This window comes from Hyla sarda, chromosome 2 (genome assembly GCF_029499605.1).
Source record: "Hyla sarda isolate aHylSar1 chromosome 2, aHylSar1.hap1, whole genome shotgun sequence".
NCBI classification, from domain to species: Eukaryota; Metazoa; Chordata; class Amphibia; order Anura; family Hylidae; genus Hyla; species Hyla sarda.
In genome coordinates, this window is record NC_079190.1 from 138,563,555 (window position 1) to 138,707,733 (window position 144,179).

A 144,179-nucleotide genomic window follows, 5' to 3' on the forward strand; every position below is an offset into this window, starting at 1 on the left:
TTTTTTTTTTTTTTTATACATTAAAAAGTGTTCTTTTCACTGGTCATTCTATAGATAGGGGGTGGCTGATGTGTCAGCAACAGCTATTGTGTACCCCTGTTATTTGTATACAGGTGTCACCTTTTACAGTAAGGCTATGTTTACACTGCATACAAAATGCAGGCTTATTCCCTTTAAGACTACATAAACAGAAAGTCTAAAAAGTCAAGAATATTTAGCCAATAACCTCAGAAATTAGAGGTACATGCATTACAAATTGTTTCCTGTGGCGCTACAATTTCTCTGTAACATTTTATTGATTTAGCATTTTACAATTTTTCAATTACACCTTAGTAGTTACCTAGGTCAATATTGTATTTTTTATGAATAGATTGGAAAGCGAGTAAATACGTGGTGTTATGTTGTTATGTTGAGCATGTAAAAGCTATGGGGGAGATTCACCAAAACCTGTTGAGAGAAAAGGTGGATCACATATCCATGGCAACCAATCAGATTGCATCTTCAATTTTTTAAAAAGGCCTTTGAAAAATAAAAGAGGCAATCTGATTGGTTGCTATGGGCAACGGCTTCACTTTTCCTCTGCCCAGGATTTCATAAATCTCCCCCATTGTTTCCATTTTAGTCACGTATACTATGGCGGTAGGTATGCAGGGGACAGATCACATCATTTGGATAGGGAATAAGATGTCTAGGGGTGGAGTACCCACCCCTTTAAGAGTCTAACTTGCCAATTACAGGACTTCTATTGCTTTTAATCCATATATATATATATATATATATATATATATATATATAAAAATATATATATTTATATATATATATATATACATATATATATATATATATATATATATATATATATTATTTGTAGGTGTATCAGTCATGCATGAGTTACTATAAAATCCCATGACTTCTGTCACCACAATGGTTTTTTGTGATTAAAGAATTGCATGTGACATTGCGACGGTCAAAAGATCAGAGCTGGACTTAAGGCTATTTGCTAATGTAAAATGTTCTTTTTAATTATCTATTAGGTGGAGATACTAATCACTGTAAGGGAACACAAGAGCCTTCTTAAGGTTCCCACACCCCGTGTCTTTCTTCTCCCAATATACTTGAATTAATTAAACTTGCTACCTTGGCGAGCTGAAGGTTGTTGGTGTCGTGTTTGACTGTGATTTCCTATTGACGTTTACATGGCTGAATAGCTATCTGTTCGGCCTTATCTTCAGCTATCTTAATCTAATTAGCACTTCACAATACAGTTTAGCGAAAAAGATCCGGCCATACTTATCTAGAAATGCTTTAGGAATCAAACCAGGATAATGGTTGGCCCTCTGCAATTTATCACTTGGCATCATAGTTTAATAAACACCCCCTGACGTATAGTATTACCTCTGCTGAACAGTATTGTATAGAAAGGTCACTGCTGTATCCACTTCTATTGCTGTATTCACTTTCCTTCTAACCTTAATTCCACTGACCTCAATGCCTTCTGATTTTCCCGCTGATTTACAATTGCAGTAATTTGGGCTGAGTTTGTTAACAGATGATAAAGTACTGTACGCCTTCATCTCCAGGAAATTAATTCAGTCCCGGCAAATACAATTCCAAGGCAAAAATGAAAAATAGATTTTGAACATTACATAATTGTGGAAATGTGCATTACCAGGTAACATTAAAGGGAACCTGTCCCCTTTCATGACCTGTCTGTTTTAGTAAATACTTGTAGTCCCTATAAAATAACAATTCTCAAGGTTGTTTTGTTATAAATCGGTTTCTCTGTTATTCCACTATGTCTGAACTGCAGTAGGTATGGGAGGTATGGGCACTGGACCAATCAGCTCGATGCTGTTGCTCACACCTCCCAGGGGCAGGATATTTAAACCTTCTATATTTGAACACCTGCACCCGTGATGGGGGTTCTTCTCATTACTTGCGTTTCTTATTCCCTGTGCCTGTCCCATCACTTGCATTCCTTGTTCCTGGTGCTTGACCATCTGTAACCTGACCTTTGCCTGTTTCATCAAATTGCCTTTGTCTGCTGATTTTGTACCATGCCACTCTCTAGGTTTGTCCCATTGGCTGTCCGGACTCTGCTTTTGATTTTGTATCTATCTGCCCATATGTTGCTGCCCTGGTTTGCCTGACTATTTTGACACCCCTGCACATAGCCCAGTTCGGGGCCGCCATTTAGAACAGATTGTCCATATATGTAGTGTCAGAGTTTTGCCACATTCCCCCTGGGCAAGGTAAATAGAAAAACCCAGTTTTTAATTTATTCATACATTTTCAGGAGGTGTAGCAGAGGACCAGTGCAACAAACAGTTGTAGGAAAATATATTCCCGAATTCTTGCTTTACTCTGTTTTCACAGTTGCCCATGGATAATGTGGGTAGTATTCAGCTGTATTTACTTCGGAGTATTATGTACACATTTTTATATCTGTATTATGGTCACAAGCCCTAGACCGACTGCAAGTTTGATTACTGAAACTGACACCTTTGATCAGTGATCAGACCTGTGGTCAGGTTGGAACTTGCAGCATAATATGGTTGCAAAAATATGTGCAGAATACCCTTATGTGAAACTAGGCTTATGTTGTATGAAATGTTTCCTTTGAGCAAATCTAGTAATAATATCTTCCACTTATTGTGTAGATTTCATGTCACAGCACCGGGACAATAAAGTGATTTCACAGCAGAGTAAGAATAATCACAAAGGGGGAGATTTATCAAAACCAGTGCAGAGAAAAAGCTGACCAGTTGCCCATAGCAACCAATCACATTTCTTCTTTCATTTTTGAAAAGGCCTCTGCAAAATGAAAGACGTGATCTGATTGGTTGCTATGGGAAACTCAGCTCCCCCATAGTGATATGATAGCCTAGGCATAAAAGAGGGATTTCACAGTACAGAGATACTAAAGTGATGTCATAGCACAGGGATACTAAAGTGATGTCATAGCACAGGGATACTAAAGTGATGTCATAGCACAGGGATACTAAAGTGATGTCATAGCACAGGGATACTAAAGTGATGTCATAGCACAGGGATACTAAAGTGATGTCATAGCACAGGGAAAATAAACACATATGGGGAGATTTATCAAAACCTGTGTAGAGGAAGAGTGGTGTAGTTGTCCATAGCAACCAATCAGATTGCTTCTTTCATTTTTCAGAGGCCTTTTCAAAAATGAAGGAGATAAAAAAGGTAAAAAAAGAAGTTGAACGATATTATCAGAAAGAAGATTGAATCTCACTCACCAAACAGTGTTGTGCTAAGAGCAAAACACATCAAATCGCTTGTAGAGTGAGTCTTTGTGGGTTCTGCAGCTCGCAATCCTTCCGAACACTCCCTGGAGTCATCCGTGGTAACAGATTCAAGTAGATAAAAGTAGATCCATTTTTTTTATCTACTTGCATCTTTTCAAAAATGAAAGAAGCGATCTGATTGGTAGCTATGGCTAACTCAGCAACTTTCCCTCTGGACAGGTTTTGATAAATCTCCCTCAAAGGGATTTCCCACCATAGGGATAGATAAGTGATGTCACATCAAAGGGATAATAAACACACAGTGATGTCACAGCATAGGAATAATTTAGTGATGTCACAACATAGGAATAATTGAGTGTTGTCACAGCATAGGGATAATTGAGTGATGTCACAACATAGGGATAATTGAGTGAAGTCACAGCACAGGGAAAATTGAGTCATGTCCCAACATAGGGTAATTGAGTGATGTCACAACTTAGGGATAATTGAGTGATGTCACAGCATAGAGATAATTGAGTGATGTCACAGCATAGGGATAATTGAGTGATGTCACAACTTAGGGATAATTGAGTGATGTCACAACATAGGGATAATTGAGTGATGTCACAGCATAGAGATAATTGAGTGATGTCACAACATAGGGGTAATTGAGTGATGTCACAACTTAGGGATAATTGAGTGATGTCACAGCATAGAGATAATTGAGTGATGTCACAGCATAGGGATAATTGAGTGATGTCACAACTTAGGGATAATTGAGTGATGTCACAACATAGGGGTAATTGAGTGATGTCACAGCATAGAGATAATTGAGTGATGTCACAACATAGGGGTAATTGAGTGATCTCACAACTTAGGGATAATTGAGTGATGTCACAGCATAGAGATAATTGAGTGATGTCACAGCATAGGGATAATTGAGTGATGTCACAACATAGGGGTAATTGAGTGATGTCACAACATAGGGGTAATTGAGTGATCTCACAACTTAGGGATAATTGAGTGATGTCACAGCATAAAGATAATTTAGTAATGTCAAAGCATAGGGATAATTGAGTGATGTCACAACTTAGGGATAATTGAGTGATGTCACAGCATAGGGATAATTGAGTGATGTCACAGTATGGGCAGAAAAAAAAACAAGAACGGGTGATGTCCAAAGTTTAGTCACAACTCTGTTCACTGTGATGTCTACATAGAGAAAAAATGTTCATGATACCACAGAACAGGGATAGTGTCACAAAATAGGAGTAATAACAGTTCTGTCACAACTAAAGCCTAAACACCACAGAAATATCATAGCACAGGGAAAAGAAACAGTATAGTTTATCCTTTCCTGGTACTTAACTGGGGAGCAAGAAAAATGAGAGAGGATACATACGCTGTACAGCACTACAGAATATGTCAGCACTATATTAACAAAATAAATAACATTGTTATATAGTTTTATAGTACAGTATTTTGGACCTGTTTAGAATACTTCCACTGGCACTATTTCAACATCTACACCACTGAAATTTTCATTAGTGAGCTCCTCGTCATTCTCCCTCTCTACTTGGACTTTAATAACTTGACCCCATGACCATGACATGAAACATGCCAAAATACTTGTAGATAATAATGGCAGCTGGCAAACTCACACGCTAATTGTAACCTTCTTCACAGGCTGTGAATATCAGCTGATTTAATATAATGAAAAGGAACTCCTGTGATACTTACAATGTTCCTCAGCCTATTATCTGTGGGGTTTTGTTCTTAAGAACATCATTATATAAGTTATATGTTTAATAATGTAACTTGTCCTAAAGTACCATTCATTAGTTAATAGCAAGAAGCTAAGAAAGTTTAGGGAAGAATAAGAATTTGTCTGGTTCTGTGTGTATGAAGGAGCATATATCGTATGTCAGGGAGACATATCTGTGCATTTATTTATCCAGCGCTGCAGAGAGCTCGCAAAGGTGGGTGCTGAATCACAGATTGCAGGGTCCCCAGTGGCGGGACCCCCGCGATCAGACATCTTATCCCCTATCCTTTGGATAAGGGATAAGATGTATTAGGGCCGGAGTACCCCTTTAAAGGGGTCTCCAGCCCTAGACATCTTATCCCCTATTCAAAGGATCTCGACTCCGGCACAGCAGACATCCGGTGCACGGAGCGAACTTCGCTCCGTGCCGGATGACCGGTGATGTGGGGCGGAGGCTTGTGATGTCACGGGCATGCCCCACTTATGACATCACGGCCATGCCCCTTCATTGCCAGTCTATGGGAGGGGGCATGATGACTAGTCTATGGGAGGGGGCATGGCTGTGACATCACGAGTGGGGCGTGGCCGTGATGTTGTGGGCCTCCGGCACCGCACCCAACGCTCTAAATGCTCTAAACAAAAACTGGTGCAGAAGGGAGATATCAGGGGTCCCCAGTGGCAGGACCCCTGCGATTAGACATCTTATTTCCTATCCTTTGGATAGGGGATAAGATATCTAGGGGTGGAGTACCCCTTTAACTAAAGTATAGGAAAGGTAGGGTGGGCAGTCACATCCGTACATGTATACACATGTGTACAAATGAATATGTATGTATGTATATATTTACTGTGGTGAATGGAAGCATGTGTGTGAGTGTGTACATATACACAGTATATATGTGCACATATGTATGTACATGTATATGCATGTACTAGTAAATGGAACATGCACGTAGGTGTAGGATAGTGCATGTTTATGGGTGTTGACAAATGTATGTGTATATAAGCACATGCTTGTAAATATGTGTATAGCTGATGTAATTGTGTGTTTACATGTATCTGTGAGTTAGCTATATGTAGAATTCTTAACCTATTTATTTAGTCTCCAAAAAAACAGCTACTTGAATCCTGTAAACATGTATGAGCCAGGAAGACTAAATGGCATGCACAGTTAAGCTCCTCTACAGCCTGCTGCTCATATTCTTCTGCCATGACATCATCAATCACGCTGGCGCCCGGCACAGCTCCTTCATGTGATATTTTCTTACCAACATAAAGGTTATCATATGACTATTCTTTCACTATTGTCATTTCATTACAAGGCAAGATAACTGCCATAAAATGTATCCTATGTTGTGCAGCTCTGTCGTCCCCGATAGCAGAATGAGTTGTTTGGCAATTAACAGTGGTGAGAGCTGCCTGGGGTTGAGAGCATTTATTTAGAGAGGCTGGAGTCTAGTAAAGCCATCGCACATTGAAGGAGCATCACAACCTGATTATCTTTAGTTTCTCCGGCATATTAGGAATGAACGCTATAAAAAGAACTTGGCGCATTGAATATCTCGCAGCATTTAACAGTGAAGAGCACACTGATGTTTGGCCATGGAAATCTAATCCATATTTTTTAGATCCTTTCTTAGGATTTTTCTTGCTGACGTCTCAGTGTGTTTATTTATAATGGAGAGGAATGGCATCATAGCCAGCTGCATTTACAACTAATGTTATGCAGCATCTTGTGTTATAAAGGAGACCCTGCATGAAGAACAATGCAATGGGATATGCAGGTCTTCATTCACACATCCAATAGACACAGGCTATAGAGTGGATTAGGATTGGGAGAGCTAGGGACAGCTATTTCTCCCCATCCATTCATACACATGTACGACTGGCTCTGACAACCGTGCATGTGTTATAAATGGAGATAAGCCATTGCCAGACACCAGCAGTTGCCTATCTCTCAAGAACAAAAGGACAGGGCAGTTGAAATCACCTATCCCACCTTACCTACCTTGAAATCTACAGTCATGGGAGAGTTTGGTGGGAGGACACCATATCCAATAAATTATCAGCTGGTCCTGCTAAGATTGGCTACACTCATCTAATGCATATGGTTAACTTAACCCCTTAAAGGGGTACTCCACCCCGAGACATCTTATCTCCTATCCAAAGGATAGGGGATAAGATGTATGATCGCCACTGGGGACCCCCGCAATATAGCATGCAGCACCCATCCACAGCATTGAGGGGGTGGGGCATGATGTCACACGGGGACAGAGTCATTACATCACAATCTTTCATCCACATGGTCGGGAGCCAGACCCTCCAGCGCTTCCAGAGCAGTAACAGGTGGGTGCTGCGTGCTAAAATGCGGTGGTCCCCATTGCCAGGACCCCCGCGATTAGACATCTTATCCCCTATCCTTTGGATAGGGGATAAGATGTCTGGGGGGGAGTATCCCTTTAAGGACTCAGCATTTTTCCATTTTTGCACTTTAGTTTTTTCCTCGTTACTTTTAAAAATCATAACCCTTAAAATTTTTGCCCTACAGACCGATATGATGGCTTGTTTTTTGCACCACCAATTCTACGTAGTAATGACATCAGCATTTTGACCCAAAAATCTATGGTGAAACTGAAAAAAAATATATTTGTGGGACAAAATGTAAAAAAAAAAACCACACCATTTTGTAAATTTTGGGGGCTTCCGTTTTCACGCAGTACATTTTTCAGTGCAAATGATACCTTATCATTATTCTGTTGGTCCATATGATTAAAATGATACTCTACTTATATAGGTTTCATTTAGTTTTACTTCTGGAAAAAATCATAACTACATGCACAAAAATTAATACGTTTAAAAATGTCATCTTCCAACCCCTATAAATTTTTTCTTTTTCTGCATACAGGGATGTAAGAGGGCTAATTTTTTGAAGTTTTTATCGGCACCATGTTTGTTTTGATTGGACTTTTTGATCACTTTTTATTTGTTTTTTATGGTATAAAAAGTGACCATAAATATGCTATTTAGGGCTTTGGATTTTTTTTTTACTTATACGCTATTGACTGTGTGCTTTAATTAACTACATATTTTTATATCTTACAAGAAGAGATGTCCTGGCACCGTATTAATTTGCTGTCTCGCACAGTATGTCTCCTGCTGGTAGGCAGGTGATGCGCAGCCAATACTATGATCACTAGGTGTCTGTGGTGCTTCACAATGGCAAATAGAGCTCAATCATAGGGGGGCCTGATGAAGCGCTTAGGCGCGATAACGAACCGTCGCCCATCGGTTGTAGTCCACCCGCATGTTAACATCCTCCTCCCTGCTATTGTATCCAGCTTGGAATAATACAATAAAAAAAAAATTCTGCACGACGTACCTGGTGTCCGAGGTGAGTGCTCCGATGAATATCCTCTTCTACTTGTGCTATGAAAATATATTTTTTATAGTTCGGACATTTATACACATGGCGATACCACATATGTTTATATTTATTTTTATTTACATAACTTTTTTTAAATGGGAAAGGGGGAGTGATTCAAACTTTATTCACCGCGGTGGTCCCGATCAGCCTGATCGATGATGTTCAGTATTAGCCACAGGTCCCGGCTATCATTAGCCGCCAGGACCGACCTGATATGACCCCGCGTAATATTGCAGGAGCTGGCGCAGGACGTAAATATACGTCCTGCGTCATTAAGGGGTTAAAGGGGTACAGTGGAAAACTATTTTGTTAATCAGCTGGTTCCAGAAAGTTAAACAGAATTGTATATTACTTCTATTTAAAAATCATAACCCTTCCAGTACTTAGCTGCTATATACTAAAGAAGAAGCTCTTTTCTTTTAGAATTTCTTTTCTGTCTGACCACAGTTCTCTCTGCTGACACCTCTCTCCATGTCAGGAACTGTCCAGAGGTTTGCTATGGGGATTTGCTGCTGCTCTGGACAGTTCCTGACATGGACAGAGGTGTCAGCAGAGAGCACTGTGGTCAGACAGAAAAGAAATTTGAAAAGAACTTCCTGTGGAGCATACAGCAGCTGATAAGCACTGGAAGGATTAAGATTTTTAAATAGAAGCAATTTACAAATCTGTTTAACTTGCTGGCACCAATTGATTTAAAAAAAAAAAAAAAAATTCCACCGGAGCAACCCCTTTAAGATTCTGTTCATCTGGTAATGTTCATCTCATTATACAAAATAAAGCAGAACATGGTGGTCCACTTCACACAAGAACTAACACATCTACAGCCTCCCCTTTGTCCTCCTCTCAATACCACAACACCAGGCTTTAGGTTAAATATCACATTGCACATAAGCTCTAAGAGCATGGCGCAACATGTCCCTAATATGTTGCAAATAGTTACTCATCAGTATTTGCAATTATTAACAATAAGTCACCATACATAGAGAAAGCTGTGTTTTGACCATAACTGGGGCCCATATGCCTGTAAAGGGCTATATTTATCATTGAGAGTGGTCTATCACTTGGGACACCACTCCACTGTATATGCTAGAATTACAAGCATGTGTATGATAGTTTTTCTCTGATAGATACAAAGCAGCTTTTTTATTTTTCTAACAAAACGTAATACAAAGGGATTTTTTGGAAAAGTTACCACTGCTGCTGTAAGCAAAGAAAACAGCTTTCAGCCTTCCAACTATTGAAAATGAAAATCTTTGTTAGATGCATCATTACATTTTAATAGCAAAGTTTGAGAAAGCTAACTGGAAAATCAATGAAGAAATATTAATGTATAAAAATGTTCTTTTGCCCTTCTTCAGTGAATACATCCCTACCAGCTTCTCGATATATTTGGCTGCTCTTATCTGGCAGGCAGACCAGTGATTTTGCCAAGTGGACTATTAGTAATGAGATGCCCGGTACAATATGTAATTGTAGAAAAACGAGGTTTGGAAGATCAACACATAAACACAAATGTCTTCAGCAGAACGCTAAAACAACCAACTGTGAGATGCAATTTATTTGAGTGGTTTAGTAGCTAACATTTAAAGGGGTACTCCACTGGTGCCAGAAATGTAAACAGATTTGTTAGTTATTTCTATTAAAAAATCTTAATCCTTCCAGTACTTATCAGTTGCTGTATGATCTACAGGAAGTTCTTTTCTTTTTGTATTCCCTTTCTGTCTGACCATAGTGCTCTCTGCAGACACCTCTGTCCATGTTGGGAACTGTCCAGAGCAGGAGAGGTTTGCTATGTGGATTTCCTTCTACTCTGGACAGTTCCTAAAATGGACAGAGGTGTCAGCAGAGAGCACTGTGGTCAGACAGAAAGGAAATTCAAAAAGAAAATAACTTCCTGTAGAGCATATAAAAGCTGATAAGTACTGGAAGGATTACGGTTTTTAAATAGAGGTAATTTGCAAATTTCTCGCACCAGTTGATTTAGAAAAAAATGTTTACCAGTGGAGTACCCCTTTAACCCCTTAACGACGCAGGACGTATATTTACGTCCTGCGCCGACTCCCGCGATATGAAGCGTCGGTCCCGGCGCTCATCAACGGCCGGGACCCGCGGCTAATACCACACATCGCCGATCGCGGCGATGTGCGGTATTAACCCTTTAGAAGCGGCGGTCAAAGCTGACCGCCGCTTCTGAAGCGAAAGTGAAAGTGACCCGGCTGCTCAGTCTGCGGACAATGGGAGGGCCCTTACCTGCCTCCTCGGTGTCCAATCGACGAATGACTGCTCCGTGCCTGAGATCCAGGCAGGAGCAGTCAAGCGCCGATAACACTGATCACAGGCGTGTTAATACACGCCTGTGATCTGTGTAAAAGATCAGTGTGTGCGGTGTTATAGGTCCCTATGGGACCTATAACACTGCAAAAAAAAAGTAAAAAAAAGTGTTAATAAAGGTCATTTAACCCCTTCCCTAATGAAAGTTTGAATCACCCCCCTTTTCCCATAAAAAAAATAAAACAGGGTAAAAAATAAATAAATAAACATATGTGGTATCGCCGCGTGCGTAAATGTCCGAACTATAAAAATATATCATTAATTAAGCCGCACGATCAATGGCGTATGCGCAAAAAAATTCCAAAGTCCAAAAAAGCGTATTTTGGTCACTTTTTATACCATTAAAAAATGAATAAAAAGTGATCAAAAAGTCCGATCAAAACAAAAATCATACCGATAAAAACTTCAAATCACGGCGCAAAAAATGAGTCCTCATACCGCCCTGTACGTGGAAAAATAAAAAAGTTATAGGGGTCAGAAGATGACATTTTTAAACGTATAAATTTTCCTGCATGTAGTTATGATTTTTTCCAGAAGTGCGACAAAATCAAACCGATATAAGTAGAGTATCATTTTAATCGAATGGACCTACAGAATAATGATAAGGTGTCATTTTTACCGAAATATGCACTGCGTAGAAACAGGAGCCCCCAAAAGTTACAAAATGGCGTTTTTTCTTCGATTTTGTCGCACAATGATTTTCTTTTCCATTTCGCCATGCATTTTTGGGTAAAATGACTAATGTCACTGCAAAGTAGAATTGGCATCGCAAAAAATAAGCCATAATATGGATTTTTAGGTGGAAAATTGAAAGGGTTATGATTTTTAAAAGGTAAGGAGGAAAAAACGAAAGTGCAAAAACGGAAAAACCCTGAGTCCTTAAGGGGTTAATAGGAATATAACTAGCTTCTGAAGATTCCACATATTTTCAACATACAGTATGAGAGGCTAAAAGATAGTCAATCAGTCAGTTTGAATAAAATCAGTTTGTTAGTGACCATATACATAAGATAAAGGAGGAAGATGATTGAACCGTTGATCAAATGATCGCCTGAAGAACAATTGTTTTACAGATGCAGCAACATTTTAGTCCATACTGACTACTAGTTGTTTAAACTGGCCACACATAACCAATCACATATGGCAATCATTCTAAAATAACCTGAGAATATTCTGAGAATGCTTTTAGAATGTTTGCAGAATATTCTTTCACAAACAGACGTGATCATCAACAAACATTCCTTAGTCCTGCAATGGCACAAGAATTTTCCTCACGGCTGATATGATGGATGATAACACTGTTATTGGTCAACTAAAATGATCATTCATTGTTAAACTTCACTTGGCAAACAATCATTTTGGTTAAATTCTTCAACTTTATATCAAGTGTATTGTCAACTTGACAGATAGTTCGCCAGCATTAAACCCAGTATAGGGTTTAGTGCGGGTATTTGGGTTATAGAGTGGGTGAACCACTTTGAAATGATAAGTCATTCACTTAAATACCTCTATTACTAATGTGCTCCAGCACGCATTGGAGGCAGGTAGCCAGCTGGCTGGGCTCTCCTGCCTCATCTATATACTGCCCACGGCCCACCCGTGACTTCATTATTCAAATTGTACGTTTTCATGTCACTAGGACATGAGAGCCAGCAGGGGGAGGTACTGAAGCCTCACTACACTCGGAAGTTGGAAGTTGGGTGTAGCGAGACTTATGCATCTGCACATTGCTCAGAGAGCAGAGCTCTCATCTACCCAGTTGGCTCTCACATCCTAGTGACGTGAGAGTGAACAATTTAAATTATGAAGCCGGGGGCAGGTTGAGGGTTCAATATATATGAATCAGGGGAGCCCTGCCAGCCAGCTCCCCTTCTTAAATGTGTGCTGGAGCGCATTTGAAATAAAGGTATTACCAATATAACTCTGCAGTGTGTGACCCATCATTTTAAAGTGGATCACCTGCACTATAACCCAGTGTACTGGGCATGGTGCAGATGAACTATCTGTCAGTTTATTTTTTAGTCTACTAAATATTACTATTTTCAATGTAATATTGACATGTTTATAGCACTGTATTATGGTTGATTATGATGTATACATTATTAAAGGGGTTATCTCATCTTGGCAATTCAACTTTCTTGCCACCTCCTGCCTGCTTGTGGCCATCAGAGGTGGTCGGGTAAGCTGAAAGCAGCCACCAGGGTGGAAGTTAATGGGAGTTGTGCAAACAGAACAGCCCCACAATCTGTGCTGCAGCTTGTGTGGATACACCCTTTTTGCAAATCCTTTTGATGTTAATGTTTAAAATAGAAATGTTAATGTTTAAGAATAATGTGGGATTACATTGCACCAATTTAAACAAATTGGTTGACAATGTAATAAATAGAAACATTACGGGAGAGACTTATCAAAACCTGTGCAAAGGAAAAGTTGCCGAGTTTCCCATAGCACCCAATCAGATCGCTTCTTTCATTCTGCAGAGGCCTTGTTAAATATGATAGAAGCGATCTGATTGGTTGCTATGGGCAACTGGGCAACTCTTCCTCTGGACAGGTTTTGATAAATCTCCCCCTATGTTCTCCAGAAAAGAAGCTGCTGTTTGCAGACCACTATGGCTAATCGAGTGGTTGAGCAGAAAACCTTCTTTTCATAATGTTCAACTTATGATAGATTATTGTTCTGATGGGACAACCCCATTAACGTTACCACAATAGTTTCCAATGCACATTTTCTTTCTTATATAGGTATTCATTTATAAGAAATGATTATGCAATAAATCCATCCAATAGAGTTTAAGATACAATATATAACATTTGTGCGGACTTAGAAGCAGTAGTGAAAAACACTGTTCCATGCAGCCCAATGGAAAATCCTTCTCCTAGAGGCATGCCAGAACATGTTTGAGGAAAGAAATGATGAACTAATATGAAAGCTGCTGGCCCCTAGCCATGCCAGCTTCTTAGTATGGTATAAAAACAATCCTCAGCTTACAATATGTAAGGCAGTTAATGGCAATACTCATTGCTTTGCGTAATTGAACATATATTATTCTGCTCAGTGGATGAATACTAAATTCATACAAACCTTGATTTCCTGTGATAACAATAAAAATGACTGGCTACAATAAACAGTTTAATTATTTATAATAATATACAGCATGCCGTCAAGCATTTTTAGGACTATTTAATCTGCATACAGAATGAAGTTATGAATTTGAATGAATGTATGAGAGAATGAATGATTCATTAAGGAATATCTAGTTACAATAGCCTATAGATGTTTACAGCAGTGCATCAAAAATAACAAAAGTAACGCCATTCTCTAAACCTCAGTTATATATGAAATTTATCTTTCAATCTATCTAGGCAGGTAACATTCATTTATATAGCACCAATGTGTTTTGTTGTATTTAATAATAAGAGAATCATAGACATTCCATGTCCAACCACAGACATGTAGGAGTCAGCTGAATTCATAACATTACCCCAGGATAACTGTTTCTTAGTGCAGAAAGTTCACAGGTCGCATTCCACTTGAAATTGAATTTTCTAATACAGTTTGTCTTTATAACACATACAAAGCAAGTTAAGACCTTATTCAGACCATGTTATTGCATGTGTTTTCCTAAAAAGAATATCAGAGAGGAAGACAGTTTCAAACATGATGCACAGTATGCTATAATAGTGGATGCAATAATTTAATGTATAACTAGATCCTTTAGACACCTTTGACATATTTGCCATTGTTCCCAACAAAAGAGTACAAGAAAAGAACATGGCACTCACCACAATGTAGTCTTGCATTGGATTTTTATTGCGGCATACAAACAAACATCATACAGTGGAGCTAACATGCAGCGGGAGAAGGGAGCGAGTGTGGGGGCAAGGCAACGTCCATTTCGGGTCACGTGACACTTCTTCTGGCCCCCCTCTCCCGCTGCGTGTCAGCTCCACTGTATGATGTTTGTTTGTATGCCGCAATAAACATCCAAAATAAAATTACTTTGTGGTGAGTGCCATGTTCTTTTCCCGTACTCTTTTGTTGGGATTGATCTAAACTATATACTATATATACATTGAGCACCACTGCTTTTGAAGCTGACCGCATCTTGTCTATTAGTGGCAATATAGTGCACACCTGTACTTTGTGGTTTAGTGCAGTGCCTAGTTGCATTTCTCTCTTGGACTGTATATTTTCCATTATATAATGTAGTATCAAGGATGTAATTAGGTAATTTGCAGCCATCATAAGTTTGAAGTAGGCCTCTCATAAGTAGATATACTCCTACAAAGAACAATTCGCAAAATACGGTAAATGCTACCCAATTAAACATATATCCTACAAAAAATTGGTAGACTCAACAAACATGGTCATGATAATCCCATATTCTTTATTGTAACAACAGACACATTACATTTAAAAAACATATAAATACACAGAACAACAACAGGAATATAATGCCCACAGGTATTTGGTGGAATATACTGGCTGGAGAAAGAAAAATTGTATATTTTTCTCCCAGGACTACTAAAAGTGAAGGTACAGATGCTGAGTTTGGATAAAGTGTAGAAAGGTGTGGGGCAGGGGGAGAAAGTGCTATAATCAGTCCCAAAACTTAGTGTTCAATAATAAAGTGCATGAGTACAACAGTAGCAGCAAAAAAATGCATGCCACCTTGGCCACACAGTACAATATTGCAAATCCCACTTAAAGCCACCATTCACCCTTCAAAGCTTAACCAATTGGCAGCAAAGAAAACCCAAACCCACAGTAATGTGCATACAGTGCTAGTCCTACCAGTACCACCCTCTACCTGTGCACATGCAGAACGTTCCCCTAATGCGCGTTTCGCGTTACGCTTGATCACAACGTTTGGGCCTGATTATAGCACTTTCTCCCCCTGCCCCACCCCTTTCTACACTTTATCCAAACTCAGCATCTGTACCTTCACTTTTAGTAGTCCTGGGAGAAAAATATACAATTTTTCTTTCTCCAGCCAGTATATTCCACCAAATACCTGTGGGCATTATATTCTTGTTGTTGTTCTGTGTATTTATATGTTTTTTAAATGTAATGTGTCTATTGTTACAATAAAGAATATGGGATTATGATGACCATCTTTGTTGAGTCTACCAATTTTTTGTAGGATATATATATATATATATATATATATATATATATATATATATATATATATATATATCATAAGTAGAGCATATACTAACATATGCATGTAGGCTACATTCACATCTAAATCAGAGGCCCTATTTGGAGCCTTTTTGGCAGATTCCACCAAAGGTGACACACACAAAATAAGGTAGCTCAATGTGCTTTTTTGTTAGGTAAAATGTTTAGCACAATGATGAATCCCTAACAGACCCCCATTAGAACCAGTCTTTTGTGTTTTTATTTGTTGTTTTTTTTCTTAATTTCTCTGCCCCTATGTAGAAAAAAATGTACAGATGTCAGCCTGGCCATACCTATACACCAAACTAGACTAGACAAGAAGGTATCTGTTTCCAGAAATTATTATTCCCCTACCATTAAAATAATATTATCATAAAAAAAAAAAAACTGAGGTTAGATGTACTTAGATAAAACTTAACGTTTAATCTTTAATAGATGGGTAAAACATATACAAAAAATTCCCACAATGCCATGTACATTGCTGCCTTTGTGCATATGCCCCAGCAAGGTTACTATCATAATATATACAGATCACTAGAACGCACCTTCCGCCATACGATAGGGGTAGAGATACCACCCAATTATCATATTACAAATAATATGATAATTATTGCTTATTGCAAAAAATATTTAATTAGAAATATAATATACGTTCTATTCCAATGACTTACTGTGTACCTTTTTACTCTAGGGCTATAACTTACCATAGACCTACTTGATAGGGTGGCTGGTGGGTACACTTACTGATAGGGCCCAAAGCTGAGCCACTTTCTGATCCTACCATGAATTTACCATGAATTTTATTAATGGTGGACAGGAATGGATCCTGTGTGACTGCCTAGAAATGTGTGTCTCTCCACATTGCCAATTAAGATTGATCATTTATAGGAATAGTACCATCTATATATAATTAAAAAAAAAGACATCAGCTCAAGTCTATTTAATCAGGTCTGGCTAAGTGAAGGGTTCCTTTTATCATAACCCTCATAGACATTTATCATGCACTTACCTGCCACTAGTCCCCTTTTGGAGGCCTTAGGCATCAGGAAAACAGCATTAGTGGGGATTAGTGTCATATAAGTACATGCTTTTTTCTTCCACACTGAGCACCTTTAAGATTATGCTCCGGAATACCATTTCAATATAGGTTTCTGAGTGAGTGTAAAATCTTAGGATTGATCATGTGATGTTCAGCTGAGCACTTTTTCAATGAAGAAGCACTCATAAATTATTAATATTTTAAAGTAAATATAGTGTTCCATTAAAATAGTGTTCTCAAACATATGAACAGACATTTTACCAGATAGCTAAGGGCCATATTTCCATTTAAAGAACCAGACTGTCTGAAAATACATGGGATTCTGTAAACCTCAACACCTTTAATTAGTTTTACTACCTGGTAAACATTGTTTTGTAATACATTTTTACAATGGGTGTCACACGCATACCGTCCTTTTGACTAAACATTAGCTATTATCTCAATAAGAAATACATTGCGTCTGAAAAGTCTTCAAATCAGTTAACTTTTTTTTTACATTTTGGAATGTTGTGGCCTTGTGCCACTCCATCATTCTAAACCCAAAATCTCCATAATCCCAAAGTGAGAACAGAATTTTAGAAATCTAAAAATGTTTAAAAAAAGAAAAAACTAAAATTGTACATACTGTAAGTGTGATCATCTTTAAAACGTCTCTACACAGAGGCGTAACTTATAGTTTCTGGGCCCCGATGCAAAATCTGCAACAGGGCCCCATGTGTCAATTATAATACTGGTCTCTAATGGGGCAGATGTGCTTTGTACCCCCTTAGACACCAGGACCCCGGTGCGACTGCTACCTCTGCACCCCATATAGCTACGCGCCTGCCTCTACATCATAACTGGAGTCCACCATTACAAAAACACATGAAATGTAGGGTGTTTTCTACAAGCCAAAGAAAAAAGAACTCACCACTGCAGCCACTATTCGGGTGGGTTTATGTGTAGCAGTAGTGTCATATATATTTTACCACAAATTTCCATGGTTATAAGCAAGCCCTTTTTGGCAGGTCTAGGTTTAATCTAATATTAATTGGCTAAATTTAGGCCAATTCAGTGCTCCACAGTTTTGGACATAGCCATTACAACTTGGGCCATGCTCTTTTTACCCTTACCACGCCCCTTTTCTGATAAGCCCCACCCTTGTCAGTTGAGGAACAGTTTCTGTTATTTTTGGCGTTGTTTGCATAATAAATGTGTCTTCATTGCCCAGCTCAGAAATTCTAGTGCTGCAGCCTTAGTAAATCTACTACATTGATTTCTGTGAGAGAGCAATGTGGGCATGTTCTGTGATCATGCAGTAAGGGTGAGTAGGGGAGCTATGTCTATTACCTATTGTAAGCTGCTGATCCTGTGTTATCTGTACATAGCTGTTATCATTGTACTCCTGTCTGTGATGAAGACTGCTGAGCTCTACAGCAGAAAGTGCCAGCTTAATATCAGTCTGGGTTCTGCACATTTTATATAGATTGTGATATGGAAAAAAATAATAATAATAACATAAAATATTATTTATGAATTGATTCTTTTCAGATAATGCATTCCCTTTAAACATTTGGAATAAAGAAGACATCGGGTAGTAGTCGCATTTGAAGAAGAAAAACATGTCCCTGCCTTTATAGTGACCAATGTAAACCTTTCCACATTTCTAAGTATTTAAAAAAAAAAAATCAAACACAACAATAACAAAGACCATCTGTAATCCAATTAAATGCAGAGGCTTACAACATCATTGGAATATAAACAAAGAATCTCAAAAGACCAAATTAACAGCAATTTAACTCATTGTTATGCATTTGCAGAAATGCCTGTTTATTGCAGCTAAGTGGTTGGAAAGTATAGTAGGACTTGACATGTTTTTATAGCATGTACAAGGGTCACATTCAGTAATTTATCTTTTTCACGTCATCTAAAATAAAACGCCATTAGCCTTTCCACTTGATGACACTAGTACGTCTGATAATTGCTATTAATGGTCAATCTGTGCTACTACAACAGCTTTTTCTGCCCTAGCGCTACCCTATTTTTATTATTTTTATTTGTGTGGTTTGTATTAAATTCATTTCCTGCAATCACAGACAGTAAGTAGAATTGGACATTTGCGATAAATTGGTGAAATACACAGCCTAGCATGAACAGAGAAATCCTATCTTGAAAAAGGCTTGGAAAGCAGATGGCAAGCTCTCTTGATACATTAAGATCATTGCTTAAAATTATAGGTTGTGAAAGTGATACACATTGTGCAGGAATAAAAATTGGGAAAACCCTTTTTTTTACCAGCCAGAAAGGAACAAACCACAGACAGTGATATATTGTGTGTCCAAATTCCCATTCAGCATCATTAACTTACATTTAGGGCTCATTCACAACTGCATATAAACATGTGGAAAAGATTAGTATCACACTATATCTTTCCCTTGTCGCGTCACATTTGCTGCCTCTCTAAATAATACACATGACTTGCTTGCCAGTGGTGAAACATGTTGAAGTGGCCCGCATGCGCTGTGAATATGAATTGCGGCAAACACAGCGTTAGTAGGCATGAACATAATTTTGTGGCGTAATATAGTAAGGACAATATGAGGAGATTGTTTATTACTTTTTCTGCAACTTTTTTTTTAACTTAAATAGGGAATGTCGGATTTAAAAACTTTTTATATGTTGTACAACTTGGCAACATTAACCTTTTAAATGAACTTCATAAGAAAATGTTATTTCATTTTTATAGAAATTATGGCTTATAAAATCATGACTTTGTCCAAGCTGAAGCACAGGCCCATATGGACAAAGTCCAATAATTAAGGGTGGGCTAGCACTCCTGATAGGACAGGAGAGATCAGAGAGGAGTGCTATCAGACAGGGGAAAGCACAGTGGAGTACTATTAGACAGGAGGGAGAACAGAGGAGTACTATCAGAGAGGGGAAAGCACAGAGGAGTACTATTAGACAGGAGGGAGGACAGAGGAGTGCTATCAGACAGGGAAACCACAGAGGAGTACTATTAGACAGGGGAGAGCACAGAGGAGTCCTATCAGACAGGAGAGAGCCCAGAGGAGTGCTATCAGACAGGAGAGAGCACAGAGGAGTCCTATCAGACAGGAGAGAGCACAGAGGAGTACCATCAGACAGGAGAGCACAGAGGAGTGCTATAAGACAGGAAAGAGCACAGAGGAGTGCTATCAGACAGGAGAAAGCACATAGGAGTCCTATCAGACAGAAGAGAGCACAGAGGAGTCCTATCAGACAGGATAGAGCACAGATGAGTCCTATCAGACAGGAGAGAGCACAGAGGAGTCCTTTCAGACCAGAGAGAACACAGGGTAGTACTATCAGACAGGAGAGAGCACAGAGGAGTCCTTTCAGACAGGAGAGAGCACGGAGGAGTGCTATCAGACAGGACAGAGCACAGAGGAATACTATCAGACAGGAGAGACCACAGAGGAGTGCTATCAGACAGGGAAGAGCACAAAAGAGTACTATCAGACAGGAGAGAGCAGAAAGGAGTGCTATCCGACCAGAGAGAACACAGGGTAGTCCTATCAGACAGGATAGAGCACAGAGGAGTCCTATCAGACAGGAGAGAGCACAGAGGAGTGCTATCAGACCAGAGAGAACACAGGGTAGTACTATCAGACAGGAGAGAGCACAGAGGAGTCCTATCAGACAGGAGAGAGCACAGAGGAGTGCTATCAGACCAGAGAGAACACAGGGTAGTACTATCAGACAGGAGAGAGCACAGAGGAGTCCTTTCAGACAGGAGAGAGCACGGAGGATTGCTATCAGACAGGACAGAGCACAGAGGAGTACTATCAGACAGGAGAGACCACAGAGGAGTGCTATCAGACAGGGAAGAGCACAAAGGAGTACTATCAGACAGAAGAGAGCACAAAGGAGTACTATCAGACAGGAGAGAGCACAGAGTAGTGCTATCAGACAGGAGAGAGCACAGAGGAGTACTATCAGACATGAGAGAGCAGAAAGGAGTGCTATCAGACAGGAGAGAACACAGAGGAGTACTATCAGAGAGGAGAGAGTACAGAGGAGTACTATCAGAGAGGAGAGAACACAGAGGAGTACTATCAGACAGGACATAGCACAGAGGAGTACTATCAGACAGGAAAGAGCACAGAGGAGTACTATCTGACAGGAGAGAGCACAGAGGACTCCTATCAGACCGGAGAGGGCACAGAGGAGTGCTAACAGACAGAAGAGAGCACATAGGAGTACTTTCAGACAGGAGAGAGCACAGAGTAGTGCTATCAGACAGGAGAGAGCAGAAAGGAGTGCTATCAGACAGGAGAGAACACAGAGGAGTACTATCAGAGAGGAGAGAGTAAAGAGGAGTACTATCAGAGAGGAGAGAACACAGAGGAGTACTATCAGACAGGACATAGCACAGAGGAGTACTATCAGACAGGAAAGAGCACAGAGGAGTACTATCTGACAGGAGAGAGCACAGAGGACTCCTATCAGACCGGAGAGGGCACAGAGGAGTGCTAACAGACAGAAGAGAGCACATAGGAGTACTATCAGACAGGAGACAGCACAGAGGAGTCCCATCAGACCGGAGAGGGCACAGAGGAGTGCTAACAGACAGAAGAGAGCACAGAGGAGTACTATCAGACAGGGGAGAGCACAGAGGAGTACTATCAGACAGGAAAGAGCACAGAGGAGTCCTTTCAGACAGAAGAGAGCACAGATGAGTCCTATCAGACAGGAGAGAGCACAGAGTAGTGCTATCAGACAGGGCAGAGCACAGAGGAGTGCTATCAGACAGGAGAAAGCAGAGAGGAGTGCTATCAGACTGGAGAGAACACAGAGGGGTACTATCAGAGAGGAGAGAGCACAGAGGAGTACTATCAGACAGGACATAGCACAGAGGAGTATTATCAGACAGGAAAAAGCACAGAGGAGTACTATCTGACAGAAGAGAGCACAGAGTAGTACTTTTAGACAGGAGAGAGCATAGAGGAGTACTATCAGACTGGATGCAGCACAGAGGACTCCCATCAGACAGGAGAGAGCATAGAGGAGTGCTATCAGAAAGAAGAGAGCAAAGAGGAGTACTATCAGACAGGAGGGAGCACAGAGGAGTGCTATCAGACAGGAGAGAGCACAGAGGAGTGCTATCAGACTGGAGAGAACACAGAGGGGTACTATCAGAGAGGAGAGAGCACAGAGGAGTACTATCAGACAGGACATAGCACAGAGGAGTATTATCAGACAGGAAAAAGCACAGAGGAGTACTATCTGACAGGAGAGAGCACAGAGTAGTACTTTCAGACAGGAGAGAGCATAGAGGAGTACTATCAGACTGGATGCAGCACAGAGGACTCCCATCAGACAGGAGAGAGCATAGAGGAGTGCTATCAGACAGAAGAGAGCAAAGAGGAGTACTATCAGACAGGAGGGAGCACAGAGGAGTGCTATCTGACAGGAGAGAGCACAGAGGAGTGCTATCAGACAGGAGAGAGCAGAGAGGAGTACTATCAGACAGGAGAGAGCACAGAGGAGTACTATCATACAGGAGAGAGCACAGAGGAGTACTATCAGACAGGAGAGAGCACAGAGGAGTGCTATCAGACAGGAGAGAGCACAGAGGAGTGCTATCAGACAGGAGAGAGCATAAAGGAGTGCTATCAGACAGGAGAGAGCACAGAGGAGTGCTATCAGACAGGAGAGAGCACAGAGGAGTACTATCAGACAGGAAAGAACACAGAGGAGTCCTATCAGACAGGAGAGAGCACAGAGGAGTACTATCAGACAGGAGAGAGCACAGAGGAGTACTATCAGACAGGAGAGAGCACAGAGGAGTGCTATCAGACAGGACATAGCACAGAGGAGTACTATCAGACAGGAAAAAGCACAGAGGAGTACTATCTGACAGGAGAGAGCACAGAGTAGTACTTTCAGACAGGAGAGAGCATAGAGGAGTACTATCAGACTGGATGCAGCACAGAGGACTCCCATCAGACAGGAGAGAGCATAGAGGAGTGCTATCAGACAGAAGAGAGCAAAGAGGAGTACTATCAGACAGGAAGGAGCACAGAGGAGTGCTATCTGACAGGAGAGAGCACAGAGGAGTGCTATCAGACAGGAGAGAGCAGAGAGGAGTACTATCAGACAGGAGAGAGCACAGAGGAGTACTATCATACAGGAGAGAGCACAGAGGAGTACTATCAGACAGGAGAGAGCACAGAGGAGTGCTATCAGACAGGAGAGAGCACAGAGGAGTGCTATCAGACAGGAGAGAGCATAAAGGAGTGCTATCAGATAGGAGAGAGCACAGAGGAGTGCTATCAGACAGGAGAGAGCACAGAGGAGTACTATCAGACAGGAAAGAACACAGAGGAGTCCTATCAGACAGGAGAGAGCACAGAGGAGTACTATCAGACAGGAGAGAGCACAGAGGAGTACTATCACACACGAGAGTGCTAGCTCACCCTCACTTATTGGACTTGGTCTATGCCTGTGCTTTAGCTTGGACAAAGCAATCATTTTATAAGCCATGATTTCTATAAAAAGGAAATACAATTTCTTATGAAGTATATTAGAAAGATTAATGTTTTGCCAAGATGTACGACATAGAAAAAGTATTTTTATCTGACAGTGCCTATTTAAGGGACTCGCAATGCAGATATGGTGGGAGAGTGATTTAATTGCATTCAAATGTGTTGCATAATGCCAGTGAATTATATATATATAATAAATAGTATTGCAAATAAACCATCAAATAATGTATTTTATATTATCTATAGAAGTAATGGCTGTGTCATCTTGAGAATCAATGTGTCAGTGCCATGTCACTGCTGGATATACCTGAGAATGGCCCATTGTTTCAGTTTTTAATGTGTTTTTAACATTACACAGGCTGATCTGATCATGTGATGGGGAACACCATGTTTTAAGCTGTTTAGTTGGTGTATAGAAAGGTATTTGAGGGAGCGTATGTTCATACAGCAGAATTTCTGCAATTCTGCAGAAATTTCGTGTCTGCATTCATTTAGCAGGATTCTGCATTTTTTCTGCATTTGCAGAATCCATGCAGAATTTTTTATATTTCTCAGTGCACTATATAGGTACTAGCAGTAACATAAATAATGTCACTAACATGAAAATTCTGGGCCAATTCCGCACTACTTACACGCACATTCAGCACTTTTCGCAGAAATTCCAACCCCATTGACTTCAATAGGACTCCTCTGCGGAATTCTGCGCAATAACATATTTTTGCAGAATGCAGAATTACCACAGTGTAAATTATGTTGTGTGAATGGCACAAGTGAATCCTATTGAAGTGAATGGGCAATTCATTTCTGCAGAATTTTCAAGCGGAATTCTGCACGGAAATTCTGCCGTGTGAACATACCCAAAGAGGGAAAACCCTATTTCCACCCTCCCTGATGTACCTGCTGTTTTCTTTTTTCGCTTCCGTAAAGGACTTTTTATCGGAACCACAGCATTGGACCAGAACTTCTTTTTTAATCTGTATAGTAGTCGAATACAGGGATGATGAAGATGTATTATAAACATGTCTATTGGATATGTGTGTCTGTTTTAAGAGACTGAATAAATATAGGCTCTCTCTGTTTATAATGTGAATCTTAATCCCCACTGATTCCTCTTTCTCGGTTCCATTAGTCAGCGGCTCTGGGATCATTCATGGTGTCTGACTGTTTTATGGCCTAAGCATTTTTATGCTTAAAAGGATAATAAATTTTCCCTTTAAAACACTACGGAGTAATCATCTCTCAGAAATGGCTCCAATGGCTGGTTCACCTTCTAAGATTGGTGCTGGGGTGTAGAACTTGATGTATTTGTCAGAAAACACACTCCGCAGCAAGTTCTGAAGGGGAAAAAAATAGTTTTATGAAAAATCCTGTATGATCTCATCTGAGTTTTTATTTGAAGAGATTTCTTACTCTTTGGATTCAGGAGATGCCATACTGAACACCATTAATCTCCCGAAATCAACTGTCGCATTGAGTTAATTTAATCTTCGTGTATCCTTGGCTGACTTGATGGATTACCAAAAGTGTGAGCTCAACCTGGCAAAAGAAGCTTTAGTAAGAGCCCTAAGCTTTCGTTCACATCTCATTCTTAAAATTATTTTATACACATAAAGGCTGAGCTCACACATAGATGTAGTGGGTTACACGTTTCCTGTGGCATGGACCTACTACTCATTGCCACAAATTAAAAATTGTGTTTCCCCTATGAAAACCATGTGGCCTAAATCCACAACCTAAGATCATGGCAATTTGTGGTAAAAATTATATGACCTTACTATTACATTACCCACCCTAATAGTGGCTCCAATTGAAAACATTCTACAGAATTTGTTGGTATAAATATAAATATTAACCCCTTAAGGACCCGGGCTTTTTCCGTTTTTTCATTTTTAATTTTTCCTCCTTAACTTTAAAAAATCATAACTCTTTAAAATTGTCACCTAAAATTCTATATAATGGCTTATTTTTTGCGTCACTAATTCTACTTTGTAATGACATTAGTCATTTTACCCAAAAACAATGTGCGACAAAATTGATGAAAAAAACACTATTTGGTAAGTTTTGGGGCTTCCGTTTTTACGTAGTAAATTTTTTCGGCAAAAATGACACCTTATCTTTATTCTGTAGGTCCATACAGTTAAAATGATACCCTACTTGTATAGGTTTGATTTTGTATCCCGTCAAAAAAAAAATCATGAATACATGCAGGAAAATGTATACGTTTAAAATGGTCATCTTCTGATCCCTATAACTTTTTCTGTTTTCAGGGCGCTCTGATGGCTCATTTTTTGCGCCGTGATCCAAAGTTTTTAGCGGTCTTATTTTTTTTCTGATCAGACTTTTTGATCACTTTTTAATTAACTTTTTTGTGGTATAAAAAGTGATCAAAATGCTCTATTTTGGACTTTGGAATTTTTTTGCGCGTACGCCATTGAACGTGCGGTTTAAAAAGCAGTATATTTTAATAATTCGCACATTTCCGCACGCGGCGATACCACATATGTTTATTTCTATTTACACTATGTTTTTTTTATACTTGGAAATGCCGGGTGATTCAAACTTTTATTAGGGGAAGGGATAATTGAAAGGGTTAATGATTTTTTTACACTTTTCTTATGCATTATTATAGCTCCTATAGGGGGCTATAACATTGCATTAACTGATCTTTTACACTGATTGATGCATCTCCATAGGAATGGATCAATCAGTGTTTTCAGCGATTGATTGCTCAAGCCTGGATCTCAGGCTTGAAGCATTAATTCGGCGATCGGACAGCGCAGGAAGGAAGGTAGGAAGACCTCCTCCTGTGCTACAGCTGTTCAGGATTCCGCGATTATACCGCGGTGATCCCGAACAGCTCCCTGAGCTAGCCAGGCTTTTTTACTTTCGTTTTTAGCCGCGCGACTCAGCTTTGAGCGCGCGGCACCGTGATCAGTGCCACGCGCTATTAGAGGCAGGTCCTGGCTTCACTATGACGCTGGGCCCGCCGCAATATGATGCTGGGTCACCGTGTGACCCCGCGTTATATATCGCAGGACCGGGACCCAGGATGTACCCATATGTCCTGGGTCCTTAAGAGGTTAATATAAGTATTATTATAGATGTTCCCAAATAATTGGCAGAATAAAAGATTATTTAGTTTATAGTGTTTGAAGCATGAAATTCAACTAAAAAGAGATCTTAATGGACAGCATACAGTCTGAGCTGCAGTGGGAGTTGTTTTTTTTCTCCTTTAGCTTTTCGAAAACAACCTACATTTCATATATTTTTAACAGCCGTTTTTGGTTGACATTTTTATTTATTCAGACAACTTTAAACATGTTTTTTCTGTTTATTTTTTTTATTTTTATGTCATTTGTAGAAGCCTATGGAAAAACACCAGAAAAAATTACCAGACCTAGAGCATACTGCATGTATAAATTGGTGTTCCTTTTTGCTTTTTTTTTTTTTATTATTGAACTTTAAAGGGGTACTCCGGTGGAAAACTTTTTTTTTTTTTTTAAATCATCTGGTGCCAGAAAGTTAAACTAATTTGTAAACTACTTCAATTACAAAATCTTAATCCTTTCAGTATTTATTAGCTGCTGAATACTACAGAGGAAATGGTTTTCTTTTTGGAACACAGTGTTCTCTGCTGACATCATGACCACAGTGCTCTCTGCTGACATCATGACCACAGTGCTCTCTGCTGACATCTCTGTCCATTTTAGGAACTGTCCAGAGTAGGAGACAATCCCCATAGCAAACATATGCTGCTCTGGACATTTCCTAAAATGGACAGAGATGTCAGCAGAGAGCACTGTGCTCGTGATGTCAGCAGAGAGCACTGTGTTCCAAAAAGAAAATAATTGATAAATAAAAAAAATGTAAAAGTTTTTCACCGGAGTACCCCTTTAAATAGAAATCCTTACATGACATGATCAATAAATCACATGATTTGCAGGAAAAAAAAAAAAACATACTGAAAGACTGTTTTAGAAATACACAACAAAGACTATAGGAAAATGAATGAGGGATAAAGAAAAAAAGACTGATGTCTTTGAGTCTTGTCTCAACACAAAAAAAGTCATTAAAACATGTGCATAAGGAGGGGCCTTAAAGGGGTACTCCAGTGGAAAACTACTTTTTTTTTTATCAACTGGTGCCAGAAAGTTAAACAGATTTGTAAATTACAACTATTTAAAAATCTTAATCCTTCCATTACTTATCAGCTGCTGTATGCTCCACAGGAAGTTGTCTTTCTTTCTGGAGTTCTTTTCAGTCTGACCACAGTGCTCTCTGCTGACACCTCTGTCCAGGTCAGGAACTGTCCAGAGCAGGAGCAAATCCCTGCAAACCTGCCCTTCTCTGGACAGTTCCTAACACAGACAGAGTTGTCAGCAGAGAGCAATGTGGTCAGACTGAAAAGAACTCCAGAAAGAAAGACAACTTCCTATGGAGCATACAGCAGCTGATAAGTAATGGAAGGATTAAGCTTTTTAAATAGAAGTAATTTACAAATCTGTTTAACTTTCTTGCACCAGTTGATTTACATTTTTTTTTAACCGGAGTACCTCTTTAAACCAGTGTTTCTTAATGAGTGTTCCTCCAGCTATTGAAAAACTAAAACTCCTAGCATACACAGACAGCCAAAGGGACATGTAGCAGGACCAATATAAAAGTGCTAGAAATCTGTACCACATATTTCCTCTCAAGAGGCCCAACATTCCTGCCTTCATATGTGTCCCATCATTGTTTGTGATTCATAGAAGCTACATGGAGCTATAGGCTATTTTAACACGTTTTACAGAATGTCCAGCCAGAATATTTCCAGCTAGACATTCCATCCAGGGCAGGTGCCGGCTCATCAGTAGGTGCTAGGACCCCTCGGAAATCTCTATGGACATCAAGGCATTTCTGAGAGGATACCGCTAAAATAATTAACATGTCAGTTCTTTCTGCGGAGGATGGGATTTCAATTTATGCGCCAGAAACATGACATTCTGTGTGCACGGTGCAGAAGATTCCCATTGAAAACAATAGGAATCTGCTGCAACAGGATTTCCGAGCGGCAAATTCAGTCTTGTGAACAAGGCCATAGTAGTTCCATGTAGCTTCTGTCACCTCATGGTTCATAATAAAAGGAAGAAAGAAGAAAATGACTCTTGTGTTCCTGAAATCGAATGTGTTGTGATGAACGAAGTTATTGTACCCTGACATATTTACAATTATACCGGATTGTAATCATGTACAATTATCTATAATAGCAAATCACGCTATAGATAACAATACAGCAAAACAAATATTCCAAAAACTCCTTCACTAATGTATTGCTCTTGTGAAGGTACTGCTAATGCTCTTTTCCTTACAAACATGTCCTTGCAGATCTCTGAACCAATGCACCATTTCTTGGCACTTGATTACATGGCCGGAAAGCAGCTTCGGTTGCTACATGCATTTAAATGAGGTCTCAGATGCTCAAAATGCACAGGCATTATCACATAAGAAGCACAGCCGAAACCTACACGGGATGAAATCACTGCAATGTTAATGTTTCTTTACATGTGTTTCACTGAACATAATGCTTGTCACATGATAAACCTGGGATTCTGAATATTCATGATATGTTTTAGAATGTATGCCATCTTTGTGTTATGTTATTGTGCAGTTATACGGCTGATCTCTGTACTCCAGCCCTGAGACATCTTATCCCCTATCCAAAATATAAGGGATAAGATGTCTCACCACAGGGGTCCCGCCACTGGGAACCCCTGCAATCTTGTATTTGCCACCCACCTGTTTGAGATGCACGCCGCAATGCCAGCTCACAAACAGCCGGGTGGCAACCACGGGGCCGGAGTATCTTGATGTCACGACTCCGCCCAAGGGTGATGTCACCTCCCACCCCGCTATGCAAGTCTATTGGAGGGGGCGTGGTGGCTGTCACGCCCCCTCCCATAGACTTGCATAGCATCACGACTTCGCCCCCGTGTGACGTCACCCCCCGCTATGCAAGTCTATGGGAGGGGGCGTGATGGCCGTGACTCCCCCTCCCATAGACTTGCATAGCCTCATGACTTCGCCCCCGGGTGACGTCACCCCCCCGCCCCCATTATGCAAGTCTATAGGAGGGGGCGTGATGGCCGTCACTCCCCCTCCCATAGACTTGCATAGCATCACGACTTTGCCCCCGTGTGACGTCACTCCCCGCCCCCGCTATGCAAGTCTATGGGAGGGGGCGTGACGGCCAGCATGCCCCCTCCCATAGACTTGCATAGTGGGGGCGGGGGGTGATGTCACACGGGGCAGAGTGGTGACATCGCAATACTTTGGCCCCGTGGTTGCCACCCAGCTGTTTGTGAACTGGCACCGCGGTGTGCAGCTCAAACAGGTGGGTGGCAAATACAAGATTGCGGGGGTCCCCGGCGGCGGAGCCCCGCAGTGAGACATCTTGTCCCCTATCCTTTGGATAGGGGATAAGATGTCTCAGGGCCGGAGTACCCCTTTAACTTATCTCAACATTTCTTTGTAAATTATACCCCCTATTATATATTCTACAAAGCTGTATGTGTAGTTTCTGGTAATCTTTGGAGCCTACAATTATATTAACTGTACAATATTGTGACCAGAATACTGTGAGTATTTGTACAGTATAGTAAGGAAATATGTCGTAAGGTGTCATTGCTGAGTTATGTGTATACTGTATACCGAAGCAATATGGCCTCTATCAGGCTGGGTTCACATAAGATATTTGTAAAGTGTTTGTGTTGTATTCTATATTTCTTCTACCGCATGACCTCTGTTAGGTCAGGTTCACAAAGGGCTTTTATGTGATGTTTGTGTGGTGTGGTGTATTTGATCTGCAGCATGATGTTACTTGAAAAACAAGAAAGAATGATACATTTCTGTGGTCTGTGGCCCTGCTGTATTACATTTTCTACACCAAAATTTTCTCTGTATGTAGTATCATTGATAGCTCCAGAAACATTTTACCCACACCTATTACTTAATAAACAACCTGTATGTATGTTATAAACCTACAAGAACAAAAAGGGCACAAAGACCACTGAAAACAAAGATATATGAAATAGTTCATCTTAATTTGAAAAAATATTATTCCATTAAAATACAAGTAAAAAAAAACACACATAAGAATAAAAAAGGAGGGTACTAGAGTGAGATACCTGTTAATACACTGCTCAAAACAATAATGTAAACACTTAAACAACACTATGTAACTCCAAGTCAATCACACTTCTGTGAAATCACACTGTCCAGTCAGGATGCAACACTGATTGACAATCATTATTACATGCTGTTGTGCAAATGGAACAGACAACAGGTGGAAATTATAGGTAATTAGCAAGACACCCCCAATAAAGCAGTGGTTCTGCAGGTGGTGACCAAAGACCACTTCTCGGTTCCTAGGCTTCCTGGCTGATGTTTTGGTCACTTTTTAATGCTAGCGGTGCTTTCACTCCAGTGGTAGCATGAGACGAGTATACAACCTACACAAGTGGCTCAGGTAGTGCAGCTCATCCAGGATGGCACATCAATGCGAGATGTGGCAAGAAGGTTTGCTGTGTCTGTCAGTGTAGTGTCCAGAGCATGGAGGCGCTACCAGGAGACAGGCCAGTACATCAGGAGATATGGATGAGGCCGTAGTAGGGCAAAAACCCAGCAGCAGGACCACTACCTCCACCTTTGTGCAAGGAAGAGCAGGAGGAGCACTGCCAGAGCCCTGCAAAACAGCCTCCAGCAGGCCACAAATGTGCATGTGTCCACTCAAACGGTCAGAAACAGATTCCATGAGGGTGGTATGAGGGCCCGACATACACAGGTGGGGATTGTGCTTACAGCCCAACACCGTGCAGGATGTTTGGCATGTGGCAGAGAACACCAAGATTGGCAAATTCGCCACTGGCACCCTGTGCTCTTCACAGATTAAAGCAGGTTCACACTGAGCACATGTGACAGACGTGACAGAGTCTGAAGACACTGTGGAGAATGTTTTGCTGCATGCAACATCCTCCAGCATGACCGGTTTGGCGGTGGGTCAGTAATGGTGTGGGGTAGCATTTCTTAGGGGGACACACAGCCATCCAAGTGCTTGCCAGAGGTAGCCTGACTGCTATTAGGTACCGAGATGAGATCCTCAGACCCCTTGTGAGACCATATGCTGGTGCGGCTGGCCCTGGGTTCCTCCTAATACAAGACAATGCTAGACCTCATGTGGCTTGAGTGTGTCAGCAGTTCCTACAAGAGGAAGGCATTGGTGCTATGGACTGGCCCGTCCATTCCCCAGACCGGAATTTGATTGAGCACATCTGGGACATCATGTCTCGCTCCATCCACCAACGCCACTATGCCCACAGACTGTCCAGGAGTTGGAGTCCTCAGGAGCATGCCCAGGTGTTGTAGGGAGGTCATATGGGCACATGGAGGCCACACACACTACTGAGTCTCATTTTAACTTGTTTTAAGGACATTACATCAAAGTTGGATCAGCCTGTAGTGTGGTTTTCCTCTTTGATTTTGAGTGTGACTCCATATCCAGACCTCCATGGGTTGATACATTTGATTTCCATTGATAATTTTTGTGTGATTTTGTTGTCAGCACGTTCAACTAAGTAAAGATGAAAGTATTTCATACGATTAGTTCATTCATTCAGATCTAAGATGTGTTATCTTCGTGTTCCCTTTATTTTTTGAGCATTGTACATGTGCAACTCCTGGATAAAGCCTGACTGGCAAAACACGTTGGAGGACTGGTGGGGTACTGGGGTTAATCTTGATCTTTCTATGTACTTGTGATTACTTTTCAGTGTAAGCATTTGTTTATACTTCACCTGCAAGGCATGCATCTCACCTGCTGTAAATACAGCTTTTACAGTCACAAGTAAATGTGTTTTCTCAGGAATACAGAGCTGCATATGTTTCTCATTCCAGTATCATCATTTTATGTTATTTATGTGAATTTTTACTTGTGTTTTAAAGGAACCATAGTTGCTCAAGTAAAGAATAACAATTTTGTATAACTTTGTTTCCGGTGGTGTATTTGCACTTTTTTGCACTTGTAGGTTTATATATTTTGGTATTTGTTTCCACCAGAGCTACTACTATATGCTTTGAGCCTGTCGGTAATACATCTCTATGTATGTTGTCAGACACAGGAAAGAAGGCAATTCCTGTCAATGGTGTTAGCTCTCATGGAGCTAATATTCTTGGCACCCATTCACCATTGTATCTCTTTGCCAGTGCATAAGCTATAAAAGTGCACATGCAAGATGGGAATGCATACATTTCAAATATTTATACCTTGCTCTGTTACTTGTTGCTCTCAAAAGGAAGCAGACAGCAGCATCACCCGCACTAACCTGCTGATACTGTGTGTTAGTGTGGGTGACACTGATCAAACGGTGTTTACCTTATTTTTCTAGGCGCTGCCAATTCTGATATACGTAAAGGAGGCTTTTGGTGCACTTGGGGCATTTTCTAGCTCTGAGTTGCACTGGTTCGCTCCATTCACTTCAATGGAACAAAGCTACAATTCCACACACAATGCTAGGACAAGAGTGGCGTTACTTCTAAAAGAAAGCAATTTTTTTATATGCCCATGACATACTTTTGACATAAGCTTGAAAGTATGAAGTTCCCTCAGTGGAGATACCATGGCTCAGTGTTGGGGGGGTCCTGTGGCAGACTTGAGTATGGAGGTCATACACCTATGTGTGCTGCTGTGTTCCATTTTCATAGACATGAACCACACCTGGAAGTGTTATAGTGTTAGTTTGTTTAATTTACTGTTGTCTCTGACCTTTCCCATCATTCCATGACGCCAGAGACAATATGTCATAAGGCACATGGTCCCCCAGGGTAGTGTGACTATGCTGCAGAGGGCTGGTGGATAGCATTTTTTTCGTAAATCCCCTTTACCTACCCACTGCAGTATTGGCCCACTCCCTGCAAACCAACTTGACATATGACATACAGGGGGACATTTTTCAAGGCATTTACACAGGTTTTTTGTGTATATTTGACACTGAAATGTCGCAATTGCAACAAATCGTGCAATTTTGTTTATGTACACCGGCCTGCACAATTTCTTTCATAACAGATGTTTTACATAGGTTCTTCCTTTTACTTTGAAGTAGTCATTGATTTACGACATGCACCTTTTCTAAAATAAAAAGTTGCAAATTTGTCACACAGCCATCAATAACACAAAAAGCCTACACCAGCCCAGACCTAGTCGCACAAAAGCTGTGCCGGTGGAAAAAAGTCACACAAACGTTGCAGAGAAGAGGGTCATACAAAGTGGTGTTCTAAAGTGAAATTTCACAAAAATGTGTACTAGCGCCATAATGCCCTGCACCATAGAATTTGGTATATGTACTATACAACTACTTCATCAAAACCTGTGTATAAAATCAGTGCACCTACACTGACTCTGACTTTGACTCTAGGACTAAGCTTTTTGGTATGAAACGCGTCTGTTTTCTACTGCACTGTACCTGTTCCGATGGATATTCTTATGAATGCTTATGCAGAATTATAAAACTACATCCCTTCCCCTTATCCCCTTACACCCTTCCCTTCGATTCCCTGGTTGGACTTGATGGACGTATGTCTTTTTTCAACCATACTAACTATGTAACTATGTAACTATGTAATAAAGTAAGAAGCCTTCTAAAGCACTCTGGTTGCCGGACATTTCCTAGTTTTGCGGACACTAACTTTGAAAAATGTCCCCCATTTTCTCTGGCCATATAGAATGTTGGGAAAGCCCAGAGACAACAGTAAAACAAAGAGCTTGCACTACAGGTCTTCTGGGTATGGGTCCCATGCATGAAAATGGGACAAAGTGGTGCACAGAGCTAATAGAAGCAAAGACACTGTAATATATCTTGGCATCATGGGCTGAAAGGTTGAAGAAAAACAGATATAAAATACCTCTTTAAGAGAATTGTCCAGAAGGATGTTTGCCAATATGGGCATCCTCTGTCAAAAAGCTTTGCCACCCCTGCTGTAGAATTAGCACTGTAGAAATATTTTGAAAAAAAAAGTATCCAAGGAAAGCAATGATTACATGTTATTTCTAATTGTTTAGGCAACCAGGAAATTATATGCGTGCAGCTTTCTGTTGGAATACTAAATGGAAATATATAGAGGGAAAAAAAAATCCTGAAATGGTGCTTCGGTTTGGCTGAAGGTAGAGCTCGGGGGAATAATTGCTCAGTGCTCCTTTTCAAATCATAAGCACAGTACAAAGCTACAAGTAGTAGGTTTAATTTGCACAACAAAGCCCTTCTGTTTCTAAGTGAATGCAAGATATCAAGAGCGAACACTGACATATCATCTTACAGATTCATTAAATTAATGTAATTACTGCAACTTAGCAGACCACTTGATTTAATGATCCGATCTAAAAGAGGATGCCAGAGGATTGTGGAAAATATATACCACCAACATACACAAACTATAGCATGCATTAAAGGGGTTTTCCAGCATTGTACATCTTATCCCCTATCCAAAGGATAGGGGATAAAATGTATGATTGCAGGGGTCCCGCTGTTGGGAACCCCCACAATCTCACTGCAGCCCTCAACATTCTGTGCTGGGTGATGCCTCCGAGATGGGGACGTGATGTCATGGTCATGCCCCCTAGCGATGTCCCGCCACGCCACCTCTATTCATGTCTATGGGAGGGGGCGTGATGACCTCACACTCCCTCCCTTAGACATGAATGGAGGGGTGTGGTGGGACATCACTAGGGGGTGTGGCAGTGACATCACCTCCTCGTCACAGAGGCAGCACCCGACACAGAATGCGAGGGTCCCCAGCAGCGTGGTAATATGTAAAACCCGGAATACCCCTTTAATGGGCTACTCCAGTGGAAAACTTTTTTGTTTTTAAATGAACTGGTGCCAGAAAGTTAAACAGTTTGTAAATTACTTCTATTTAAAAGTCTCAATCCTTCCAGTACTTATTAGCAGCTGTATGCTACAGAGGAAATTCTTTTCTTTTTGAATTTCTTTTTTGTCTTGTCCACAGTGCTCTCTGCTGACATCTTTGTCTGTGTCAGGAACTGTCCAGAGCAGCATAGGTTTGCAATAGGGATTTTATCCTGCTCTGGACAGTTCCTGATACGGGCATCAGGTGTCAGCAGAGAGCCCTGTGGACAAGACAAAAAAGAAATTCAAAAAGAAAATAATTTCCTCTGTAGCATACAGCTGCTAATAAGTACTGGGAGAGTAAAGATTTATCATTTACAAATCTGTTTAACTTTCTGGCACCAGTTGATTTAAAAAAAAAAAGTTTTTCATCGGAGTACCCCTTTAAGCCCAAGCCGGCAGTCACTCTTTGCAAATCAACATGCACATCCCCATATGTTGTAAGCTATTAAAAGTCAAGCTTTTCAACACTATCTCATCACATGATGGGGAATAATGCTTTGTCAGTAATGTATTCCTAAAGTCCTCCATGACTGATGTGATCAGAATATTAGCCTTGACACAAGTTAGTTCATTAAACAACATTTGGGGAGAGAAAATAGACACGCTCATATTTTATTTTTTTTTGCAAAGTGTTTGCCATTTTTTTTTCAGAGTTATGCAGTTTCCTGTCATTTTCTGACACTTTTCACCTTGAAAGCTGCTTTTTTGACAGCCCAAGCATAATATTCTCTGCGCAACCTCTACTGACACACCTGTCCTGATCAAACAGGTGTCAGCCAGGGTGTTGTCACGTCAAGTAAATTGGAGTTGTGTAAGTGTCATGAATCAGCAGAGAGCTAAAATAAGCAACAAGAAAAGGAGCAGCATTTTTTTTTCTTGAATGTGCTCCAATTTATTTTACTGTAGCTTCTTCGATCTCTTTTTGCTGCTGTAGGGATTACGGTGTCCAGGTTTGAAGATATTCTTTCATTAATATATGGAATTCATTACAGTATGGCGTTTGACATGGGCATTGTTTCAGTAAAAATTACTACTTTTGTGTCAGTGTTAATTTTTAGCAGAGGATTGTCATATTCTTTTGGGTTTTCTTCTATAGTTATAACTTATTATTCATTAAATCATTTTACATTTGAAAGTATGACATTGGATACATAATGAAATTGTTAGAAAGGAGGCAAAGAGGTGTTGTTGATAGCAACTCATTCTCATTTTCAACTTTAAACATGTGTACTGTTTTCTAGTTTGTTTATTTTACCTTATTTATATATTTATCTTTAGATGGGGGTCGGTTCATGGGTTCATCCACAGGATAGGGTATAAGTGTTGGATCGTGGGAGGGTCTGGCCACTGGGAACCCCACAATCTCCCATATGGGACCCTGCATTCCCGCAGCTCTGCGGCTCTCTATGAGAGAGGCAGAGATGCAGCGTTTGTGCATCCCCACCTCTCCCATAGAGCTGTATGGAGGGGGTGTGATGATGACCTCAGTGAGGTTGATGACACTTCCCCTTTTACAGTTCAATGCTAGAGGCGGGGATGCACAAACGCTGCATCTCCGTTTCTCTGATAGAGATACATGAAGGGGCGTGTTGGCCACAGTGTCATGCTGCAGTCGACACACCTCCTCCTGCACGGGAAAGCCGTGGCAGAGCTGGGGCCCCATACAGGAGATTGCGGGGGTCCCCAGCATTCAGACCCCCCACAATCAGACACTTATTCCCTATCCTGTAGATAGGGGATAATTGTCTATGTCTATGTTGATAGTTTACGTTGTGCAATAAAAGACACATACTAATACAATAAATAAAAAGTAATTAAATGTATTAGAAATAAAATACTACAATAGATTTTACATTTGCTGAATACAGTATAGAGTCACCACCAATAATGAAAGGGTAACCTTATCTTAAATAACTCTGTCTGGTATTAGTTGTGAAGCTGGCACATTCTTTATCTTATTGTAATCTTGAAGGTTACATAATTCATTAGAGAAAAGTTATTTGTTTATATCCTACAAAAGATTGGAGCATGATTGTACAAGTGATGTTCTTTGTTTTGTTTTTTTACAGAATGTTTTATAACTGATAACATGTCTACTATAATATAATAATACATTTTAGGCCTTTTTACCTTGGTAAGTGAGTTACCTATTATTATGTAACAGGAACAAGTCTATTAAATATTGCAATATTATTTACTTTGGAGAAAAGATGTCTTAGGGGAAATTGGATGTACAAATATATAAATGGACAGTGCAGAGATCTTTCTAGGCTGGTAACCATGACAAGGGGGCATCCTCTATGTCTAGAGGAAAGAAGGTTTCACCAGCATCACAGACAGAGATTCTTTACTGTAAGAGCAGTAAGACTACTGAAATCTCTGCCACATGATGTTGTGATGTCTGACTCAATAAACAAGTTCAAGGGGGGCCTGGATGTTTTTCTGGAAAAATATACTATTACAATGTATGAATACTAGGTTTAAGGTGATACAGTGTTGATCCAGGAATTTATTTTGATTGTCATATTGGAGTCAAGAAGGAATGTTTCCTCTGTTTTGCCTTCCTCTGAACCAACACAGTAAGGTTTAGGTTGAACTTGGTGAGCTTTTGTCTTTTTCAGCTTTATTAACTATGTAAATTCTCTGTATTTAACATCTTTATTGTGTAGAGGAAATGGAAGGTACATATATTCCAAGTCATTATTAGATGTAAAGGTAAGTGAATTTGAGTTTAGTCCAAACTTGGATAAAAGTTAAATTTGGCATAAACTGTAACCTCAAGTGGTTTATTTAGGCCAAACTTGCTAACATAGTGCTAGCCTTGGCAGTAAGGAGAAGGAGGAAGGATCCCATTACCTCATGGTAGCTTATAATGCATTGAAACAGCTCTCCTATTGAGGTGGTAGTATAGGGGTGATGTTAATGCCACTACAAAAGCCCATGCACATAACTTCAGCAGTCATTTTAGAGATATCAGGTGTTAGATGAAGATCTCTGTGAGGGACAGTAATCAGTAAACAACACTTAAAAGGAACCTGTCATCAGTTGTATGCTGTACAAACCATGGACAGCATAAAACTGGCAGGCTTGGGCATTTCAGAGTAATCAGGGTTTACAAATGCCACTAGGACTTGGATAACTACTCCTTGGGGCGGGTCCCAGTGGCTGCTCCACGCCTGGCCAGCTTCAGTAATGCTTTTTTTTTCCTTATACACTGCTAGCAGCAAGCTCAGATGTTAGAAAGGTGGTATGGTGGTATGGAGAGAACAAAAGAGATGAGAGAAGATGGGATCAGAAATAATCACAATTGCAGATATTCCAGAACTGGAATTGTACTACTCATAGTACACACTGCCAAAATTCATGTGTAATAATGGAGCAGTAAAGTGGGGAGTAAAAAAAAAAAAGGCAAAAAAAGTTTTAAGATATTTAAAATTCAAAACATCACCTTTTCCATGTTTATCATTTAAAAAAAGAACACCAATACATGAATAAGGAAAAAGTATCAGACTAAAGTCCACAAAGTATTACATAAAGAAGTTTTTTTTTTGTTTTTTTTTGTCAGACAAGTACTTTCCTCTGCCTCTGCAAAGAAGAAATGGTTGGAAATTACTACAATGCTTTTATACAGGTTGCAGAACAATGAAGTAGCTGCTATTTCAGTTATTATTTATAGTAGGCAGAATTTTATTATAAATAATGCACAAGGTTTTGTAATGAATACATAACTGATGACAGCAGAACTTACAAATCACAAACAATGTCATATCTATGACACCAATACTATTGTATTCACGTGTCCATACATATATTCATAAGATTTCATATCAAAGCTGTAGACCACCATCAGCTGTTCAGCATTTTCTAGTTTGTACATGACATATACCATTGAGTGTAAAACTGACCATGCTTTTTAAATAGCTGTCAGTCGATAACTGTTCAGCTGATAACTATATCTCCTGAACCCCCCCCCCCCCTCCATACACATGAGGGAGAAAGCTACTGCCAGCCACCTCCATGCCCAACATGTCTCTCCCCCATCATCTGCGAGAACAGTTGGCCTGAAATCAGATTTGGCCTAGTGTGAATAAAGTTTGAAGCTATGTTGACACAGTGTATTTTCAGGCATATAAAATGCATCCCTAAAATTATTTTAGCAAATTTTCCTTATTTTTTTATTTTTATTAACTGACCTATTTTTTACATCCATAAGAATAAATGACAATTGTGCCAGTCTTGGCAGCATTAACCCCATAGATGCCATGATCATTCCTGATCACGGCATCTATGGTGTTGACAGGGGGAGCGCGCTCCCTCTGTTCACCACCAGTGGCCCCACAATACCATTGCAGGTCGCCGTTGGTTGCTATGGCAGCAGGAGGTCAGCTGATGGCCTTCTGTCTGCCTGCTATGGAAGCCTGTGAGATCCAGCCACAGGCTGGATCGCACAAGCTGTAGTATCTGCAGCAGATCAGGTTATACTGCTCTGCAGTACAAATGTGTTGCAGCATAGTATAACCTGTAAAAAGTGAAAAATAGAATAATAAAAGGTTCTTCAATAAACGTATGAAGTGTAAAAAAAAAAATATATTATGCCCCTTTCCCAATAAAACCCTGTATTGTCATCAAAAAAGATCAAAACACAAATCATTTACAAAATAGGTATTGCCACATCCGTAATGACGTGTACTATAAAACTATAATGTGAATTATCCTGCACGGTAATTGTCGTGGTAGGTAGCACGTATCGCAAAAATGATACCAATAAAAATTACAACTCATCACGCAAAAAATAAGCCCTTACACAATGACGTTGGATGAAAAATAAAAAAGTTACAGCTGTTGCAAATGAATGGCAGAAAAAATTTTGCTCAGAAAAGGAAAAAGAACATAGAAAGCTATATAAAATGGGAATCACCATAATCGTACTGATCCACAGAATAAATATAACATCACTTTTGTGTACGCCATTAAAAAAATGCCAGGAATTTTCCAGTTTTATACAATATTTTGGAGTTTTTCACAAAAAATGCTTCATGTGTCAACAAAAATGCACCACTTATATAAAGTACAGTATGTCATGAAAAAACAATCTCAGAATCGCTCCGCTCAGAAAAAGCGTTCTAAAGTTATTACCATTTAAAGAGACCCAGTTAAATAAAAAAATTAAAAAGAGCTTGGTCATTAAGGTAAAAAATGGGTCCGTCCTTAAGGGGTTAAAGTAAATGGGACACAGAATTTCAGAGGAATCTGTGTTTTCAAAGAACATAAATTTTTATCTAAATCTTGCTGGAATTCCGCAAAACTGCGAAAAATGTGTGGTCTACTTTTCTGTAGTCTGTAATTTAATCAAAATAGCAAAAATGTTGCGAACATGGCCACATTTTTTTTATTTATTTATTTATTTATTTTTTTTTTAGGCTAAGTTACTACTATGTTTTTTTCTGGCAGTTTTTGGAAACTGTCACTGCAGTTTTTGAGCCAAAGTAGAAGTGGATCCATATGGGAGGAGAAGTGTGAGTCCTTCCTTTACAGTATATGTCCTATTACTTTTGAATACATTTCTGGCTTTGGCTCAAAAACTGTAGTGGCAGCTATCCAAAAACTGCCAGAGAAAAAAACAAGTGGAAACTTAGCCTTAGGGTTCTGTCTCCTTTGTGTCCTGTCAAGTCTAGGTTTTCCCTGACCCAGTGGAGATTCTGTTCTTTGTAAGTAATCTGAGACAGACTAGTTGCTAAAAATGGTGAATTACTGAACTCGAAAACGCGACTGCCTTGAGGTGTGGGGAATCTGTTAAAAAGTGTGGGTTTTTTGAAAATCCTGTTACTTTGTCCCCTAAGTAGCTTTTTACATTACATTTTTTTATTTTTTTATATAGTTTTTTGGGGGAATTTCTCTTTTTATTTTTATTTTTTTATCTTGGCTTTCATTTCCTTATTTATTATTTTTTTTTTACTTTTTGTTTGTTAAACCATTAACGACCATGAATGTAAAGTAACGTCCTGGTGCAGAGTTACTTTGCTTTCTTTATTTGCTGTGTAACACTATTTTATCCCCATGCGACAGAATTTTATATCGTGCGACAGAATTTTCCCGACAAGAATTTTCCTGATAAGTACGTGTGAGAAAAAATAGTCTTGGAAAAAAAACACTCTGAAAATAATTCAATACTCTTAGTAAATCAGGGCTACTGTATAATGCCCATCTGTATTTAAGGTGGGTTCTTCTATGGTTATTCTGAGTGAATGTAGGCTGAAACTACACACACAGCAATGCCATAATATACTTTTAATATTACAATTTTTTTTATTGTGACTCAGTTGTGAGGTACCAATTGTCAAAAATAATCACTATAGTGAATAGATGTCAGGAAACCAAGGGAAAGTTGAACGTTCTTTGTCTTCCCTTCTTTACAATTGGATCTCTGTAGTATATACAATTTTGAAATATAAAACCTTTCTCCCAGAGGTGAACCCACATTTTAGTGCATCGTTATACATTGTAAATGATAGCACTGTCAAGAATTCTGCACAATGGAAATGTTTTAGGGTTTATTGAAGTCTCTTCAATTATTAGATTTATGAACCTTAAATAATTCTTGCTCAAAAATAACATAGCAAAGGATTCTATAATAAAACCACAACAGAAGTAAAAAATGCAGTTTCATTCCAATTCTTTGCAATTAAAGTGAATATGGATTTCCGTGTGAATATTTAATATAGAATCGTTCCTCTTGAAAAAAATAAATTCAATACAATAGGTAAAGAAATAGGTAGCATTTTGGCACGCATGCAGTTATCATGCCTCGGGCAAAACTCAAGACCTATATTTCATTCCCCAGCACAGAGGAAAATTACCAAGGTTTTCCTATATTGACAAGTAGGAAAATGCACATAAAATATAAATAAGGCAACTCTCGTGGTTTCACCTGGCTAATAATGAAGCCTGTGCTGCAATTTTATTTGTAGAAAGTTATCAATATTTCTGGCAAGTTATTCCAAGTTGCTTGCCCAGTTTATTGTCCCTGGAAATGCCCTTGGAAAATCAATATGAAGCCTTTTTGTGGAACTGCAGAAAAAAATCTTAAATGCCTATGGTGGAAAGTACTGTATGAGTTTCCACATTACTTTAGAACTTCAGGCTTTATTTAGTTAGTTGTGCTATAGTTTGGTTGGCTAAGGTCATGAAATTAACGCTTTGAATGTACAGCCCGTTTTGGCCTTGAGGACACAGTCAACTTTTTCATATTTTTGCGTTTTTGTTTTTTTGTGCAAACAACTGTATTTTGTAATGACACCTTTCACTTTACATAAAATGTGGGAAATTGAAAAGAAATTTGCAATTTTGCAACTTTTAGGGGGATTAGTTTTTTTAAACAGTGAACTTTACAGTAAAAATGGCAAGTTATTTTTATTCTGTGGGTCAATCCAATTAAGTACAAGAGCAGGTGCAAGGATATCACTATTCTGACTTAGACCCCTGTGATTGTGCCGCAGGTGGTCAGGTGAGTCTCTAAAATTAAAAAAAAAGTTCCTATTTTCCGGCTCCCTCCCTTTACCTATGTAACCAGCCAACTCATGTGAGTGAATACATTAACATTTTTGTATCTATATTGTGAAGTGCCATCTTTTCCTTCTCTTTGGTACCATTTGGACATCATTGCTTGTTCCTAAGATTGAGCACCGCTTCTAGTGGATTACAGTATTTCCGAGAGCATACACCTGTACCTCCTATCCATTTTACCCCTGCTTGAGTCAGTATTGCCAACCTCTATACCTACTTTGTTTCCTTTCGAGTCTCTAAAATACCCTGTTATACTTTAGATACCGTAATCAGATGTGATCTCAGATGTCCACCATTAGCGGCTAATCCCAGGATGCTAATAGCAGCAGCCGTCAATGAAGCGAGCACAGCTCCTGGGCTCACTTCATATTTCAGATGGGGCTCAGGATGTACATGTCTGTCCTGAACGCCGATTACCAGGCAGCCAGGGTGTACAGGTATGTTCTGCATCCTCTAGGAGTTAATTTTCTATTCGGATTATTATTGTTATTATTATTATTACTATCCATATAAAAAATGATTAGATTAAAAAATATACTAGGACCCCAGAATAAAAAAAAAGGTTTCTGAAAAAAAAATTTTACAGGTCGGGATAGGAGGTCGACATAGGAGGTCGGGATAGGAGGTCGGCAATGGAGGACGGGATAGGAGGACGGTATAGGAGGATGCGATAGGAGGACGGGATAGGAGGACTGGATAGGAGGTCAGGATAGGAGGTTGAGATAGGAGGTCGAGATAGGAGGTCAGGATAGGAGGTCGAGATAGGAGGTTGGGATAGGAGGACGGGATAGGAGGACAGGATAGGAGGTCAGGAGAGGAGATCTGGATAGGAGGTCGGGATAGGAGGTCGGGATAGGAGGTCGAGATAGGAGGTATGGATAGGAGGTCAGGATAGTAGGTCGAGATAGTAGGTTGGGATAGGAGGTTGGGATAGGAGGTCGAGATAGGAGGACGGGATAGGAGGTCGAGATAGGAGGACGGGTATACGAGGTTGAGATATGAGGACTGGATAGGAGGTCGTGATAGGAGGACGGGATAGGAGGTCGTGATAGGAGGACGGGATAGGAGGACGGGATAGGAGAACGGGATAGGAGGTCGGGATAGGAGGATGGGATAGGAGGTTGGGATAGGAGGAAGGGATAGATGGACTGGATAGGAGGACGGGATAGGAGGACGGAAAAGGAGAACGAGAAAGGAGGACGGGAAAGGAGGACGGAAAGGAGGACGGGAAAGGAGGTCGAGATATGAGGACAGGAAAGCAGGACGGGAAAGGAGGATGGGTAAGAAGGACGGGATAGGAGGACGGGAAAGGAGGATGGGTTAGGAGGACGGGATAGGAGGATGGGATAGGAGGACAGGATAGGAGGAGGGGATAGGAGGTCGGAATAGGAAGTCGGGATAGGAGGTTGGGATAGGACGTTGAGAAAGGAGGACGGGAAAGGAGGACGAGATAGGAGGTTGGGATAGAAGGTCGGGATAGGAGGTCGAGATAGGAGGTCGGCATAGTAGGACAGGATATGACGACAGGATAGGAGGTCGGGATAGGAGATCAAGATAGGAGAACAGGATAGGAGGTCAGGATAGGAGGTCAGGATAGGAGGTCAAGATAGGAGGGTGGGATAGGAGGATGGGATAGGAGGACAGGATAGGAGGACAGGATATGAGGACAGGATAGGAGATTGGGATAGGAGGACGGGATAGGAGGTCTGGATAGGAGGTCGAGATAGGAGGTTGTGATAGGAGGTCGAGATAGGAGGTCGAGATAGGAGGACGGGACATGAGGACGGGATAGGAGGACAGGTTAGGAATTCGGGATGGGAGGTTGAGATAGGAGGTCGGAATGGGAGGTCAAGATATGAGGATATGAGGAGGGGATAGGAGGACGGGATAGGAAGTCGGGATAGGAGGTCGAGATAGGAGGTCGAGATTGAAGGACGGGATAGGAGGACGGGATAGGAAGTCGGAATAGGAGGTCGAGATAGGAGGTCAAGATAGGAGGACAGGATAGAAGGACGGGATAGGAGGTCGGGATAGGAGGTCGGGATATGAGGCCGAGATATGGGGCTGGGATATGACAACAATATATGGGGATGGGATATGAAGTCAAAAGCTTTCTCTGTTGATTTTCCTCCACAACAAGGATTAGGAAAGAAAAACCGGGCAATGCCGGGCACTCAGCTAATATATATATATATATATATATATATATATATATATATATATATATATCTTTCAGCTTTTCAGTTTCAACAGTTGTTCTCTTTCTTTATACTTCTAAAGCTACATTCACACTATGGAATTTCCAAGTGGAAAAACTGTGGAAATAACTGTGAAGCAGCACGCCTCCATTGTCTTCAATGGGATTGTGCTGTATCTTGCACACTGCTGAATTTTCATGCCATAAAATTATAGCTCGGAAATTCAAAGTCCTGAATCTCACGAAAGTATGATCATATTTACTATTTCTTAGAAGCAGCCTGGAAGAATCATTGCCCTCTATGGAGATGGTGCGTATCTGAAAGATTCTAGTGATGACTGATTCAGATTGTCCGGGCAGATATTCTATAGTGTGATCCTGGTTCTATACTATTGCCAAATTCTACCACATTATGAATCCCGTTATAAATCTACCAGCAATGGTGACACAAATACCTAAAATGAAGATCCCTTGCATCTGCTAATTCCTTGTGCCTCTCATCATATGACATGAAATGACCTCCTTAAAAACTGAGTCTTCACTCATATCTGCATTGCAGGCTCTGTTCAGGACCTTCATCTCAGATTCTATTTTAACAACAGGACAAAAAAAATTAAAAATAAACACTGAACACAATATTTTTTTGTCCTGTTTGAATTCTGCAAAATGACGGATACCAGACAAAAACCCAATGGACCCGATTAAAGCCAATGGGGTCTTTCTGGATCCTTTGATATATTCCTCTACAGAATCTGCAATGGAGGCCCCAAATGGAACCTTCAACGCAGATGGACCTATCTTAATACACATAAAAATAACCCATCTGAAGCCAATAGTGTTGGTTAGATAAAATGTTTATTGTTTCACTAGGGATGGCAACAAATAAATATTACAGGAGTTGAGTCAGATCAAATCAATAAAGAAGACACACATGGAATATACCATGAAAGGTTAGTGCTTTGTACAATTTACAGCAGCATAAGGAGTCCCTATTGGTTTAGACAGGATGTCATTGAGATACATACCAGGATATAAACCCAAAAGAGAGAGACCCAAACTATATTATGTAAACTGCCTTATGTACACTGACCTATACATCTGTACAACACTACTTCAAGTTATGGGCACAAAGCGTAAGTCAGAGTTGAGTCAGACTAGAAACCGACATTACAAATCAAATCACAAGCAAAAACATTACAACATATTTCTTTCTTTATGTGTACGTGTTCCTTTACGTTAGTTGGAACATTCTTTGTCTGCAGTTACAGAGGAGAAATATATATCAAAAGGAGCTTTCAGCAGGTTTTGAGTAATGATCCCTAGAGCTGTTCTCAGGCACAATGCAAGGATATACATCAAACAGGGGGGTAGCTTAAGGGTTGCAGAGGTAGCAGACCCAGACACCCAAGGAGGCCCAAAAGGCTCGTCTGCCACATAAGAAGACATCAGTATTAGAAATGAATGCCCTGCTAAAGATTTTGAATGGGGGCACTGGAGCTTTAAGTTACTCCTCTGGCACTATTTCATATTACATTATAGCTGATATTTAAGACCAAATGCCAACATGTAGCACTCCAGTTGTATACTCATGACTTCTGAAAGTGCCCTTGACTTTATATTAAGATAGCATTAAGATAAAGTGGGTCAATAATAATTCTAGAAAATGTTTAATTTCATAGAGGATTGTGAACGCTACGCAGACATGTTGGTAAAACAGGATAAATGGACACACAACTTCAGTTTTGCTTGTGTTCCTAATTTCATATCAAATCATTTGTCAGTTTCCCATAAGGCTGTGAAGGGCATTTTATCAGTTTCACAGAAATAGCGCACACTTTTCAGCAACATCTCATATCTCCCTATCAGCTCTGTATGACTAAGATAAAATCCCTATTTCAGTTCCAACTTAGGTGTATACTTGCCAGAATTTCAAATGGCATTGAATGGATTGTACAAGAATATTGTAGGAATATTTTTTATCTAAAGTACTTATGCCAAAGTGCTTGATATTACAGTATTCTTACAGAATATACTTTAGATGTATAGTCTAGGAGAATGTGTTATTCTCCAAACATCACATTTCACTATTTGTATTATGTATATAATCCTATTCCTTCCCTTAGCCACTGAAATATTGTTTAGGCACCAGTCCCTTAGATGGTTAGAAAAGTTAATTCCAGGTAGAAGTAGAAGCAGAAAAATAATATACACACACATATGTATATATGTCTATATATATATATATATATATATATATATATATATATATATATATATATATATAATTTTATTTTCAAGGCATGCAGTGCCAGAGGCAGCAACACAACCCCAAAACATCAAAGACCCCCCCACCAAATTTTACTGTAGGTACTGTGTTCTTTTCTTTATAGGTCTCCTTCCATTTTTGGTAAACAGTAGAATGAGGTGCTTTACCAAAAAGTTCTATCTCTGTCTCATCTGTCCACAAGACATTTTCCCAGAAGGATTTTGGCTTACTCAAGTTCATTTTGGCAAAATGTATTCTTGCTTTTTTAGGTCTCTGTGTCAGCAGTAGGGTCCTCCTGGGTCTCCTGCCATAGCATTTCATTTCATTTAAATGTTGCCGAATAGTTCGTGCTGACACTGATGCTCCCTGAGCCTGCAGGACAGCTTGAATATCTTTGGAACTTGTTTGGGGCTGCTTTTCCACCATCCGGACTATCCTGCGTTGACACCTTTCATCAACTTTTCTCTTCCATCCATACCCAGGGAAATTAGCTACAGTGCCATGGGTTGCAAGTTTCTTAATAATGTTGCACACTGTGGACAAAGGCAAATCTAGATCTCTGGAGATGGATTTTTAACCTTGAGATTGTTAATATTTTACCACAATTTTGGTTCTCAAGTCCTCAGACAGTTTTCTTCTCATCTTTCTGTTGTCCATGCTTAGTGGGGCACACTGACACACAATGCAAAGATTAAGTGAACTTCTCTCCTTTTTATCTGCTTTCAGGTGTGATTTTTATATTGCCCACACCTGTTACTTGCCACAGGTGAGTTTAAAGGAGCATCACATGCTTGAAACAATCTTATTTATGCACAATTCTGAAAGGGTGCCAATAATTTTGGAGTGTGGTGTGACATTATGTCCAATTTGCTTTTTTAACTCCCTTTTTTGGTTTAGTTCCAATACACACAAAGGTAATAAACATGTGTATAGCAAAACATGTGTTACTGCAATCCTTTTCTGTGAGAAATACATATTTGTCTAGAAAAAAATTCAGGGGTGGCAACATTTACTGCCATGACTGTATGTGTATATGTATATATGTATATATATACATATATATATATATATATATATATATATATATATATATATATATATATAAATAAATTTGTTTATTTACCTATAAGAGACAATTACTGAGTGTACATATTTTATTTTAAGTGCATTATTATGGGGGCTGCCATTTTGCTTAAAGGAGAACTACGGGATTGAAAATTTTATCCCCTATCCTAAGGATAGGGGATAAGTTTCAGATCGCGGGGGGTCCGACTGCTGGGGCCCCCCACGATCTCCCATATGGGGCCGCGGCTCTCTGCATAGAGAGCGCGTGTCGACCACCGCACGAGGCGGCGGCTGACACGCGCCCTCCATTTACTGCTATGGGAGAGCCGAAGCGCTGCCTTCGGCAATTTCCGTCTCTCCCATAGCAGTGTATGGAGGGGGCGTGTCGGCCGCTGCTTTGTGCGGTGGTCAACACGCCCTCTCTAACCAGAGAGCTGGGGCCCCGTACGGGAGATCGCGGGGGGGGCCCAGCGGTCGGACCCCCCGTGATCTGAAACTTATCCCCTATCCCTAGGAGAGGGGATACATTTTTCAATCCCGTAGTTCTCCTTTAAGCTGCTTTTTAACAGCATTTAGAGATATGCTTTACAGCAGCACCCATGGACATAGGCACAATAGCTGACCTGGGCACATTTTCTAGGCATGCTCTGTGACTTGTGTAGAGGTCATTGTACAGGGAGTAGGGAGGTTGAGCTCTGTTGGGCATAGTCTGGCTCTGGCTTATCTATATACCTGTGTCACCTTGCGTGTAACCCTGTCTGTAATAATTTGGAGGACACTACTGTAAAATATATTTCTACAGAACAGAAAGTATTAGCTTATTATTAGGCTTAGTGGCTAAAATGAAAATGAACCAAGAATATGAACAGGACCTACACTGTGGTTTTGATTTCCCAGCTAGTGAGGAGATTATAGACTGGACAGTTTGGATGGCTGCCCAAACTTCCCACACTATGATCCGTGAGGTCAGGTGCATTGTGGGTGCGGTCATTTGGTCCCTGACAGGGCCACCCTGGACGCTGGGCCCCTCATTGGTAGATATGCCACTGTTATAACCTTTCTACAAAATGAATAGATAACCATGTAACACGATAAATATTGTAGTTGTCTAATAGAGAGGGTGCCCATTTTGCAATGTCTCTCCAAACTGGATCATATAGTTATCAGTTTATCTTAGAAAATTACAGAAATGTTCTCTTCATCATGATACATCCTATTTTAATATCACAAGTCTTTAAAAAAATCCCATTTTGACATTGTGAAATAGCTATTATCAGCTGTACTTTCTTTCTAATGTGTAGAAAACGGATAATTTATTACTTTCCAGCCATCCATATAAAATGTCTAACAAGACACAAGTAAGAACAAAGTCAAGTTATAAAAAAATATCTCCTTTATGAAAAAATATTGATCCAAGGAAGTCCTCGAACTGAAACGTAACCCTTTTTTTTTTACAATATAACATAAAAAGCAAGGCTGAGACGATGTGTGTATATTAACAACATTGGGGATTGTACTGTATGATTAATAATTGAAGGAAAGTGGCATGTTATCTCCTATCCAGTGTGTGCTTTATACAATGTACTTTTCTACGCTTCTCTGTCTTAGAAATTGAAATATGTAAGTACAGTTGGGGCCCAAAGGAAAATTCATATTTCCTGAAATCACAACTTAAGGACTGTTAGACTAATACATTCCTAATGACAGAAATATGTCCCAGAGAATCATTTCTCTCTATAAGGACATTCAGCACTGTTTTACTCATTATACGCTTCCTTCTGCTGGCTGTCGTGCCGGCTCCACTTTTCCGTACTATTGCAATACTGTAAATTTTCCCTTTTCCAAAACCTGATTATCCAGGTAATCTGAAATCCAATACAAAATAGATCAAGTGTCAGATGTGAAAAAAATACTCCAGGTGGTGGGCTACGTTCATGGTGGATGGGATTAAAATGAATGGTGGTTGACAGCTAGAAAAACGTGAATGAAACAGTGGAAACACTTGGCAATAACTTGATATGGGTACAGTACAGTTGACCCTATTATTTAAGACATCTTAAAATCCAAACATAGTCTTAAAACTGGACTAAGTATGTCTTTCTGTAATGCAGAGGCGATACAACTCTTCACCTCAAGGTTAAAACATGCCTGTAAGATTGCATGCATCTCTAGAGAAAGAGGACTGTGTCTTTTGCCTTCCTCTGGATCAATTACCATCCTCTACCATTATTGAATTAACCCAATAAGGACAGTCGATTTTTATTTATGCTGTTTTGTTTTTTCTCCTCGCCTTTTAAGAGACATAATTCTTTTTTTCCCCCAGAACCATATGAGGACTTGCTTTTTGTATGGAGAAACCAAAACTATATTATTTGCGAGAGGAAATTGGGAAAACAATGAAAATAAAAGGCAATTTTGCAAATTAAGGGGTTATTATATTTACACAGTGCAGTTTACGGTAAAACGGACACATTGGGGGACATTTAATACATTCGGGGTCATTTATCATTGTAAGTGTAGGTGAAGCACTTTTTTTTACTACTTTTTTTTTGTGCTGTTGATGTGTAGGTGCACCAAATTATTAACCCCTTAAGGACTCAGGGTTTTTCAATTTTTGCACTTTTGTTTTTTCCTCCTTACCTTTTAAAGATCATAACCCTTTCAATTTTCCACCTAAAAATCCATATTATGGCTTATTTTTTGCGTCACCAATTCTACTTTGCAGTGACATCAGTCATTTTACCCAAAAATTCATGGCGAAATGGAAAAAAAAATCATTGTGCGACAAAATCGAAGAAAAAACGCCATTTTGTAACTTTTGGGGGCTTCCGTTTCTACGCAGTGCATATTTCAGTAAAAATGACCCCTTATCATTATTCTGTAGGTACATACGGTTAAAATGGTACCATACTTATATAGGTTTGATTTTGTCGGACTTCTGGAAAAAAATCATAACTACATGTAGGAAAATGTATACGTTTAAAAATGTCATCTTCTGACCCCTATAATTTTTTTATTTTTCCACATACAGGGCCTTTATGAGGACTCATTTTTTGTGCCGTGATCTGAAGTTTTTATCAGTATGATTTTTGTTTTGATCTGACTTTTTGATCACTTTTTATTCATTTTTTAATGGTAAAAAAAGTGACCAAAATATGCTTTTTTGGACTTTGGAATTTTTTTACGTGTACGCCATTGACCGTGCTGTTTAATTAACAGTATATTTTTATAGATCGGACATTTACGCACTCAGGGAGATCCAACAAATGTTTATTTTTATTTTTATTTACACTGTTTTATTTTTTTATGGGAAAAGGGGGGTGATTCAAACTTTTATTAAGGAAGGGGTTAAATGACCTTTATTAACACTTTTTTTTAAACTTTTTTTTGCAGTGTTATGGGTCCCATAGGGACCCATAACACTGCACACATTGATCTCTTACACAGATCACTGGCGTGTTTTAACATGCCTCATGAGTGTTATCGGCGCTTGACTGCTCCTGCTTGGATCTCAGGCACGGAGCAGTCATTCGTCGATCGGACACCGAGGAGGCAGTTAAGGGCCCTCCCGGTGTCCTGTAAGCTGTTCGGGACGCCGCGATTTCACCGCGGCGGTCCCGAACAGCCTGACTGACTAGCCGGGATACTTTCACTTTCACTTTGGAAGCGGCGGTCAGCTTTGACCGCCGCTTCTAAAGGGTTAATACCGCACATTGCCGTGATCGTCGATGTGTGGTATTAGCCGCGGGTCCTGGCCATTGATGAGCGCTTTATATCGCGGGTGCCGGCGCAGGACGTAAATATATGTCCTGCGTCATTAAGGGGTTAAATGGATGCAGAGCATTTGATATATTTTGTGCAGATACACATTTCCTGGAAGTTCTCTGGTTTATTCATTGTGCAAAATTCTGCTACTTTTTTTTTTCCTGCTGTGCAAAAATTTGCAACTTTTCTCCACATATACCAAAAGGCTAAGTCAGGTCTGAGCTGGTGTATTTTTGAGATTTTTTGGAAGTGTTTGTGCAATAATTTGCCACTTAAAAAAAAAAAAGTTTCAGTTGGTAAATACATGACCATTACATAGTGAAAAGGATAAATAATGTACTGCAAGTAAACATTGTGAAGAATGTCTGTTTGAAAAGTCACAAAAAGTAAACCCACTGCTCCTAAACTGCGCCAAAGATAGACAAACAAAACAATCTAAATGCAATGATAAATGCCCCCCATTATCTTTATTTTGTGGGTCAATACGATTTAAAATATACTCATATTTACATAGATTTTCTATTCTTGAACTACTTTAAAAAAAGTAAGGCTGTGTTCACACGTGGGAATGTCCACACGGAACATTCCACAGACTGTAGGATCGTACTGGAATGCACCATCTCATAGACAGTTATGCATTTTTAACGGAGCCCACAGAATGAATGGACAGGTTCATTCTTTCTGCAGACACAAACATCGGAATTTTCATGCCAAAAACATCTGGCGTGGAAATTCTGCCATGTGCACTGTGCAGCAGAATGCTGATCAATTCAAAGGGACTCTGTTGCAGCGGAATCTCTGTGCAGAATTCCGCATGGAAATTCTTATGTGTGAACATGGCCTAAAGGTTATTCTTAAAATTGCCCTTTTCTGATAACTCATTTTTCGCGCTGTGATCTGTACTTTTTATCAGTACCATTTTGATGGGCCTTTTTGATCACCTTTAATTCATTTTTGCTGATATATCATTTGGTATTTTTTTTTTATGTTTATGTACGGTGTGGGATCATCAGAAACACCATTTTTTTTTTTTTGTGTAAAATGGGAAATGGGAAAGTGTTTTCAAATTTTATTAGAGGAGGGGCAAATATATTTAAATATATATGTTACACACCCTTAGTGGACTATTATAGGAAATCTTAGCATAGCAGAGCATTGAACAGTGAGATTGATGCTCTGATAATACCGTCTGCCTGAGGCAGACAGTAATAGAGAAGTGCCTATGGCCAGACCTCATTCATTAATGATGGCAGATTCATTATGGTTAGATGACAGACATTAGCATGATCGCTGATGTTCATTATTAGTGGTGAGTCCCAGCTGCTTATAGCATTAATAATTCTAAACTGACCAAGCACTAAACTTTAAATATTGTAACTCTATGTTTATGCAGCAGCAAGTATAATAAACACTTTAACTCACCTGCTGCCACTCCCTCATAGCACCGGTATCAGACGTCACACATCTACAGCTCCTGACGACTCTGGTGAAGCAGACTGTCAGTGTAGACTGAATGGAGTTGGGGCACCCTGATCCCAGAGCTACGAAGGAGCAGTGGATGTTGAGTTAATGTGTTAATTACTTTTGTAGGCAGACTGGGGATTGTACCCATGAATTAATTCAACTGCATAGCCCCTTTAAGTAGAGGGTCATTGCTTGCATACATGAATATGTTCTTATATGCTACTACATAGTACATGTGTTACATCCATGAATCAGCCTATGGACATGTATATATAAATAAACTGTGAATATTTTATAACCAAGATCCTTGAAAACAACCTTCACAGGCTAAGCTGTAGCCTTGCTTTGTACTCCTTTCATTTAGTTTATTCATGACAATGTATAGAATACCCTAAAAATACTTGTGCTGACCCCCTACCCTTACAAAAGGGTTGGAAGAAAGAATTAGACTGTGAGTTCACGAACGAGGAGTGGGATAAGGCGATCCTCATGTGTCATAAGATGCCAATATCATGCAAGGCTCAGGAAACAAATTACAAGATTCTGACGAGATGGTAAAGGGTCCCAACCTTGCTATCCTGTTTTTATCCAAATGTACCGGATGTGTGTTGGAGAAGTGGTGAGGTGGGCGGATCAATGTTCCATATTTGGCTTCATTGCCCCTCCACCTTCTGGACTCAGATTCTGGATACTATACAAAAATTCACTTCAGTATGCCTTGATCTCACCCCTGGTCCTCTCCTTCTCCCCATCCTCCCCCCCTCAGTACCTAAATGGAGTGTCCGTCTAATCAGGTTTATGCTCCTGGCAGCCAGGTCAGTAAAACCTAGATTGTGGAAATAAACCTCTCCTCACTCCTTCTCCTCATGGGTTCAAGAACTCTCGCACATACATAGAATGGAGGGGGGGGGGGGGGTCTGTGTGTGTGTGTGGTTGGGGGGTGCTGGGTGTCCAGCTATGGTGGAGGTGAGGGGGGGGGGGCTGGGAGTCCTGCTATGTGTGAGGGGAGGCTGGATAGGGGGGCCAGATATGTGGAGGGGAGGGTTGAGAGTCCTTCTATGTATGAGGGGGGGGAGAGGGTCTGGATAGGTTGGCCTGTTATGTGGAAGGGAGAGTGGAGCGGAGACCTGTTATATAAAGGGGGGCTGGAGAGGGAAGACGTGTTATAAGGGGGAAGGCTGGAAAGGGGAGACCTGTTATAAGAGGGGGCTGGAGTGGTGAACTGTCAGCAGAGTCCCCTAAGTAACCATTGGTGCTGGTTGGTAGTGCAGTTGACACTGATTAAAACAATGCACACCCTGCCCGCATTCGTTACTCCATTACCTTCATTTTAACATGAACACACACATAAAAAACACAGAGCGGGGAGGAGGGGGAGAGGTGGAATGAGGTAATGAATATAGATTAGCCGGGCTGAGCACTGATGTCACAGTGCCCTAGGCATGGATCGTAAACCCCACCATTTGCTGCTCATTTGCATATTCTGAAAAATGAAGATAATGGAAGAAAGGAGCGACGGATCCGAGCATGGTGAGCATTGTTTTAATTGGTGTCACCCTAACTACCAGCCAGTACCACTGGTTAGTGCAGGCGACTCTGCTCATAGTTTTCCTTTAACTACAGGTAAAGGGAACCTGTTATCAGTTTTATGCTGCCCAGACCATTGGTAGTATAAAACTGGTGCAGTCATTGTGATTGTTGGGATTCTATGAATTACACTGAGGTACCCAGGTGTTTCAGAGTAATCATAATTTAGAAATGCCACCATGACCTGGGTAACTAGTCCTTGGGGTGGGTCCTGTGACTTGTTACCCAGGTCCTTGTACAAAATATAGCTGTGGAAATAGTAAAAAAAAAAAAAAAACATGTCTAAACAACCAGCTCCCAAAAACTGAAACATTGCGCTAATTGTTTATTTTTTAAAAAATTTTTATCCTAATTTCCTAGCTTCAAAATATATTTGTTAAAGGAGTACTCCACTACTTTACTTCTTATCCCCTGTCCACGACACCCTGGCTCTTTCGCACATGGAGCAAGGGTAGACAGCCCCTCTCCATTTCTGTCCTTTGGAGAGCCGAATGCATGAGTAGAGCGCTCATGTATCTCTGGCTCTCCCATAGAGATGAATGAACTAGGAGAGTGCCATGCGCGAAAAGAGCCAGGGTGCCGTGGACAGGGGATAAGAAGTAAAGTAGTGGCATACTCCTTTAACAAATATCTTTTGAAGCTAGGAAATTAGGATTTTTTTTTTTTAAAACAATTAGCACAATGCTTCAGGATAGGGAATAAAAAGTAAAGTATCGGAGTACCCCTTTAAGCTTTACAGTATTGAGGATTTGGACAGTAACAGTATGATGGTAATATGTATTGTGATAATATTTCTCCTTATATACTGGTATTATTGGTAATATTGGTCTCAGTATACAAAATTTGATCAGTAGTTTGATGGTAATATATATGGTGATAATATTTCTCCTTACATAATTGTATTATTTGTAATATTGGTCTCAGTATACAGGATTTGGTCAGTTGCAGTTTGATGGTATTATGTATGGTGATAATATTCCTCTTTATACACTGTTTTCTTAAGTAATTGTATAACAGTGCATGGAAAATTAGTATAACAGAGCATGGAAAATTTACTTTATTACATAAAATGTGTACATGCAAAGTTTCACCTGGAGAACAGTCCTTGGGGGAACTGAAACCTTTCCTGTACATGTTGATGTGATAAAGTATACTTTTTTCTTGGTTTTACTTAAAGTGATGCAGTGAACTTGCTTTTGGATCCTTATTGGGACCTTGGACTCTTATTGGGACTTGATTTCTCACAGACTGCTTAAACCTGCTTTTGTTTTGTGGCTTCTACAAGAGAAGAGCGAATCAAATTGGACGAATCTGGATTCTTTCCAAATTTCATGAAAAAATTCAATTCGGACTGAATCTGAATTTCCACTGGATTCGAAATAATGAATTTCCCTCCATTTTGTTATTTCTCTAAGGCTAGGATTCCACTGAGTTTTTGCAGTAAAAAAATGTATTTAACAACATTTTTATTTTCTATAACAAAATTTTAATAAATTTTTTAAACAGGGACCAATTTATGTGGGCAAAAGGGACCTAAAAATGTAGCCGACAATAATAAAAATGTAGTAAGGGGCCATTAAAATGTAAAAATTATATATTTTTTAGAATTCATTTTGTTAAACTTTTTAATAGTAATATATTTTAATAATGTATTTAATAAACTGTGTGTGTTTTTACCCTTTTTCACTTTTTCTTTCTTTTCTTTTTACATTTTTTTATGTAGTACTAATACTACCAGCATGGGACAGACTGTTCCATGATGGGAGTAGTAGTAACTGTACTAATAGACAGATTGTGTTGTGATCCTCCTATATAATGTATAGAAGCCGCGGCACGGCTGCTCTTCTGCGCAATCCTGCACTATGTTCTGCAATGTAAAGTTCTTCACATCACAGATTTATATTTCTCGCAGAGAGCTGTGATTGGCCAAATGGTTCCAGCCAATCACAGCTCTCTGCGGGAAATATGAATAATAGGTATATATCCGACAGTACAGGGGACCAGATAAGAGCGGCCTTGCCCCGCATCTATACATTATACAGGACGATCGCAGGGTGTGAGGAGTAACACCCGCTGTGATCTTTACTTAAAGGGGTATTCCAGGAATTTTTCTTATTTGACTATGCTACAGGGGCTGTGAAGTTAGTGTAGTTCATAATATAGTGTCTGTACCTGTATGTGATGGTTTTCTGACAATTCTTCTGTGATTTTCCAATATTTATTTTTATCAGCATACAAAATGACTGTTGTCTCAGATTTTTCCCAGCTTGCAATGCGGCTGAGACCTGACTCACTAGTCAGCTGATGACAGGGAGCCTGCCTGCTTCAGTGGGTGGAGGGATCGCTTGGTGGGAGAGGGATCAATCTGCAACTAATGCAACAGCTGTAGGCATCCTGACTGAAAACCACAGGCCTTTTGATGGATGCCGCTAATTTATGTTTCAATGGGTGGGGTGGCTGATGTGTGGGAGGGAAGAAAATGGAATTGTGGGATTTGTAGTCAAAAAAAGAAAACTCAAACAGGAAATACCAGTTCACAAAAAGCTAGCCACAATGTTGTGGTAATCTCATGACATAGCCATTTAGCCCCAAGACAAGCGCAGATCCTTCCTAAGCATGCCCATTACTGTCTGGCAGGTACGTACTAAAATCATCTTATGGTGGATAACCCCTTTAACTGCAGGTACTACTGCTCCCAACATGGAGCATACACTGCTTCATGCTGGTAGCTGTAGTACCTGCATTAATAGACAGATTGCAAGAGGTGTCACTTCTTACACCTATTCTGAACTGTCTATTAATGCAGGTACTACAGGGACTAATTATGAGGAGTGATATTACATATATTCCTTAATTTTTTAGCCCCATTTTTTTTTGGGGGGGGGGCATTTAGATATGCTGGTATGAATAATTGTGGGGGTCAGAGACGAGTCGAGGACAGGGACATCTGTAAAATGTATAATACAGTAGGCAAAAAAAAGGCTGACAGTTTCTTTAATTTAACACAAATCCATACACTTACAGAGGTCTTATATCAGAAATTAAAGATATTTCAAATTGTAATTTGCAGAGGCAGATGGCTGGAACAATAATGTATGGATAGCTATATGTATATGCGGATAACTATCTACCTATCTATCTTTATTATCTATCAATCTATCTTTTCTATCTATCTATCTATCTATCTAGCTAGCTATCTCCTAATTCTTGGTCTATTCTTGGTCTATAAAGAAGTGATAATGAGTCTATGACATTTTTCATTTTGAATATTGTCATGTCATATTCGTGAATATGGTCACTATCTATCTCATTTTAGTAATGATATACGTGAATATGAGGATATTCACGAATATTCGCATATACTCATATTTGTGAATATTTGCTCTCCAGTCTAATACAGTAAATAGTATAAGAGCCTTCTTTAGACCACAAGCTAGAAGCAGGGAGGGATGAGATCACGGTGATGTGTTCTGTGTGAAAAAAAAAAAATTACTAATTCTCACTCAGCACTATATATATATATATATATATATATATATATATATATATATATATATATAAACAAGAGTGGAGACAGCAAAACCAGATGCAGTCCAAAATATATGGTCCCAATCGCAGACCATGAAGATAGATCCAAGAAAAAATTATCCTTGCAGCACGCCCATAAAGTGCAAAATAGGTTTATTTACCCACTAGCTTTTGCCTGCGGCTTCGCTCGCATTAAATTTGGGGTAACATAGATCTACTTTTTACGATTCTATAGTAATGAGGCCACTCTCGGTAAAGTCTTCGGGCATCCAAACAACCCGAATTCTTTCAACTTTGATCGCTGCGTCTAAAGAGTAAATGACGGACATCTGCTGGAACGGCGATGTCCAGCATTAGCCACGGGTCCTGGCTGCTGATAGCAGCCGGGACCATGCGGGTATGATGCAAGCTCAGCTCCTGAGCTCGCTTCACAACCCTCCCATGCCGCAGCGGCGGGTATACCCGGCGTTCTGTGGCAAGGGGTTAATTTATACAAACTTTGAACCTCCATTTTACCCCTTCAGGGGTGGAATTTTAGAAAACGTTAAAACACGTGTTTCTTTATCTCTAATTGTTAGCCTAAAAACAAAGTTTCATGCTTCTAGCTTCATACAAACATTCAATCCCTTTTTTACCCCCTTAAAGGTTGAATTTCGAAAAATCCTTTCTTATTGAAGACATCAACGTCTTAAAAACAACACCTGTGAAAAAATTCAGCTTTCTAGGTCCAAGGGTTTAGGCTGGGCGTTGATGAGTCAGTGAGTCAGGCCTTCTCTTTATATAGATATAGATGTTAACAATACGAGCATGTGTACTATATGGATAATATGTAATAATATATACTGTAGATGTAAACTTTAACATTAGATCATATATATATATATATATATATATATATATATATATATATACAGCAACAGAAGAATGCAGCAGCACACTGCCAGCACAAGGATATAGGTGAAACATGAACATGCAGATAAAACATGGAGAGCTATACAGCTATGGTGTAATAGATGCAAATGTGAAACTATGAGATAGTGAGGCATTTAGCTTGCAACTGTGTCTCCGCCGGCGGTCAAATAGCTTGGACCGTCCCACCGCGATAAGGTAGCCTCATTGGGACAGACCCTACACTGTGAATATGCCTCTGTGTGAACAGTTCAGTAAGCATGGCAGGATCATAGTTTCACATATGCATCTATTACACCATAGCTGTATAGCTCTCCATGTTGTATCTGCATGTTCATGTTTCACCTATATCCTTGTGCTGGCAGTGTGCTGCTGCATTCTTCTGTTGCTGTATATTTAGCCTAGTAGCGTGCACCTGCAGGCCAGGTCCATATAATAGTTTGGTATCAACTAAAGTGCTGATTTATTCTTTGTCTGCATTGTACATACGGGGGAGTGGCTACCTCCATGTTGGCCTTGCACCCCACCCACCTCTATCAGGTATGTATATAAGGTGTCTTGGATGTTCCAGATCCTGCCATGCTTACTGAACTGTTCACATAGAGGCATATTCACAGTGTAGGGTCCGTCCCAATGAGGCCACCTTATCACGGTGGGACGGTCCAAGCTATTTGACCGCCGGCGGAGACAAATTTGCGAGCTAAGTGCCTCACTATCTCATAGTTTCACATTTGCATCTATTACACCATAGCTGTATAGCTCTCCATGTTTTATCTGCATGTTCATGTTTCACCTATATCCTTGTGCTGGCAGTGTGCTGCTGCATTCTTCTGTTGCTGTATATTTAGCCTAGTAGCGTGCACCTGCAGGCCAGGTCCATATAATAGTTTGTGTGTATACATATGTACTTTAGATTATTTTTGCTTGTGTGGGAGTTCAAGATGCAAAATTTACAAAAAACGGATAAAAGTCCAAATACTCTATTGCAGCTTCCTCATAATTATATGCAACAATATCTAGATTCATCCTTGTTATTAACTGCTTCAGTATATTATTCTCGTAAAGCCTATTAGACGTCCGTTGTAGCATACGGCACCCAACAACATTAGTGCAAAATAGTCAATTCTGCAAATATATCCCCCAAAAATGTATATATTCACTTCCACTGCTTTATAGACATCTAGTGCATAGTTCACATTCAATGCGGTATGTAATCACCCACTGCAATTGTCAAAGCAAGTAGCGCACTCCAAACAGTATTATATTTACCATATTCAGACATCATATAACCATATTCAGACTTCCAACAGACATGTACTAAATGATCATGCTTCACTCTGTGGAATTTTTCATTGGAAGACCAGGATACATCCTTAGTATACATACTGGTCTTCCAATGAAAAATTGTTTGGTAAATTAAGAAAACTGTCAACCTTTTTTTGCCTACTGTATTATAAATATTACTGATGTTCCTGTCCTCAGCTCGTCTCTGACCCCCACAATTATTCATGCCAGATCATCTAAATGCCCGAAATAAATAAATAAATGGGGATAAAAAAGTAAAGTGAAAATATATATAATATTGCTCCTGATAATTAGTCTCTGTAGTACCTGCATTAATAGACAGTTCAGAACAGGTGTCAGAAGTGACGCCTGTTGCAATCTGTCTATTAATGCAGGTACTACAGCTCCCAGCATGAAGCAGAGTGTGCTCCATGTTGGCAGCAGTAGTACCTGCAGTTGAGGAAAGATAACAGTGGGTGTCACTCCTGACACCCTGCGATCGTCCAGTATAATGCATAGATGTGGGGCATGGCTGCTTTTCTCTGGTCCCCTGCACTGCCGCATATATTATTCATATTTCCCGCAGAGAGTTGTGATTGGCTGGAACCATTTTGCCAATCTGAAATATGAAACTTCACATTGCAGAATATAGTGCAGGTTCATGCAGAAGAGAGGCCAGCCGCCCGCTTCTATACATTATACAAGAGGATCATAACGGGTCTCAGAAGTGATGCCCGGGGCGATCTGTCTATTAGTACAGGTAAAACTACTCCCATCGTGAAACAGTCTGTTCCATGCAGGGAGTAGTAGCATTACCTAATAAATGTAAAAAGAAAAGAAAAAAGTGAAAAGCACACACATACACTTTATTATATTGATTCGCCATGAATTTATTCTGATCGAATCTAATTTTTTCAAAATATTTGGCGAATCTACCTTGAATGTGCTGCTGCTATTATTTGTTTTGTTTTTGTACACATTTGTTATAATTGTTAAAGGGAATCTGTCATCAGTGTCACCTGTTGGTAATTGCCAGAATAAAAATTATAACACATGAACAGGACCACGGATCGTGGGTAGGTAATGGTAGGTATGGCACTGATGACAGATTCCCTCACTTATCCTTATCCTGTGAATAGGGGATACGTTGTCTTTTGCTGCAGATGTCCTTTAAGTCAAAGGGTACAGCTTCAAGCCCGCAACATGAGGAAACAAAAACCTGGCAAATCAAGTGTCAGGCTTCCCTGTTCCTACCCTGCGATTGGCAGCTGCCACAACGACGCAATGCTGATGGGCTGGTATACAAATATAGATGGACTAGTCTTAATTCTTGAAGCAAATCAGTGAGCCCTGAGTGTTAACATCCTGCTGCCAGGTCACTGATTGTGCTAACCTCTGTATACAAGGAACAACACATCTGATGTTTTTTGAGGGGCTCTGACAGTTGTTTGGCCATCGTAATTTGGTCCCAGTAACTGGCTGTGACTATTAACTTCAAGAAGTAATTGATCACTAGTTGCAAATGTAATAGTAAGCAAAATTCATAATTACAAAAACAGTGTACATTTAAGTCATCTAAAAAAATATTCTATAGTCTTTGTACTTGTGTCTAACTCTGTGCAATACACTTGAGTATCAAATACTGCAGAGAACATTGGTGGTCTACACAGAAGATAAATGATCTGCTGGTACACTGTAAATATATCTCTATATAAATTCTAAACAGAAACGCCTCCCTGGTTTGACATTTGCTCAGTGCTTAAACAAGGGATGTCAATTCAATATCTGCAACAACAATACACATCTGTCCAGGGAAAACTAGGATCCACAAAGCCAATTATTTCTGCTAAGAATCTAACCATAACCCTGAGCAAATTTGCAATTCAGAAATGAATATATATTAATTCTGAAATGTGATGATGGTCTCCAATATCTCCAAAATATATCTACAACCATGACATGTAATGTATGATATAATATACAGTGGTTCCCCAAGTTACAATGACTTCTAGTTACAATATTTTCAACACACAATGGTCTTTCCTGGACCAATGTAACTTTAGACCCTACTTTGCATTCAATAGTACAAACAGTGCAGATGTATGACTGGAAGATCTGACCAATCAGAGTGGGCATTTCATTGATAAAACAATCATGTTAATGAAATGCACGCACCATTTAATTGTTTGGTAGAGCCTCTCTATAATACAGTATTTATACTACATGTTCTGTACTGCTATTTACTTGTGTCAAGATAAATTGGTCCTTTGGCCACCGGGCAATTCCATTTTATTTTTAGTGTCAAGTGGACAAAAGTTATTTTGGAGGACATTTATCGAAAAATGTCCAGAGGAAAAGTTGCTGAATTGCCCATACCAACCAATCAGATAGCTTTTTTCATTTTTTAGAGGCTTTTTCAGAAATGAAAGAAGTGATCTGATGAAGCAGCTATTCCTTTGGACAGGTTTTAATAAATATCCCACATTGATTGTACAGAAGCATACAAATAAAGACATCCGGTAGAAACCCCCCAGCAACCTAGGAACAATAAATTAAAAAAACAGAACCATAACATACACTAATAGTTTCACTGAGAAACCAAATAAATTCTCATAGCTAGAAGAATATATTGTGCCAGTTTGAAAAGGGTATAAGGCAAAACCCAATGCGACGTAGACTAATAAGACACAACCAAAGTCATTGGGAAAGCGCAACCCAATACTGATTTAATTAGGGACACAACCTCACCTCAGAAATGAAGAGCTACAGGGCAAGACCACCAGATGTGAGAAGTAGAGAATAAATCAGAATACCCCGAAAACAGAATAGTGAGTAATCAAAAAAGATTGCATTTAATCAGGTTGGCACACGGTAAGCCCTGTGTAGAGTTGTCAAGGCCCTTTCTGTCGATGTAACCGGCCAACTTCCCAGACTTAAAGCAAGCTTTACTCCACTGTGAAGCTGACGATGTGACATTCAAGTCTTCGTCCCACTGAATCATAAAAGGGAGTTTGGCAGAAGTTGAAGGAGAGTTTAGTATCATATAAATATAGGAGAGAGAGCCTTTCAGTAATAGAGTGCCATGCATTAAAACGTGGAATAGGTAAGACCAGCACCAGCCGGACACGCCTGGTTAATTTGGAAAGGCTCCAGAGCTGGGGGAGAAAATTTCTTCCTGAACTGCTGAACAGAAAGGAGGCATTTATTACCCAGAAGATAATACAAGGAAGTAAGATAACCACCAACTATAAGTGGAAGACACCATACCTGGCAAATAAAATCAGTGGATTGAAGAACAGATAGAATTTAGGATGCAACAAACAGGTGAATGATCCAGCTCACCTTCCCTTATGTGTGGTGCACGGACCTGTGCCTGGCAAGGCATCCAATATCGAAAGAAGAATGTATGGAGGATCCAGTACTTCATTGCAAGCAGCTTTATTGACGATACATCACACCATAAAAAACGACAATCAGTCAGACATGTTTTGAGCGTGTGCACTCTTCCTCACCGAGGAAGAGCGCACACGCTCGAAACATGTCTGACTGATTGTCATTTTTATGGTGTGATGTATCTTCAATAAAGCTACTTGCAACAAAGTTTTGGATCCTCCATACATTCTTCTTTCAGAATTTAGGATGGCCTGGATTGTAGTGAAAACATAAAGTGCACAAGGCTCCACATAAACAGAGCATAAACGAAAAAAGAGCAGAGGGGTGGGCAACAATAGACACAAAACATCACATCACAAAACATCCTTGATGTATACGTCTAACTTATACTTATGATGGATGCTACTGATGTCATTGTGTATAGGGTTCCATAGGAGTAAAATAAAATGTATACATGATATATATATATATATATATATATATATATATATGTATAGTGTAGTGCAGTATCGGTTTCTTGTAAAGGATCCAGGTCAGTTAAGAGGTCCATGTTGTTCCATCTAGCAAACACTGGCACATTGTCCCAAACAGAAGTTAATACGACACACTCTTGCTTATCATATATGGGATCTATGGATATATTTAACAAATATGCCTAACCCTGTCCCTGTGATTGTCGGGAATTGTCTATACACTGCTAAACACAGCATGAAAACATCCTAATATGAAAAATGGTGTATTTATGAGAAAACTCCTTTGAAGAGATGAAGCTGGTCTGGGAAGGTGAAGAATGAACAGCAGCCATAGGCGGGGGCTACACAGAGACTTTATGTGGCGCTGCTGAGTGATTCTAATTGATTGACGGCTGCAGTCCACAAGATTTCATAAGACCTGATGTAATCCTTGGACTGTAGCTGCTGCTCCATAGATAAAATCACTCCGTTGTGCTACAAGAAGTCACAGTGTAGCCCATGCCTGAAGCAGGAGACCACTGAGGTGAGAAGCTATGGAAGCAGAAAGTAGTCTTTCTCTTTATCATTCATATCATATATAAAGAGTACTAACATAAGAAAGTATATATGTATATAATCTGTATAACATTTTGTTTAATTTATTACTACATTTGATTTTATGTACAGTATATGGGAATGCACCAGTATGTATAAATATAACTCAGCTCCTGTTCATCTCTGTGAAATATGTTGTAGCAATAGAAAACTATACAGGGAAAATATGAAAAAGAAGTGTTATCACAATGCACAAAGAAAGCATTAATCCCATTCACATCAATAGTAAATGTCCACTTGCATAGCCATACCCGGGATATCACTGAATTTCCATTACCATACCAATACTATTGCAAAGCACAATATTACCCGTAACAGACTAGAAGAAGCCATTTTCAGGAAATATATTTACCATATGAGGAATACTTAGCTATTCCCAGTTTTCAATAAAAATAAGATCCTTTGTCATGTTGCTAGTATCAGAGTTTACTGGGTAACCATGCTTACAGTAATCATTTTCATTAAGAAAGGAGGATACAATAAAATGCTATTCTGTTCTATTTAGCCCTATACATAATCATAGTTAATCTAATGCATTCTGAGCAGGTAATAAGAGACTACAACAGAAATTGCAATGCAAAACATTCATCTTGTTTAGGTTCGGAATTAATTTGTTTCCGAATAGAAGCTACAGAATGCTATGTTCTCAGGGAATTTTAACTGTAAATGAGTAATAGTTTACATTTTCATTTCCATGTAGCTGCATCGTCGGTAGACCTTGGGCATGTCAGTCACACAGCTTTGTTCCCTCTCAAGGTTGCTTAGTATTCTCCATATTTAGAATAGATATAATTCCATTATATGAACTGAGGTTTTTTTTTCTTTTATCTCAAGAAAAGGGTATTTGTGTAATGATTTGAAATGCTGCTGCCATCAAACACATTTACTAAGCTGCTGACATTGGTGGTTTCAGAGTTATGACACGCTCTATAGCCAGTGCATTTCTGTGACATTTTCACTTTTAGTGCATTTTATGGGTGCATGTAATTATTATTTATTTATTAAAATGCTGAGTATTTCAGCGCTGGCATAAGGGTGGTGTTTACCACTAACACTATGTGCCACTATCTGGTAGCAAATCCTTAACAATTCTGCAGGAGCTGCGCTGCAGTTTTACTGCAGATTTTTCCCCAATACATTAAAGCCCCTATGACAATCCGCAACATGCTTATATTTCTTCTGAATTTTTCTCCTGCGTGAGCAAGACATTTTTCAAAGCATCATTTGCATGTATTGAACTGGAATTTGCTACAAGCTTGCACCCTTAGAGGTGAAGTACTCCTTAGTTTGTCCATAGGTCGTTCCTGAATATCTCATAAAATAAACCAGATTTGGTTCATAACGCAGTTCAGTAATTCAGATCTAGATGAGAAGGTGGTACAGAAAGGGCTGGCTCCACCTATAGGCAAAATAGGCAGCTGCCTAGACCACCCTCTTGATGGGGGAGCTGTTCTGCCGTCCACAAGAAAGTTATTGCTCCAGATCCTGACAGCTGCTAAGCTGTCATCCCAGTAATTAGGTGATTACATGAGGAGGGGGTTTGTTACAGTGTGTAATCCCAGCAGTAAGGAGATTACATGAGGAGGTTTGTTACAGTGTGTCATCCCAGTAGTAAGGAGATAAAATGAGGAGGGGGTTTGCTACAGTGTGATACCCCAGTAGTAAGTGGGGGGAAGGCAATGGGAAGAGTCAAGGGGGCGGCAAAATTAGCTTTTGTATAAAAAATGTATAATAACACTAATGCAGGTACTGAGGAGTTTGTGCCCACAATGCTGCTATATTTGTACGTATGAGCCCCTATATCTCACACAAATGTGTGTATAATAAATATATTAAAAAACAATAAGCACACAATGGGACTTTATAATGGTGTTTTAAATAGATATTTACCTGTAGAAGATGAGTATGCAAGGCAAAAAGTTGTAAGGTGCAGATTATGAATGGAATTTAATGCGGATGCTGAAATAGTATAATTTTGTGAATATAAAATATAATATAGGTAAAAGATATTAAAATGTATACATTAAAAATAAGTGCATACCTGTTGCTTAAGGTGCATAAATGGGTGCAAGGCAGCAGTAAAGTGCATCTGGGAGTATGTAACAAGAAGGGACATCTGGAAAAATGGCAACAAACTAGTTAGTTTGTGGTACTCCACCCCTAGAAATCTTATCCCCTATTCAAAGGATAGGGGATAAGATGTCTGATTGCGGGGGTCCCGCCGCTAGGGACCCCTGCAATATAGCACGCAGCACCCACCTGTTACTGCTCTGGAAGCGCTGGAGGGTCTGGCTCCCGACCACGGGAACGGAAGATCGTGATGCCACGACTCCGCCCCGTGTGACCGCATGCCCCGCCCCCTCAAAGCAAGTCTATGGGAGGGAGCGTGACAGCAGGGGCGGAGTCATAACATCACAATCTTTTGTTACCGTGGTTGGGAGCCAGATCCTCCAGCGCTTCCGGAGCAGATGGGTGCTGCGTGCTATATTGTAGGAGTCCCCAGTGGCGGGACCCCGCAATCAGACATCTTATCCCCTATCCTTTGGATAGGGGATAAGATGTCTAGGGGATGAGTACCCCTTTAAATGGTTGATTTATAATATATATATATATATAAAAAAAAAAACATGTACACGTATATACTTGGTGTGCACTTGCCTATCTATTAGGTGATAAATATATTTCCAGGTGTAGCAAGCGATATCACCAAGTTTTCAAATAGGGGTATGCTACAAGAGGAGAGAAAACAAGTTGAGTATTAGTCCGAGAATTGTGACATGCAGTCCGGGATAGTAGCATGGACTATCTGCACCTATAGTAATTTAAAACCGAGGAGCGGGTTGTGTATGCAAATGGATAACAAAGCTTTTACGCGCGGTATAAGTCCAGTTGCGATTTAAGCCTGATGGTTTCGGCAGGTGCAGTGACGTCACTACAAAGTTCAGCGAGGGCCAAAAAGCACTCCTTTAGCTTTTGTCTTGGGTGAGAAAAATCTTTGCACCAGCCCCGGGTACAGATTTTATACATATGTCAATTTAATCCATCTTGACCTAGGTGTAGTTCACATTTTACAAGAGGGTTTAGAAGAAGTTTTCAACTTTCAAAAGTGGAATCACCATATAAAACTGTACACACAGTACAAGCTGTATCCATACGTAAGGCCACCATACCTTTGGCTGCTTATTCTGTGGCTTTGGCTCTATAAAAATACTTTTTATAACACTTGGAGAGGCATAGTCAGGGGTCCGTAATGACCCAAGGCCATCACGCCTCTCTCTACGTCTATGTCATTGCGCAAGCTCTGTCGCTCAGTATTATCGTAAGATGAGTCTTCAAGACCTTGCTTCCTATGCTCGCAGTCTCAGTATGGTGGACCTTTGTGTCAATTATGCAGCAGCGAAGCAATGACATAGGCGTAGAGAGATGTTGTTGGGGACCTTTGGCCATGCCTCTGTGAATGTGTGTCAGTGTTGGAAAAAGTGGATACAGCTTTTACTCAGTGTGGTCAGTTTTATATGGTAACTCCATTGGAAAGGAAAGAAGGAAGGAGGGAAGGAAGGTTCAATGTTCAAGAATTTTGAATATATAAAATAACACATTTCTCATGTTTTACAATGAAATAGAGCATAATATCATTGTAAAAATTGAGACAAAGAATATTTAAAACAAAATAAATAAAAATATATATATATATATTTCAGCATCTTTTGGTTTGTTCTTTTATGTCCCCCAGAGACCTTTCTTTTTTTTTTTGATCCAAATAGTATAAATATTGCCCTTTATAGGATAAAGATTTGTTACAATGATCAGTGAAAAATATACACAGTTGCAGTCCAATGTACAGAGAAACTAAGTATAAAGAAAGCAGATTTTGTAGGAAAAAACTATAGCTTTACTTTTTTTTTTATTTTTTTTATTTTTTAGATGTAGCTTTGACTTCCTGAAGTACAAAACCCTGTTGCACAAAGAAACTACTTTTGACATAAGATTACTTTTTGTTGCGGCTCATCCTTTGATGTTTTTATTTAACCTCATACTGTTAATGTTGTTGACTTTTCAAAGAAAAATACAGTTGTGGATTTCACAAGATATTATCTATACTGTTATATACTGCCCTGTCACATAGTCCAATATAGTACAATGGATCAGATTTGCTAAAACAAGTTTTGTCCTCAAATGCACCAGAATTGTGGTGCACAGCAATTGAGACAATTGATTATACATAGAACACCAAAAAGAACCATAAAATGGGCTGATCCATCAATATGGGGGGGGGGGGGGGTTATCATATATTAGGTGAAAAGAGGACATGACTTAAGCCTCTGTATGGCTCAAATAATGACAGACAGCATGAATAATACCATATTGCAGTCTTGCCGCTAGGTTACGTGATCAAGCGTAAAGACTTTAAAATGGTATAGTCGCTGCACAAACTCCACAGGGTGAGCTGCTAATTTTCTTTTTGTCTTGCCATGTTTGCATGTAACCTACAGGTGCTTAAAGGGGTACTCCGGCCCTAGATATCTTATCCCCTATCCAAAAGATAGGGGATAAGATGCCTGATCGGGGTGTCCTGCCGCTGGGAAACCCTGCGATCTCTCCTGCAGCACCTCTGTCATCAGCTGCACAGAGCAAAGTTCTCTCTGTGCCTGATGACTCACAGGGGATGGAAGATCGTGATGTCATGGCCCCACCCTCTTGTGATGTCACGCCCCACCCCCTCAATGCAAACCTATGGAAGGGGGCATGATGAGTGCCCCCTCAACCTCTTAAGGGCTCAGCGTATACCTGTACGCCCTGAGTCCGCTCCCTTTCTATAACAAGTCAGGCCCGGCCTCGAAATTGCGGCGTCCCGAACAGCTGGAGGACACAAGGAGGGTCCCTACCTTCCTCCTGTGTGTCTGATAGCTGAATGACTGCTCCAGGCATGAGCAGTCAAGCGACAGAATCATTGATCAATGTTATCCTATGGGATAACAATGATCAATGCAAAAGATCAGTGTGTGCAGTGTTATAGCCCCCTAAGGGAGCTATAACATTGCAAAAGAAAAGTGAAAAAAAAGTTAATAAAGATCATTTAACCCCTTCCCTAATAAAAATTTGAATCACCCCCTCTTTTTCACATAAAAAAAAAATTGTAATAATAAAAATAAACATGTGGTATTGCTGCGTGCAGAAATGTCCAACTTATATATACTGCTAATAAAACTGCACGGTCAATGGCGTACACGCCAAAAAATTCCAAATGTTCAAAATAGTGTATTTTGGTCACTTTTTATATCATGAAAAAATGAATAAAAAGTGATCAAAAAGACCGATCAATACAAGAATGATACCGCTAAAAACTTCAGATCATGGCGCAAAAGATCTTCCCGTACGCGGAAAAATAAAAAAGTTATAGGGGTCAGAAGATGACAATTTTAAATGTATTAATTTTCATGCATGAAGTTATGATTTTTTCCAGAAGTACGACAAAATCAAACCTATATAAGTAGGGTATCATGTTAATCGTATGGACCTAGAGAATAAAGAGAAAGTGTCATTTTCCCCAAAAAATGCACTGTGTAGAAAAAGAAGCCCCCAAAATTGCAAAATGGCATTTTTACTCATATTTTGTCGCACATTGATTTTTTTTTTCTTTTCGCCGTAGATTTTTGGGTAAAATGACTGATGTCATTACAAAGTAGAATTGGTGGTGCAAAAAAATCACCTTTTGAAGGGATACTCGGATGCCAAAAAGTTAAAATTTTATATGGCTTTCTATTTAAAAATCTTAATCCTTGTGTAGGTATTTTCTGTCTGACCATAGTGCTCTCTGCTGACACCTTTGTCCTTGTCAAGAACTGTCTAGAGTCTAGGCAAATTCTCATGACAGTTATTGACATGGACAGAGGTAACAGCAGAGAGCACTGTGGTCAGACTGGTAATAACTACACAACTTTCTCTGGAGCATACAGCAGCGGATTAGTACTGAAATGATTACGATTTTTAAACAGATTTTTACAAAAATATTTATCTTTTTGGTACCAGTTGATTTTTTAAAATATTTTTTCCACTGGAGTACCCCTTTAAGAGTGTATAATCTCGTACCATAAGCAACATATCTAAAACTGTTTTGGTTTAGAGCCCACTGGTTGACTCCATGGGAAATGTCTTGTTTGTGGGGTATGTCCAGCAGTATCTTACATAGCAGAAAGGGGGCCCCTCAGCAAACATATTATTTTACTATGGTGCTCGATTTGGCTGAGGAGTCTGGCATGTGTTTGCCTTTCCATGTCCTTTTCATAAACCTTAGGACAAATCCTCAGATTCTTTTTGCAAATAGGGAAGAGTATGGAGCTAACCATGGGTCTCCCCAAAGGCCACTTATTAGTTACATACATAGCCTTCCTCCTTTACCATAAAGCTGAAATCAAAACTGCAATAAGTGTGGCTCCAAATCAATGGCAAACTCTATTCTATCCTTCTATCATATCATTCAAAGGCAAAGAAAAGAAAAGTTACTTCTTCAATGCTTTCTAATACAGGGATAGTGTGATTGTCTAGAATACAAAGGCAGGGAGCAGCAGCTATTAAACATTATTGTGCATTGTACTAGCTTTAGATTAGATTTGAAACTATTCTACAGATATAGCTATGTTCCATACTGCAGCATTTTTGTTAATGCCCTCTTTGTGCTTGTATTTATTGGAAAATAAAAGTCACATAAGGACTAATATTGATTAATAGACAGAAACTCCCTAGGCGGTATAATAAAAGTCTAAATTTATTACTTATCTAATAAAAAACATTAAATAAAAGGACTGTGGAGATCACAATACGCCTGATGCATCTCTCAAGGATAACCAGGGTTTCGCAAGCACAATGTAATAATGAAAAAGCACAGGCTAGTGATAACTGGCCCAAGAAAAACACAAAAGTGCAAAAGTGTCTAATATGAAAAAACAAAACAAAAATCAATATGGATACACTTTAAAGTTGCAGTTGACAGATGTGAAAAAAAACACCCATGTGCGCTGGCCAATAAGCGCACAAATTTGTCGGTTTAATCATGCAGCCATTAGGAAAGCTGATCATTTCTATTGTGATTAGGTATAGAGGGTTCTTTTAGAGTACAGGTGTCTATGGTTGAACACTTTTTCCAGTAGGTGATTAATACTAATTTCCTGATGCTAGATTTTCGTATAGATCATTTAAATAAGACAAATGACCAACTTTAAGGAATGGTAATTTATATAATATTAACCCCTTAAGGCCCTTTTTCACATTAAGGACTCGGCCATTTTTTTGCAAATCTGACCACTATCACTTTAAACATTAATAACTCTGGAATGCTTTTACTTATCATTCTGATTCCGAGATTTTTTTTTCGTGACATATTCTACTTTAACATAGTGGTAAAATTTTGTGGTAACTTGCATCCTTTCATGGTGAAAAATTCCAAAATTAGATTTTTTGATGAAAATAATTTTGCATTTTTCTAACTTTGAAGCTCTCTGCTTGTAAGGAAAATGGATATTCAAAATAAAATAAAAATTGGATCATATATACAATATGTCTTCTTTATGTTTGCATCATAAAATTGACATGTTTTTACTTTTGGAAGACACCAGATGGCTTCAAAGTTCAGCAGCAATTTTAAAATTTTTCACAAAATTTTCAAACTCCCTATTTTTCAGTGACCAGTTCCGTTTTGAAGTGGATTTGAAGGGTCTTAATACTAGAAATACCCCACAAATGACCCCATTATAAAAACTGCACCCCCCAAAGTATTCAAAATGACATTCAGTAAGTGTTTTAACCCTTTAGGTGTTTTACAGGAATAGCAGCAAAGTGAAGGAGAAAATTCAAAATCTTCATTTTTTACACTCGCATGTTCTTGTAGACCCAATTTTTTAATTTTTGCAAGGGGTAAAAAGGATAAAATGTTTACTTGTATTTGAAACCCAATTTCTCTTGAGTGAGCACATATCTCATATGTCTATGTTAATTGTTCGGCGGGCACAGTAAAGGGCTCAGAAGGGAAGGAGCGACAAATGGTTTTTGGGGGGCATGTCACCTTTAGGAAGCCCCAGGATTTGCCAGAACAGCAAAAAAAAAAAAACACATGGCATACCATTTTGGAAACTAGACCCCTCGGGGAACATAACAAGGGGTAAAGCGAACCTTAACACCCCACAGGTGTTTCACGACTTTTGCATATGTAAAAAAAAAAAATTATTTTCCTAAAATGCTTGTTTTCCCAAAAATTTTACATTTTTAAAAAGGGTAATAGCAGAAAATACCCCCCAAAATTTGGAACACAATTTCTCCCGAGTAAGGCGATACCCCATATGTGACCCTAAACTGTTGCCTTGAAATACGACAGGGCTCCAAAGCGAAAGAGCGCCATGCGCATTTGAGGCCTAAATTAGGAACTTGCATAGGGGTGGACATAGGGGTATTCTACGCCAGTGATTCCCAAACAGGGTGCCTCCAGCTGTTGTAAAACTCCCAGCATGCTTGGCCAGTCAGTGGCTGTCTGGCAATACTGGGAGTAGTTGTTTTGCAACAGCTGGAGGCTCCGTTTTGGAAACAGTGGCGTACCAGACATTTTTCATTTTTATTGGGGAGAGGAGGGGGGGCTGTGTAGGGATATGTGCATAGGTAGTGTTTTTTACTTTTATTTTGTGTTAGTGTAGTGTAATGTAGTGTTTTTAGGGTACAGTCACACAGGCGGGGGTTCACAGTAGTTTCTCGCTGGCAGTTTGAGCTGCGGCAGAGAATATGCCGCAGCTCAAACTTGCAGCCGGATACTTACTGTAAACCTCCGCCCATGTGAGTGTACCTTGTACATTCACATTGGGGGTGGGGGGGGGGAGAAACACCCAGCTGTTGCAAAACTACGACTCCCAGCATGTACGGTCTATCAGTGCATGCTGGCAGTTGTAGTTTTGCAACAGCTGGAGGCACACTGGTTGTGAAACACTGAGTTTGGTAACAAACTGAGTGTTTTGCAACCAGTGTGCCTTCAGCTGTTGCAAAGCTACAACTCTCAGCATGCACTGATAGACCATACATGCTGGGAGTTGTAGTTATGCAACAGCTGGAGGCATACTACTTTGGCTGGGGATGCTCTGGATTGTAGTTATGCAACAGCTGGAGACATACTGGTTTGCAACTTAACTCAGTGTTTCACAACCAGTGTGCCTTCAGCTGTTGCAAAACACCGGGCATGCTGGGAGTTGTAGTTATGCAACCAGCAGATGCACCACTACAACTCCCAGCATGCACTTTAGCTGATTGTGCAAGCTGGGAGTTGTAGTTATACAACAGCTGAAGGTACACTTTTCCATAGAAAAAATGTGCCTCCAGCTGTTGCAAAACCATAAGTCCCAGCATGCCCATAAGGGAATGCTGGGAGTTGTGGTGGTCTGCCTCCTGCTGTTGCATAACTACAGCTCCCAGCATGCCCTTTTAGCATGCTGGGAGCTGTTGCTAAGCAACAGCAGGAGGCTGTCACTCAGCTCCAACTGTTGCTCCGGCACACAGGTCAGTCCCTCGTCGCCGCCGCCGCTCCTGGGGCCCCGATTTCAATAAGGATGCCGGGGATCGGGGTCCCCAGCTGCCGGGGTCCTCTTCCCGCACCCGATCACATCCTCCGGAAGAGGGGCGGAACAGGTTGCGGAAGTGACACCCACAGCAGGTGCCCTGATTGGTCGGCCGGTAAACCGGCCGATGAATCAGGGCGATCGTGAGGTGGCACCAGTGCCACCTCACCCCTGCTGGCAATGGCTGTTTGGGGTCGTCTCTGACCAGCCAGTAATTCCGGGTCACCGGGTCACTGGAGACCCGATTGACCCAGACTCTGCCGCAGATCGCTGGGCTGAATTGTACAGCGATCTGTGGCCATCGCCGACATGGGGGTCATCATGACCCCCCTGAGCGATATGCCGCAATGCCTGCTGAATGATTTTACCAGGCATCGGGCACCGGCTCCGCTCCAGCTGGCTGCGGGGGGGCCGGGAAAGCTCATGACGTTCTCATACGGACTCTAAAATGAAGACATATGAGAACGTCATGAGTCCTTAAGGGGTTAATTCTTGTCTGACCTGAGAACGCCCCTACTGTCCTTAATATTGTACACTGCTCAAAAAAAAAAACAATAAAGGGAACACTTAAACAACACAATGTAACTCCAAGTCAATCACACTTCTGTGAAATCACACTGTTCACTCAGGAAGCAACACTGATTGACAATCAATTTCACATGCTGTTGTGCAAATGGAACAGACAACAGGTGGAAATTATAGGCAATTAGCAATACACTCCCAATAAAGGAGTGGTTCTGTAGGTGGTTACCACAGATCACTTCTCAGTTCCTCTGTTTCCTGGCTGATGTTTTGGTCACTTGTGAATGCTGGCAGTGCTTTAACTCTAGTGGTAGCATGAGACAGGGTCTACAACCCACACAAGTGGCTCAGGTAGTGCAGCTCATCCAGGATGGCACATCAATGTGAGCTGTGGCAAGAAGGTTTGGTGTGTCCGTCAGTGTAGTGTCCAGAGCATGCAGGCACTACCATGATACAGGCGAGTACATCAGGAGAAGTGGAGGAGGACGTAGGAGGGCAACAACCCAGCAGCAGGACCGCTACCTCCGCCTTTGGGCAAGGAGGAGCAGGAGGAGCACTGCCAGAGCGCTGCAAAATGACCTCCAGCAGGCCACAAATGTGCATGTGTCCACAGTTGGAGGTTGTGCTTACAGCCCAACACTGTGCAGGACATTTGGCATTTGCCAGCAAACACCAAGATTGGCAAATTCGCCACTGGTGCCCTCTGCTCTTCACAGATGAAAGCAGGTTCACGCTGAGCACATGTGACAGACATGGCAGAGTCTGTAGATGCCGTGGAGAAAGTTCTGCTGCCTGTAATATCCTCCAGCATGACCGATTTGGTGGTGGGTCAGTAATGGTGTGGGGTGGCATTTCTTTGGGGGGGGGGGGGGGCTTCACAGTCCTCCATGTGCTTTCCAGAGGTAGCCTGACTGCCATTAGGTACCGAGATGAGATCCTCAGACCCCTTGTGAGACCATAAGCTGGTGTGGTGTGCCCTGGGTTCCTCCTAATGCAAGACAATGCTAGACCTTATGTGGCTGGAGTGTGTCAGTAGTTCCTGCAAGAGGAAGGCATTGATGTTATGGACTGGCCCACCCATTCAGCAGACCTGAATCCGATTGAGCACATCTGGGACATCATGTCTTGCTCCACAAATGCCACGTTGCACCACAAACTGTCCAGAAGTTGACAGATGCTTTAGTCCAGGTCTTGGATGACATCCGTCAGGAGACCATCCGCTACCTCATAAGGAGCATGCCAAGGCATTGTAGGGAGGTCATATGGGCACGTGGTGGCCACACACACAACTGAGCCCATTTTGACTTGTTTTAAGTACATTACATCAAAGTTGGATTAGCCTGTAGTGTGGTTTTCCACTTTGATTTTGAGTGTGACTCCATATCCAGACCTCCATGGGTTAATACATTTTATTTCCATTGATCTTTTTTGGGTGATTTTGTTGTCAGTACATTCAACTATGTAAAAATTAAAGTATTTCATACAATTAGTTCATTCATTCAGATCTAGGATGTGTTATCTTAGTGTTCCCTTTATTTTTTTGAGCAGTGTATTAATCATCTACCTCATTCTTTGGCTTCTGTGGTAAAAGGTTTCTACATGGGAAACCCATATTTGACTTTAACATTGGTTTACATTTTTGTGAATACATTTAAGAACATCACGTGTATTCATCTTTCCCTAGGGAGCTTTTATACTTGATGATTCCCTAGATACTCTGTAAGTCTTTATGTAAAATACTAAATACGTCCCTCACTTCATATCTGGAAGAATCAATCTCCCAAAAATCTTTTTTTGATCAAAAAGGAAACTAAATCATTGAGGAGCACTAGAAAGAGACATATTTCCTTAGGAAAGTTGAGGGAATGCCTTCTTGTTTTCCCCTTTCCTTGTGCCATATATCTAGTGCAATGTTGACATACACCCAGAAAATCTCCTGATGTGGACAATGACATGTCCATGAATACAAGGGTGAACTGTTTTCTAGGAGCTATTGACTTCCACAGCCCTTGAGAAGTGCAGATGAGCTTTGTAACACAACTATACATTAAAAATCCCAGACTATGCCCGGGGTATTCCAGTATATATGCATGCAGTTGCAAACAGTCCTACAAAATGTAAACAATAAACACTGTGTCAATTCAAGCAAATTCTTTTATGCAGTAAAGTTTTATGAGTACTGTAAGAATTAGAATAAAAAACACTTGTTTTTTTATTATTTTCCCCTTCATTGTTATTAAATAGAAGACTTGAATATAGTTGATCAATGTCCGTATCTGGCAATTGACTTCCTGAAAAAGACACTAACATAAGTTGCAAAAGGTCTTTTGGATTAGACCCTTACTGCACCCGAGCTTCTCCACTAGGGTGAAATGGTAAGCAAGAATATAGAGAAAGCAAAGTTATAGCGACTCATTTTTTTTTCAGTCCACATGGAAAAGAAAGGAGAAAAAAAAACACAGATACCTATTTTCTATTGGTAATCAATCAGAATGTTGGCATAATTTGCACCAAAAAAAAAATGGCCAAGGCTACATTGACTTTAGGATTCGGGGATACAGAAGCCGGATACAGCAGGAGAATTTTAAATGGGCATTGTCAGATACAAAAACTGTTGATATGTTGTAAAGAATACAAAACCAATAGGTTTTGCAATTGCTTACATTAGAAATTTTGCAGTATTTCATACTGAAAAAGCCAGTAAAACAGTTGCCCCCCTGCCTGCTTGAACACATACTAGTCCTGCTGTGTCCATGCATCATCACCTATGTCATGGACACACTTCCTTGATTGACAGCTGTGAGCGCAGGGCTCACAACTGGAGGAAAAATTCTCCCACTGTCAGCTTGTGTCCCGCTGCTTTCAGTGAGGACAAGCTGGGAGTTGTAGCTTTGCTAATGCTAGGGGAGATGCGAGCAGACAGCATACTGAGGGAGGGGTGGAGACCTGTACAGTGAGGCCACGCCCCCTCCCTTTGAGAGGAATTCAGACTAATGAGCTAAATTAAAAGTGTAATAAAAAAATAATAAAGGTGCTAGACACATAAAAATTAGATGTACATGGTCAGGATTGAGTGATTTATTTTTAAAAAAATTTTTTGTCGGATCTGACGGGTACGTTTTAAAACGGACTGCTGCCGTTTTCCACAGGACTCATTACCCAGCCCATTCATTTCAGTGAGCTGGACGAAGTCAGATGGTAACTCTGATCAGCTCATTTTTGGACCGTATCAGTTTTTGTTGCCGGACTGAAAACCACAACAGACCACAGTTTTCAGTCCGGCAACAAAAACTAATACGGTCCAAATATGAACTGACTGGTTTATTGAAATAAATGGCATGTGGCATGGGTCCCACAAGATACCCGAATTGTGTGAATTCAGCCAAATATGACGTGCACCAAATATATTATGGGTTTTTAGATACTTTCTAGAGACTTTACTGCTGTTTCAACTAAAAGTTAATAGCCTCGATAAAAGAGGGCGTGATTTAAATGCAACAACTAAATGTGCGAAGATTCACGTGCAGTTTAATCCAGCTAATAGTAGTTCCAAATTAGACTACACAGTCTAAGCCTGGATTCACACTACGCAACATTTTTTGCTCATATTTTATTTTACGAGGGGAAATACCGCAAAATGCACCTGCAATTTTTTTATTTTTGTGGCCACATTTTACAGATTGTGGCCGCACTTTCTGAAAAAATTGGCACCTAAAATAAAAGACACACCAAATTTTACAGTGTGAACCCACCCCAAGAATGCAACAGATTAAAGAAACAACATAATACCTGATAAATCTGGCACAATTGTAGATTATCTAGTCTCAGTTTACACAGTCTAAGAATTTTAGTAAATTGGAGCAGGAAGAAACACACTTTTAGTATCAATATTATAGAGTTATGGAGCTCTAAACGTTTAGGCGCTCCCCTCTGGTATAAAATGGAGAACATAGAGTTAATGTGACTACTGTAAAATATTTTTTACAATGTATTGTTATTTTCTGTGCCCTGCATTCAAGGTTGCTTCCTTATCAGCTTAGAAATCCTGCATGATTGAGATTGGCTTTATTATTGCTGAGTTACGCTGCACTGTTCACTGCTTTTATTACCTCAAAAATTGCCCAATGCAGTTTAGTGTTGGCCTGCTTTTTTACCTCACTACCAAAGATGTTATTACTGCAAAATACTGTTGCCCAAGGACTCATATTAAATCAAACCATCCCATTACTCCTGCGTTTTAGTCTGTTCATTGGCTTCCTCTTAAGGCTCTTATTGATTTTAATTTTTTTCTTTTGACCTGTGCAGCTTAACATGGCCCTTGTCCATCTTAAATTACTCTCCTGTAGTCCCTGGTCACTCTTTAATATCCGTAGGAGGTAGTTTATGCCTCATTATCTATTTTTGAATGAATGTTTTCATTCTGATTAAATAATCTGCTCCAGCCTTATGAAGCCTTCATAATATTAATTGAAGAATAAGAACCTGGAGCCGTTCATAACAGCCCTGCTGAGTATCGTATACTGTATCATCAGACAGCCTAGAAAAGATTGCTATAAGATATAGAAAAAAATATGTTCTCACCCGGGTAAAAATATACCGATATGTTAACATATATACATCTATAAATATATAAAGCAAAAAAGTAGCACCAAAGCAAACAGTCAAGAGTGAATGTTCACCTTAAACACGAAAAAGCTAGTTACATTTTTTTTTTTTCCAAAAAGGCTTCATAGTTGAGCCAAAATGTCACACCTGTATGAATGAATAAAGAACTTCAGATTTTTCATTATTTACTGTGTGAGAGAAGTGGAGAGATTTTCCCACAACAACAAATCACAGCTCAGCTAACAAGCTATGGTAAAGTGGAAGCTGAGCTGTGATTGGTTGAAATTGGAAAATCACTCCACTTGTTCTCTCGCACTCCACGATGCGCCAAAATAACCCCACAAAAAGGGCCAGTGTCTTTAAAGGGATTTTTACTTTTCATAGAACTTGTGCTCATCTGATAGCAGGAGTATGCAGAAGAAAATAATGTATTGCCTGTAAAATTTTTGCTTTCTTATCCCCCCCCCCCCCCAAAAAAAAAAAAAAAAAAAAAATTGTTTTAGCAATAGGTCTCATTTCCACAGAATTTGTTGTTCACTGCCTGTTGTTAAGTTCAGTCTTTTTATAGTGATAAAGACAACGATGGAACACACTTAAGAGGGTTAGGTCTTAGATAATGCTATATACAGGAGAGAGCCATGCCTGTATCAATACAAGCTAAGCCTTTCTGCCTCCTTCAGAGGGTCCATACTGTTCTTGAAATATAAATTATGGCTTCTGTAATCTCTGACCACCCAAAAAAACTCTAGACAGCAGTCCCTTGTACCATCATTATCATTAGCAACTGGGGTCACCCATTAAACTAGGTATGCTTTTATGATGTATTCCCTTCACCGCTATAATGCCCTCTCCCACTGCCTTTTAGCTTGCCATCATCAGCTTCAGTTCAATTGCTTACATCAGAGCTGTTTAAATCATGGAAACTCTGTCTTGTTTTGATGCTATTGCTGTTTTCTTTCTGCTCACATAGCATCTTGCAAACCCAATGCATGAGTAACCTCCTTCTCCCCCCAACATGCCATCTGTACTAGTGTACTATCACTCATCCTCAACACCATGCCAGTCTGTTTACGCTATTTCCATTCTGAAGAATGGTATACCAGACAAAGCAAAACGCATCTTACTGAACATAAATCCTCCATAAGATGTTTTATTTAAAAAAATAAAAGGTAATCAAAGAGTTAAAAGTAGATGCAAATGAGAATCTTAACAGGAAACTGCTTTTACAAAGGGGAGTATACTGGATCACTGAAATAGAAAAATTTGTCAGATATAGATGAAAACTGTAGGTTTAAATTGTATTTATAGAATATTTATGCTGCTACACTTTGTGTTTAATATTTGCTACGTAAATTTAGTCTGTTCTGAAAATGTAACAGGTGTGAATAGGTATCTTAGTTCTCCATCTTCACAGTCTAGTACTCTTGAGCAAGGGGCGGACCACTATAACGTTACGTCCAGACTGAACAGTGGCCGGGTCTGTTGCAATTTCATCTGTGGCATTGTCATGCCTGAATTGTTACATAAATGTAGAAAAATGGAACAAAAAAGAAAACTGAGACATCAAAATTGTGAGTAAAACTTTACTTGTCACGTTTGTCTGTAAAATGCCTGAAAGCCTTCCACGATGATCTTAACCCATAAATCTATATGAGATACTGTTGACAAACAGCCCAACTCTAGTGTCATCCCCTCATATGTAGAGGATGTGGAATAGCTTAGCACCAATGAGGGGACTCTTAGGAGATCAACAACCAGGACAATATTTTAAATCCTTTTGAAAGTACAGTACAGTACAATCAGGCTTCCACCATACAAAAATCTGATTCTTCATTTCTTCTTTACCTTTCTCTCTCTCACACACACACACACACACACACACACACACACACACACACATATATATATATATATATATATATATATATATATATATATATATGTCCAACACTGTAGAAATAGAGTCCAGCAATGCTGCTAATACTGGCGTCCACCAACTAGACGGTAATGGCTAGGACATAAACGGGGGTAATACTCCTCAGAGATCAGTATTACCAAAAGCACAATGAGTAGATATAGAAAAGGATGCACTCACCCGTATAAGCTTGCTTGAAAAAATGTATTTACAAACAGCACAACATTGTACAGTGGGAAGATACAGAGCAGCGGCCTCACGGCGACAGACTGTTTCCTGTGCCCAAGCACACTTCCTCGAGGAAGTGCATTTGGGCACAGGAAACAGTCTGTCGCTGTGAGACCGCTCCTCTGTATCTACCCACTTTACTATGCCGTGCTGTTTGTGAATTTCTTCAAGCAAGTTTATGCAGGTGAATGCATCCTTTTGTATATGTACATTGTGTTCTACATATATATATATATATATATATATATATATATATATATATATATATATATATAATTTCTTTGTGTAACATCTATTTAATGTCCTATCAATTAGCAACATTGTATTGTTAATGCTGGCATGTTGGCTTAATACAGCCTCAATTAGCCTATGTACAGGGTTATGTAAAAGTTTAATAAAACCATTAGATAAAAATAAGTTCCAAAACACTAGGTTATATATTATTGATCATGATCCTTTTATCTTCTCAAGTACAGGAGCACATGACCCTAAACTGGGAGTTACATTTGAAAATCAATGAGTCAATGTATGGTCAACCTATATTCATAAACAAATAAAAAAATTTTTGCAGAAACAGCACCACTCTTGTCCACTGGTTGTATCTGGTTTTTCAATATGAAACAGCTTATAGACTTTCTTACAATAAAAAGCAAAGCATACCTATCCAAACCCTTCTTGCCTAATATTTCCTGCAGTACATTCCTTAAATAGTTTTATCAATTGAGTTTTAGAATATAGCACTACAGAACATTTATATGAATAATGTCAAACCCTTCAGATTACAATTCAACAATATCACTGTAATACAGTGGTAGTTGTTCTGAAAAAGAGCATGCAGGGTAGCCATAGTCTAACAGCCTAACAAAAGATCACTTGAGTTAATGCAGAAACAATGATATATATACCGAGTTGAACAGAATCGCAACGTAGGATAAAAGGTTTTTGCTTTTTCTACATTCTCCTTAAATACTATTATTTATATATCCCCCCATGATATTGTAGCTCCAAGTCAGTCCTCACATAGAGAGCTATGATCCATCTGTTATAAAGCCTATAGATAACTGGTTTCCAATTAGAGTTTGAGCCAGTACAGGATGGAAGTGTTCAGATCAGATGAAATCAATAGAAAAAGAAACTCTAGAATGGAGAAAATTATTCACAATATACTGAAAGAAAAGGCCTTGTAGCCATTGTATACAAATTAATGCTTTTTTAAAGCCGCTTCTATAGACCATGATTCATTAGAGCCATTCAGTCATGGCCATTGTTGCAATGTTTTCTACACTGTGCTACATAATACTTAAAGAGATGTAATTAATCTTCCTACCACTGAAGACAATGCATATCATAATTAAAAATAAAATAGTCACTGAATCTTTTTATCCAATCAAGTTGTTTAAGCTTTCTCCAAGCACCAATTCATTTTTCCATAAGCTTTGACACTACATCTGCACACAGTGTAATTAACTCAATTGCAGAAATCCTATTATGATGATGTGGGTTCTGTGTTGAATCTCTACATCACTTTAAAACTAAAAATTGCCTTTGGTTTTAGTGGTGAGGCCATTAAATAATCTCATACGGGCAATAGTACATGGTAAAAATTTGGTATTCATACAAACTTTTACGTAAACTTTATTCTGCTAATCAAAATTAAATATAATGGTATGGTTTCAAATGGATCCGTAAAAGCCTGACTGATTCCATTAACACATAATAGGACCTGATTTTTTATTTTTTTTATTTTATTTGTTTGTGCCAGGGTTGAGATGTTTGAGTAGTGCCGGAAACTATGCTATTCTTTAAAGAAAAGAAAGTATCTGGCAGAATATGGGCCTGTAGTCTAAGGTACCATCCATAAGATTTTTATATAGATAATATGTCCAATTATTAATAAAAGACTGAATTGATTCAGTAACATGTATTATGTATAATACTATAATAATAGTAAGAGCCAGAGCCAGAAGAAGATCCAGAAAATGGAAAAATGCTGCATTGTGAAATCATACAGACTGAGTGGGTAACAAATAGGCAGATAGGAACAAAATTAGGAGATAAATGGTTGATTCAAAGCAAGATAAAATGTCAGAAACCTAGAGAGGAGCATAGGAAAAAATCTGAAAAAACAACAGGACAAGCCAGGAGGGTAGCACTGTACAAAGTCAGGAGGCAAATACAGGGTCAAATAACAAGCAAAGGCTGGCTCACAGAAGGTAAAGCATTCAGTCGCAATCACAAGCATAGGACGAACCATCCCCCCCTAAAAAAAAAAAACAAGAATTGATGTGACACCTTATGAACAATTTATGAATACTTTATTAATTGATTTATAAAAAAGTCAACATCACATTTAAAACACCTTAAAACAATAGAACCATGCCCTCACTGTCACCTGTTCCCCTAATAAGATATGAACCAATATAAATATATCTGAGACATAAGTTGTTTTCATGTACAAAGTCAACCCAAGTGAGAATAATAAATATATAAAATTCACCCAGTTGAAATGCACATATAACAGCCACCCAACATTATTCTAAATCCCAGCCCTATTTCTGATATATATATATATATATATATATATATATATATATATATATATGGGATGAGTATTTAACTCAGGGCGAGAGTTCCCCACTCCTGGTGTGACGGAGCTTTCAAGGGCCTCTTAGCACTCCGCGGGCATTCTGGGTAGGGGAATATGCAAAGCAGCTCATTACATCACCTTCTCAGGCGATGTTCCCTGGTATCAGCTTAGCTCCAGTTACGGAATATAAAAAACTGATCGGGATTAATGCCAGACTTACTCCCCAAAAGGGAAGTTTCTACCCATCTGCAGACAGCTGTTTCGGGGTTCTTGCCCCTCGTCAGTACAGAGCAGGGTGATCTCGCTTGGCTGAGATGAGGGGCCTTAGACCAACTAAAGGGGATGAGTATTTAACTTAAGTTAAATACTCATCCCCTTTAGTTGGTCTAAGGCCCCTCATCTCAGCCAAGCCAGATCACCCTGCTCTGTACTGACGAGGGGCAAGCACCCCGAAACAGCTGTCTGCAGATGGGTAGAAACTTCCCTTTTGGGGAGTAAGTCTGGCTTGGCATTAATCCCGATCAGTTTTTTATATTCCGTAACTGGAGCTAAGCTGATACCAGGGAACATCTCCTGAGAAGGTGATGTAATGAGCTGCTTTGCATATTCCTATATATATATATATGTGCGTGTTTTGTAAAACAGACACACAAATCTGATCAATGTCTCCAAAGCTCACTACTCATCATCTCTATGTTGATGTGCCAGACCAAAACAGTCAACCTTTTCTGGGAGAAACATCAATCAGTTGGGCTGCATTGTTCTGTACTAATCACTATTGTTCCCTCCAAAATAAGCTGGCCGGCGACTAAACTATCTGGATCCATTTACCTTGTCTGCCTGCTTGTACTTAAATATGCATGCTTGATCTTTTGGCATTGAACACCTCAGACCACAATCCAGCATTATATGCCCAGCTTTGTTAAACTAGTATTTTTGAATAATTCATGTTTCAGTTTGATATAATTTACTATAGATATTTTAAGAACAACTGAAGGCCACTAGATACATGAATTTTTGTTACGCCGAGCGCTCCGGGTCCCCGCTCCTCCCCGGAGCGCTCGCTTCACTCCCTCCGCTGCAGCGCTCCGGTCACGTCCTCTGACCCGGGGCGCTGCGATCCTGCTGCCAGCCGGGATGCGATTCGCGATGCGGGTAGCGCCCGCTCGCGATGCGCACCCCGGCTCCCCTACCTGACTCGCTCCCCGTCTGTTCTGTCCCGGCGCGCGCGGCCCCGCTCCCTAGGGCGCGCGCGCGCCGGGTCTCTGCGATTTAAAGGGCCACTGCGCCGCTGATTGGCGCAGTGGTTCCAATTAGGGTTTTCACCTGTGCACTTCCCTATATTACCTCACTTCCCTTGCACTCCCTTGCCGGATCTTGTTGCCTTAGTGCCAGTGAAAGCGTTCCTTGTGTGTTCCTTGCCTGTGTTTCCAGACCTTCTGCCGTTGCCCCTGACTACGATCCTTGCTGCCTGCCCCGACCTTCTGCTACGTCCGACCTTGCTTCTGCCTACTCCCTTGTACCGCGCCTATCTTCAGCAGCCAGAGAGGTGAGCCGTTGCTAGTGGATACGACCTGGTCACTACCGCCGCAGCAAGACCATCCCGCTTTGCGGCGGGCTCTGGTGAAAACCAGTAGTGGCTTAGAACCGGTCCACTAGCACGGTCCACGCCAATCCCTCTCTGGCACAGAGGGTCCACTACCTGCCAGCCGGCATCGTGACAGTAGATCCGGCCATGGATCCCGCTGAAGTTCCTCTGCCAGTTGTCGCTGACCTCACCACGGTGGTCGCCCAGCAGTCACAACAGATAGCGCAACAAGGCCAACAGCTGTCTCAACTGACCGTTATGCTACAACAGTTGCTACCACAGCTTCAGCAGTCATCTCCTCCGCCAGCTCCTGCACCTCCTCCGCAGCGAGTGGCCGCTCCTGGGATACGCTTATCCTTGCCGGATAAATTTGATGGGGACTCTAAGTTTTGCCGTGGCTTTCTTTCCCAATGTTCCCTGCATCTGGAGATGATGTCGGACCTGTTTCCCACTGAAAGGTCTAAGGTGGCTTTCGTAGTCAGTCTTCTGTCCGGAAAAGCCCTGTCATGGGCCACACCGCTCTGGGACCGCAATGACCCCGTCACTGCCTCTGTACACTCCTTCTTCTCGGAAATCCGAAGTGTCTTTGAGGAACCTGCCCGAGCCTCTTCTGCTGAGACTGCCCTGTTGAACCTGGTCCAGGGTAATTCTTCCGTTGGCGAGTATGCCGTACAATTCCGTACACTTGCTTCAGAATTGTCCTGGAATAATGAGGCCCTCTGCGCGACCTTCAAAAAAGGCCTATCCAGCAACATTAAAGATGTTCTGGCCGCACGAGAAATTCCTGCTAATCTACATGAACTTATTCACCTAGCCACTCGCATTGACATGCGTTTTTCTGAAAGGCGTCAGGAACTCCGCCAAGATATGGACTCTGTTCGCACGAGGCGTTTCGTCTCCTCGGCTCCTCTCTCCTCTGGTCCCCTGCAATCTGTTCCTGTGCCTCCCGCCGTGGAGGCTATGCAGGTCGACCGGTCTCGCCTGACACCTCAAGAGAGGACACAACGCCGTATGGAGAACCTCTGCCTGTACTGTGCTAGTACCGAACACTTCCTGAGGGATTGTCCTATCCGTCCTCCTCGCCTGGAAAGACGTACGCTGACTCCGCACAAAGGTGAGACAGTCCTTGATGTCTACTCTGCTTCTCCACGTCTTACTGTGCCGGTGCGGATGTCTGCCTCTGCCTTCTCCTTCTCTACAGTGGCCTTCTTGGACTCTGGATCTGCAGGAAATTTTATTTTGGCCTCTCTCGTCAACAGGTTCAACATCCCAGTGACCAGTCTCGCCAGACCCCTCTACATCAATTGTGTAAATAATGAAAGATTGGACTGTACCATACGTTTCCGCACGGAGCCCCTTCTTATGAGCATCGGATCTCATCATGAGAGGATTGAACTTTTGGTCCTCCCCAATTGCACCTCGGAGATTCTCCTTGGACTTCCCTGGCTTCAACTTCATTCCCCAACCCTGGATTGGTCCACTGGGGAGATCAAGAGTTGGGGGTCCTCTTGTTCCAAGAACTGTCTAAAACCGGTTCCCAGTAACCCTTGCCGTAACTCTGTGGTTCCTCCAGTAACCGGTCTCCCTAAGGCCTATATGGACTTCGCGGATGTTTTCTGCAAAAAACAAGCTGAGACTCTACCTCCTCACAGGCCTTATGATTGCCCTATCGACCTCCTCCCGGGTACTACTCCACCCCGGGGCAGAATTTATCCTCTCTCTGCCCCAGAGACTCTTGCCATGTCCGAATACGTCCAGGAGAATCTAAAAAAGGGCTTTATCCGTAAATCCTCCTCTCCTGCCGGAGCCGGATTTTTCTTTGTGTCCAAAAAAGATGGCTCCCTACGTCCTTGCATTGACTACCGCGGTCTTAATAAAATCACGGTTAAGAACCGCTACCCCTTACCCCTCATCTCTGAACTCTTTGATCGCCTCCAAGGTGCCCACATCTTCACTAAATTGGACTTAAGAGGCGCCTATAACCTCATCCGCATCAGAGAGGGGGACGAGTGGAAAACGGCATTTAACACCAGAGATGGACACTTTGAGTATCTGGTCATGCCCTTTGGACTGTGCAATGCCCCTGCCGTCTTCCAAGACTTTGTCAATGAAATTTTTCGTGATCTGTTATACTCCTGTGTTGTGGTATATCTGGACGATATCCTAATTTTTTCTGCCAATCTAGAAGAACACCGCCAGCATGTCCGTATGGTTCTTCAGAGACTTCGTGACAACCAACTCTATGCCAAAATTGAGAAATGTCTGTTTGAATGCCAATCTCTTCCTTTTCTAGGATATTTGGTCTCTGGCCAGGGACTACAGATGGATCCAGACAAACTCTCTGCCGTCTTAAATTGGCCACGCCCCTCCGGACTCCGTGCTATCCAACGCTTTTTGGGGTTCGCCAATTATTACAGGCAATTTATTCCACATTTTTCTACCATTGTGGCTCCTATCGTGGCTTTAACCAAGAAAAATGCTGATCCCAAGTCCTGGCCTCCTCAAGCAGAAGACTCCTTTAAACGACTCAAGTCTGCCTTTTCTTCGGCTCCCGTGCTCTCCAGACCTGACCCTTCCAAACCCTTCCTATTGGAGGTTGATGCCTCCTCAGTAGGAGCTGGAGCTGTTCTTCTACAAAAAAATCCTTCCGGGCATGCTGTCACTTGTGGTTTTTTCTCTAGGACCTTCTCTCCAGCGGAGAGGAACTACTCCATCGGGGATCGAGAGCTTCTAGCCATTAAATTAGCACTTGAGGAATGGAGGCATCTGCTGGAGGGATCAAGATTTCCTGTTATTATCTACACCGACCACAAGAACCTCTCCTACCTCCAGTCGGCCCAACGGCTGAATCCTCGCCAGGCCCGGTGGTCTCTGTTCTTTGCCCGATTTAATTTTGAGATTCACTTTCGTCCTGCCGATAAGAACATTAGGGCCGATGCTCTCTCTCGTTCCTCGGATGCCTCAGAAGTTGATCTCCCTCCGCAACACATCATTCCACCTGACTGCCTGATCTCCACTTCTCCTGCCTCCATCAGGCAGACTCCTCCAGGAAAGACCTTTGTTTCTCCACGCCAACGCCTCGGAATCCTCAAATGGGGTCACTCCTCCCATCTCGCAGGTCATGCGGGCATCAAGAAATCTGTGCAACTCATCTCCCGCTTCTATTGGTGGCCGACTCTGGAGACGGATGTTGGGGACTTTGTGCGAGCCTGCACTATCTGTGCCCGGGATAAGACTCCTCGCCAGAAGCCCGCTGGTTTTCTTCATCCTCTGCCTGTCCCCGAACAGCCTTGGTCTCTGATTGGTATGGATTTTATTACTGATTTACCCCCTTCCCGTGGCAACACCGTTATTTGGGTGGTCGTTGATCGATTCTCCAAAATGGCACATTTCATCCCTCTTCCTGGTCTTCCTTCTGCGCCTCAGTTGGCTAAACAATTTTTTGTACACATTTTTCGTCTTCACGGGTTGCCTACGCAGATTGTCTCGGATAGAGGGGTCCAATTCGTGTCTAAATTCTGGAGGGCTCTCTGTAAACAACTCAAGATTAAATTAAATTTTTCCTCTGCATATCATCCCCAGTCCAATGGACAAGTAGAAAGAATTAACCAGATCCTGGGTGATTATTTGCGACATTTTGTTTCCTCCCGCCAGGATGACTGGGCAGATCTCCTTCCATGGGCCGAATTTTCGTATAACTTCAGGGTCTCTGAATCTTCCTCCAAATCCCCATTTTTCGTGGTGTACGGCCGTCACCCTCTTCCCCCCCTCCCTACCCCCTTGCCCTCTGGTCTGCCCGCTGTGGATGAAATTTCTCGTGACCTTTCCATTATATGGAGAGAGACCCAAAATTCTCTCTTACAGGCTTCTTCACGCATGAAGAGGTTCGCGGATAAGAAAAGAAGAGCTCCCCCCGTTTTTTCCCCTGGAGACAAGGTATGGCTCTCCGCTAAATATGTCCGCTTCCGTGTCCCTAGCTACAAGTTGGGACCACGCTATCTTGGTCCTTTCAAAATTTTGTGTCAAATTAATCCTGTCTCTTATAAACTTCTTCTTCCTCCTTCTCTTCGTATCCCTAATGCCTTTCACGTCTCTCTTCTCAAACCACTCATCCTCAACCGTTTTTCTCCCAAATCTGTTCCTCCCACTCCTGTTTCCGGCTCCTCGGACGTCTTCTCGGTCAAGGAAATTTTGGCTGCCAAAAAGGTCAGAGGGAAAAATTTTTTTTTAGTAGACTGGGAGGGTTGTGGTCCTGAAGAGAGATCCTGGGAACCTGAGGACAACATCCTTGACAAAAGTCTGCTCCTCAGGTTCTCAGGCTCCAAGAAGAGGGGGAGACCCAAGGGGGGGGGTACTGTTACGCCGAGCGCTCCGGGTCCCCGCTCCTCCCCGGAGCGCTCGCTTCACTCCCTCCGCTGCAGCGCTCCGGTCACGTCCTCTGACCCGGGGCGCTGCGATCCTGCTGCCAGCCGGGATGCGATTCGCGATGCGGGTAGCGCCCGCTCGCGATGCGCACCCCGGCTCCCCTACCTGACTCGCTCCCCGTCTGTTCTGTCCCGGCGCGCGCGGCCCCGCTCCCTAGGGCGCGCGCGCGCCGGGTCTCTGCGATTTAAAGGGCCACTGCGCCGCTGATTGGCGCAGTGGTTCCAATTAGGGTTTTCACCTGTGCACTTCCCTATATTACCTCACTTCCCTTGCACTCCCTTGCCGGATCTTGTTGCCTTAGTGCCAGTGAAAGCGTTCCTTGTGTGTTCCTTGCCTGTGTTTCCAGACCTTCTGCCGTTGCCCCTGACTACGATCCTTGCTGCCTGCCCCGACCTTCTGCTACGTCCGACCTTGCTTCTGCCTACTCCCTTGTACCGCGCCTATCTTCAGCAGCCAGAGAGGTGAGCCGTTGCTAGTGGATACGACCTGGTCACTACCGCCGCAGCAAGACCATCCCGCTTTGCGGCGGGCTCTGGTGAAAACCAGTAGTGGCTTAGAACCGGTCCACTAGCACGGTCCACGCCAATCCCTCTCTGGCACAGAGGGTCCACTACCTGCCAGCCGGCATCGTGACAATTTTATTAGGCTAAATTGAGCAGTGCAGTATTTTTATGCACCCTTTATAACAAAACAATTAATGAATACAAAAAGATTTCAGGTAATAAAAAAACTGTGGACATCTTTGAATTCATTTTTATTATTACATTGTGTTTATTATGGTCTCTGGCGCCATTCTATCCTCTTCTGAATGATTTTCTAGGCTGATTTATGACGTGAGTGAAGTCAATAGATGGCAGCTGACAGGTCTGTATGGGGCCTCACTTAGGGTGAACCCTATCCTGCCTTGAGGGCCACCCCTTATATACACGCAGCCGTGTTAGGTTTTCTACATATCTACAAGCCACTGCCGCTATTTGTGAGACAGCTTATTTTGATTGTGCCATGCCATGAAAAGACAAACTTATATTTATTCATTTAATTGAAGGTTGCGGAGTGAAATGTCTTTCAGCTTTTCCTACATAGTTTAACTTTCATAAACACATATTTGACTTCTGTCCTCATGTAAAACATCTAACATGTTTAATGAATATGCAATGAGACCTTCACAATGCACTTACATTTTTTTCAGGTTTGAAGAATGATGAAAGGTAGCAATATTGCATCAAAATCAGAAAGAAGGAAACTTTCTCCTATTATAAACGCCCAAAGATAGAATGGATACACAATTGCATTGTTTGCCGATTCCAAAATCAGAGAGAAGAAAACCTTCTCCTATTATAAGCTTCCAAGGATAGATTGGATATACAGTTGCATTGTTTGCAGATTCTAGAGTACATTTAGAGCCATAAAACTTTGTTTTATGAGGCTTTTTTTTTTTTTTTTTTTACAACATGGCCATGACTTTGAATACATTGATTTGTAAACGACAAAGGTTATTGCCCAAAGAGAATACTTGTGTGTTGCAAAGAACAATCTGTAGTAACTATATAATAAGATCTTATACTTACAATATAGAGGGCGTGGTTTACAAGCACCGTGCTGTATGTATAGATCTCAATATGGTTATTACAGGGAATCTGTCATCAGTCTCATGCTGCCTGAACCACAGGGACAAGAGTCAATAATTCCCTGTGAAGCACTGCAGCATTTCATAGAAACCATAATTTATAAATCCAGCCAAGAACGAGACCTAGTGTCACCAGGGTGGTCCCAGACAGCTTTTCAACCCACGAGGTTTGATTTATAGATATTTCCCCATATTGAAATTTAGAGAGCTCTAACTATAATGCATGGTGGGGCAGAGAGGGGGAGAGTCCGGTTCCGGGCTGGTTTTATAAATTATCCACGTTTCCTATAATTGTCACTAAAATCTATAGAAAATACTTAGCATGGGAATCAAAAACCTACTCTGAAGTTGTTTTGTATAAAGGATAAAGTCTATTCACTTAAGCCTGTTGACAGGTTTTTGGAAAAAGAAAGCAATTTTCTCTAATCCCATACAAACCCTTTAACCCTCTATTTACTTCCATAGCTATAGCCCAAATATTTTGGGATGAGTATTTTTTTAAGGATCCCTTTTCAGATAACTAGATGGTTGCATTAAATCTATATGAACTTTCTAGTATGGGGATAGCATAAAAAGCTAATTCCACACTTTTTTGTTCAATATTAAGTTGTCCTTAAGTATATAAGTAGTGGTTATAAATTTATTGTATGGATAAAACCAAAATTATTTAAAATCATATATCTGTGATATAGTGCCTTATTGGTATAGTGCATTACTGCCTGTGCATGTGAAATGCACAGGCATTTGTAAGGGCATAACTAAACGATGCCCTACCTGACACTTTTACAGCCCTGATGGGCTTTATTGGGGCAAGGGGTAATGCAAACACTTGGGTTGGGTTAAGTAGCTGGGATTGGAGTTTTCTTCATTCTTGTTTGTTAGTACTGGAGGGGAATTATTTTCCATGGGCAGCTATCCTTCAGTGGTTTATCATGAAGACAACGCTTCTATACCATATGGTAAGCAAGTGTCCAAAAAATACTTTATTATTCACTGGTGCCTTAGAGATACTTTCTGTTATGTTAAAAAATCTGTTTTTATTAGTTTTAAAGTATCAACCGAAATACAAACAAGATAACAAAATATCACAAGCAAAAGGTGCGATCAGATACAAGGGGATACTAAGTCAGTACCAGCAATTAGCATATGCATATTGACATATATGATAGCGAATTGGTGTATATCAAGGGAGCACCTTTCATTCACGTAAAGTGCAAAACTTAGAGTAACAAAACAACAGAACAGGATACAATTATATAGTGAGACCGGAGTTTGACACCAAAGACCGTTATGTTCTGGGAAATATGGAGGCCGGCCAGGCAGTGATTGGGAGATGGGAAAAAATAGATACTTTCTTAACTTATATTATATGAGTTGGATTTTGCTACAACAATAATTGTCTATCAAATTGTGCATCTTCGACATATTTTAAGTAACTCAAAATAATTATGAGAAACTTTTCAAGTAAATGTGAGTTTGTGCCTTGTATATGTATATTCACCTGCATGTTGGTAGAATCAAACCCACAGATGTTTCATAAATGGAGAGAGGAAATTTAAATGTGTTTACTTCTTGCAGTATTTGCTGATGGATGATTTTATGCAGCACAGAAACCAGTTATGAGCATGTGTTTAGGGAAGAAAATAGTTTGTCTAATGCTTAGATTGTAACTGGGTCAACAAGAAAGGGAAAAAGCAATTTTTCAAGTCTCAAAAGCACTGATGGAGAATCAATTGGGAGATAATGCTAATGAATGGGGAAGTGTTTATACTAGGTGGTGATAAGCTGCTGCTGTCCACAGGATAAAAAACACTTTTCAGCTGCTCACTGGGCCACATACTTGTTCTTTGTCAGTTCTGTTTCAGGCTTCACAGCATATAAAGTGGATTAATCAATGTATTGTATGTGTTACAAGATTTCAATCATGTAAATACAATTTATTTGTTTATTCTGCATATATCAAGATGTGCATGTATTGCTAATGTCAGGATCAAGGATACCATCCTGCTCATACAATGTCAGTAACTGTGGTTAGTAATGTGTAACTCCTCCATTCTCAGTGTACGGTTTAAATTGGTGTTTGCCGTTCTGCCTGTGCATAACAGTCAGAATGATAGACAGATGCGCATTAGGGAATTCAAGTGATGGCTTAAGAATGGTGTCAGGAGCAAAGATTTGGCTTTGTATCTTATGATAGCTCTATTTGGAATTGAAAAGAACTGTACAATAAAGATGGGTTGGATATTTCTGATAGGGGAACAAATGTCCTCAGTCAGCAGTTCAAAGTATTTGCTAAGGAGTATTTAAAGTGTACCTGTCAGTACCTCATCCTGATCATGCACATCAAATTTGTATGTGTCCATGACCTTTATTTCTCTCAGAATTACCTTTATTTACTTGCCATCATGGCTCAGTGAGGTTTCTGCCCACGCAGAGGCATGGGGCGTGTCCCTCTCTTCTCCCTTCTCCTCACTCTGATGACTACTCCCCCTCCCTCACTCTGCTCCAATTCACAGAGGGCTAGGAGCAAGCACAGCAGCTCTGGACCTGCCTGCAGCCCTGTCAATCACTCATGGTGTCCATGACATGTTGATGACCACTGGACACTGCAAGACTGGTATGTGTGCCAGGAGGCAGGCAGACTTTTGACAGGCTTTTTTAGTATGAAATGCAGAAAATTTTCGGATGAAAGCAATTTCAAAACATTGTTTTTGCATGCTTTATAACATATCAAAAGTTATTGTATCTGACAGTGCCCATGTAAAATAGGAGGGGGGGGGGGTGATAATCCATCAGTCCAATTGCCCCCCCCCCCACAAATGCTGATTCATTAGGAGGCTCCAACCTCTTAATGAATTAGGAATTGCTGCACCTGTCCCACATGTCGCACTTTGAAATCTGCACCAGCTCTGAGATGGTTAAGATTTTATATTATAATAAATTCTAATGAAGATATGTGGATGTGTGGTTAGGCTTTAACTTTAACTTTAAATCCTTTAACTATGCCTGGCCCCATTTTTGAAAACCAGCACCTACTTTTTGAAGCATCCTATGTGTGAACTAAGTGGACTCTAGAAAGTACTAGTAATATGTTTTATCTGATTTTTTTCTACTTATTATGCTTCTTTGAAATAATTAGAAAACATTTATTATGATGGTTGTATCCGCAAGGGTTTTCTGCCATAAATATGTTTTTAAATATTTCTGATACATGCTTTTAGTTAAAACGAGGAATGGATTTACAACAGAGGAATATATTAAAATCTTTTTGAAAATCTGTTGGTTCCACTTTTGATTTTGGCCAAAAAATACTGATCAAAATTCTGATTAAAATACTGTGAACTCAGTCTCACAATGATGTCATAGAAAGCTGAATGAATAGGAATCACTAGATTATGTATCTCGTTTTATGTTTAATACCACTATCTATTTTTTTTAAATGTCTATATGCTTGTTAATAATCGAGCCTCATCTGAGGATAATATATGTGAACATTTATCGTGCTTTTCAGTTACCATAAATGCTACTTTTATTGTTCTTGTACCTCCCCTCCTACCCACTCTCCATTTTTTTTCTTTCTTGTATCCCTCTCTCTTTTTATTTGTACAAAAAATTTTTTGAGGAAAATAAAATAAAATGATAACTACATTACATAATGCTTGACATAATAGACATCAGTTTAAGATAAACAGTTCTCTTCTATTCGATCCACCTTTCCTTTTCTTAAATGTCCCTCATAAGAACTTTGATCTGTATTAGGGTTTAGCTGCAATCATCAGTACATTATTATCATGGTAGAAGCCTTTGCATAATGTGGCCCACAGTGATATATAAAGGAAGGGGCCATACATGCAAGCAACCTGCTGATTATAAGTGAAAAATCTCCCACAAACCTTTATAGCAGTGAAATGGAATTCTGGCGTCTTTATGGAAGTTACATTTTATTTCCTATACATTTCTCAGTTACAAATACAAACCTGCAAATCAGAAAGGCACATGAAATTTTGAAGGGAACTAAAGTCATTTTTATTTTATGAAAATATAACACTTTTACGATAAGGTATAAAGTTTATATAAATATGAAGTGTTTAATTAGATATATAGATAGATGGATGAATACATAAATAAATAGATAATTCATTATACATATGAAACTAAGCCCTTAGCACTGATCCTAGGGGTCCTGACTGATGGGTGGACAGTCTTGTCTGTAGACATGGGATGGGTCATACAAGACAATGGGAATATCCGTTCTACCATTTTCTACACTTTCAATTTTCTCACCTGATACTTTAATCAACAAAATAGTTGTTCTGATATAACAATATATACATTTCAACCATTTTTAATCTCCATATTCTTTGAATATTTAATAAGATAATGTAACCACTAAATATCAAAATCCTTTTTCAAATAAGTAGTAAAAATAAATTTTACTGCATTGTGCCGTTTTGGCACCCAGCTACATCACAATGAAAAACTAGACTACTTAATACCACTACTAGCACAACAAACTCTTTAGAAACTATGCTGAAAGTTGTAAGTATGACAATCAGTCATTTAATCATGTTTGCGGCTTGCATTGACCTACTTCATAGTAAAGAGCTAGCTACGCTTTTGTATTACTCTATAAAAGAAGTGAGAAAGTAACAATTGTTCCTCAAATATAAATGAATAATAGAAACAATTAGTTGTTTATTTCAAGAAACAATAGGATAACATTTATATTGACATGGAGGATTAAATTATTGCTGTTTAGTTTACAAAAAAAAAAAAGATCGTAATAGTAATGCTGGGTTCACATACTGTAAATCAGGCATCCAGCATAGTTTCCCTCCGGCGTGCACCGAGGGAAACTGATGCTAGAACTGATCCCATTGATCTGAATGGGAGAGTTCAAAATCAACCAGCATCTTAATTTTGACACCGGATGGTTGGACAGGCCAGGAAGCATTGGACAAAGAAAAGCAGCTTGCTGCATTCCCCTGTCCGGCATCCAGAAACAATGGAAGCCGGATGCCATACAACTGATGACAACTGATGCACGTTGTCATCAGTTATAGCATCAGTTGCGTCGAGATCTAGGCTGAGTTCACCTATTCCGGATGCCAGACATATGTCAACACAGCCTTTTACTGTTATGCATACTTGTATATTATTTTATTTTTTTATTTTTAAGCTGTATTAAATAAGGCAAAATTAGGTAACAGTGGCAAAAAGACTGACTACAATGAGTTCAGTGAGAGAGCCTAGCTTTAGACAAGGCCCCACAGTACATTTTGGAAGGGCAGTGTCTGCAATAAAGTCATGGGTCACCAAGTACATTATTCAAATTCAATATTTCCCCATTAAGGAAACAGTAACAATGGCAGGAATCACAGAATTCTTGAAGTAGTTAAAAGTCACCAATAACATTACACTTTCATGAAGGTTAAGACCACTCATGACTTTTCCTCAACAGCCATGGTATCATTAGTTCCGAATTTCAGAAAAACTTTGATTCATAATTAATGCAAATATCGCCGCGATTCGATTGTGCAAATTGCTTCATTAAACTCCATTTAGTGTGGTCCAGGCTCCAGGGGCCGAGCATCTAAAATGGCGGATCCACATGTGAGGACATGGGGTAAGGAATCCTGGGAAGGCGGAAACAAGGGTAAGCGGGATGACCCTGAATCACATGCAGCCTATCAGCAGTCAGCCACCACTGTGATGCCACAGCCCTATATAATCAGCAGCCATCTTGCGGCCAGTCACATCAGCGTTGTATTACAGAGAGAGGGACAGACAGCAGTGTGTGTTGCACAGAAAAGCATTTTTACAGCAGCAATTCACTTCTTAAATTCTCCCTGCACCAACACTTCACAAATATGGATAGTGCAAAACCTATTTAAGGTGCTGCTCCCCAGTTACAGACATTCCTCGGCATCAGACCACAAGTATTGAGTATATGCGTTAGCTAAAACGTAACTTTTCTTAGGATAAAATATATGTACCCATTTTTTGGGGGGGAAATGAAACAAAAGGAAAGTTGTGCAAAAAACCCCATGAGCCACCAATACCCCCAAATATTGATGTGATGCAAAGACCTCTAAAAGGGGGAAGGGAACCGTTGTAAACGGTGGGGCTAAAAACTTCCCCTGTAATGCCCTAATCTCCCATTATTAATTCCCTTCTTGGCAAGTGTTACTCACCCTAAAAAGGGCAGCTGCACACAGGAACCTCTCCCTATTTCCCCCCTACAAACACTACCATTTACCAGGGTTTTAAGGTAGAAATAGAGGGAGAGTTTCCTGTGTGGGGCATCCCTTTTTAGGGCAAGTAACACCTGCCAAGAAGGGAATTAATAAGGTCGAGAGTAGGTCCTTAGAGGGGATTTTTTTATCCCCACCGGCTACAATGGACAATACGTTGTTCCCTTTCACCTGTTCAAGGAAAGTGTTAGTTGACGTACAAAAAGCAGCCTCACCTCTCCCTAGTTCCACCTAAAAACCCTGGGAAATGGCAGAGTTTGCTGGTGGAAATAGGGAGAGGTTCCCGTGTGCGGCCGCCTTTTTTAGGGCTAGTAACACTTGCCAAGAAGGACATTAATAATGTGAGAGTAGGGCCTTACAGGGGAAGTTTTTACCTCTACTAGTTACTATGAATCATACATTGTTCCCTTCCACCTTTTAGAGGTCTTTGCATCACATCAATACTTGGTGGTGTAGGTGGCACATGGTGTTTTTTTTGCACACCTTTCCTTTTGTTATATTTAAAAAAAAATCTGGGTACATATATTTTATTCTAAGAACATTATTAAAATGTAAGTTTTACGTAATGCATATCCTCAATACTTACTATAATTTTTACAAAAGAGACTGTTTTCTTCTGCCTACCTGCCTCAGCTACTATTCTGATCCTGCCCCCCGGCTGATGCCACAAAACTGATGCCAAGTTCTCCTTTTTTCACCCACCTTCATCACCGGGTACTGGTATTGCCACCTACCGCCCCACTATGTCATCGGGTCACTTTCAGGACTCCTGATGCTGCTGATGCCACCTCCAGGCTGTCTCATACTTCCCCCATATGTTCTCATGCTTATGCCACCTCCAGGCTGTCTCATTCTGCAACTATATGGTCTCCTCATGCTTCCACCACCTCCAGGCTGTGTCATTCAGCCACTATATGGTCTCTGCATGCTGCCGCCAACTCCAGGCTGTGTCATTAAGCAACTATATGGCCTGCTTTTGCTGCCGCCAACTCCAGGCTGTGTCATTCAGCCACTATATGGTCTGCTCTTGCTGTTGCCAACTCCAGGCTGTGTCATTCAGCCACTATATGGTCTCCTCATACTGCCGCCAACTACAGGCTGTATCATTCAGCCTCTATATAGTCTCCTCATGCTTCCACCACCTCGAGGCTGTGTCATTGTACTGCCATGTGGACTCCTCATGCTGCTAGCACATTAAATAAAACTTTTTAGGTTCATCTATTTGAAATTTTCAATTTAAATGTTAAAAAATATCTTTAATCTTTTCAATTGTGAGGCCCTATGGTCTCGTCAGGCTGTTGCTACCTCCATGCTGTGTCATTCAGCCACTATATGGTCTCCTCATACTGATACCACTTCCAGGCTCTGTCATTATGCCGCTTTGCGACAGTGATTCTAATAGCGACACCTCTAATCTGCATGTCATACTGAATAACAGTATTATTTCACTAACCCAGCACACATCCTATGTGTGTTACAGCAAGGCAAAGTGTTCTACACCCCTATTGAGGCTGATTTTTGACTCTCTGGCTTGTATACTCTTTATGACTTGGTTTGCTGATTTGGATCCTGAAGTGCCTAAATTTGGTTGTTTGACTACTCTGACACCCAACAATTAAACAGTACAGGGACCGTCGCCCAGTTGGAGTTTGGTCATTAAGAGCAGTTCATTCAGTAGGCAGGGACAGGGGCTGCCAATGTGACATAATCTAATTGCCATAAAACAAAAAAGTTATAAAACAGCATTTCCTGAGCTCCACTGTATGAGCATATCCAAAAATAAATGTTTCTAATAAAATGCCCATTATTTATATAAGTGTTACTATCGCAAAGCTAGGGATTTATTTGAATACAATTCAGTAAAATATAGCAGAATATTCACTTGAGTTTTCACACTATAGTGTGGACTATAATCTATAGACATAGCCAAAAATAAAAGAAGACCAGATAGAGATGCTAATAGAAGCGAATAGGCAAAATAACATGCATATATTATGTTTTTAGTGCAGGGCATTCTTTTGGATATACTGATAGGGTTAAAACAGGAGAAACCCTCACTGTGCAAGAACTTGATTAAAGTGTGTGTCTCCATTGTGTGAACTTTACTGTTTAGAATAACTTCCATGATGTCAGGTTATGGGCATAGATGGGACTACCTGGGCAATGGGCATAAGCTCTGGGTGCTGTGTGACAAGTATGCCATGAAGGGTACCAAAAAGACCATTTTCTTGGTCAGAATATTTGGATTCAAGGCTAAAGCAGTACACTGAACTAGGTTTACTAAAGATAAGATATTATTCCGAGTCAGCACAACTGAGATTTTCCTGGTATTATGAAAACCTGAATTATTCTACTAGCTAACTTTGCTCCATTATTTAAAATACCAAATTATCACAAATTTAATATAATACAATCTATATTTTGCACATGCTCTCACTATCTCTGAATATCTTCACATTAGAAGCGTTGATCCTTGGGGAAAATAAAATAAATGTAATAAACAAAAAGGTTAATTGTTTGGATTGGGACTCTGATGTGAATTTGGAGACACTGTCAAATATTAATCCTACCGTGTCGACTCACTGTACTAATCAATTAATCTGAAAAGTGTGCATTAATTAAAGAAACCATTTTATTGTTAAAACATACGTGATCAGCATATCTGCAATATGCTCGATACCCATGTGATGTATGTACACTATGTAGAATGTTAACACAGAAGGTAAACAATGACCATCCAGAGGTGTACATTTATCAAGATACTAATAAGCTCTAGATACGTGTATTTCAAAGAGATGTATTTATCATGTTAATTGTCAGAAATAAAAATGTGTATCGAGAGCGAGAGCAACAATGAAATAAAAGTGTATGACTTCCTAGAGCAACACAAAGGTCAGTCATACTTATTGCATGTTGTCTTACAGTAGGTATTTAATAATATTATTATTCTGTATGTATGAAGCATCAACATAACATGAAGTTCTTATATTGCATAATAAAAAGTTGCACATACAGATCTAAAATAAATTCATACAGAAATATGATATGCGAGAATTAGTGAAAGCACCTTTTTGAACATACCACTCTGATGTAGACTTCATTTAGACTATATATTTTATGTTATTTCCAGTTTTGAATATCTTATGTATCTTGACCCTCTTATTTAAAATGATCATACATTTAGAAAATGCTATTGTAAAAGGTGTATATGAGATGAGATATGACCACTAAATAGTTGCATTGAGAGTACTGTGGATAGTGGCAGTAATAGGACATCTAAGGACTGCATTTATTTATTAACTAGCAGAGTACCCGGCGTCACCCAGTTTTTCCTGCCTAATTCTTGTGGAAAAAGCAACACAGGATGCTCTTGTCCTCATATCCAGACCTCATTTCCCAAACCTCATATTCCGTCCTCATATCCTGACCTCATATGCTGACCTCAAATCCTATCCTCATATCCCGATCTAATAGCCCGACCTCATACCCTGATATCCTGTACTTATGTCCCATCCTCAGGTACGGCTGAGTTGTGATGAAGAGATTGTAGGCTGAAAATGGAAGGGGGCATAGTTTTGCTGAGGGCAGGACTTGCAAGTCGGACTGAAGCATAAAAAGGGTCAAAAATAGAAGGGGTGTGGCTTTGCAGGAAGAGCATGGCTTGGAAGCTAGACCAACGAACAATAATAAACTGGAAAAAAAGGTGGTGTGGCTTGTGGGAGGGGGCATTGCTTGCAAGCAGGACTGACAAATTCACCCGGTAATGCAGAGCAGAGCTTGTGGAGTAAGGTGGGGCTGAGCTGTGATGAAGAGATTGTGGTTGGAGGACCTGTGATGTGGGGGTAAATGGTGTTTTTGTCCTTAACGGAAACAAAAAAGGGATGGAATAGAAGGGGTGTGGCTTGTGGGAGGGGTGTGGTTTTTGGTAGTGGCTTGGCATGCAAGCTGGATTGACATACTGACCTGGAGATGCAGGGTGTTGCTCGTGGAGTAAGGTACTGGAAGTCTTATAAACCTATATGGGACTTCAGACAAAAACTCCACCCTTACACATAGTGGTGGGTTAGGGTTAATTTAACTATTCTTTATTTTTAGTTGATACATAAGTATCATGCATGCCAACCTTCATCCAAATGTCTTCACCCATTTGGAAGTTATGCTGAAACATATTTTTCCTGTAGACTTGCATTGGACTTCAGACAAAATCCCTGACCCTCACATATGCGGGTAGGTTATGGTAAGTGTTACTATCCTATATTTTAGTTGTCATGTAAGTAACATGTGTACCAAGTTTTGTCTCCATATATACAATGGAGCACTGCACTGTGGTAATATGTAGGAATTTCATGGTTGTGTAAATTGAGGAAAAACCCAAACCCTTGGCAGATGCAGGGGTCATTGTTAAGCCCCAGGCTGCCATGGCAACCCATTGGCACCCCCCACAACATATGTGTAGGGTCATAAATAGGTGACATATCGAGCCTCATCTTATCACCTAGCTAAAGCACAGAATCTAATAAGTTAAACATCTAATAATGGAGTTAAATCCAGTCCAGGCCTCTGCAGTAGGAGTCAAGCTATATGTGACTGCTTATGCTGCTATATATGACTGCTTATGCTGCTGTGAATAGTGTGAGTGCAGTTCTCGAGCTTAAAGTATGGTTATTAAGATTGTAAACAAGTGACATAGCCATAACTTAATAAATATCTTCATACACAGTACTAAAGAGGTGTCTAAGAGTGGAACACCTCTGAAATTCTAAAAGGGTACATACAGTTTTGGTCAAGTAAGTTGTTTGTAAGTGAAAATGACCATAATATGCAAACTATTGCATTGCGTTACAAAAAGTTGACTTTGACCATGTAAGGCTAGGTTTCCCCTTGAGTTTTTTTCTGGCAGTTTTTGGAAAACTGCCACTGCAGTTTTTGGAAAACTGCCACTGCAGTTTTTGAGCCAAAGCCAGAAGTGTAGTCAAAAGGAATAGGAAGGACTTACACTTCTTCTCCCTTATGGATCCACTTCTTACTTTGGCTCAAAAACTGCAATGGCAGTATTCCAAAAACTGCTATAAAAAAAAAAACAAGTGGAAACCTAACCTAAGTGTATAGGTGGTATAAAAACCAATTCACGAACAACTTCTTTATGTTTTATCTTGAGCTCATCTGTGAGTGCAAATACTATAAATAATCACATCAGCCTTTATAGTAAACCTAGCTAGTAGCATGCATATAAATGTACAAATTTCTGCTTCAGTAAACCCACCCACTGGCATTAAAAAACAGGTACAATTTATGTAGTGAACTGTGGTCTAGTACATAGTTTTATATTACTTAAACAGCGTTTGCCCCCCTGAAAAACGTTGTAGATACATATTAAATTCTAAGAAAAACTGGCTTCCATTTAAAATTGACTGCTTTTTCTGCACTGATGGTTCCCTTCAAACCCCTTTAAGGGGTTCTCCGGTGCTTACACATCTTATCCCCTATCCAAAGGATAGGGGACAAGATGCCTGATCGCGGGACTCCCGCCGCTGGTGACCCCCGGGATCATGCGCGTGGCACCCCGTTTGTAATCAGTCCCCGGAGCTCCAGGGACTGATTACAAACGGGGTGCCATGTGCATGATCCCGGGGGTCTCCAGCGACGGGACTCCCGCGATCAGGCATCTTATCCCCTATCCTTTGGATAGGAGAAAAGATGTGTAAGCACCGGAGAACCCCTTTAACCACAACGGTGACATGTTGACCCTACTGACATCACCCCCTCAGACAACTGATTGGTTGCACAGTAATGGGCTAGTAAAACAGATCTCCAGCATTGGAGACAAAGGCTGGCAGGGGACAAAGAAATTGTTATTGTTGTGGTGCAGAACTTAAAAGATTCATACTGAATATAATAGTTTGTTATTTCAACACTGATTGTTTTCTATTTTTGCCTTTTAAATGGTTTCTACTATATTCTGTTTTGCCTACATATACTTTTCTGTGATTAAACTTCTCATCCTTCCTGGTCAGTGTGGTTGGTAGTATGCAGATTACTGAGCTTGAGAACATACACATTGCTGCTTTGATCTCAGCAATTAAATTAATCTATATCCCCAAATTAAACTGTAAATGGCACTGCCAACAATCTTCCAGCAAAGAAGCCTTGACGGATTTAAAGCAGAAAGCAAATAAATCTTTCTATGAAAGCATTTCTCTAAATAGGTGTCTTGAAAATCACTTAATTATTAAAGTCACTTTTCTGTAAACAAAACAGAATTAATGAATACATGACATGAATAAATCATGCAGTTTTTCATCTCTTTTAGGCTTTTTTCACAGTGTCAGTTTGCCATATGCATCGGGAAGGTTCCATATGCATGCGGCCAACGTATCCGTAGACCCCAATCACCTGATGGAGGGCAGAAAAGTGTCATTTTGGCCTTTGTTCCCAGAGGAATTTTCAGGATCCAGTAATCAAAAACACTGGAGTCTATGAATGATAGAGTATCCCGACATGTACTCCTGCCGGAAACCACAGTAATATTGTGTGGAGAGAGCTTTACAGTTCCTAAATTCTACTTGGATCACACACACACACACACACACACACACATATATATATAAACACACATATAGCCTTATAGCTAAGACAGAAATAAAATGACATCCAGGTAGTGCTTGAAATAACAATTCTAACCATCTTACAATTTTAGTACAACAATACAATTTTCCAATTTCCCTTTTTGCATAGAGATTACATTCCTGTGCAGGTTGCCACCACTAGAGTCCATAACCCAGCCATAATAGACTTCTTTCCATAGAGGCCCCATAATATCTGCGTGGTCTGCCTCAATTGTACATACACTCTTTCCAGTATTATCATTTACAGATTTTACATTGGGTACCAGATGCTTGAAGTTATTGTGCCAGATTTTACGCAAGGACAGATGAATACGTTTTTTGTTTTGGATTCTTAAAGAAGGGGATTTATCAATGCTTTGATTAGACAACTGGTTTTAAAAAGCTACAATTATTTGTGTAACTTTCAACATTTTTCTTAAAGTCAAAAATGTTTGCGCAAATAAGTGGTTGCTCAAAAAACTATTTTTTACCAAAACCTATACAAAAACCATTGCTTAGGGCTCGATTAAATGAGCCTTATAAATAAAAAAGACACTTGGAAACAAACAACTAGAACCCATCAGGGCCCAGTGTCTATGTGAAGCTAAAGTATAAACTCTAAGGCTAGGTTTCCACTTGTTTTTTAATTTTTTTTACACTTAAAAAAACACCAGCAAAAACGCCAGAAAAGCTGCCACAGGTTTTTCCTAAGTTTTGGCAGCTTTTCTGGCGTTTTTTCAGGCGTTTTTGCCTTTGAGTGGAAATTGCATTTTTGCCTCTTTGGCATTTTTTTCTAAGTTCGTTGGGTACCAAAAAAAAAAAAAAAAAAAAAGATGCAGTAGGATTGGGAAAAAATGTATTTAACAAAATTTTTATTTTTTATAGCTACATTTTAATACATTTTTAATAAAGTGTGTGTGTTTCCCTTTTTATTTTCACAATTTTTTTATTTTTAGGTAGTACTACTACTCCCAGCATAGTTGCATAGTTAGTACGGTTGAAAAAAGACATACGTCCATCAAGTTCAACCAGGGAATTGAAGGGTAGGGGTGTGAATTGAAGGGTAGGGGAACACACTGTTCCATGATGGCAGTAGTAATACCTGTACTAATAGATAGATCACCCCGATGCGATCATCCTATCTATTGCAGAGAGGCAGAGCGGCTCTATACTGCGCTCGCATCTCTGCTTTGTACTCTGGCCAGTGATGTGAATAGATATTCAGTGGGAAATATGAATGATGTTCTATTCATATCACTGGCTGGCTGGAGTATAGTGCGGAGAAGCGAGCGCTGTAGAGAGCCGCTCCACATCTCTGCAACAGGACGAGCTGTAGTTCCTGCATTAATAGACAGATCACAGCGAGTGTCACTTCTGACACCCGCTGTGGTCCTCCTGTATAAATTATAGATGCGGCCGGCCGCTCTTCATATTTCCCACAAAGAGTTGTGATTGGCTGGAACCATCTGGCCAATCACAGCTCTCTGCGGGAATATGAATACGTGTGTATATGTACGGTTTTGCAGGGGACCATAAAAGAGCGGCCGGCCGCATCTTTAAATGATACAGAAGGATCGCAACGGACCCGGGGCGATCTGTCAATTAGTACAGGTACTACTACTCCCATCATGGAACAGTGCTGGGAGTAGTAGTACTATCTAAAAAGTAAAAAAATAAAAAATGAAAAAAGTGAAAAACACACACACACTACATTTTTATTATTGTCGGCTACATTTTTAGGGCCCTGCCTGCACACATAAATTGATCCTTGTTTAAAACTTAAATTTTTTTTTTTTTTTTAAAAGATACATTTTGTTAAATACAATTTTTCCATCACCACTGTATCTTTATATATATATTTTATATAACCCTACAAAATGTTATTTAAAAAATATCTCCATCCCTTTTTTGGATCGCTAAATTCCAAAAAAGAATAGAAAACACCGGCAAAAAGGCCAAAGTTAAAACCCACATGGCGTTTTTCTTGGCGTTTTTTCACTCCCATAGACTTCTAAATGAATCCTGCTCTTCTGAGCTCTGACTAATAATCTCCCTCTGACTACAGCGTCCCTAGTTGTCTGTTTTTGTACCACGTGCTCAATATCACCCGGACAAGGGTCTCCTTCAGGCTCGCCCAGGCTTAGCATTGCCTTTGTCCTTGTAGTTACTGTCTTGCATACAGTGCACACCTAAAGTTATCCCACTAATGAGCAGGCCTCCAGCACCTGAGCTGGCTGAGGCTGAACCAATCATTTGGACTGGTCAGGAAGGGAATGATAGGTCCTACTACCAACCTGTCTGTCATTGCAATTAATCTAGGTCTGACAACAGGACTTACTTTGTTTTAATAAGAACAGCTACCCTGGATTTCTCACATCTCATCCATCTTTTCTCGGATGAAATGTACACTTTCTGGAGTCTCATAGACATAAGGGATGAAACTCTCTAATATCCAGCGATCTCTGACTGCTATTCCTTTCTCTGTCTCAAAATATGTATAGCAATAAATCATAAAATATAGCAATAAACGGAATATAGATGTGTAAAGCTTTGTAAATGTTGTTTAAAAAAAGATTAACAATGTTGGTGACATTGGTGTAGGGGTACTCCGCTGCTCATCGTTTGGAACAAACTGTTCTGAACGCTGGAGCCGATGCTGGGAGTTTGTGACGTCATAGCCCCACTCCACCATGATATCATGCCCCGCCCCCATAATGCAAGTCTAGGGGAGGGGGCGTGATGGCTCTCACACCCCCTCCCATAGACTTGCATTAAGCAAGCAGGCCGTGACGTCATGAGGGGGCGAGACTATGATGTCACAAGCTCCCGGCGCCAGCTCCAGCGTTCGGAACCGTTTGTTCCAAACGTAGTGCAGCTAAGTACCCCTTTAATATAGCTTGTACATAGGGAATTTTACATAGATGGAGAGAAGACGGTGAATGTGATTAACAGTGGCTTCGAGAAAGAGGGCACCAGGTGTGTGAACTTTACATTCTGCATGTATAGTGAAATGTTTCCTGTGAACTGTAAGGTCACTTAAGCAGTATATGTGTATTTAATTACACATCCGAGATATGCAGATCCTAAAAATATGTATGCATTTATTCCTTCCATTTCAAGCCTTTCTCTACAAGGTGACTGTACCAAACTTCGAAGGCCGCATTCTACTTTGAACTTTCATATGGAATTGATTTCACTTGAAGCTAGTTGTAAATGGTTTCTTTTACACACGGGGTGTCTTATGATACCAGGATCAAATACAAATGTTCTTTTCATTTTTCTTCGCAAACCTAATTCAGCTCGTGAAATATTACCAAGAAATTATTCAGATATGTGTTCATTTCAGGCACGTGCATCTTTTCAGCACCAGTGTAGTTTCATAAAATAAAATTAAAATAATGTTATAAAAAATAAATCAGTTGGCTGCTGCATAGAAATCTGTTTGTGTAGTCTGGATCGCCCCCTATATACCTCTTCAAGGATCCATTTCATAAAAACAACTTATTTTTACACAAAGCCAGACTGACAAACAGATGATCGCTGCAGGTTCAGCCTCCGAAACCCTTGGTGATCAGATGTTATTGCCAGGAAAAAATGCTGCCAGTCTTACATTCTACCTTGCTGCAACTACTGTAGGAGAAATGTAGTATAACATGGCAGCCATTTAAATGAATTACTAAGAATTTTATACTATGTCATGCGGATATCAACCTTTACTCTCAAACAGGTAGGTATTTTGTTTATATTGCAAGCTTAGATTCCGAGCCATGACTCCTAAGATCACAGCTGCGTCCTTGAGTTTCTGAGACAAATGCCTGGATTTTTTAACTCCACTTCTGTACCAGTTTGAGTACCACTAATGTTCACACTATTCAACTATTGTTTTTATGCAGAAATCCTTGAGTTGTATCTAGGTCTGAAGAAATGTTACTGGTGTCTATTGAGAAAACAAAGCACTTGGCAATCATTCACAAAGCATTTCCACCTTACACAAAAATAACAATAGACATAGGCCTGTGAGATTGCCTTATTCTTCAGTTTTAAAGAAAAAAAAGGTTCATAAGTTCGTAAAGTTTACCTATTTCCTTGACACTTTTCAAACTTGACAACAGGAAATTGCGGCTATTACATCTTCTGTAGTGGTTGTCACTTATTTCCCCTTGAGCTATGAATGGCTTGTCATGTAAGCAATGCATCGGTGTACAACCAGGCCAATGTTTCCTTTATGAAACTAAAGACAAAATATGCCAACCATGTAGGAGGTGTGTTACCTATCATATATTTTGCATGATTGTATATTTTGTAATATACAATCTTCCTTCCCTATTCCTTCCCTATGACCACAACTGATGATTTTTAAGCAGGTCAAAATGAGCATTTGCCTGTTTAGGCGATAACTGCCCCTGTAACAGGGGCCTAACTTATGAAAAGAGGGAGTATTTAGCTTAGAGATGACATTTAGTATGCAGGGATTTGCTCTCTGAGAATTTAAGCAACAGTGCAGCAAAATTTTCATTTATATACTGACTAAGCTTTATTTTCATAAAACCAGATAAGTTCTTTAGGGCAGGGACATACTGGACACATCTGCAGTGTATTAAATGTTGTGGATGCGCCAATGGCAGTCACAGAGGGACTGCAGAGCGAGCTCCCAGCTGCGGTGGGGTAGCTCTGTGTGTCCTCTTATAGCAGCAGATTTCTACAGCAGGAAGTTGGCCACTACGAGCAGACACATAGAGCTATCTGACCACAGCCGGGAGCTTGCTGTGCAGTGAAATAGTGCATGATAGTGAATTACGCTGCGGATGCACCCTGTGTGACCCTGCCCTTAAAGGGACTCTGTCATCACTTTCCTACTGTCTGAATCAGGAGTCATCAGGGCAGTCACTGGTGGCTTTTGCCTAGCTGTGATTAAGAGATTTTTTCCTCTCCCTATACCCAAACAGAGAAAGATCCATCTACCAAGGCTGACCAATGACTCGTCATTTAGGCATCATTAGAATAATAATAGCTACCCTTTAAACTTACAGTAGCTGTAAAAACTGGAAAGGACATATAATGATAAAATAGCTCAATGTCTCAAGTATAAATGTTGCATTTATCAACCTACAGTAAATGGAAATTGTCATGTGAGATAGGTGTGATACCAGTGTTACATACAAACTGTTTTAGCATCTTAAGTGAACTTTGTTTCATTGTTTATTTATAATTTATTGCATTTCTGCTTATAGTGCAAATCCAAACTCAAGAACATAAACAATAAAATTTATAAAAAATACTGTTTACATCAGTTGAACAATTACTGCTGAAAGATTAAAATACCAAAAATAAATCAAATAGTTCTTAGCTCTGTGCTCTGATAGATTCCTTGGCATGAATTTGCATACTGTATGATTCAATGTATAACAAACTGCTTAAATGGCAATTAGCTGTACTGTATGTAAACAATATGGTCTTGTTAATATAACATTTCAAAACATTCATCTACATAAAAAGAGGAAATATATCATCTGGTGTTATACTGGAAAAAATGCAGTTCACCATCAGCACATACATTTCCCTGGCCACTTTTACTGACACAAACTCATTTTTTTAACAAGGATGTGACCTTGCAGTTGACTGATCTTCTCGGTGACTGAGGGCTGTATTAGACCTGACAAGCAGGTCACACTAAAGAGTGCCGATCTCATAGATTGGCACTCATTTAATGAGCCTTTACAGGGCTCAACCACCATGCAGACAGGGCTGCATAACTGCATGATATTTGGTGTGACCTTTTCTTTCTATCATTCATTGGCTACACATCCCCTTCTACGTGGGTTGAAGATCTTTAGCTCGCTGAAACAATGCGGTCAGCCAACATCCTAGCGTTTGTTCGTTCAGCACCTGTTCGCTGTCCCTATCACACAGAGCAGTCCCGTTTGGCCATTATTGCCCTGTGTAATAGGACCCTTATAATTTGGCCATACCCACATTCTTTACTGTTTTCAATTTGATGTGGGAAGGCAAAGCTTTGCACAATTTTAACTTTTAGAATTTTTTTTACCTGTGCAATATCTGCAACATACATTAAATATGTTTTTTTTGTGTGTGTTTGCTTTAGTGCTGTTCATGTGGAGTATACACAGATGCACACATTTGTATGCCACTGGACTCATTTGTATCTATAAAAAAATATATTTTAAATGTGATGCCTGTTGACTAAAGGGTCTAAAAATACACAGCTAGATTTACTTATAAGAGAGGTTTTCAATGACTCATTTAATAGGCAATTTACTCTTAAAATAGAGAACAGAGCTATGTGAATTTTCAAGCCTTTTATAGAATGGATATACTGAAATACAAGATTTAGATATCTATCTATTTATCTACCTAGTATCTATCTATCTACCTAGTATCTATCTATCTATCTATCTACCTAGTATCTATCTATCCATCTACTTTAAAGAAGGTAGCAGTACTCAGGTTATGGTGAAAAGGTGTATGGTTTTATTCAACAGACATCAGAGGCGATGTTTCGGTCATCTCATACGGCCATTGTCAAGCCACAAGCCGCGTGAGACGGCCGGAACGTCACCTCTGATGTCTGGTGAATAAAGCCATACACCTTTTCCCCATAACCTGTGTGCTGCTACCTTCTTTAAAGGGGATTTACCTGGACTCCTTGGGACCGAGTCCATCTCTAGCTTGCACCTTCAAGGAATAACATACTTACAAGTGCTGCCCAATTCTCTGGAACTATTTATCTGCCTAGCATCTATCTATCTATCCATTTATCTGCCTTGCATCTATCTATCTAATCTATCTATCTAATCTTTCTTTCTTTCTATCTATCTATCAAATATTTATCAATCTATCTATCTAGTTTTCTACCTATCTTTTATCTACTTAGCTCAGAAAGGATGCAGTACATCCACTGTGTTTCATAATGCAACATGGAAGCTGGTGTAAGTCTCAAGTCCCAGGCCTCCAAGATGTCCACAAAGAAGTAATGCAACATCCCTCTCAGACAGCATTTCATTGTGTGACTTTATTCGTCAAATAGCAGAAGTGACATTTCGGCCATCAGGTTTGACAATGGCCATGCAAGATCGCTGAAACATCACTTCTGGCATTTGGTGAAACCACCCATTGAAATGCTATCTGCCAGTGCTGCGTTACTTCTTTGTGGATATCTATTTACCCATCTACTTATAATAGATAATCAGTCATGCTGATACTTTTGAAACAAATAAACCAAACTTGTATCAGGATAGTAAAGGATGGCCAGAAAATGTAATGTTTGAGGTGAACCATAGTCTTAAACATTTTTTAACAGAAAATATAATGCTGTTATGTATATTTCTCATTGGAACATCTTTAGAATAGAAAAGTTTAATTTGGACCTGAACCTTGCAACAATAAACAGGAATGTCTGGCTATAAATTGGTATCTTGGTGCAGAGGTTTCTAGGAGTGTCATAAAATGTATCTATTGATCTATCTTCAGCTGCATACCTGTATGTTTCATAGATTGAAATAAAACACATTTATCTCCAAAATGTGTTTCAGCAGTTTCAGTGTGAGAGAAATATTCCAAGTATTCAGGTAACACCTATAAAATCATTATATGAAAAGCCGCTGTTTAAAGAGTATAAATCTATCTCTCTCTCTCTCTGGAGGGCACTTAAGAAATCTTCATATTAGGAATTACAAACTGATACTTGCTTTGTTTTCTTTTTTTTTTCCCTTTTTTTTAATGAAACTATTACTGGATTCTATTAAATGCTTATGCCTCCAGATACAATCTGAAGATAATAGTTCCAAAATACATTTATGTATTTCATTGAAAAGCCTATTTTATTTATTTATTTATTTATATATTATCATTATTCCACCATAATAAACAAATTTCCACTCGCATTCCTCTGGTGCCTGCCATGTTGGTTGATTTGGAATCTAGTAGCCAACATCAAAGACAACATTGAAAAAAAGGGCCTACTTGTGGAACATTTTAAGGGAAAATCTGGTCCCCAATATTTTCTCTCTCTTGCCTTATCATGGTAGTCTCTCTTAAGTTTCTATGTCACTTTCCTATAAACTATGAACTTTAGTTAAGCCTGTGAACGATCCCTACATACCTTACATAACATACCTTAGTAATTCTTTTTAAAAACAATTCTTCTCCTACCCACTTATACCAAAGTACTTCTTCAAAGACCTACGTGGATTTCTTTTTAGAGGGAGATAGTTTTCCTAGTTTTCTCTTAGCCTTTTATGGGAGCTGGGGACTTCCTTCCCTAGAAAGGATGTTTTATTGTAATCTAAGACACTGCTATAGTTTTAAAATTCCTCTATAAATGCTGACACTGTGATCCACACAGAGGGTGACATATGATGGGAAGGCAGAGTTAAGCAATCCTTTTAAAAAGAAGTAAATGCCAAATCACTGACCAGCATATCAGGCTTGAAGTGGTTTCCCACAAAGCAAACTTGATAGCAAACTTGGTAAAAATCAGATGTTACCATACAGAAATATAAAGGAGTACATAAATGACCTACATTAAAATACTGTTCTTCTCCATTGATCTATCAATTCCTGTTTTCTCTATGAACTGTGACCACATGGAGAAGTAAGTAGAACACACTTTTCCACAATGCCCTTCGCTTGCATACAGAGTAGATAGTAATTAACAATGTGTAGTTGAACTAAACATGCTTGACTTTGTCAGTGGACGCCATAAAATGGTCCTGACCAAGGACAACAGAGCAAATCCAAGACCAAGAAGACCAAGACCAAGAAGGCACATGGAGGAATAGTAATAAGTAATTTCACAAAATGCATTAGTTTAGACCTATTTATCTTCATGGTAAACCCATTTAATGCTTCTCTAAAACTTATGCAGTTACCTTAAGACTATTTCTGACATAGTATAAATGACCTAGCAACCCATTTAAACAAGTATTTCACAAGCATTAGATTGAGGGTGGGGTCATCAGGGTCAGACTGCCAGACTATCTTGATGTGCACTACTCATCATTCCCTGTTCTGGAAAAATTCCTGCAATCTGACACTTATCCCTATCCTGTTTTAAGGGGGATACGGGATTTAACTTGGAATACCCCTTTAATTACAGCAGTAGTAAAGTTACTAATACTAACAAAATAGAGAGCCCAGGAACCTTCATCTATTCTGATGTGGCTCTCTAAGCCTGGGTCCACATATATCAGGCATCTGGCATAGTTTCCCCCCGGGATGCACCGAAGGAAAACTGATGCTAGAACCGATGCCATTCATTTGACTGAGATAGTTCTCAATTATCCAGCGTCTCAATTTTGACGCCGGATGGTTGGGCACGCCGGAAGGCACCGGACAGGGGAACGCTTCTTGCTGCGTTCCCCTGTCCGCTGTGCAAAAACAATAAAGGCCGGGTGCAATACAACTGATGACAACTTGCCATCAGTTGTGGCATCAGTTGCGTCGAGACCTAGGCTGAGTTCACCTATGCCAGATGCCAGACACATGTGAACCCAGCCTTAGTTAGATTCCATTTGTAGAATGAAGAAAACAACCCTCCCTTGTGTTGTCCTAGTTAGCAACCCCATGAAGGTGATCTCAGTTGCTCTTTTGCTACATACTACATATTGTTACCATCAGTGAAAGTTGATCAACTTTTGCTGAAGAGTAACTAAATTGATGTTAGATTCCCCATGTGAGAAATCTCTGGGAAAGAGGAACAATGTTTTAGAAAGGAATTTAAAAAGATATATATGGATATGCTTTGTGCACAAAATGATAATAAGACTATTTAGAAACACCCTACTATTTTCTATTCCATAAACCTAGTCTTTCATAGAGAATGGAGGTTATACAGCACATGTCTCATTTGGTACACGATTTTTGGAAGGTCATGAAAACTTTTAATACATTTAATGACATTGATGCCAGCTTCTATATCCAGTGCAATTCTGTAAGAGGATTGGGAATCTTATAGGGAACACAGAAATATCTATTGATTTGTTTCAGTGAAAATGATGGATTGAAAGCTATTCGGCTATCCATTAAAAAAGGTCGCTAGCTGCATGCTCCTTCACTTTATGGCAAAAGTCTAAGCACATTGGAGTCACATATCATATGGTTACTAATGTACTGTATGTTACTAATGTGTAACAAACTACAGACTACATGGCATTTAATATATTTAATATCCAATGTATTCCTCTTAACAACAAATACTGGGACAATAAGTCTGCCCTGATATATATTAATTTAATGGATACATAACATGGTGGACAATATAAAGAATTTCTTAGGACCAACATTAGATAGCAAAGAATGATAGGGATCTGCCTGCCATTTTTTTTTACCCAAAGTACTGTATGCATTCATTACCATTGCTATAGCAAAACCCAGTTTATCTTATCATGCTTAAAGACAGAAAAAGCAGCATTGGCTTCAGATATTTTGGTTTCAGGTAAGGATTCTGTAGGTATTATTTCATAAGTCAATTCCTGGTGAACTAGCAGGTGTGGGCATTGCAAATTACTATTACTAGACCAAGATACACGCTTATTCAAACAGTCTTCTCTCCAGGGTGGATCAAGTCAAACAGCAAGGGGCGCACATCCCCTTGATAGACAAGTCAGACATCCAACATATAAGGTATAAAGAAATAATGGCACTCACCATAGCTGCTAAGCCAGACAAAGTACTCGATGTAGTACAAAATGGATCGTCGCTTTAGTTGCCCTTGCTGGAATGTTATGCTGTTCTGCCGTCAGTCCGGAATAAAATAGGTGTTGAGTGCCGTTATTTCTTTATACCTCAGTTATTATTTCATGCTTACATTGATGATTATTGCAATTCATTCCAAACAGAAAGGTGTTTTTTTTTTATTATTATTTTTTTTTTTAACAACATGATGTGTAATATTGCTATACTGTATACTGTAACATGAAAACCTTAAGAAGTTAGTTTTCTCCTTTATCGACCAATATATGCCAAAGGGTGCTGTGCATTCACACAAATCAAATGCTATTCACATACAAGATCACATTTTTTAAAGTTAGCAACTTTAAAGTGAATCTGAGCCTCTGAGATGTCACTACCAAGGCATGACTCAAACACACCATCTGAAGTCAATGCCTAGCTACCGTTTCCCATGAGAAAAAAAGGCATGCTTTCTATAGTTACTGTTTCTGGTAAACATGCTTAACAGCAAGTAACAAAAAACTACAAGCAACATGATGTGTAGAATCTTGCAATAATAGCATTTCTATTAATGCAGCTGATTACTCTCGGAGGAGGCTGCACAGTCGTCAATCCGTTATAATAAATGTAAATATTGAAATTTATTCTAATGGAGTAATCTCACAGATGTTTCGGCTGTGGTTCTCTGTGATTAGGCTAGGTTATGGCACCAGTTATTTTAATGAAAACTGTGACTGACACTTCTGTTGATTCTTGTCCCATGTGTCTTACTGCAGGTTCCATCACAGATGTGACTGACATGGATAAATCAGTTGGGCAGAAAGGGCCATTCTGACCATATAACTATACTGACATGGGACTTGAGTATTTTTTTCTACGGTATTATGAATCATCTTCTAAATCCAGCGATACCATCCTAAATAAGTAGTGTCTAAAGGGTATACGAGGCAGAGATGTTTGTTTTTTTGGGAGTGGTTATGCAGATTTGGTAATGCAGAAACTAAGATGATAGCTGCAAAAAAGATTTAAGCAGGTTACTAGCAAAAAAGCAACAACTATATAACTAAAAGAAAAAAGTTGTTACTTCTATTCATCTCAGGAGTTATTAAGTGTTCTGCTTCAATTTGACTGATCAATAATAATTATCAAATATTAAGTGTGTGGTTCAGTGTTTCAGAGACAATGCTATGGTCTCAAAAAATCTGAGGTGCAAGTCCTGTTACATCAAAAAAACACCTCCAAATAATCTACATTTATACTATACAATACCATTGCACAGGGGGTAAAAAAATATTACCACAGCATGACTACATAATACCACCACCCAATGTCTGAATATCATGAATATCATCACCATACTGTTACTGAATAAAACAAAGTATACAAAGATATACCAGCATACAGTGACCATAGATTAAAATATACCAGTTCTACAAAGGTACTCTGAAGCCCATATAAGTGATCATAGCACAGTTGAACTCTATGACCCACAGGTGATGTCTTCTGCTACCATAGATGTCCACCTTATTGCGCCTTCTGTGAAATAAAATGGCTCCAAACACTGTACTTTAGGAATAATGATGTCATCGCTAACATTATGCCAAAATAATAACAACAAGCAAAAAAAGGTGCTAAGCACCTAACATGATAATTTCTACAGTAACGGGCAACTATTTCTGCCCGATATAGCATTAGCATGCCCATATTGGCCTCAACATAGTGTCAATAGTATTTCTTCAGTGCCCCAACACAGCAACATGGCCTCCTTAGTGCCATTTCAGAGTAATAATGTTACATTACTGCTGCTACACAGTAGAAGAGTACCCTTAGTGTATCCAATTTTGTAATTTGGCTCATTTAGTGCTCTCCATTCATTAATATTGTGTCCAACTGAGATGTTTTGTGCCTGGCACTATCTTGCATCCTGTTGTTCCCCAATTAGGAGTGTCCCAGCAACACTGCCACTTGGAGGATTTCTTGTTCTTCATCTTGTGCTCTTTTGTTTACCATTGATTTTCATATGAAATAGGAAAGGAGATTTTTGCAACATGGATCACATAGAGTCATTCAAAAGCAAACATCAGCTATAAGTCACATGGATACATTAAATAATCCTCAGTGGGTATATGGTCACCATCATAGAACATTCACCACTGACACCTATTTCCAACTATTCACTCCTCTTTTTATTAGGATAATAAAATAAAAAAAAATAATAAATAATAAAAAAGGTATCCATAGAGGTATATAAATGCTTATTGTTTGACATGGGTTGTATCTCCATCACATGCTGTATTATGCCCTAAAATATTACCTTCTAAAAATATTACTGCCAAAGTTGAATATTTCCAGCATAAAGTGCCCAAAAGAGCATCAAGTTGAAGCATGCAATGCTGCTCTGCTAGCTGGCAAACACCTTACTCTGTATTGCCGAGAAAAAAGAACAATGAAACAGCTGTCTATAAATGGGTATTTCTTCCTTTTTTTGAGGAGATTCTTACTGATGTTCCAGGGCTCTTAAAGGAGTCAATAATTGATATGCAGTGCTGTTACCTTCAGTAGGAGGCATCAGAGAACAAACTATTTCCTTTCTAGAGGACCGTTACTATGCATATGTATGAATGGAACATTGTTGACAGTTCAATAGTTGTCCTTTCTTGGACCATTTTTGGTGGCTACTAATCAGTCTATACTGGGAAAAACCACAAGACTTACCATTTTGAAGAACAAGCCAGTATTCTATCCATCACAATTTATCCCTTGTCAAAGTCAGTCTGTCAGTTTTAATGTTCGCCTATTTTCCCACTTCAAACACTTATTAGCTTCAAGAAATGACTGTTCATATATCCCAGCCCGACAGATGCCTTTGTCACGATGATCAATGTTATCCATATCTATCTATCTATCTACACACACAAGAACAACGTTTTATCATATATTTTCCAATGGTTGTATCAGATACACCAGGTTTTTTTTTCAAGGACCAACAGGTCATAATGTGCCAGTGAAAAAGAAAAAAAGTTCTGAAGTGAAATCAGAGTAGTTGATTGAAAGCCATGGAAATGTAGAATAGAATTTGAATGTAACAAATGGCATTTCTGTACTTTACAATGGAATAAAATAGAAGCAAATCATTTGAGCGTTCTACATGCAAATTTGTAAGAGTACAAAATGTTAGGTCTTACCATAGGTTTGGCAGTGTCATAAACCTTTTAAGAATTAATACAATGAAGTTTCAAGTACTATTCAACAAAAAAAAGAATAGCTAGGGAGACTGGTGCAACCATAATAAATACTATTACTTGAGTAATGCTGCTACTCATCTATTCATCATGTAATTCTGGGAGACTGAATCCTGTAGCGCTCAATAGAAAATAATGACATTAGGTATTCCCTGCTCAAAATCACGTTGAGCTCTTAGGAAATGTTACTTAAATCAAGCAATTTAAGTATCTTTTCTGGATACTTTGATATGATGGTCTCTTTACGGGTGACAGGTATCACTGCTTTGAGAGACACTGTTTGTTTTCTATATGCTAAATGGCTTTTTTTTTACTTTTTTTGGATGGAGCTGAGAGAGTCAAGAAGATGTCCTATTAAACTCCAGATATGCAGTTTTCTAGTATTCGGTTGGGCTCTTAATGCATATATTTCCCCCTAATTCTGACTCCTCCCTTACTAAAACTGAGCAAATTGATTCAGTGTGAATCCGGTCAGGTTCAAATTTCACAACATTTTTAGATTTGTTAGAATCCATAATTATTTTGATTAGTTTTTGTCCATGTTCCTGTACACTAGCAGGCAGGAGATAAGAGTCAATGTTGTATGCATTGCAGCTTTCACTCACTACACTCTGCCCAGCTACTAAGTGTACAGAGTGTTGTCCCTGCTCCTGTAGATACTTTGCAGGAACTGGGAGGTCTTATTAAGAAACTGTAAAAAATGTGTAATCAGGGCATTAAATATATCTTATGCTAGCAAAATCTTTTTTTGTTGGGGGGGTGGGAGGGTGGGAGTTGGCCACAGGTTCTCTTTAAAGGGATATTCCAGGATTTTTTTATTTTATTTGGCTATGCTACAGGAGCTGTAAAGTTAGTGTAGTTCATAATATAGTGTCTGTACCTATGTATGATGATGGTCTCTCAATTCTACTGTGATATGTGCCCCAAAGTTTGTTTTTAACACCATACAAAATTATGGTTTTCCCAGGTGTCAGTGCGGCTCGAGAGATCATATCACTAGACAGATGATGACAGGGAGCCTGTCTGCTTCAATAGGTGGATCTATATTTTTCCTTTTTACTACCACTCCCAATTCACTATCCTTTCTTTATCCTTCTCACCACATTTAGGGTAGGGTTACACACAGTGCATACAAAGCATATTTGAAAATGTGAAAAGTCTACTGGACAGTGGGAAATACATTGCATATGCACTAAAAGCAGGCACACTGGGCTTACTTCAGCCCTGTTTGTGCAGTGAGGTTTGGAGACGGGCCAAGCCCACCGACATAGCTGTGACACGCAGCCCACCTCCGAACCTCAGTGTACACACAAGGCTGCTGCAGAGAAAGCCCTGTGCGCCTGCTTCTAGCATATACACAGCGTATTTCCCCCTGCCTGGCACATTTCTCGCAGCACCAAATATGCTGCACATGCGCTGTGTGTGACCGTACCTTTATGCTACCCAAACTTTGAGTCATTAGGATGTTTCCTGCTTATTTTCCCCATCTCACCAGCCCTGATTGATAGATTTCTACCTATTTGGGTATAGGGAAAAAAATAATCATTTAAAGCTGGAGAGAGACAGGCTAAAGTTGGAGGCTGCCACAATTTGTGGTTTAGGTAGCATTAAAGTGATGACTGGTTATCTTTAACGTGGAAATAAAAAGTTGAAGAAAATCAATGTATGCTATTTTTTCCACGTGTTCATAGGAATTAAAAGTATGGTAAAAAGACTTCTCTATTTATGTAAGGGTGCTCACACATGTTACAGCAGCTATATGTGGCAACAGCATTCCCTCACTCGCTTTTTTGTGTGTACTTCCAGAAAATTCTCAGAAAGCTACAGTAAACCAATTTAACACAAATTGCTGAGGATTCTCGGCAACTGCAGATAAAGTATTGACAAAGCAAGGGGTAGCTACATGCTTATTGTATATGTGTACGGTCAGAGAAACACTAAGGTCCTGTCCATACTAATCCCATTAACCTAGCTTAATCAGGAATCCTAATTATTGGAACCTGGAGATGTCCACAGGCAAAATGAGAATGTTCAGGATATAGAACTGCTAATGGGAATCTTACGATTGTATTCTACTATGTTATTATCTCTGTACATTAACATACATACACTTATTGCAAGATTGAAATAAACCGGTTTTCAGAAGGCAAACAATTTGCAATGTCATCAAATATTGTATATAGCCTTTATGTTGTGTTTGCTATCAGTACTAAACATATTTGAGCCACCATGTATACTTTATTCCCCCTTCTTTTATTTAGTATACTTTTTATATATTATACTTTTTTATATACTCCTGCATATCACAGTCTGAGTCATCAAAAAAGTAAACTTTGGTTCTTTTGCAGAGGAAAGCATGTTGGGGTTTTGACTTTCTGTATTCCCCCCAACTGTTTTAAAATAGGAGTTCTGCGAGTATATTGCCCAGCAATATCAAATTAAAATTAGTTGTTGTAATTTTTCCATAGATACTGCATACACAAGCAAATAAACGTTTTGACATTTATGAATGCAAAACCTACTTTCTAATGAAATATTCTAGTTAATTGTTCTTATAAGATGCTGTGATTGTAGAGCTTCACACTGGGAAAATGCTTGACATATATCACTGAATATATTCCAAAGAATACAAAACTATGCTTTAGCAAACAATGTTTAAAAACAATTTCTATTAACAAGTATAAATAGTCCTTAATTGTATTTAAGTGGAAAATGGGATTATCTCTCTGTCTATCTATCTATCATCTATCTATCATCTATCTGTCTATCTATCTATCTATCTATCTATCTATCTATCTATCATCTATATGTCTATCTATCTATCATCTATCTATAATCTATCTGTCTATCTATCTATCTATCATCTATATGTCTATCTATCTATCTATCTATCTATCTATCTATCTGTCTGTCTAGCTATCTGTCTATCTATCTATCGTCTATCTTTCCATTGTCACTTTGAATTTTTCTTGAGATTTCATGGCAGGAAACTGTATATATACAGTTGTGCTCTGTGTATTGGAGAGAAGTAATCTTGGGTTAGAGATGCTAGCCCTATGGCCATTGGTCCCCTGTAGAAATCAAACCTATAATCAAAGTCAGATAAAATGTGCAGGGGTGAGCGCGGTATGTTACATTCTATCAAGTCGATTCTTGCATCCCAATAAAGTTCTTGCACTTTAGTAACATAGCAATTCAATAAAGCCCCGAGGCTTTAAACACTCATGCTGCAGCCATCAAATGTCTTATTTTTCAGATGAGAGATTCAAGATCCCCGAGTTATAGTGGTGTTGTTTAAGGTTTTAACCATCGTTTTTCTTTTGTTTTTTTAAACCGATTAATTCACATATAAATAGTTGCAAACTATGAAAGTTATGAAGTTTGTTTTTCATGGTGATTCTAAATTGTATCCATTTCTTTGATATAAACATATGGGGGGAGATTTATCAAAACCTGTGGAGAGGCAAAGTTGCCCAGTTGCCCAGTTGCCAATAGCAACCAATCAACTTGCTTCTTACATTCTTAACAAGGCCTCTGAAAAGTGAAAGAAGCGATCTGTTTGGTTGCTATGGGCAACTGGGCAACTTTGCCTCTCCACAGGTTTTGATAAATCTTCCCAATGAACCTTAAAATGTATTTTGATGCAATTAATTATACTACATTGTTAATCAAAACAGTTAAAAAACAACCCATAAGAGATAGTTCTCACGACTTAAAAGAAGATGGCTCTTTTCTAACTCCAAATGTGCCCATACACATCTATCCCTTTATCCAGATGACTAGTATTATGTAATACAAGTTAACTGTACAACAATTAAGATAAATTGTCCAATAAGCAATCACACGAGATCAAAAAATTTAGTGATATTTTTTTTGTCCTACTGTAAGGCTGGATTCACACATCATGGGTTTGTTGAAGGATTTTGTTTATACAGTCTGTGCCAAATTTCACAACAAATCACAGTGCAATATAAGTGAATGACGTATTATCAAACTCCCATTTGCTAACACTTCATCAGCAGCTACATGACATTGGTTAATAAATAAAGCCGTGATATTGATCATATCCCCAAGTGACCAATAGAGTTTCAATGTCAATTTTACCCAGCGTTTTACTTATATAATCATTACATTTATCTTCTCATCCCAAGTGTAAATCTTTACATTTATCTACATTATAGAGTTTCTACTGGATGTAGGATAGACCATCAATATTAGAATGGTAGGGGTCTGACACCCGACACTCTCACAAATTAGCTACTTGAAGGCGTTATAGTGCCCCTGAATTGTCTGCCAGACACACCTCTGTATAATACATTTTGTAGTGGCTGTCTCTGATATTGAAGGTCTTTGCAGGTCAGACCCATTCAATTGAATCTAACTTTGGCTACAAAGTAAGTCACCTCAAAAATACTAGCCAGTTTTACGGTTGATCTTACAATTTTGTGTTCACTTACTTTACAGAGATGTACATGTTCTCCTATCTACATTTAACACCTTAACCCCCTTAAGGTTTTTCCGTTTCTGCACTTTTGTTTTTTCCTCCTTACCTTTTAAAAATCATAATCCTTTCAATTTTGCACCTACAATTCCCTATCATGGCTTATTTTTTGCGCCACCAATTCTACTTTGCAGTGACATTATTCATTTTACCCAAAAATCCACGGCAAAATGGGAAAAAAATCATTGTGCGACAAAATTGAAGAAACAATGCAATTTTGTAACTTTTGGGGGCTTCCGTTTCTACGCAGTGCATTTTTCGGTAAAAATGATACCTGTTCTTTATTCTGTAGGTTGATATGATTAAAATGATACCCTACTTATAAAGGTTTGATTTTTTCTTACTTCTGGAAAAAATCATAATTACATTAACGAAAATGAATATGTTTAAAATTATCATATTTCACACCTATAACTTTTTTAGTTTTCCATGTACTGGGCGGTATGAGGGCTAATGTTTTACGCCGTGATCTGAAGTTTTTAGCTGTACCATTTTTGTATTGATCTGACTTTTTGATGGCTTTTTATATATTTTTTCATTATATAAAAAGTGACCAAAAATATGCTATTTTGGATTATGGAATTTTTTTGCGCGTACGCTATTGACCATGCGGTTTAATTAATAATATATTTTTATAGTTCGGACATTTCCGCACGAGAAACACTACATATGTTTATTTTTATTTACACAGTTTTTTTTTTTTTTTTAATGGAAAAAGGGGGGTGATTCTTATTTTCTTTGGGAAGGAGTTAAATCAGGGGTCCTCAAACTACGGCCCGCGGGCCACATGCGGCCCGCCGAGGACATTTATCAGGCCCGCCGCTGCCTGGGACATTCTTGTGTCCTGAAAGATGTTTTTGGGACACAGGGATGCGCTCTCGGAGACCCCGCATTTACTTTAAAAGTACAGGGGCCGCCGGGAAGGTGGCGCACGCAGGGACGTCACTGACGCTGTGCGTGCGCCCATAGCAACGGAGCATGGAGGAGCGGGGAAGCAATGAGGACTTGCACTGGCCAGCTAGGTAAGTGTTATCAGCGGCACGTCAGCTTCGGTGATCCGACCACTGCTCCTTCGGTCCCGGGACTTACAGCTATGTCAGGACCGGAGGAGCGGTGGTCGGAGCACTGAAGTGGGGCAGAACACAGGCATACAGCCTCCAGCCATACACTGTATGGCTGGAGGCTGTATGTCTGTGGGGGGAACATACTGCACCTAAGGTGGGGGAACATACTGCACCTAATGTGGGGAGCTATACTGCACCTAATTTGGGGGATCTATACTGCACCTAATTTGGGGGAACATGCTGCTCCTAATGTTGGGAGCTATACTGCACCTCATGTGGGGAGCTATACTGCACCTAATTTGGGGGATCTATACTGCACCTAATTTGGGGGATCTATACTGCACCTAATTTGGGGGATCTATACTGCACCTAATTTGGGGATCTATTCTGCACCTAATTTGGGGATCTATACTGCACCTAATTTGGGGGATCTATTCTGCACCTAATTTGGGGGATCTATTCTGCACCTAATTTGGGGGATCTATACTGCACCTAATTTGGGGGATCTATACTGCACCTAATTTGGGGGATCTATTCTGCACCTAATTTGGGGGATCTATTCTGCACCTAATGTGGGGGAATATGCTGCACCTAATGTTGGGAGCTATACTGCACCTAATGTGGGGAGCTATGCTGCACCCAATTTGGGGGATCTATACTGCACCTAATTTGGGGGATCTATACTGCACCTAATTTGGGGGATCTATACTGCACCTAATGTGGGGGAACATTATACTGCACCTAATGTGCGGGAACATTATACTGCACCTAATGTGGGGAAACATTATACTGCACCTAATGTGGGGGAACTATACTGCACCTAATGTGGGGGAATTGTACTGCACCTAATGTGGGGGAATTGTACTGCACTTAATGTGGGGGAACTGCTGCTCCTAATGTGGGGAGCTATACTGCACCTAATGTGGGGAGTTATACTGCACCTAATTTGGGGGATCTATACTGCACCTAATTTGGGGGATCTATACTGCACCTAATTTGGGGGATCTATACTGCACCTAATTTGGGGGATCTATACTGCACCTAATTTGGGGAATCTATACTGCACCTATTGTGGGGGATCTATACTGCACCTAATTTGGGGGATCTATTCTACACCTAATTTGGGGGCTCTATACTGCACCTAATGTGAGGGAACTATACTGCACCTAATGTGAGGAAACTATACTGCACCTAATGTGGGGGAACTATACTGCACCTAATGTGAGGGAAATATACTGCACCTAATGTGAGGAAACTATACTGCACCTAATGTGGGGGAACTATACTGCACCTAATGTGGGGGAACTATACTGCACCTAATGTGAGGGAACTATACTGCACCTAATGTGAGGAAACTATACTGCACCTAATGTGGGGAAACTATACTGCACCTAATGTGGGGGAACTATACTGCACCTAATGTGGGGAATCTATACTGCACCTAATGTGAGAAAACTATACTGCACCTAATGTGGGGGAACTATACTGCACCTAATGTGGGGGAACTATACTGCACCTAATGTGGGGAACTATACTGCACCTAATGTGGGGGAACTGTACTGCACCTAATGTGGGGGAACTGTACTGCACCTAATGTGGGGGAACTGTACTGCACCTAATGTGGGGGAACTGTACTGCACCTAATGTGGGGGAATTGTACAGCACCTAATGTGGGGGAATTGTACTGCACCTAATGTGGGGGAATTGTACTGCACCTAATGTGGGGGGACTATACTGCACCTAATGTGGGGGGACTATACTGCACCTAATGTGGGGGGACTATACTGCACCTAATGTGGGGGGACTATACTGCACCTAATGTGGGGGAACTGTACTGCACCTAATGTGGGGAACTGTACTGCACCTAATGTGGAGAAACTGTACTGCACCTAATGTGGAGGGACTGTACTGCACCTAATGTGGGGGAATTGTACTGCACCTAATGTGGGGGAATTGTACTGCACCTAATGTGGGGGAATTGTACTGCACCTAATGTGGGGGAATTGTACTGCACCTAATGTGGGGGAATTGTACTGCACCTAATGTGGGGGAATTGTACTGCACCTAATGTGGGGGAACTGTACTGCACCTAATGTGGGGGAACTGTACTGCACCTAATGTGGGGGAATTGTACTGCACCTAATATGGGGGAACTGTACTGCCAACCCTAATGTGGGGGAACTGTACTGCCAACCCTAATGTGTGGGAACTACATCCTAATGTGGGGGGATCTATACTGCCAACCTAATGTGGGGGGCACTATGATGCGTACTTAAAGTGGTAGTCCACTAATAAGATATATAAGTGTGCATTGGGATTTGTTCATGTTTTGTTATCTATAGTCCGGCTCTCCAATGTTCTGAGGGACCGTGAACTGGCCCCCCGTTTAAAAAGTTTGAGGACCCCTGGGTTAAATGATCTTTATTAACTTTTTTTCACACTTTTTTGCAGTGTTATAGCCCCCTCTAGAGGCTAAAATACTGCACATAATGATCTTCTACACAAATCACTGCCATGCATTAACATGGCAATGATCAGTGTTAACGGCGGTCGATTGCTCAAGCCTGGATTTCAGGTTTGGAGCAATCAATCGCCGATCTGACGCACCGGAGGCAGGTAGCGGACCCTCAGCTCGCGATCTAGCTGATTGGGACATCGCAATTTCACCGCGATGGTCCCGATCAGCCCGGGAGTGTATTTTTGCCATTTTAGACGCGGAGATCAACTTTGAACACCGCGTCTAAGGGGTTAATAGCACGTGACACAATGATCGGTGCCGCGCGCTATTAGCCCAGAATCCCGGCCTTCATTAGCTGCCGGGACCGACCCACTATGACGTGGGGTCACGGCGTGACCCCTTGTTATAGACCAGCCACAGGGCATACAGGTATGCCCTGCGTCCTTAAGTGGTTAAGGACACAGCCCATTTTCACCTCAAAGACCAAAGCGTTTTTTTGCAAATCTGAACACTGTCACTTTAAGTGTTAATAACTCGGCAATGCTTTTACTTTTCATTCTGATTCCGAGAATGTTTTTTCATGACATGTTCTACTTTATGTCAGTAATAATTTTTTGTCGATACTTGCACCATTTCTTGGTGAAAAATTCCAAAATTTGATGAATTAGAAAAGTTAGCATTTTTTTTAAATTTGCTAATCTCTGCTTACAAGGAAAATATATATTCCAAATAAATGATATATTGATTCCCATATACAATAAGTCTCCTTTATATTTTCATCATAAAGTTGACATGTTTTTACTTTTGGAAGACATCAGAGGGCTTCAAAATTCAGCAGCAATTTTCCAATTTTTCACAAAATTTTCAAAATCGGAATTTTGAAGTGGAATTGAAGGGCCTTTATATTAGAAATATCCCATAAATGACCTATTGTAAAAACTGAACCCCTAAAAGTATTCAAAATGACATTCAGAAAGTGTGTTACCCCTTTAGGTGTTTCACAGGAATAGCAGCAAAGTGAAGGAGAAAATTCTAAATCTTGAAAGAAATCCCCCTAAAACTTGTAACCCAATTTCTCTCAAGTAAGGAAATACCTCATAGGTGGAGTGCTCTGCGTGTGCACTACAAGACTCAGAAGGGAAGGAGCGACAATGGGATTTGGAGAGTTTTTCTGAAATGGTTTTTGGGGGGCATGTCACATTTAAGAAGCCCCTATGGTGCCAGAACAGCAATTTCTCCCGAGTACGGAAATACTACATATATGTGGCCCTAAACTGTTGCCTTGAAATACAAAAGGGCTCCGAAGTGAGATAGCGCCATGCGCATTTGAGGCCTAAATTAGGGGTTTGCATAGGGACGGATCCGGATGCAAGAATTACACTTGCCTCCGATGCCAAAATTACCCTACAGCAGTGTTTCCCAAACAGGGTGCCTCCAGCTGTTGCAAAACTCCCAGCATGCCTGGACAGTCAATGGCTGTTCGGCAATACTGGGAGTTGTTGTTTTTCAACAGCTTTAGGCTCCTTTTTTGAAACACTGTCGTACCGGTCATTTTTATTGGGGGGGGGGGGGGTTAACTGCGTAGGGGAATATGTATATGTAGTGTCTTACCCTTTATTTTGTGTAGGTGTAGTGTAGTGTTTTTAGGGTACATTCACGCTGGCAGGGATTTACAGCAGGTTACCCACTAGGAGTTTGAGTTGCAGCGGAAAATTTGCCGCATCTCTTGCCTGCAGCAAGAAACTCTCTGGAGGGGGGGGGGGGACCTCCAGCTGTTGCAAGACTACAACTCCCTGCATGCTCTTTGGCTGGCTGTGCATGCTGGGGGTTGTGGTTATGCAACAGCTGGTGGCACACTGGTTGTAAAACACTGAGTTAGATAACAAACTCAGTGTTTTGCAACCAGTGTGCCTCCAGCTGTTGCAAAACTAAAACTCCCAGCATGTACAATCAGTCCGTGACTGCTGGGAGTTGTAGTTTGCAACAGCTGGAGGCACACTGGTTGCGAAACACTGAGATAGGTAACAAACTCTGTGTTTTGCAACCAGTGTGCCTTCAGCTTTTGCAAAAGCTACAATCCCCAGCATGCATGGACAGCCGAAGGGCCTGCTGGGACTTGTAGTTATGCAACAGCTAGAGGCATACTAATAACACTCCCAGCATGCCCTTTGGCTGCCCATGCATGCTGGGGGTTGTAGCTTTTGCAACAGCTGAAGGTACACTGGTTGCAAAACACAGAGTTTGTTACCTAACTCAGTGTTTCGCAACCAGTGTGCATCCAGCTGTTGCAAAACTACAACTCTCAGGATGGACGGTCCATCAGTGCATTCTGGGAGTTGTACTTTGCAACAGCTGGATGCACATTGGTTGCAAAACATTGTGTTTTGCATCCAGTGTGCCTTCAGCTGTTGCAAAACTACAACTCTCAGCATGCGCTTACAGCGAAGGGCATGCTGGGACTTGTAGTTATGCAAAAGCTGGAGGCACACTACTGCAACTCCCAGCATGCACTTTGGTAGTTTGTGCATGCTGGGGGTTGTAATTATGCAATTGCTGGAGGCACACTTTTTCATATAATTTTTTTTCCTTCAGCTGTTGCATAATTACAACCCCCAGCATGCACAAACTACCAAAGGGCATGCTGGGAGTTGTAGTTGTGCCTTCTGCTGTTGCATAACATCAACTCCCAGCATGCCCTTTTGTGCATGCTGGGAGTGGTTGCAGGAGTCACAGCCTTACCTCCTGCTGCTGCACATGCCGGATCCTGCCTGCCGCCACCGCCACTGTCTCCACTCCGGGCCCCCGATCCCGCTGCTGATGTCGGGGATCGGGGGCCCGCACTTCAGGTACATACTCCCGGAACCCGCTCTCGCCCTCCGGAGTAGGGGCGGAGCGGGTGCCGTTAGGGACACCCCCACAGCAGGCATCCAGATACCGTTATCGGCCGATGAATCACCAGTGCCACCTCATTCCTGCTGCTAAAGGGTGATAGGTTCCATGTCAGATGGCACCTATTACCCCTTTTTGGGGGGGGGTCCCGGGACCCGATTGACCCGGAATAGCTGCAAATCGCCAATCTGAATTGATCATGGGTGGGTCTCAGGACCCCCCCCAGGGGTTTGCACAAAGTAACTGCTGAATGATTTCAGCAGGCATCCCGGTCTGGTTCCTGCCAGGCGCGGCTACAGGTACTAGGACATCAGAGTGTACCTGTATGCCCTGTGTCCTTAATGGGTTATACTAGCCCTGCATTACAACTGACATGCTGGATGTTAGGAACAACCTCATTGTCAACAATTGGGTTGGTTCTCGCACCATTTTGTCTTTTGTTGTTTATCTACCACACCAGAGAGAAACTTTGCCAGATTTATGGAATGAAGCCCGAATAAAGATATCTCCCTCGTTCAGTGCACAATTACAGAAACACATTTACCTAGAATTATTGCATAGGTCCCACATATGGTAACAGCTCCTAACATAGAGCACAGCATGGACCATCATATGAATTTTTTCCAAAACAACTTCCTAGTGATATCTGGGCACATACAAGAACATTTAAAGGACCAAATGATTATCAGAGCAAAAGAAACTTTAATTTCACACAAGTAAGTATGTGCCAAAGGTGCTATAGTGGCCTAGAAACGTATTGGACGTGCCAAATCAAAGTTTTTATTTCACTGACCACTTGCTCTTTTGACTGGCCTTAGTATGCACCCAAATACCCCTAGGAGTTTTTTTTGGAGAAGAGTTGCATTAATTGTCATAATTTTAACATCACTTTTGTAAAAGATAGTCATTGGAAGCCCTTAAATGGGGGAGGGGGGATTAATCAACATTAGCATTGTATGAGTCCTGATTCAAAGAATGCTAAAGTAAAAGGTACAGAGGTACTGGCAAAATAACAATGATACATTTCCCTAACATCTCTTGAGCATTAAAGGAGATGTCCGGAGCGGACTATTCCTATTCCATCCTGCCCGGGCTGAAAAAAAGAGAAAACAAACTTTCACTTACCTTCCTACGTTCCCCGGGCTGTCTACTTACTACTTCCTTTAGCCCGGGATTTCCTGCCATGGCCGGTGATAGGCTGAAGCACCGTGTGACGTCCTGGGCTAAAGGAAGTAGGAAGCAGACAGCCCGACCTACCGATTAACTGTTGCGGAGCTCATTATTCATATTTCCCACATTGATTCTTTCATTCATGTTTTTTTTTAAATTATTATTATTAGTATAATTTTATTCTTCACAAAAAAGTGGCAAATTAATAAAATGATTATATTGCAACTCTAAATAACATGGGCTGCATATTTATGAATGCTTCCACCTCCTTGCTGAATAAAAACTCAAGCTGACCTTTTAATCCATTTCACTTGCAGCCACCCTCATTAGGCGCCACCACTACAGACAAAGACTGTTATTAATTTGTATTATGGTTTTGTGTTTATTGGTTCATTCACTAAATTACAATAATGCCTTTCATTAAAATACCAAGAAACACATTTCTAATAGAAAAAAGAAGGCAACAAATTACTGATTTAGGTTAATGCAGGCTTTTCCCACCGATGCATTTAAGAACATTACCGGACAATGTAATGCCCACATACAGTAAGTGCTAAACACCAAAAGTACATCTCCCTATGGTATAGCCAGATAATCTTTTTACACTATAGTACCCTTAATTCTGAACTGGAGACTCATTAATACAAAATGATACATCTCCAGCTTTTTAGCTGGGTGCTGAGAAACAAATCTAGCAAAGTCTCCTGTAGAGAATTGCACTTTAAATATTCAACACTGTAACATTACTGTCTTTTCCTGTTCATTCTTTTTATGAACTCTAATCTCATGGTAATAAAATTGTAGGCTATTTCTTGAATGAGAAACCTCTGGGTTGTCAAAAGCAGAGTATTTTATTTACAGTAAATGGTGAATTACACTCATACAGACTATACTCTAAGGTAGGAAACACAGGGCATTGGGTCTTTTTTTCATGTTCAATGCGGTTAAGTTCAGATAATCCAATATCCAGTTATAAAGGTTCAAAATTTTTGTAACGAAAAATGAGTTCTTACAACTCAATTGTTAAAGGGGTACTCTGCTGCTCAGCATTTGGAACAAATTGTTCTGAACGCTGGAGCTGGCGCTGGGAACTCGTGATGTCATAGCCGCGACCCTCATGATGTCATGCCCCACCCCCTCAATGCAAGTCTATGGGAGGGGGCGTGATGGCTGTCACGCCCCCTCCCATAGACTTGCATTGAGGAGTCGGGATGGGATGTCATGAGGGGGCGGGTCTATTACATCACAAGCTCCCGGCGTCAGCTCCAGAGTTCGGAACAGTTTGTTCCAAACGCTGAGAAGCGGAGTACACCTTTAAAAAAAGCAAAAAAGCTATATAAAAAATATTCTGGATGTAAGGACACACTAGAAAAATTAGGGACCTGTTGGGTTGACCTGCTGGGTATTGAAGTTGTATACTTTATATCATTCTGGGATCTCCTTACTTTTCTGCATTCCACTCGATTTAGATAAAAAGTCTTAAAAGGGATATGTCAGCAGATAGAATCCAGCCTCATATGTAATGGCAGCGTATAATAATGTCATTGCCATTACTATTGGATGGCACAAAAATATGATATGCAGCTAGCAAAGGAGAAAACAAATCCATATATTGATACAGACACTTATATACACACAGGCACACAATGAAACATACATACACACAGACACACTCATACACACGCACTCATGGATACACACATACACTCACCTGTACACACTCACAGATACACACATACAGCATATAGCTGTATACACACACACACACAGACAAATTCACTCACAAATACATCATACACAGTTATCTGTACACACACATCCCTTGTGGTATATTACCTTGTGAGTACAGTTCATCTTGGTTCGGCATTTGAGTCACCCTTATTTCCAAGCACTTTTGAGAAGCTAATATTTAAGTAAAATGGGTGTCAATATACAGTTTGGGCACTCCAGGTAAAAATTTGTATTAATGTGCATAAAGAAGCCAAGGAAAGATGGAAAAATCTCCAGAAGGCATTAAATTACAGATTAGACATTCTTATAATAAGTCAACAAAAGTTAGATTTTATTTCCATCATTTACACTTTCAAAATAACAGAAAACAAAAAAAAATTGTGTCTGCAAAAGTTTGGGCACCCTGCAGAGTTAATATATTGTACTGCCCCCTTTGGCAAGTATCACAGCTTGTAAATGCTTTTTGTAGCCAGTCAAGAGTCTTTCAATTCTTGTTTGAGGTATTTTTGCCCATTCTTCCTTACAAAAGTCTTCCAGTCTCCAGTTCTGTCACGCACTGCTCTTTTAAGGTCTATCCATAGATTTTCAATTATGTTGAGGTCAGGAGATTGTGAAGGCCATGGCAAAACCTTCAGTTTACACCTCTTGATGTAATCCCCTGTGGATTTCGAGGTGTGTTCAGGATCATTATCCATTTGTAGAAGCCATCCTCTCTTTAACTTCAGCTTTTTCACAGATGGCATCAAGTTAGCATCCAAAATTTGCAGAAATTTTATTGAATCAATTTTTCCTTCTACTCGTGAGATGTTCCCTGTGCCACTGGCTGCAATACAATCCCAAAACATGATTGATCCACCCCCATGCTTAAGAGCTAGACAGAGGTTATTTTAATTAAATTATGTTCCTTTTCTTCTCCAAATGTACCTTTGCTCATTCCGGCCAAAAAGTTAAATTTTAACCTCATCGGTCCACAGAACTTGTTTTCAAAATGCATTAGGCTTGTCTATATGTTAATTTGCAAAGTTCAAACGCTGATTTTTGTGGTGAGGATGTAGAAGAGGTTTTCTTCTGATGACTCTTCCATGAAGACCATATTTGTACAAGTATCTCTTTAAAGTGGAATAGTGTACCACAACTCCAGTGTCTGACAGATCTTTCTGGAGGGATTGTGCAGTCAAACGTGGGTTTTGAATTGTTTTTCTCACAATCCTGTGAGCTGTTCTGTCTGATATTTTTCTTGGTCTTCAAGATCTTGCTTTAACTTCCACTGTTCCTGATGACTGCCATTTCTTAATTACATTCCGAACAGAGGGTATTGAAAACATTTTGCTATCTTCTTATAGCCTTCTCCAGCTTTGTGAGCGTCAATTATTTTCAGTTTCAGATTTCTGGACAACTGGTTAAAAGAACCCATGGTGCTCATTGTTGGGACAAGGTGAGATGAGTCTGGGCATTTAAAACCTTTGAGACCGACATCACCTGGTCTTCCCAGATGATGATTGAGAACAATCCATGACACTGGCAGGTCTCAGCTTTACAAAGGGGGCAGTGCAGGCTATAAATTCTGCAGGGTGCCAACACTTTTGCAGATGCCATTTTTTTTTTGTTTTCTGTTATTTTGTAAGTGTAAATGTTGACATATTATAAGAATGTCTAATCTGTAATTTGATGCCTTTTGGAGATTTTTCCATCTTTCCTTGGCTTCTTTATGCACATTAATACAAATGTTTACCTGGGGTGCACAAACTTTTGTTCCCCTTTGTATGTTGATAGTACATAAATAATAAAAAGATACATTGCTACAGCTCACAGCCTCATACAATTATATACCGTATATACTCGAGAATAAGCCGACCCGAATATAAGCCGAGGCCCCTAATTTCACCCCAAAATCCCAGGAAAAGTTATTGACTCGAGTATAAGCCTAGGGTGGAAAATACATCATCCCCCCCTGTCATCATCCAGACCCCCGTCATTAACACCCTCATATTCATCACCCTGTCATCATCCCCCCCTTATCATCACCACCTGTCATCATCCCCCCTTCATCATCACCGCCTGTCATCATCCCACACTCCCCCTTCACCATCCCCTTGTCATCATCCCCACCCCCCTTCATCATCCCCTTGTCATCATCCTCTTGTCATCATCCTCTTGTCATCATCCCACACCCCCCCTTCATCATCCCCCTGTCATCATCCCACCCCCCCTTCATCATACCCTTGTCATAATCCCCCCCTTCATCATCCCCTTGTCATCATCCCCTTGTCATCATCACCACATGTTATCATCATCACCGCTTGTCAATGTCTGATACAGTGGTCTTCAACCTCCAGACCTCCAGATATTTCAAAACTACAACTCCCAGCATGCCCGGACAGCCGATGGCTGTCCGGGCATGCTGGGAGTTGTAGTTTTGAAATATCTGGAGGTCCGCAGGTTGAAGACCACTGTGGCCTTCGACATCATCCAGTCCCCTCTCACCCCCTTTAGTTCTGTACTCACCTCCGCTCGGCGCTGGTCCGGTGCTGCAGGACTGTCCGGTGGGGAGGTCGTCCGGTGGGATAGTGGTTCCGGGCTGCCATCTTCACCGGGGAGGCCTCTTCTCCACGCTTCGGGACGGAATAGAGGCGTTGCCTTGACGATGACACAGAGGGATGTTGGTTATGAACGTACCTCTGCGTCGTCGTCAAGGCAACGTGACTATTCCGGGGCCGGGCCCGAAGCGCGGAGAAGAGGCCTCCCCGGTGAAGATGGCAGCCTGGAACCACTATCCCACCGGACGACCTCCCCACCGGACAGTCCTGCAGCACCGGACCAGCGCCGAGCGGTGGTGAGTACAGAACTAAAGGGGGTAAGAGGGGGCTGGATGATGTCGAAGGCCGCAGTGGTCTTCAACCTGCGGACCTCCAGAGGTTTCAAAACTACAACTCCCAGCAAGCCCGGACAGCCGATGGCTGCCCAGGCTTGCTGGGAGTTGTAGTTTTGAAACCTCTGGAGGTCCGCAGGTTGAAGACCACTGAGGGTGGAGAGTTCACTCGAGTATAAGCCGAGGGGGGTGTTTTCAGCACGAAAAATCGTGTATATACGGTAATACTTTTTAATAATACTTTTAATGTTGGTCTCTTTTCAATACAAAAGAGTTGAACACACAGTGCAGTAGTTATTGTCCGGCCATAGTAAATTTTATAACCTGCATTCAAAAAAGAAACAGTTCAGCCATCATTTTTATGGCAACAATTTTAGACCTTATGCACACACATATATTTTGGCTCCATAAAACATAAAGAGTGGCAATATAGCACCCATAGACAGTGCACAACCATATTCCTGGTTGTATCCTCCCCAGTAGTAATACTAGGACTTCTGGGGAGGATATCACTATAATACAGCATGGCATATAATCCTTTATGATTTAATGCTGCAGTGTGTATCTGATATAATGGTAATTTATGAGCTGATTTCAATAGCATTTAGAGATATGATTTACAGCAAGTCCAATTTGTATAGGCAGAAAATGATCCTATTCACTTCTATTGGAGAGTTTTCTAGGCATATTCTGAGACCTGCTCAAATGTAAACATGCAGGGAGGAGGGAGGCTGAGCACTAATTGTCAACTATTGTAAATGGTTTGATTCTGCCTTATTCATATACTTATTTTTATATCTCCATTCACTGTTATCCTGTCTGTGATGACAATGATAATGAAAAATGATCTAAAAAGATTTTTTCTTTTAATAAATAATAATAATAATAATTTAAACAATAGGTATTTTTTTGACATTCTCAACCTGTGGGAAATGTACCAAAGGTTTAAATTTCATGTGTCTAAAAAGGGCAGTACTCACACTGCCCTGTAATAGAGCATGACACTACATAGCTCTGGGGATAGTTTGACTTGGTAGCCATAAAGGGGTTTTTCAGGAAAAGGAATTTAAAGCTAATTTATTGCAAAAATAGCACCACGCCTGTTCTCAAGTTTTGTGTGGTAGTACAGCGTAGCTCAATTCACTTCAATGCAACTGAAATCAAATACCCAAACTCAAAAAACACCCCAAAAGGGGAATGAGGGGTCCTGAGACACAATAACTACAAACCCCAGGGCCGAAGTCCAGGAGTCACTAATCCCCTCTTAAATAATCCCCTAAAATATAACTTTTATTGGTATAATAAAATATTCCCACTCAATTGGTTCAAAATAAGTGTCAGATTGTTGCTTAAACGATGAAAAATAACCAGTAGGGGACCCCCTGTCTGATAACAAAACCGTTTTAGCGGCGCTGCAGCCTGCCGCAATGGCAACACTGTGACGTGCAACTTAAAATATAAGCACAGCCACCCCCGACATGTTTCGCTGTTGAGACAGCGTTATCAAGCCACATAACCTCTTGATAACGCTGTCTCAACAGCGAAACATGTCGGGGGTGGCTGTGCTTATATTTTAAGTTGCACGTCACAGTGTTGCCATTGCGGCAGGCTGCAGCGCCGCTAAAACGGTTTTGTTATCAGACAGGGGGTCCCCTACTGGTTATTTTTCATTGTTCAAGCAACACTCTGACACTTATTTTTAACCAATTGAGTGGGAATATTTTATTATACCAATAAAAGTTATATTTTAGGGGATTATTTAAGAGGGGAGTTAGTGACTCCTGGGCTTCGGCCCTGGGGTTTGTAGTTATTGTGAAATCAAATACCACACACAACCTTAGGAAAAATCTGGTGTTGTTTTTGGAATAAATCAGCTTTTTTTTCCGATCCTGAATAACCCCTTTATAAGCCACTGTTCTGGACTTCTTAAAATGCCATTTAACCAGCACATAAAAGAAATCAAGAAGCCTTACTGATGTATTCTTGTGTATTGTGCCATCTTTGACCTTTATTTTTCACATTTCTCATTGAATTGATAGATATTATTTTCATTTTTTTTTAACACAATAGCGATTCAATTTCTAGCATAAGTAAAATCTGTTTTAGGAAAAACAACTTTTGGAGCTATTTTAATGTGTAGGAAGATAATCTTTGCTCATTTATAGTGTTTTTACACAGAACTGGTTTTGACACTAAGTTAATATTTCTTTTAGTTGAATTGACACTTCTTATCAAAACAACAGCCAAATATATTTGTATCTGTTGCACTGTAGCATAATAACATATACAAAACTAAAGAGGATGTGAAAGAATGCAAAAGTATTTCAATAAAATAATATCAAATTGTACTGAATCGTAAGAAGGAAAACCCCACAGAAAACTCTTTCAAGAAAACCATGGCAACAACATTTCAAATTACCATGGAAATAGAACAATTTCTCTCCTGTAAGACTTTTATTACTTACATAAAGCAAATATTTGGCATAGACTGTTAGTAGTGTTAAAGTCTATACATTGCTTTGTGATGCTAAGACACACGCACCTTTGTTTGTCTACTACATCATCTACTAGATCTTTTAAAATGAAGGCATGAAAATAATGTTATAAATTATCGATATTAGCCAAACATATCTACAACGAATGTCAAAATCTAGATATAAACATTTGGTTCATCAGCTTAGGTGTTGGGGACCATCGCTGCCAACATCGCCTTTGTTTACTCACACCCGCACTACACAGTAGCCTATTTCAATGCAATAGGCTCATGAAGATCAATGAACATATTATGAATACATGCATTATAGTGTGAACATATGTACAGTATGAAATTCTTATTTCAGTACAGTGAGCACCTGCATTTCCACCTGATGCTGGACGATCTTTATTTGCTGTTTACCATTGATGACTTTTGTCTGGCTGCACTGCTGCCTAGTCTGCATGCAAAAGGGTGTTTCTTGGAGATAGAAGCTGGACTTGGCGTGTTTCTGGATTATGAACCTTATGGGTAGGGCCACACATGCATTTTTTCTGCAGATGATTTTGCTACACATTGACGGTAGGAAAATATACAGCAGCAAAATATGGCGCGTGTGTGCAAACACAGGCTCTACTACCAGGTGGGGCCCCTAAGTGAGTATCTGTTTGAATCATCTTAGAAATATCTTAGTGACAAATTAAGCACTGCTACATCAAAACTCCTTAAAGGGGTACTTTGTTGTTGAACATTTGGAACAAACTGTTCCGAATGCTGGAGCTGGCGCCGTGAGCTCATGACATCATAGTCCCAACCCCTCATGACATCACACCCCGCCCCTCAATGCAAGTCTATGGGAGGGGGCGTGACAGACGTCACTCCCCCTCCCATAGACTTGTATTGAGGTGGAGGGGCATGACAGCATGAGGAGGCAGGACTATGACGTCACAAACTCCCGGCGCCGGCCCCAATGTTCGGAACAGTTTGTTCCAAATTCTAAGCAGCGGAGTACCCATTTAAACTGTTATATTTACTTCATATATATGTGTCATATTGACTTTAAAGGGGTACTCCGGTGAAAACCTTTTTTCTTTTAAATCAACTGGTGGCAGAAAGTTAAACATATTTGCAAATTACTTCTTTTAAAAAATCTTAATCCTTCCAGTACTTATTAGCTGTTGAATGCTAGAGAGGAAATTCCTTTCTTTTTGGAACACTGATGACATCACTAGCACAGTGCTCTCTGCTGACATCTCTGTCCATTTTAGCAACCATGCATAGCAGATGTATGCTAAGGGCAGCATGGTGGCTCAGTGGTTAGCACTGCTACCTTGCAGTGCTGGGGACTTGTGTTCAAATCCCACTAAGGACAACAATAAATAAAGTGTTATTATTATTATTATAATAACATCAGCAGAGAGAACTGTGCTCGGAATGTCATCAGAGACCATTCCAAAAAGAAACGAATTTACTCGGTAGTATTCAGCAGCTAATAAGTACAGGAAGGATTAAGATATTTTAATAGAAGTAATTTACAAATATGTTTAACTTTCTGCCACCAGTTGATTTAAAAGAAAAATTTTTTTTCACCGGAGTACCCCTTTAAAGCTTTACTGTCATTTGTCCTGAAACCTGATGCAATCACAAGTTATAACCCAGTAAAGTGCGTGGCAGCATGCTTCACCCCCTAGCTGTCAGTCAAAAGCAACAAATTCCCCATAGAGTATAATGGAGTAATGAGTCAGATGAGGCAACCGAATAGGCAGTGAAACATGCTGCCGCACATTTCATTGTATTGTAAATTATGATCACAGCAGGTCTCAGGGCTGAGACCCTGTGTTATGTAAACATTTGACACATCTGGACAACATGTCAAAAGTTTCTACAAATGACAGTAAAGTATTAAATTTAGCTGCCTAGTTGAAGTCAGCTTGCTTTATTTAAGAATGTTTTGTTTAAAGGGGTACTCCGGTGAAAACCTTTTTTCTTTTAAATCAACTGGTGGCAGAAAGTTAAACATATTTGTAAATTACTTCTATTAAAAAATCTTAATCCTTCCTGTACTTATTAGCTGATGAATACTACAGAGGAAATTCTTTTCTTTTTGGAATGCTCTCTGAGGACATCACGAGCACAGTGCTCTCTGCTGACGTTATTATAATAATAATAATAATAACACTTTATTTATTGATGTCCTTAGTGTCCTTAGTGGGATTTCAACCCAAGTCCCCATGCTGCCCTTAGCATACATCTGCTATGCACGGTTGCTAAAATGGACAGAGATGTCAGCAGAGAGCCCTGTGCTCGTGATGTCATCAGTGTTCCAAAAATAAAGGAATTTCCTCTGTAGCATTCAGCAGCTAATAAGTACTGGAAGGATTAAGATTTTTTAATAGAAGTAATTTACAAATATGTTTAACTTTCTGCCACCAGTTGATTTAAAAGAAAAAAGGTTTTCACTGGAGTACCCCTTTAAGAATAGACAGCCCATTGGAGTTTTACAAAATATAGGTCATCATCTAGTGTTTTTATACACATTTCTAGTAACAATATGTAGAAGAACAACAAAAATGTAAATAAGTTTGCTGTACTTACCTGTAATATTTTCCTTCAATTCTGTCCCATTTCTGTTTCCAAGCATTGCACCCAATTTTAACATTGGCATGGTGTGCCATCCATGTGGTCAGGTGCTACAAGCACTGGCACTACACAACTATGCCTTGACGTTCAGCTCAGTAATCATGTTGAGCACGAATATTCGCAATGCAATATTTTATCATGAATATCGTCACTTCTCAATTTTTGGGAATATTTAGGATATAGTGCTATATATTCATCATTATACAAATTATTTTATTTTTTTTCACATGCAAATTTTTATGCACATTTTATATGTAAATTTTCAGGTTTTTTTTCACATGCAAATTTTTCATTTAAAATTTTGCATGGAAAAAAGTGAATGAACATAGCAAATATGCAAATTTCTCAACATAGGACGAATAATCGTCAATATATTTGCGAAATATCGCGAATTCGAAAATGGCCCCTGCTACTCATCACTACTCAGTAGATGCGATTCTGTTGAAATGTGGCCATGATTATGTTATGTGACCTCACAGACATAATGTCATAGGGGCACTGTGGTTAATGCTTACACAGCAGACAAAAAAAAATAATAATTAAACATGTCAAAGAGAATGAGATGGGAAAGGACTAAACTGTACCTGTCGCTTTAAAACACTTTAGGACATGTCAAAAGTTTTGATCGTTCGGGGGCTGACTGAGGTAATCCCATACACTTACAATGTAAGTTTGTCTCGCTTAGTGCTCTTTTTCCAGCTATTTCAATCTATCGGTCACAGTTTGAACACTTATTCCATGACCGATCAAAAGTTTTGATAAACCTCTGCAAAATGTCAAAGGTTTCTTAAAGTGAAAGTGCCCATTTAAGCACTTCTCTCCCTGTCTTACTCGTCGCTACACAGGACAAGCGCTATAGTTAGCCAATAGAGCTGCTTGAGTGAGCGCTTCTCCCCTTTCATTCCAGCTATTCATGGGGTCTGAACACCATTACCACAATTGATCAAAACTTTGACTAAAAACATTGTAAACATTGTAAACATTTCTAAAGTGACAGGGACAGGGTCAATTTCTGCTAAATGTCTAAGGATCCCTCCCCATTTGTCAATGTACAGTGTTTGCACCCACGTTATGGTGCCTTTTTATTCTAAAATGGTGTTTTATCTGTAGTGTGACATATTTGGTAACCATTTTTGCAAATATTACAGCCACATCAGTCAGTTCAATGTGTTTACAGCTTGCTGCTTGGCCAGGACCTTTATGAAAGTGTTGCAACTGAAAAGTAACATTGCATCGCTATTCCAGACAGACCCTTGCATGGTAAAAGTCATGTACTCTTTCAGTCAGTGTGAAAGTTAATGGCAGTGATGTATGCTGTGACAGATTTATCAAACAGGGCACATGCTGCCATAAATCTGTCACAACAAATGTCAATAAATTAGCTAAGCGTTCACTTAGGTCCTGAGTCCTAGGTGGCGAAACCCAGCACCGTAACAGAGGGCTCATTTATCTCATTGCTATGGGATTCTCTCTTCTACATATGCCATCAATTATAAAACAATATTTTCAAGCAGACTCACTATATATATATTGTGCACATAGGAATCAATCATTCTGACCGCAATATTAATAGAAACTTCATAAGACTTTATTACTTCTCTGGGTGAACTAGCAACAGCAATAAACACATGCAAGTGGCACGTTTTTTTCAGGTTCCATGTGATGTTTACCATTGCAATTTTACCCAGTGAAAATATAAAGTCTTGTGAAGTTTCTACTAATATTACAGTCTAAATGCTGGATTCCTTTTTGCCCATTTTGGATGTGAGATGCTTGGTCAGCAAATATTCAGCGCATTCGAAACATTTGTTTTCTTTTCTATATATTATTTTGTATATGATGATCATGATGATCTCCAATTAAGCAGAGCCAAATGTACACCCTAAAAAGTTAGGAGATCAGCAGGCTAAAGATAATTCCTCTCCCTCCATGGGAAGACTGGATAACACCATTGGAAACAAGACATATATTTTTTTATTTTTTAGGCTATATACCTAAGGTAACCTTATAGCGAGGACACTGCTTATATCTGGAAGACAAGATAAATCAATAAGGCATTCCATCTTATACATTTAGGCCAATTTCCACACAATATACCATAAATGTGAGTCCCACCTCTGGGAACCACACCTTTCTCTGGAGCTGGGGTCCTCCAACCCCCATCTCACCAGGAGGTAGATGCTGGACAAAACATCTAGGCTAAGATTACAGAAGCACGTATAGAAGTCAATAAGAGTTACAGAAGTAGTGTAGCTTGCTATATTATCCTGCTTCCACAACTACCGAGTTACGTAACAGCATGGCTTGCTTACTTTTCTTATTTCTGTAACTCTTATGGAAGTGATTGGGAGTTATAAAAATAGCAGAGCACAACAAGCGTAGCTGTTTCCTTTATTCTAACCAACTCTGTGTCCCATCCTCTAAGGGATCTGATGGTCAATGTATTCCTCAGCAGCCTGAAGGGGTTCAGAAAAGCTCCCATTCTGAAGACAAGTAAAGGTCCCAATGGTGAGATTAGGGCTCTTTCCTGCACAGCAAGAACACCATTCCTATTAGCAGGTGTCCTGCAGGACCAGGACCTTGAGTGGAAATCTTGGGTGAGTTCCCAAACTTTTTTTTTTCCCAGGACTTGACCTGCTTCACATTTATCAAACTTTTATGGCATATCCTGTGGTTATGCCATAATTTTATAAGATAATAATAACCTTTTAAATGGATTTGCTGAAGTCTGGACTTCCCCTAAATGGGTACTACAGTGCTCCAGCGTTCTGAGAATTTTGTTCAGAATGCTTGAAGCTCGAGACTGTGATCGTGACGTCACGACCACGCCCCCCCTAGTGACATAACACCATGCCCCCTCGTGACATCACATCACACCCCCTCATGACATCATGCCATGCCATTCATGTCTATGGGAGGGGGCGTGTCAGCCACCACGTCCACTCCCATAGACATGAATGGAGGAGGTGTGGTGTGA